We start from the raw sequence: 131,463 nt of genomic DNA, 5'->3' as shown, positions 1-131,463 counted from the left end.
AGGCCCTTACCAGGTGGCAGCGGGTTATCAGAGCACAGATGAGAAAGCACTGAATATTTATCTGACTGAATTAAGGCTCTGGGAAACATTTTCATCCCTATCTCCCTGGGCATAAGTCTAGCAATATATTTTTAATTGTATCTATTTAACTATACTCAGTACTTGTTACAACCCTATATTCTCTCTTTTCTTTCCTGGAGGTCCCCACCTAGCAGTTTTTGCTTGATATATCTTGATATATACAATTGTCTTCAACATCCATGTATGACTATTTTTAGTTGCAAATACTCCTTGAAAAAAATTATATTATTTTTGATATTTTGATGCTAATTTAACAAGCCTTATGGGACCAAGATTATCATTTGCTGTACATCACTATACTTATATTAATACCAACTCATCTTGAATTACTTATAATAACCACATCTAAACACATGGACTTATTGTTGTATAACATCACACTGTATTTAATTCAATATATTTTTGTGATCTTAAACTGAAATAAACTATTGGTAATTCTTTTATAACATTTATAAATTAAGAACTTACCTGTGTCTAATACACCCCTGAGGAAGCGGCTATGTGAAACGCATCGGGTCACAAGATGTTTAATGATCAACTCATTTGTTAATGCCACACTGTCTTAATACCTTCATAGTTTACTGTCTAGTTTGGCTATTTCAACTCCATGTCATGAATGAATGTTGAGATATTGAAATTATCTGAAACAAGATGATGTAACTATGCTTTTGTGTACATTCAAGTATATTCTATTTGAATGAAATACATTTCAAGCTATTTATCCACGAATCCCCTCTCTTTCTCTTCTTTACTTATAACAGAGATTACAGTTTTGAGGGAAACAAACAAATGTTTTGTGGGTGGGGGGACACAATAGTGTTGAGAGGGGGTCAGAGGAATCACAGTTTTTACTAATAGGGTAGACAACCCTTTTATGGAAAGTAAAAATTTCCCCTTTTTTCAGTTTAAAATCCAAAAAAAAACTTACTGTCCTCACTGCCGCAGCAGTAAAGACAAAATTGGAGCGCAGAGCTTCCTAGGATACCCATGTCACGCATCCAAGGAGGCTTCTGGCTGCTCCTTGCACATGCCTGAAATTTTTCCTCCATGGGAGGGAGGAGCAGATCTGCATGCTTTTTTAACCATTTAAAGTAGGCTGACATAGCCAGAAGTAGAAAGAAGATGGATGAAGATAATGGCACCCGGCGCCAAGACGACGTGGGACCCAATCCAGGAAAGTTCCGGAGGGATCTGCGTAAGTTAAGGTAAGTTTTTTTTTATTTTTTATTTTTTTTAGTTTTTTAAGTTTAGTTCCACTTTAATGCCAAACTGTCAGTGCTTCCTTTTTTCCTCCTTGCTCCTTTTATTCTTGATTTGACAGGTACACTTTACCTTTGACCATCCAACACATTTACACGTGTAATGGTGTAATGTGTGAGTTTGTTTTTCAGATAATTCCCTGTGGAAGAATTCAGGGTTGAGTGAATTATGTTTGTCTTTTGTATGTCCGGATAAAGCAGAAGCCTTGAATGTTTTGTGCTGCTGTTGAATGGGATCCTGTAGGAGCTCGCAAACCATTAATAGGCCACATCAGTACTACGAGTTCCACTATTAATCTGCACAATGAGGCCGTGTTCATAACGTAGTCACCCAGTATGTAAGTACCCAGAATGGTCGGTTTAATTTGTCTTGGCGTTGTGACTTTACATTTTGTAAAATGTAAAATGTACAATTTGTTTTATGTTAATTCTAAACTCTAGAGAGATGTGCTCCTTAATTCATCATTAAATGCATTTTATTTGAATACAGGCAGTATGAGTCCTTGAATTTGAAACAGTTTTAGGCTCTTGCAGTCTATGTACAGCAGAGTTAGCAGCACAAAGATCAAAGCGAAAGAGAGCTGGGTTCATCAGTGTGCTGCTTCTCTTTTTACTGTCCATTCATAGGCTGGGTAATGATATGATCTATAAGTGTTACTGAATTGCAGTCTTGGTAGTTCAGAGTTGAAGCTCCAGAGGACCAAAATGTTATTTTTTTCCCTTTTTTTCTGGTTGCATGATGATGGATTCATTAAACCCAAAAGCCTGAGGAAATCTAGTGGCCAAAATATGTACTGCATAGTACAGCTCTGAGCTGACAGTGAGTATTGCAGACAAAGTTGCTTGCTAAGGGCACTGTTTTGCACACTATTGCTCAAGGCAGCACTAGTACTGCTCACTGCACCCCTATTCTTTACCTATGGGGCTCCCACATGGAAGAGCTACCTGTATGCTACATGCGACAGCAGTTCCTGGCATGAGGAAGCAGTAAACACACCACAATCTTCCTGTCAGTGTGAATTCAAACTAGGTGTTTATCTTAATTAGCTATTATTTACGTCTTTTACACCTGTTGCTGCCTTGACATATTTTATCATTTCTGCAAGAAAGGTGCAACCTTCTTCCCCTTCACTTGAATACTAATAGGTACCACTGTTAAGTTATCTGTAGCATTTAGATTCTTACATTGTGCTAGAGCAGGAAATACATGAGCCACAAATGTATGTGAGCACACTGCAGAGCACTGTAAGGAGTCAGGAATATCATCAATTTAAACATCTTGGTACCATAAATATACCAAATAAGATACAGTACTCTAGTGCAGGTACTGAGCTGTTCCTTCACCTATCTTTAGATGCTTTGCCCAATGTCATGAATGCCTCCAGTGCTGGCACTTGCTGCTCAATCTTTTTGCTCTAGACCTATTCTTAGCCTGGTGGACTTACCAACTTATTGAAAAGTGAAGAAGGAAAACAAATGAGTTTCAGTTGCAAACTTGTCCATATTTGCATTTGACAAATCCTTGGGAAACAAGACACTGGTATTTTAGCCATACCCAGGCACCTCTAGATGGTATGTGCAAATGCTAAATGATTTACCTTCAGTTTGTAAAGTCACTGTGCATAATAAAAAAAATATTGCCTTCACTTTTTTCATTGTTTATCTTGTATATCTGTCTTGTTGAGCTCCTGCCACCCCTTTGCCAGTTCCACATGCCCTCTGGCTTTTGCCAAGGTGAGCTTACAGATGGTGACAACAGTTGACCATCTTGGTGTGTTTTGTGTAAGCACAGGTGTTTGTAGTATCTACTGAATGTGTATATGACAGGGTGACAACCCAGGAGCACAACTGTGAGATACTTGTAACTCCATAACAGAAAATAAAATAATATATAACATTGCATGGTCACAAGGTATTATTGTAATGAAAGCTGCAGATGAATTGTTAAAGTTTGTATGAAATTTTAGAAACTGGGTTTCCATGTACTTTACAAATGTTTCCCCAATTGGCCTCTAATTGTATATAAAAATATTTATTTATTTCTAAAAATAAATTATACATATACAACTTGCAGTAGTCTCAGTGCACGTTTCATGGAATTATATCTGCTTCCTCAGGAACTGTTCTGGGACATATTTAGTTCATCTTGCAAACAGGGACAATTTGACGCTGTTCTCTAGCCAGTGTACAAAGCACAGTTTCAGATGAACATCAATGAATTTTCCAGATTGTATATTACAGCATAAAGCACCTTTTAAACATCTACAGTCTTTCTGCATGCATGCCATAAGGGATAAATCTTTCCCATCATTTTCTAACTTTAGTATTTTCTTCCTAGTTCATCCATTGCAGATCTTTGCTACCACCTAAAAAAAACAGCCTTCTAGCATACACATGCACAAATAGCTTGCTGATATGCTCGCCAATGAAGCAAGATAGAGTAAATATGTCTCAGAACAGTTCCTGAGGAAGCAGATATAATTCCAATAAACACAAAGAACTTATGAGACACTGAGACTATTGCATGTTGCATATTTATGCATGATTGCTATTCTATAGAGATATTGTATATGTTGCACTTTTAGGCTACATTGGAAGATGGTGAGATTCTCTCCGTAGCAAAACATTTCTGGATTAAATGCTGCAAAATCAGACTCTATAGTCAAGGAGCAGCATTTCAATGGTTCAGCCACGGGGCCTGATTTTTTAAAGCTCTCCGAGACTGGAGAAGAAACACTATCATGCGTAATAACAAACCTGGAATTTATTTCTTAAAAATTGTTTGCTATCAGTTGGCAAATGTTTTCAATCTGGGACCCATTCCATCTAAGGATTACCCAGGTTCTATCATAAAAGTCTATTTTCTCCAGTCTTGGGGAGCTTTCATATATAAAGTACCTTGAGTGAGTGTCTCCATAGGTAATCATAAGTAGTCTCCTAATTTAGTCTCCAATGTGTGCCATTGACAAGACTTCATTTTAAAATGTTGTCCAGTGCAAAGTATCATTTTTTACAAAAAAAGTCATTACATGTCTTGGGAATTTTGGGATGCCAAAGTGGCAAATTGAGGTTCAAGGAGAACAGAAAAATGGGTAATGCCAAGCATCTCCCCTGATACATAGCCCCTGATACATAGCACCCTAAAAAATAAAACTTACAGGTTCCCTTTAAACTCTTCTCAATTCTTGCAATCATCATTAAAGTTGTTTTGCATTAAATATTAAGTGCATTACACTCCACACCTTGCAAACAAATTAGATTTCACAATTTTGGTAACATGGTATTGTGAAGTTGTTGGATTGCTCCAATGTTTTTTTCGAAATTCTTGTGCATAATCATGAACAACCTGTAAATGTAATAACACAGATTAGAGCTCACATATAAACCCAAGTGTTCACAGACAACAGTGACAAATGCCAGGAATGCAGTTAACACACTCTGTTCCCGCAATGCAAGCACTGCCATTGTGATGCTAACATACGCTGATTGCTGGAGGATTCTCACACTCAGGCTGCAAATACCTGCCTTCAGAATCTTGGAGTGGATGGTATGTATGGCACTTCATGTAGGGTTGTCATATGATCTTCCTAAATGAACTGCTTCTCATTTTCAGCCACCTGACCAACTGAATGACTAAAATAAACCAGTACCTGGCTATTTTGGTTAGCTCAGCACACTCACATTTTCCCATTATATTTGTTGGGTTATTCAAGGTACACTATATTAATAGGAGTTTGTAGACATCTGACCATCACACAACATATGAAAAATACCAAGAGCTACTAACACCTAGCCACATCTCAATAAATCAAGGATAAAAAACAGGAAATTGGTATAGATCATATCTCATGTAAAGTGGGACTTTAAATTGGCTTACTATTGATCAATTACATACACATATATATATATATATATATATATATATATATATATATATTTATATCAATGATAAAAGTGTATGAACATAAAACAGAAGATAATAATTAGTTTATGTGTTTCATGGTATATGTAACACTGATTTATCACTGGAAATGGAAAGACAGAAGACCACATGTTTGTATATGAGATCTGGGAGTTCAAAAAGAGGCTACACACAACTGACTAAGACTAAGCTTGGCAATTGGACACAAAAAGCAGCCTTGCACGTTACAAAAATTAAACAATGAGGATACATTTTCAGGTTTGTCCAAAACAAAGGACGAAGACTGGTGACAAAAATGCCAGGACATGGGAGAGCCAGCAATTAGCAAAGCATAACTGGTCCAATTAACCTACTAATCTAAAGCAATATATAAATATATATATATATATATATATATATATATATATATATATGCAACATGAGTCGCCCCAGAAAGGTATTATTGAACCAAAATAGGTTGCTAAGGGAGTCCCCAGGTGGTCATACATGGTCATATCAAAAACTGAATGAAGAGGCTCATCTGGCCATCATACCTTTACAGGCTTGTTGGACATCCCATTTCATACCCATTGGTATTATTATGGAGTTGCTCTTCTTCTTGGCTATACCATCATCCACTCTTCTGGAAAGGCTTTTCACAAGATTTTGAAGTGGGTGTGTGGGAACCTATGCTCACTCGGTCAAAAGATTACTGAAGTTTGATAACAGGATCTAACCCAGAACTTTGTGCAAGACACTTCATTTCCTTAGCAATAAACTCATGATACCATGACTACATGAAGCTGCATTTGTGCTGTGAAACTGGAACAGAAAACGAACTTCACCAAACTGTTGCATCAAGGTTGGTAGTGGACCTTTATCTACAAAGTCTTTGCATACTGTTGTAATAATGGCCAAAGTTTTGGCCAGGTCATTTGATTTCCTGAGCATTAAACTTATCAAACCATGACTTCATGGACTATTGTTCAAAGTGTCTTTGTATGCTATAGCAATAATGGGCAGAACTTTGAGCAGGTCATTTAGATTCCTTATACATTAAACTCATCATATCATGAATGAATGAAGCTAGTTTTGTGCTATGAAACTGAAACAGAAAAGGACCTTCACCAGACTGTTGCGCCAAGGTTGGTAGTTGAACATTGTCTTCAATGTCTCCATATGCTGTCAAGTTTGGAAATTCACTATTGTGTACAATATCTTTTTATGCTAAAACACAGAACTTTGCGCAGGCTTTTTGAGTTCCTTAACATTAAACTCATCAAACAATGATTTTGTGGAGCTGGTTTTGTGCAGTGAAGTTGGAACGGAAAAGGGCCTTCATCAAACTATTGTGTCAAGGTTGGTAGTGGACCATTGTCTACAATGTCTTTGTATACTGTAGCATTAAGTTGTTCACATATTGCTCACCATATAGTGTAAGTGTTCAGAAGTCAGGAGGGTACTTGGCAGGAATCTAATATACAGCGACAGGTGGGCCTGAAAAATAACGAAATACATGTTCAAGCTTTTGAATCTAAAATTCATACAGTACATTTCTTTCAACTAAACCTTGGGTAAAATAACTGTCCTGTTTCTATTATTTCAACAAACCGCGAGGAGGAAGAAAGAAGTAAAGATGAAATAACCTGAAGGATTGTCTCTTATGGGTCTATGTTTTCAGATCTCTGCAGGAGATTTGGTCCGTTGCAATCCTTTAACATCTCCTTGGTGTCTACGACACATACATTTTCCATTTGTTTGAGTCATGAACCAAAAAAAAAGTTAACACATTTTCTTACGGTTTAGGTATGGTAGAAGTATGGGGTAAAAAAAAAAGACAAAGACATTAAAGACATTCTTCAGAGACAGCAGGTACCCAGCTCTGTGTAACAAGGTTGCCATGACGACCTGTTTTATTTCTGTCTTACTTTAGACTTTGCCTAGGCAGGAGGGCGTCCCAAGGGTCCAACTGACCAACGGAAGAAAAAAAATTCGGCATCTGAGATTCTATCGAAGGAGTCATTTGAACTGGGAGAATGGTGAACAAGCTTAGGAAAGTTTTTACAAAAAAGAAAAATAATATAAAACAGCCTTCTATTTATTCATTGCCCTTAAAATCAACCTGTATTCTTTTTTATCGTTTGAAAAGTTCCGCTTATGGACAGCCAACACCAAATGCATCAACAGCACAAAGAAGTAATATTACATTATCAATAATAAAAAGACTCTAATAAATGTAATGGGCTAAAATCTTTGCAAGGATACACAGCACATCCCGTCTGATTGAATTGAGAAGAAAAAAGAAAATAGTGGAACAGGGAAAGGAGAGTTTTGAATGAGCTTAGTTCCTATTTAAAGAATGACACATAATTCTTAACAAGCATTAACCTTCTAATGCAATGTTTCTCAACCAGGGTTCTGTTGTAGCCTAGGGTACCTCCAGGGGTTTCTGTGGGTTCCTTGAGCTAAGAGCCATTTGTGCCTCTCAGGTCACTGATACAATAAATCTTTATGGTTATCTGTAAGGGTGGCATTTTTACCAATAGGCAAACAATTTAAGAATCAAACCTGGAATGGATCTGGTCCAAGATTCAAAACATTTGCTAGCAAATGACTTTGAAGAAATCCATTCCAGGTTTGCTAGATTACCCAGCTTCACTGATGAAAGTGTATCATCTCCAGCAGTGGAGAGCTTTAATAAATCAGGCCCAAAGACTCAAAACCTGGCAAAAAATTAAAAGCCAGTTTGTAAGTGGCTTCCATTGTTCTTGGAGATGTTGATGGCTGTTGGTGGACGTATCCAAAATATCAGGAAAACTCAGGGTTTGATAACAAAGTGAAACAAAATCAGGGAAGACATTTTGAGCTTGAATTTTCTACTCCTGTATATACTGTAAATACTGTATATATACAGTTTGTATATATATTGTCTGAATAAAAATATATGTTTACCATATGTTTAAAATAAAACATGTTCATCTAAATGCCATCTAAACCCTTACTTTTCTGTTTCTCTGAAACCCTCCCTCTGGAGGATTTATATGCCTTACGAATACTCCTAGGTAGAAGTTTATTTTTTAAGGGTTTGTTTAGACTGGCATATATTATTCTATATCCTAAAATGATTAACAAGAAGTGCAAAGATAGAATAGAAACACAAAAAGAATAACACTTCAAGGCTACAGTGATCCCCAAATTTGTATTTTATGTTCCTTCACATCAGGTGAAGAAAAATGACAGTGACCATGAGGAGTATACCCCAAACACAGGTACTGTACAGCATAGACTATCATGGGAGAAGCTTAGTAAACTGGCATACCTGGAATAAATCTGGTCCAGTATTGAAAACATTTGCCAGCTAATAGCAAACCAGATTTAGGAAATCTGTTCCAGGTTTGTTGAATTATCCAGGTTCTCCCATGATAGTATATGTTCTTTAGTCTTGGAGAGCTTTAATAAAGCAAGGAAAGCTAATGAGACTGTAGCCCCCATGTGGTGTCAGGTTAAAAACACAAAGTGAACCTGTTCAAAAATGAACCTGTTAGAGACAGTGTCAAGTAATGATGTTGGGCACGTGGCCAGTAATGATTTCATTTACACAAAATTGCTTTTGTATAAATTGATAAGATGATTGTAGCCCTAATAACCTTCAGCCCCAGATCTTTACATCTTTCATGAATATTTCCAGCAACAATAGAGTGATTGGGTACTGTACACACATCTTTGTTCAGTTCTAGAGGGCAGAACAGAGGACAAGTAGGAGGCCCCCTGCTGCATTTTCACCTGTAGGAAATTACAGTGGTTGTCCCCAGCCACTTGTTTAGTCATCCAACACAGAATCTAGAGTAATTATTCAGAGTTTTTTTGCTTATTTATTTTTTTACAGTTCATTACCCCATCTACAGCTCCATCAATTGGTAAAGTTTGATGAAGCAGTTAGTTTAATATGTCTGGAAAAGGCGAACATTAATCAATGTATAAGGCTTCCATTTTACCTATCACAGCAAAGCGCTTCTTCTTACCTACTAGTTAGGTGCATGGCAGTGAATACAGAAAAATTTAAAACTTTGAATGCTTTGAATCCTTTTTCTGCGCATTTGTCTGATTAAAAAGCCCCGCTGTGAATGAAGCTCATGTAGTTTAGATACCAGACATCTGTACTGGTTCCTGGTGTGTCATTAATGCTACAGGACTCCCTTTGGTACCATCACATATGTGTGATCTGTATTTATGCTCCATCTAAGACACTCCAATGCTTTGATGTTATGACAGAGAGGTTCCCAGACTGCCTGGGGCTCATCAAATTCAACGTGAAGACCGAATTCTGACGTTGAAGACAATTTGAAAGTCAATGAATGTAAAATATTGGAAATATTCTGAAACAGTTCTGAAAAAATATGTTTACCGTGTGTTTCAAAGTATTGAAAGGCAAATACTAAAAAAAAAAAGCCCCATAATATATATATATATATATATAAATATTCATATTTATTTATATTTAAATTTACACACACATACCGTGTTTCCCCGATTATAAGGCATCCCCATCAAATAAGCCACCCCTGATTTTTGCTAAAATAATTAAAATAAGGCACTCACCCGTGAATAAGACATCCTCCGATACCTGATCCTGTGTGTGTCTCCTCGATGCTGGCTGCAGTGCAGAGCGAAACTGAAAGTAACAAGCTGGTACACGCGCCCCCGCGATTCTGCAGTGATCAGAAGGGGACAATCAATGGCACATGAGTGATTTTCAACAATAAATGTGTACTGTAGTCTTCTTCATGGAAAAATAGGACATCCCCCTGAAAATAAGACCTAGGGCATATTTTGGCATTTCAAAAAATATAGGACAGTGCCTTATAATCGGGGAAACAGGGTATGTATACACATTATAAAACATTCTTTCTGCAGAACTTTTGGTTTACCGCTAAGCTGTCTCTTGGACAGAAGTAACAACCATTTTCATGGCACAGTTGTAAAAGTTGATTTTCTTCTTGTCCACTGCTCAGTGGACTTATCTAGGAGGATTTTATCACAACACTTGCAAAGCTGATTTTTGTAAACTGCATGACAACAACATGTTCACGCAAAGATTTTTATTTGTTTCACAAGGCAGGCTAGAAACCATTGCCATTGAGGGGAGAATATAACTTAATATTGTTCCCACTAAAACCACTTGTAGAAGCAATAGTGACAAATTAGTAGGGTTACAACACAATACAGTGATTGTCACCCTTTGTTAGATAGTGTGGTATCTACAAGATGAGCAGGTGAAAATGAAAAAAAAGAAACAGTAACATTATCTAATAACTGGTATGATATAATATATAAAATTTCTGTTCATGGGTTTAAATTCATGGTTTAACTGATCTTTATTATCACATTTTCTTTCTCCTTTAGTTCATTTTCCTGTGGCTATGTATATTTGCAATACTTTTCAAAATAAATGACCATCCTTTTAGGAATGTATTTTTTTTGCTACTAATAATGTCTTCAAAATCCCCATGGGAGGATCCAAACGGCACCCACATCATTGAACATGGATGAAAAAAAAGTGTTTCTGGAAGTGCCCCATCTATTGACAATATATGCATGGGGAGGGCACTGGACATTGCTGGATAGGGAGGAGGGGGCTTCATGACACTGTAGTCCATCAGCCTGGAACTGAGGCCAGGTAAAAGCAGTTACTGAAGCTTCTACTTCTACTTACATATTACCAAAGGGTATGGCTGGAGTTTAGCTTGAAGAACACTGTCACCAATTTTTTACAATACAACCAGAGCCAGTTGTAGAGTAGCAATGGCAGAGGCTTCTGTCTTCTCCAGGCTCCTATTTACATAATAGCAAATGTGCAGGGAGTGTGTATCTTGTGCATTTGGATCTCTAACTCCATATTTACCCAGGTCCCCATTTTTTCCAAAGTCGTCCCTCAATTAGGTCATTTATCACAGCTGGGTTAAGGGATCATAAAGGTCATTTCAGACCCGCAACTGTGTGCAAATATGTTACCTGAAGTGTGATTTGCCACTTCTGGGTGCAGAGCAACAATTTGCTATGTTCCTGGGAACAACCAACAGTGCAGTTTTTCATCACAGGTAAAAAAAGAAGCCTAAAAGTACACCTATAACATCACAGATATTTTGACGGGTATTTCAGTTTCTACCTGTATTTCATATGTATATTAAGCCAGTCAGGTTTATAATCCTATAGGTCATTTACTACCTTTGACTATTTGGATTCACACGGAAAACTTAGCCGCAAGATTCAGAGGTTTGTGAGATGTCTGGACAAAATGAGCAGTGACTGCAGAGTCGAGCTTCACCATCCAGCTGTTGTCCTGGGAATATAAATCCGTCCGCCTGTCGTCTTCGTTAAAACACAATATTAGTACACGGCGCGGTATGTCTTGGGGATTATGTGCAGGCTTAAGCCCTAACCTAGTTGTTGCTGTATAGATTTAGGCCACAATGCTGATGGTTTCACATAAATATTACATTGCTTACTCCATTCTTCAGCTAAATATCTTTTTCTTTTTTGTAGAACTTATTCTATTTTTTTTACTTTTTTTGCAATAAAGTCTGTCTATTTTATATCTGTCATGTTTCATTTGCTCTGAGTTTGAAGACTTAATTATATTTTTTTCTGATATGTAAACTATATTTTTGGCTCATATTGGTATACAAGAATAATACTGTAAAGCTGCACTGCAAGAAAATATCTTAATACACAAATAAATACAATACTGTTATACTCATCAAAAGGATTTGTATCCCTGCCCATTCAGTCTTGAGATTTACACAGTGCTTCGCACCACATGGCCCTGTCTAGCAGTGGTAAGGATCTGATGTTCCTTTATTCTGCAGCTCACTTTCATTTACAGGTCTCCTCTTCACGTCCATCCTGCAACTGGCCATTGAAAGGAAAAGTACCACTGCATCACAACTACTTGGCTGCTTTTGCTGCTCCTTAACCTCCTGCTCCACATACTCTGTGGTTCCATAGTCTGCAAGAGGCTAATACTAGAAGTCCACTGCTGGCATTTACCTAAAAATACATAAATATATATTATAATAAACAAATTGCATTGATTTAAATTTTAAAATTGATAAAATTTGAAAGAGTCTCTGAACCCAACAGCCCCCAATCTGATTACAAAGTAGATTAAAAATAAGTTCAGTTTGACCCCTGTAGCTGAAAGCACTGTGGTGCAATTCATCCCCAAACTCTACTTGGGAAGCTGTTAACTCCTCCTAATTACATTAGGAGATTGGTAGACTGAAGAGTTGCCAGGTCATTGCTGTTAGAGAGAATCAGGGGGGACTAAAATGCATAGAAGTGTTGTCCTTGAATTTGCCTCAGTTCAGTTTGAGGTTTTTTTTCAGCTGAACTGGGGCAAATTTTGGCTTCGGAATATTCAAATGAAAGTTTCTGTTTTTTGTTTACTTGGTTGGCAACTATGAACCCCTAATTATAGCAGTTGCTCGCTGTGTACATTAACAAGAGTCTTACACCCACTTTTCTACAGAGTCCTGACAACAGGTGGCATTTTTTTGACTAGAATTTGAACAACAAGTCTACAACTGCTTACTGGGGGAAGGAATTCTGAATTTCTGCTTTAAACTTGAGGATTAATTACTCCACAGTGCTTGCAGCTACAGGGATCAGTGAGCACTTCACTTAGAGTATATTAGGGTTTGTTAACAGCTTTTTATTACACTAACGTTTCAATGGCCATTGCCTGGCCACACGTTAGGGTTAGGGTGTGCATTGATATTAGATGACAGTCTGACCAATCAAGTCTTTTTTTAGAGATTCCATCATCCAAGTCTCATTTGATAAATAGTGACTGAATAGGATTATCCTATTTTCCCTCTAATATGCCAGCACCAGATTTGTTTGTGGGCTGACTGAACCACAAAGATGTTTGAAGGCGGTAGAATTGTGCTTAAACATCTATCCAGTAAGTAGGGTCAACTTTATGCCCAAACTATAATGAACAGGTATATAAAACTTTGTTGTGTCATCCACAAGGCATACCTAGGCAGAAACCTAGGACCCAGGGGATGCCTCGGGAGCCCAACTACAACCTTCATACTATTGCAGTAATTAGAGAAATAGCCCAATAACTTAAAAACAACTTCCAGTGGTTTTACCATGAATTAGGCAGGTTAGAATCCCATTCTACAATGAAGCAGAAGAGGGCAGGTGATGTCTATGCAGATATGGTCCTATGTGACCCATACTTAGGCAATGCAATCAGGGAGGCTTCCTCTGTGTCTGATGAAATTCTTCTCAATGCCCAGGGCCCCATTCCGCCAAATCCATCTCTGCCTCTAAATAGCACTTAGCAAAACGTCTTGTATATCTGCTGTTCCCTGTCAGACAGTAAAAATCTGAACATGTTGGGAAAATCCATTAACCAGTCATGCTAAGTGGAGGTAATATTAGTGTTGGCAGGGCATGCTGGCACCAGTAAATATCATGATGGTGTTCTCATGGGTCACGTCCTTCTGTGTTTATTTGCTCATTTATTGTATTACACCAAATCGTGCCATGGCAAATTCAGAGAGATCTCCCTTGTCTGACTTCTTTCTGTTCATCTTTTTTGTTATCTGTGGCATTAAGCAATTTGCCTGGAGCTCAATAAGAAAAAAATACTCAGGCAACCGGCGCTTCATTTACATTAGGAACACATTGATTTCTATATGAGGTATTAATATTACATGGCAGCAAATATCTAAAGCCATAAAAGGTGGAATTACCCCCACCCCCAGCCAATTTTGTTTTTGTTTTTTTTAGTAAAAAGTAAACAAATGTTATATTTAAAGTGGAAATAAAGTTCCATTTTAAAAACTTGGCATCAGACAGGCAATACCCCTTCTGCACAAAGCATTCTTACCTGCCTGAACGTCACCTGTCCGTCGGCTGCCAGGATACCTGGAACATCCCAGGTTCTCCTACAGGAGTTACATCATCCTGACCCAACTAATCAAGATGGACAAAGATTGGAAGGCAGAGGAAAAGAAGAATGAATTTCCAGGACTTGGCATTTACCTGACATTCTGTCCCCCTTGTTGTGATGACTGAGAGGCCACTGGACAGCAACTATCGAGTGTTCTCATTTCCCAGACAACAACATGCCCTCCAAATTCCTCAATGAGAGTCTCAGGGCCTGAATATTTGTTTTATTTTTAATACTGTTTTGTTAAAACTTGTTGAAATATTTTTTTTAAATACTGCAGTTTTACTTTAAGTATAGAGACATAGACAAATGCATAGCTCTCTCTAGTGACAAGTTTTCAAATCTCTACATTTACTACTATTAGAAAAATATGGAAGAGAAATCAAGCCTCCATACATTTTCTTTGCCATGTGCTTTTCCCTTTCTTCATTGGAGTTTGATATCTAATACAGACAGGCTGTGAAGAAAAAAACAATGCACACATCTCATTATTTGCCTCTAGAACCAATAATTGTTCTGCAGAACTGCAGCATGTGCAACAGTCTCCCTTGGCACATTTTAGACATTTTGAATTGGGCACAGAGCTTGCCTACTTTTAGTTAGATAATAAAACTGGCACAGCTGTAGCTTGCTAATTATTCCTCTAACTTGGTGTGATAGTTTATTTAAATTCTGAGGAATAAATAAACACTTCAGTAAATCTGCTCAGCACTAATTCCAGACAGACTTTATTTAACGTTTCTATTTGCAGGCTATATACAGCAAATTCCTTTTACAGAGATCCTGTCACAAGCTAATCTGAGAATGAGACGAAACATTCAATAAAGAGAGGTTCCTGCCAAATCTATACAATCCAGTGTATTAAAGGGCAAAAATAAACTTTATTCAGTACATTCCTGCAAATTACCCAAATTTTATCCCATTATCCATTTGTTTCTCAAAACAGGTTTCATGGAACTCCAGGGTCCTCCAGAGATCCTACAGAGAGATTTGTACCTCTCAGGTCAAATTAAGTGACACCAATAGTCTTTTTGTCTATCTGTAAGGGTGACATTCTTCCCAATGGCCATCAATGTAAGAGGCATTCTTCCTACTGACCACCACACTAATATACTGTGAGCTGTGGATATAATAATTATAGGAGCGATTCCCGAGGACTTGAATTTTTTTTAATAAGTTCCCTTATGTTATAAATGTCGAAAAACATTATTTTATTTTTTTTTATTAGTAAAAATGTATTCTGCCAGTAATCCAATGTGATCCTAATCTATTGGAGATGACAACTTTTATGTTTGCACTGAAATCCCGACCAGTGTTGTCACCCTGCCTGCTAGACTACAGAGACTACATATGCATACATGGTTTGTTTTCCATGCAATTAATTCTGCTTCCAAAGGTCTGCACTCCAACTGTGTATAGGTAAAGAGTTCTTGGGAGACGTAGTTCTGGGGAGTGATCTCTCAGCAGCTTTCTTAAAAGAAGGCCTGGTGATGCCACAAGAAGTAATTAGCTAGCTAATTTTGGGGCACATCTTTATTTTGAAATTTAAGAAAGAGAGACATTGATTGGACCTTGATTGGATTTCTCCAAACTTATTTGCTTTTATTTGGAAAATATTTTCAACCCTGGACTAGTTCTCTTTTCATTGGATGGATCACCCAGGTTCTTCCATTATAGCTTCTCAAGCCTTGGAGAGCTTTAATAAATTAGGCCCAGAGTGTGCCATGCTGAAATGGTAGTGACCTTATTGCACGATTTAAGAAGCATGGTTAGCCTGGGCCATCATATTGGGGTTGATTAACTAAATTAGTGTAGGCTTCCCACATAGCAGAGTGACATATAACCATAGATAGGATAATTCAGTTTAGTAAATGAGGTGTGAAGATCTGCTGACTTGCACCATTCAATTGTGCAAGCAAATTTCTTGGCTAAATCAGCCCCCATTTACTAAAAAAAAAAAAAAAAAATACTATTCACTAAAAAAATGTCCCAAGATCAATTATAGGGAAAAAATGTTGCAGGAAGTGTTAGTGAACTGAGAAGTTCAACCATTTCACTGCTTTTTGTCATATGATATTTGAACCACTGCTTATCAAATCTTATTTTTATGTAAAAGTTACACTACAAACACAATAAAAACCCAATTTGTTTTTTAAACACTTAACAAAGGTGGTGTAATAAATAGATAGTAACCATGCCAAACCTTAGATTTGTAGATGAACATGAAATAATCACTAATTATGATCCCCAATACTGCACATAGGTGGTGCTTTAAAATTTTTTTTACAACGTATCATTTGAAAGTTTTATTTATAGTGGAACTTTCATGAAAAACTTACCTCTTTTCAATGGCTTCATCTACAAACTGAGCCTAGCAAGTCCTGTGCTGGCTAAGATTTTCTCTTATCTCTGGCACTCACAGTAGCGTATAGCACCGCCATCTACTTTCTTTATTATTCTGGGGTTCCTCACGTCATCTAATTTTGAACCGAGCAGGCGCAAGATCAGGTGACTTGTCTTCTGCACATGTGTGGTATCAACACTTTTTTTTTTACGTTCTGAGAAAGCCTCTTATGAAGCATGCCTTATCTCAGCCATAGCCATCCATCATAAGAGGCTTTCTTATCTGTGGGTTTCCTTTTTCAGTCTTTACTGCTGCTATCCTACCCAAAAAATATAAAATGAAAAAAAAAACAACACATTTTTATATTATATAATAGGGTCATCTTTTTAAAAAATGTTAAAATGTGTCGATAGGTCTGATGGTCTTTAACTAATGTTCCTAGAATCATGCCTACTACTAGGGCATAAGCAGCAATACCCAACTTGTAATATGCAATTGTTGACATTCGTAGGTTCACATATTTTGGAGTGCATACAGGGTGGGGGTGGGAGTTCGTACTCTCTGTCTCTCTATATATATATATTATTGGTTTGTGTTTTTAATTTTATGTATTATTACTTTTAAATATTAAATTTATTTACATTTATTATCATATACATTTATATTATTTTTAAACATTACTTTTATTTTTATTTAGTTTAATAATAACACAAGGAAGGGGAGGGATCACAGGGATGTCCTCTACCTCCTAATGCTCATAAAAGGGATTGCACCTCAGATCAACCCCATGGTAAAGCCAGGCTGTAAAGAGGTAAACAACTGTCAGCAGTTTGTTTTACATAAGGGTGCTGCAAATTATAATGGTGATGGTGGCACTGAAATGGTAAAGGAAAGGCTAAATAAAGGACAAAAATATTTAAGTGTATGAGGTTTATACCTGCAATATTGGTATTTAGTGTTAAGTGTTTAGGTGTTAACTTTTTTTTAATTTACCATGCATTTTTATTCTTTTTATTTAGATTTTCATGATCAAGGCCAAGACCAAACTATCCAGCATAAGTGACATTTTCAGGGTTTGGAACAAACTTATACAGTATGGCAAGTGGCCTTTGCTTTGATTTCCTTTTATTATTATAGCTCCTACATATTACACAGAGCTTTACAAAGCCATAATCATGTCACTATATGTGACCTTTCCAGAAGGGGAAAGTTTTGGGGATATAACCAACAATGTTAAGGAAGCGCAGAAGGTAAAACAGGAGTGCAGAAGGTAAAACACACAAATGGTTACTGGACATTAAAGGATACATAGGTGTAGATGAATGGGTGCTGAGAGGTTAATGCCTATATGATAAGTTCTATTTCCAATGCTTGTGACAGAATGCATCATATATATAGTTTTTTAAGTTGTGCCTATAGTTTACCTTTAAATGTAGGTTAGTGTATGGAATGATGGTGGGGTTACCAGGAGTGTTCCTTACATATTAACAGATACAAATAAAGTTAGGGTTGCAGAAATGATTAGTGTTTTGGGTACAGTGAGGGTTGATATTAAGATACAGGGGTGTTAGTTTTAGAAATACAGGGAAGGTTATTATTAGCGTTACAATAATTGTTGGTGATGGGGTACAGGGAAAATAGTATTATGGGCACAGGAGGGTTAATGTTAGGGTTACAGGAAGGGTTTTGTTTTAGGAGTACAGGGGTACTTAATATAAGGGATACAGAGAGGATTAGTATTAGGGAAAGAGTGGGGGTCAGTTTTAGGAGACCAGGGAAGGTTAATGTTGGGGAGGGGGGTTATTGTTGAGGAAACAATGAGGGTTAACAATAGGGGTACAGGCTGGGTTAATGTTAAGGTTACAGGAAGGGTTGTTAGGGGCGCTGTTATTGTCAGGGGTATAGGGATGGGATTATTAGGGTTAAAGAGAGAATTAGTGTTAAGGGAACAGTGAGGGTCAGTGTAAATGGCCCAGGAAGGGTTAATGTAGTACAGGAAGAGTCCATGTTAGGAATAGAGGAGGGGGGGGGAGGTTAATGTTAGAGGTGCAGGTAGGGTTACAGGGAGGGTTATTGCTAAAGGTACAGGGTGGTTAGAATTAAGAGTTTTAGGGAAGTTAATATTAAAGTTGCAGAAAAGGTTGTGTAAGGAGAATCATAGAAAGGGTTATCTGCACTGGAACCTTTTTGCTGAAACCCACCAGTGCTAATATATATAATCACTATAAAATGAGTGCAATCCATATTTTTTATTTTCTTATAGAAAGCTCTCCAGGTAAAGTAACTTGCAATTAGTGGTAATTCTAAAATCCATACAGCATAGATTTTTTTTTCTATACCAACAAATTGAATACAGTGACAACTTCCCTAATAGAGAGGAGGAGGGGGATCTCAGTAATTATGGCACACACCAGCTGCCTCTTGTTACTCAGGGCATTCCCCTTGGAGTCATTCACTAACATAGTTCTCATCTGCTTCCCTATAATGATCGCACATCCAGCTTTTTTTTCATAGCAGAAGAACATTGACAGATTAGATGGCCAATGGAGATCCCCTTTAAGGAATCCTTTTTGGGTATGTGTGTCCTGCACTGAGGGGGTTGGTTAACCCCATTGTGTTTGCAGCTGTGCCCCTGTGTATGGGACCCCCCCTAGTGGATGGAGATTGAGCTGAGTGATGCTGCTGGTGCAGTGTGTGCTCATATGAGGGGCTCATATGAGGCAGGAAGAGTCATTCAGCAGAGTCAGTGTTAGTGTCCTGCTCTCTCTGGCTGCAGCTCTCTCTTCTCTCTCTCTGGCTGTCATGAGATTGCATTGACAGTTCTGGGCTCTTCCTAGTCCTCCTCCAGCAGCTGCACACAGTGTACAGAGCCAGCCTGACTTCTCAGCTAGGTGCCACATTCCACAGCCATCACTACCATGGAGCCCCTGGACACTAATCTCTGCAGCCCCCTGGACCCCAGCATCATACAGCCCTCTTGTAACGGACAGACAGTGCCAGGGCAGCCCCCCACCAGGAGCCTGGAGACCCCCATTCAGATGGACCAGCAGATGAAGATGAGTGAGAGTGGCCAGTTCAGCGATCTGGTGGAGAACAGAGGTGGGTGAGTCCTCTTATTCAGCATATAGTCATTTATGGGACCCCTCTGAGAAGTTTGGGGGGATCAGCTGTGCATTTAGTGAAAGTGGCTGTGAACTCAAAAGTCAGTGAGTTGTCATCATCAGTGAGTGACTGCTTTGTTATCAGAAACCAGGTGACAGTTACAATATATCAGATCCATATTGGGACCTTGTATAAGGACTTTAACTGACATCTACTGTTCTGTAATATGGACCTGCAATGGTTACATTTGATCATCTGCTATCTACTCTTTTATTCTATAATGTGACCTGGTACAGAAACATTTCACATTATATGACATGTGATCTTGGTTACAGTGTAGCAGTTCTATATTATGGTATTGTCATTGTTACAATTTATCAGCTGTTATCTGACATGAGTTACAAGTATGTATCAGATCTATACTGTGACCTGGTATAGAGACATTGACACAATGTGTGACATGTGATCTTGATTACAGTGTAGCAGTCCTATATTAAAATCTAGCAATTGTTAATTTGTATTAGCTTTATCTGACATCAGTTACAATGTATCAGAGTCATAATGTGACCTGGTACAGACACACTGACATATTAAAAGACTTGTGATCCTGATTACTGTGTAGCAGTCCTACAATAAGATATTACAATTGTTACTTTGTTTCAGCTTGTATCTGACATCAGTTACAATATATCAGATCTATACTGTGACCTGGTCCAGAAAGGTTTCACAATATATGACCTTCAATCATGAATACAGTGAATCAGTCCTATGATAAGGACCTGGAAATATTATATTGTATCAACTTTTATCTGATTTGAGTTACCATTTATCAGCTCTGTTATCCGACCTTCCAGAACAATTATACAGTAATACAATGTATGAGTTTTATAATAGGACCTGTGATCATTACATGAAGACACGGATACATATATTAAATGAGCTGCATTTATAACTATAGTGTGCTTGTGCTGTGACATTGACTTGTATCGTTACACATTTTAAGATATTGTTGGATATTATTACATAAAATTTGCACAATTTCCAAATTGAACACATCAAGATAAGAAAATGTTTTCAAAAAGTGACAATTATTTTTAACTGTGTCCCATAAGAATTGAAAATTACAGTCACTTGGCTAAAATAAAGATCCCTATTATAGCATTGGAGCTTTGTGATCTGAGTCTATTGTATCAGATCTTTAATGTGACATATTTTTGTCACATTCCCTCTGTTATCTCACCTGAACTGACATTTACAATATTCACAATCACCACGATGAGGATTTCTTTTTAAAAAGTGTGACTTATTTTTTAATCAGGTATTAAAAGAGTTAAAAAAAAATTGTCACACGACTAAAATGAAAATCTGTATTCTTGTGAATTGAATGTGAATGATTAGTTCTGTAAAGTGATCTGTAATAATGTGTGGGCTGCCATCAAAATTGTATATACAGTATGTATATATATAAATATATTATATTGCCATATATAGTATATATATCCTACAACTGTTACATTGTACCAGCTTTATCTTTATGATTTGACCTACCAGCTAACTTGACGTTTCATATTTAGATGTAAGGATACATACACACATGGCCTGAACATTGTGTAATTTAAGTCAATTAGTTTATTCATCAGAAAAGGAACACAAATTAAAAAAAAGAAAAAACAATGTTTGATAAACATCAAAAAAAGAAACCATGAAACTGTAATTTAACTCCTGTTAAAGGGATGAAATCCTTGTCTAAATTGACATTTTACAATAATCAAGCCAATGCACACCATATGCATGCACATTTACTGTACCTGGAGTCAGTGGTTTGACAATACATGGCTCTGTTTTGTTTATTGTCTGGGGGAACAGATGATTTTCTCAGTAAAGAATACTTTTTGTATTTGTGCATTGGTTGTGAAAATCATCCGCAAATCTGTTGACAGCTATCTATTTTTAGGCTAAGGGCAACAAAAATTCTCTTCTGAGATGCTATGCAGATTTTACGTTCATTAACACATTGCAGTCCCATTCAGTTTGACAATGCATAGACAAATGCACCTCTGACGAAAATGTATTGCAGTGAGCAACAACGCATGGTAGTCACTACTTTGGATTGTGGTGTGCTGCATAGGAAAAAAAAACTGCATATCCATTTTCTTTGACGTTTTGGTGCATTGCATTCATTAGAATTGGCTGCAATAATGTAACGCATGCACTTTAATGCAACACACTAAGAGGCCAATATCTGTATAAGCCCTAAGTGTTATGGAAGCTTAGTGATGGGATTTTGGAGACTTTTCTTGGTGTGACATAGCAATTACTTTCAACAGTTGGATGGAAGTTACAATTTTTAAGAGCACATTGGTGGATGTATGAGCTTCCTGGTTGTATATTACTTTTGCCTTCTGCATTTTGCGGGCACCAGCATGGAACAACTGTATCTGTCGGCCAAGAGTAGGATATCTGCCACTATGAAGAAATAGGCCTTGGCATGTATTGCAGGTCTATGCAAACTTTAATATTTTAGTTCAATGCCTTCAAAGATCATACGAGCACTAGTAATACCATTCTAGGTCTAAAGAATGAAAGCAGTTTATCAAAAAAAATTTCCATCAAGTTAAATAATCCTTTGCTGCATATAGCTTTTTTTGAAGAACGTTATGCATACCAGTGGCCTACGCATTTCTAAACTTTAAGATATATGCTGTTGTTCCAGGCATGGCAATCAGTTGCAATGATAAACTGAAAGCATAAAGTTACCTTTTATGAACTCATTAGAATTTATTAAACAAAGAAAGATTATTCACTGAGCTTAGAAAATAAGAATCAATCAAGAATCAACCAACCAAAGGTTCGATCAACCAATAACATTTGAATTGATTGTAAAACCTAGGTCACATGATCAAAATAAGATCCTTATCCTGTCCATTCATATAAATTGTGTTGTGGCAATAGTACCACAATGATCCTTCAGAATGCATGTGGGCAGCCTAATACCTCAGCACAATGCATGTGCAATACCACAGTGCAGCACAATGCATATGCAATTGCAGACAGCTCCTAATATAATTTTGAAAGATCATTTTGAACAAGCTGCCTAATACAGCACATGTCATCACACAAATAATTAATATATCCTTTTTTTTTTAATTAATCAAGCAATGTAAGAACCTGAATTTGTCTTGGTATCAGCCTCTGTAGCTAATTAGTTGGTCTACAGTGTAAGATATTTTTTGCTTAATTGTTACCCATTAAATCACAGAGTGAGGGTTTTGAATAGAATGGGTAGACATTAGAGGCTTTGTGTATTTTTTAGTGCCTTCTAGGGTTTTGTTACACATAAATCCCCTTACTTTCTGTTCTGATGACAACATTTTACAAGACAGGAAATGAGAGGCAAGCTCCAATAGCAGCACAGACAGAAATAATAATATTTGTTCTTATAAGAGTAGGAAAATACAAGAACCCCTTTCCTTTAATAGATTGGGGAGAGGCTACAATTTGATTTATGTATGTGTGCTTGTTGCAGATTTACCCCACACTTCCTGCTGTTGGTAGAAGGACGGGAAATGAGAATAAATCTCTGTGATAATTTGATTTTTTTCTGTGCACTTGCTGCAGATTTTCCCAGACTTCCTGCTGTTTTCAGACGCACAGGAAATGAGGATAATTCTCTGTAACAGAGACCCAAAAAACAGTAAAAAAAATCTAGCAGGAGTTCTAATCCTTCCCCACTTATCCAAAACTACTTAAAAATTAAAAACTGTGATAATGCATTTTTTGTTGCATGTTCTTAATTAAGGTTATTACTTCCTGCATTTTGTACACATTTTGCATGCATTTGTTAGGTGGATTTATTAAAGGAGGAGGATTTTGTGGCTTTTTACAGATACATTAATCAGTGGCCTGCAGCTATGAGTCAGCACAGCTCATACTCCATGCTGATTGGGGAGTTCTGGTTCAGAATGTGTCATACCTGTGCCAAGAGACCCTTTTATCTACATGGACAAGGGTTCTTTTCTCCAGTACGCTGGCAGGGGACAAAAACACCATTTGTTTATAGCTGAATAAAACTGAGGGTTCATTTGAACATTGAAGTGTAGCAAGCACCAAGAATGAGCTTCTGCGATTAGCAATACTAGTAAAGTTTACAAGGTTTCAGTACAAGGATAAGGAACTTTATTTCAGTCATGTGACTGTAATTTAAAAAAAAGGTTCCTTATCCTGATGTGCTAGCTTGTGCCCTGTGACTATAGTGTATTAAAAAGTATAGGTTTCTTAACACAACAACTATAGTACTTGGCTGCTGGCTTCAAAAATTAAGGTAAAATTTTTTTTTATGATCACGTTTGTATTATTTTAGCAGTATGTGAATTGTAATCACTGTAACACAAGTTCCCCCTCTTTTATAGTTTTTTTAGGTGTCAGGGCCTAAGATGACAGCACACACACCTCATTATCATTGCCATCATTGTTATGTACTATTTATAGAGCAATCTAGGAGTGGGAATATCTGCATCCTGCGGTTGTGTATTTTGTGGCTGATGAAAGTAAATCTGCACCAGTGAATCCGATTTCATATCTAGACACGGTTTACGTTATTTCTTCTATACTATTACCTTGGTGAATTATAGGTGTCATCACCAAATATCTTTACAGGGAGCCATGAAAATGCCGAGACTTTGAAGTGAGTGACTGATTCCTTGTTGGCAGAACTTAATATTTAAAGTGAAACTTTATGACAGTTTTCCAGGCAGTGTGTTAGGGACAACTTACACCAAGCAGTTGACTGAACAAATATATTGAACTTTGCATGAATCATTCACTAACTCACAGCTACCTGTGAAATGTGTGTGAGCATACTGTATGTATGTGCATGTGTATACTTTATGTAAATGTTTGTGTGTACATAGGTGTGTATATATGAGTGTGTTTGTGTATAGGTTTCATTTTTTATTTCTGTGTGTTTCTATGCTGTATGTGATTGTGTGTGTGCATGTGTTGGTATGTGTATTTGTCTATACGTATACCGCTGTTTATACTGTATGTGTGTCTTTGTGTTGGCGGTAATAGGTGCCTTCAGCTGTTCACATGCTTCAAGAGCAGAATGAATTATTTAGGACACAGAGTAAGATGTGGAAAGCATGAAATCAAAGCTAAGGCATTATAAAACTCACATGACGAGTTAACCAGAGAGGTAACGAATCCGATTAGGGGCAGCATGATTCATATATTCATGGCTGCTGGAGTGGATAAAACAATAATGAATAGATAAATAGATAGATAGATGGATAGATAGATAGATAGATAGATATGTAGTAATAGATAATATTTAGCTAGAAAAAATGTAGATAGATAAATATATAGGATTGAAAGGGAATACATAAATAGATAGACAGTAAAATAAAGTAGCTAGATAGTATCCAGATAAATAGATACCAGAGAAAATATTAGATAGATACAAATATTTTAAATTACCTAAGAAGGACAATAGAGATAGATAGATAGATAGATAGATAGATAGATAGATAGATAGAATTAGCAAGAAAGAAAGGCAGATATGTAAGTAGTTAGATAGTTTGTAGATAGTAGATAGTTGAAAAATAAAGAAAACAAAAACGAAAAAAGTCAGATACGTAAATAGATATATAAATAGTAGTAGATAATACCTAGATGGAAAGGAAGTAGATAGAAAAGTGCTAGATAAATCAAAATCGATACCTAGATTGATAGAAGGATTGAAAGGCAAACAGATAAGTTGATATATAGTAGAGGATAAAAGCTAGATAGATAAAAATGCATACAATAATAATAATGCATATAAATATTCTGAGAAAGATGGAAAGAAAGAAAGAAAGAAAGAAATTATTAGATCATTTATAAATAGACAGATCAGATTAATGAAATAGACAGATATAAGGTAAAATAAATTCCTAATAAAAGAAATTGTGATATCAATCCATATTTCATGGTATATATACAATAGTTCATCTATGTAATGTACGGTAAGAGAGAAGAGTCCTGGGACTGATATAATATGTAGAGGCGTGGTTGGTAAATAACCCTTTCACTGCTGCCTCAGGGATGCACACACTTCAGCTTTCTCCTTTTTTTTTAAACTCTTGGTAGGGGAGAAAGGGGTTAACACCATCACAAGCCCTTTCTCTAAATATAGGTATTGATTGTCAGTGGATGAGTCAGACCCCCAAGCAGAGCAAGGATTTATCAAATGCTTTACAAGGGATTAAAAAGGGAGAACAAAGACATGGTAGGACCATATGGCAGGGACCCCAGCTTATGGAACAGCTGGAAAACGAAATAAATGGATCCCTCACCTGTACAATCCCTTTGGGGACCCCGTTTATATGAGGTTGGGGGGTATTTTATTATTTATATGTGGAAAAGAAATAGTACATGATGGCGGCGAGGTAATAGAAAGCGACAGACATAGATACAGATGGGATGTGGGGGAGGCGGAAGTCTATTTTCAGAAAAATTAAAAAAAAAAAATCTGCCTTATAAACGTGCCTGGTGGTAGAATCTGTCGCTTCATTTTCTCTGCAAGGAATATGCCTGTGCCAAGAAATATGTCTGTGTTCTCTATATTTACATTTGTAACTAATTTAGGATCACTGAGATTGAGCCGGTGGGTGTTCAGCACATTGACAACCATGTAGCTCTTGTTACTTACTAATTTAGGAATCAGTGGTCCAGAACAACAGATGCCAGCATGCAATCCTGCTGCACATAAAAATTAGGGCTGCATCTCATAATACAGAGCCTAAAGTTTTACATTTTAAGGGCCTAAATTAAAACAAATTCCTAACATACTGGGACAGGTCACCAAACCCGAGGAGCCATACTAAGGTTGGCTATACATGGGTCAATTTTCCAAATTTATTGAGCAGACCATTCCAATTTATCAAAACAATCATTTTTCTATCTTTAAATTCAATCAAGCGAAAGCAATTAACATTAAATCTAGGGATCCAAAGTACCTTGGTCTGATTGGAAAATTTCCATTGGTAAGGCACACAGTTTGATTTCCCAATTTGATCAAGCAGTCCAGTAAATCATTTCAAAGTGGTCTATTTATTCACCCAACTTTTACCTAAAATCAAGTATGGTCAACCATAAATTAATTATTTATGAATTTGATTGACCAAAAGTGATTGATCTGTGTAGAGTCAAAGGGTCAGGTCAGAAAATTCACGTTGACCCTTCAAGAATCTGATGGGTTTTTGAAACATTTATAAAATCAATTGTGGTTGATTGTGGTGTGTAGCAGCGATATTTCCAATCAACAGTTCATATTCATGTTGAACAAGTCAATCAAACTAGAAATCAGTAAAATAAAATTGATTTGTGTGTAGCTATCCCAGCTGATGATTTTTTGAGACCTCACAAATGATTTCTGTTTGATTGAATTTTGCAGCATGCACACTTGTGTTTTTCCTAATAATTGAAAGATTGATTGACCACAAATATGGTGATTTATTTGCAGTTTGATACATAATACTAAAGAATCAACTGTACATCACTTAAGATTTGTGGTAGTGATAGATATTCAATCTACTGTTGACATTTATATTGCACAAGTTGATTGAATTAAAAATCAATAGATTGAATTAAAGTTGATTCTTGCATGGCTTAAAGTAAAAAAAATACAATGGCTTTATAATTATAAAAACAAACAAGCAAACACTTATTAATAAAGCTCTGTACTGATAATACATGATGGGTGAAGGGGAAGCAGTGCACGAAAGCCATTGCAAAATAAAGTTCCCTTACAATGGTGGGGGGACTGGGTAGCTACCCACAGCTGCTGTCTTACAAACTGATTCTATTTCAAATTTTTCCCCTATTACATTCAATACACAGTTTTTTGAAGTTTTGTTCAATGCCATTGAAGATTTTTTTTATATGTTCATGCTGTGGGTGTCCAAAATGCCTTTTTTCTTTGTTAAATTAAAATGTGTTATTTACAAATGTATAGTTATGTTTGCCCCTGGGTGCATCTAAAACTAAACTGGACCCCTCCCTAGCATATCACAGACGCACCACTGCCTAGCGCCCCCCCCAAACCATGATAACAGCTTTAAACAATAGTGATGCCATTTTCGAAAGAAAGCTAGGAGGGGTTTTCTGTGGGCAGGGGTGGGATTCTGCTAGCTAGTTTTTCTGCAACAGGATTGACCCATGGTGTAGGAGGATTAGGAAGGAACAACAATGGCAGGGGACACAGGCATCCCAAAAGACTGACCGCAACTGCAGCTCTGGGACAATGGAGGGATATAAGGGCCACCATTGAGGTGAGCATTGGGCTGCGAGTTGAATTATTTTCTTTTGGTCTATAGAACTGATAGTGACTCATAATATCCCTCCCATCAGAAATATTTTTGCTGGTCTTTGGCTTTAATTTGTAATTAGTTTTCATTAGTTACAAAATATAATTTGCTGGTAGACTGACCCCTTAAAATGAAGCAATCAGAATGGAAGTATGCAGGATGTTAACCCCGATTTCCATAAGAAAATACTTATTACTGATCTGAAAATCTGATCCTCCAGCCTCACATGCAATGCACAAGCTGGGAGTTTTAATAATCTTATCCCACCGATAAGCTAAAGGATCAGCATGATAGCCCGACAAGTGGAATTTTAGAGGTTTAGAAATAATAGAAAAGGAATTTCTGTTCTTAATTTTTGTCTATACAACTCTTCAATGATGTAACAATACCATAGCATTGTATATTTTAATAAGTGTATTCCTTTATGCTCTTCAGGTTTATTAGAAAGCAGCACAAGACTAAAGCCACATGAGGCCCAGAGTTACAGAAAGAAGGCGTTATGGGTATCTTGGATGTCCATCATTGTCACACTGGTCCTGGCTGTGGCAGCTTTCAGTGAGTATAGCAATGTCTCATACCTGAGCTGTATGGACCTGAAATGTTAGAAATGTATTTTTATATTTTAATGTAAAATATATATGGTATTACACCACTTGATAGTTAGACAGCTTTTGATGCTTTTTATAAACAAGTCTATACACTTATATACACTATAGCCCCTTTTCCAGTTTCCCACACATAGGTTAAATGTTGGGGCTGAGCTATAAGCAGCTTTCTTTATTCTCCAATTTACAGGCTTCCTTTACCCCATATCACCAATCTCCCAAAGCTGAGGCAGCAGGAACTCTAACATCATCATGTACAAGGCAGGACCAGCAGTCCTGCACTGTATGTGAAAAAAGAAAGGGCCTGCTGCAAGTGGAGGATAGTGCCAGCCTTCAGTGGCCCATGGCTTGTATCAGTCTCACATTTGCATTCAACACTTCTAGAATTGTCAGACGGCTGTGTTCCCCACCAAACACTGGCACCTTCCTCTGCTCCCTACATCACATCTGCAGGAGTTGACTCTCTGGAGACCTGATCATGGACAAATCAGAGGTACACTTTAGAAGGATACAGGTGGCCCTAAAATGCTTCAGTATTGGAAGCTTGGATTTCGGACTTTACATGCATGGTTATTCAAGGTATTCAGGAAATATTAAAGATTAAAGACAGCCATGCAACTAGGATCTTTTTGGTGATCATTTGTTTTAAACAAGATTAAGCCAAAAACACAACTATCACCTTTAGCCCAGAAAATCTACACTTACCTCCTTGGCTCTAATATGGTATTATACCAACAATGAAACTTTGTAACTAAAAAAATACTATGTTAACAAAGATAAAAACATATTAAGGGACTTTCAAGGCATGCAATCCAAGAAGAGTATACTAATAGAAGCCATAATGGGCCAAAAGCCATATGAATTTTTATCAAGTGATAAAACATACACCATTAACTAAAATCACATGGTATCTCAATCATGATTCTTATTTTCTGTTGAATGTTTCAACACATTTCGCAGACCAATGTCCACTTCCTCAGAAATTAATTGGGTTTTAATCACTCAAAACTGGCAATGTTTGTTATGGGCAACCAGCAGAGGGCAGTGGCAAAAAGAATGAACCTCTCCAGAAAGCTGTTCTTTATCAACAATTAAATTTCCACATATAGCTAAGAAAGGACGGAGCCTAAAGAAATATTCTGTATTTAACATGCATTCAATGTTATATATAGACATCCTAAAGTTGACAACCAGGGGCTTTATGACTGAACTCCAGATAATTTTGCATTGATTAATACATTGCTACATTTTTTAAATGCAATCAATGTAAATACCTACAGGAGGGATCAGCAGCACAAAAACTGTAGGAGGGATAAGCATCACAAGAAGACTAATCAGCTTGTGCCATATTGCTCATGTGCTAAAAAGATGCATGCTAATAGGAGGAGTGAGCTAAATGACATGGAGAAGAGCTCATGGGTCTTCTGCTTCTCCTTTCACTGTCCACTCTCAGTCTGGGGGAAAGACAAGAGCTATAAATGTTACGTAAATGAGCAGAAGAAAAATCAGGTCTCCTGGCTTGGCAGACGGGACTGGTGGGCAGAAATAGAAATCATTTTACCAGTAAAACACCTCCCATATATGTAGTTCATCTGTGCCTTTAGCCCTTTGCCCGGAGCGCAGCTTTAAATTCTCATCTTCAGCTGATTAATGGTCTTAGACAGTAGTAGCAACAATCTCTCATTATATCATGTAAATATAATTACCAGGGCTGCCAAAGAGAGCAGTAATAACAATAATTGTTTAATAAAAATGGCAGATATCTTCAGCTTCATTTAAAACGCAAGAGAAGAGATGTGTGCACAATCTAGAGCCCGTGACCTGGGGGGAATTGTGTCAGCTCCCAAGAGGAATTATTGGAATTTGCCCGAGTGCTCTCTGCAAAATTTAGCATACATTACAAGAAGCAATTTATAGCAAGAGAATGGCCTCGCCACTGTGCTCTGCAGAAATGTATTACCTTGCTGAATTGAATGAGGAGAAGGGCTGCTAACCTGGCTTGCTTGGCTTAGTTTCCATACTGTAACGCGAAAAGCAGATTGCTGCTTTGGCTTTTGGAGCCAGCAAGGCTGTTATCTTATGACTGTAGAATGCAGTGCCTTAAAAATTGGGGACCCATGGAGTGAAGAATGAATATCACTGCAAGTTGTTGGCTTTACCGCTAATTCTTTCTTTTTCTGTCACTTAGAGGCTTGTGTAAAGTTAATGGTAAATGTATAGGAATCAGTATTTACTATTATTCCATATAGAGGTAAATTGCATTGACGAGAATATCAGCTTGAGTTGTAATATTAGAACTACTTTGGACCTGCTGTTCTTTATATTGCAAATTGTAAACATGCATAAAATTGTGCTGCAATGCACATGGGATTATGTTAGAGATTTATTTGGAATGGCTGTTAATGCACATCAGTACCCAAAAACACCTATATCAGTGCAATATGTGTTGTAGTACACAGTAGAGGTGCATTGAAATGCAGCTGACTATGAATGGCGATGGTCTGCAACACACACATAATGAATTATGTTGAATGTTTTAATTTACGTGTTGTGCCTAATGAGGTCATAAAGATGAACTGATTAATCAATGCGTACTTGAAACTTGCCAGACTAGGCAAATGACTAGTTATCAGTATTACCTGTGGTCTTTTCCCCACTGTCTCTGTAAGGTGGTGGCCATCCTGCTGATGGCAGGGTTTTGCTTCCTTATTTTTATAGCCTCCAGCATGGAGAACATTGAGCAGTGCAGTACTGACCTCACTAAATTCCACTCAATATGTCTTGGGGGCAACAGCAATGCCACACAGCTCACACCCCAGATAATAATCTATGAGGCTAAGGCACACCAGAAAGTAATGTAGTATTTTAGGATGAATTCAAGACAAGAACAACAGGATACTGCTTAGCCCCTTTAGATGTCCCCTATATCATAGCAAATCTTAACTTTTCAAGTTAGGTCCAATTTATTGGTGCTTGTGGTATCAAGACTTTACACTGCAACACTACATCTTGCCAACAGGTGGAGCTACAGCAAAGACCAATAATTGCAGCTTCTGGTGCTGTTATATGAAGATGAAGAAGGGATTTATTTTAGTAAATCTACAAAAAAAAAACAAAAAACAGAAATTTGCTGGAAGGTTAAACTACCTTTCACATAGGGTCAAAATGTTTCAATATCATTATTTGATTCTGCAACAGGGAATGTTTTTGGTGAATGTTAGATTCACTGCTTTATAAATAGACTTCTTTGTATTTACCTACTACCTCTAGCACTGTTAGCACTAAATTTCCAAATACTTTGGATTCCTGGTCCCCCCCATTGTGTGGTGTTGTTCATCCTGCCAGCTGTAATTACAACTCAATCACGTAATAATATTGCAGAAGGAAGAACGACAGCATACAGTACGGACCAAACACCTGACACCTGGAAGATTTTGAAACTGTCCTGTAAGGACAAAATATTAAACTCTTCCCTTGCAGGGGCCATGTTTTTAGAAAAAAATTTCCAGGTTGCCAAAAAAAAGTTTTTATAGTTTTTTTTAAATTTTTTTGCTGTTTAAAATCAAAAATCTTTTGCTCAAACACCTGCACGGTTTCTCCATTGTACAAAGCCATACTATTTTTTTATTATCTATTTATCTACTTAAAAGAGTACAGAGCTGTTTCAAGCTGCAGCTTTTTGCTGATTGAGCTTTGTACAGCAGTCTGGGACTTTTTCTGCCTCTTAAGAAGCGGCTAAGATTGATTTTGCTGCGCATCCCCTCTTTTATGCAGCTTGTTTAATGTAATAAGAGAACACAGTTTAGCTAGCAATGCCAGTCAATGCAGCTTCACATGTGGAGAATAAAAAAGAGGGAAATAAAAAATCTGCTGTGAGATCATTGGAAGATCTCACAACAGCACAGATATAGATCAGAGCCAAAAGCAGCGGAAATAAAGTTCAAGCTAGACATGTTAAAGTGCACCTTTTGCCTACGTAGCAGTTTGTTCATAATTGCAACCTCTGAATTCAGCAGGATCTAATGATTTCTACAGAAACGTAAAGCTGCATTAACTGGTTCCCCACCAGGGAATGTTTTAGTGATTACCAGATTCATTGGTTTATAAACAGACCCCCTAAGATGCAATATATTACAGTTGCATTTTTCAGGTAATTCATTCTTTATTCATATCTATCATTTACCAGTTATCCGTTACAAAATAGGCTGAGATTAAACAAGCAGTATTGATTTCCGGGAACACCTCCCCCTCTTAGAAATCAATATTTTTTTTATTGCTGATTGGTTACCATCTTGTACTTGTCTAGTTGTGTCAGCGTGTTGTGACCGGTTCAGCAATCACAAAGATTGGAGACATTTAAGCCTCTTTATCATCATTTAAGTTGTCTCCTTTTTGCTCTGCTGGCACTGAATGGACGCCGCGGTCCAGGTGATTACACTGTAAAGGTCGTATATCATGGCATTACTTATCTACACATGTTCAGTGGCTGGTAATGGTTGCAGGGTGGAGGGCAGACAGCGAGACTAATGGTCCATGGATTATTCCCTGAGTTCCCTGCTGGAAGATCAAATAGAACAGACAATTTAGTTCCGCCAAGCAATATAAACGCAGTTATGTACATTAAATTGTCACTGATGGAAACATTCAGCAGTACATTGTATTCATCCATCTGTAAGATTGAAGAGCTGAATTATGAAAATATTTGTACTTGTAAAACAGAAAAACTTTTGTCTTATTTATTTAAGCAAGATAGTAAAAATGTAAACATTTTCTAATGTAAAACAGTGTTTTCATTTTTGGTAAAGATTAAGTGAATCTTGGGTGTAAATATTTATAAAGAGACCCCTAAGATCCACCTACAAAGACAATATTTGGCTATACCTGACAAACTTTCGTCCATGTTGGCTCGTAAATTGGGACACTTTAGTTGAACATGGGACTGTCTAGGAGCCTGGGTCCAGTTTCTTGGTGGGCTTCATATTACTTTCATCTCTAGGCTTCATTCACCCATTTTTCAGGTTCCGCTCCTTGCACTGCAGCCTTGCAATAGTAATAAATTGGCATGCAAATTAATTTATTGGGATCTTGTTCAATAAAGTTATTCCCTTGTCTGTCTCAGACGTGACTCTGCCATGAAACCTATTTACATAATTGTGGATAAATTGCAGAGTTCCCTCCATTTGCAGGTACTGTTTAGGGGAATAGATTCTTTGTTACGGTGAATCTGTCACAAGCCACACTGGGGATATATATCTTATTCCTGCCCCAGGGCTCGATAAGAGAAGAAATGAAATTGTAATCAAACACCACCCACAGAAAGATTATTTATTACCCGATCCATTTCAATAGTAGAGAGTTCTTATTAGGCTATGTGATCTATTTATAAGTGTTTTCAATTTACATATTTTTCACATTGAATTCAATCAGAAAAAGTTGTGAATCATCATTAAAAGTATCACTGTAATCACAGGTGAGATGGCGGTCCCTCCTCTGTAGCACTAATGACCAGTACAAGTACAAAAGGCAAAATTTAAAGATTTACATAGTTTCAAAATATCATTGGCAATTTGGAGAATAAAGTATTATGGTTACTTGGATAGGGAATCTTCCTGCAGGCTCATTCCCCCTTGTCATGGACATACCAGCAGAATGACTGGAATCCTGGTGTATAGGATGGCATGCTGTGCTTTTACAAATTTTTAATATATTATAATATATTTTTAATATATTATTATTATATATTATTTAATATTATATTATTATATAAAAAAAATATTTACCCCTCTATGCTCGGAAAAAAAAACACAGTTTCAGCACCATGGAGAGCTCCAGCTAGCAAACATTATACCAGAACAAAAGCTGCCTTGACAGCATCTTCCCTGAAACTATTATGTGTCAATATTCATAGTAATCAGATCATAAATACAAGCAAGAAATGCCAGACCCATACGATGAGTTGGTATTAATGATTTACTGGTGAATCTAACGACATGAAGCTGGTCATCAAGGTAATGTGTTTTTTTTTAAAAACTGTCACGTTTAAACAACTGTCAGGTCAAAAAGCAACAAACAACAGGGTTAATTTATTCAGCTAGTCCATGCAAATGTGGGAACAATCTAATTACTGGGCATTTCTGAACAGAAAGTTAATATCTGACAACTCCCATGCAAACCCCCTGACCTAAGAACGCCTCTTCCTAAAGGGGCATGAAGTCGTGCACAAATCTTACGGAGCTTTACCAAGTGACCTTTCTGCAAGTTAAAGTATTAGGAGTGGCTTGTTTACTTGGAACTGGCACAACTTGTGCGGATGACTTTGGTAGGAAGATTGGATTGCGAGCCATGTGAGCAAAAGCATCAATGCAGGGCAACATAAATTCATGCTGCAAATGTATGCAAATCTAAAATATAAAATTTAATTTTTTTTTTTAACTGCTTACTTTGTAGGATTGTTCAATTTTAGCGGGAAGGCTCATGCAGAAAACTTCCATTCCAGGCTCCCAGAGGCGTAGACTGGCATATCAGTAAATGTTCATTTATAAAGACAAGGCTTAAGTTTTCCTCCTATAACTATTATTAGGATTAATACCAATCATTTATTTTAGGTTTTTTAAAGGTTTCCAATTGTGGAGAACCTCGGGGTCAGTTTTAATGAAGGATCCAATTCTGGGCCATGAAACAGTCACTTTTTTCAATGGCTCCAACAGCGGAGATAAAAGAGAAGTGCGGTGTAATGATGACAATTATCATATTAAGCTTGTTAGGTTTTTCAGAATGAAAGCTGCTATTGCACCTCCATTCACACTACAATGTGTTACCCTAGCACATATAGTCAGGCGCTTTTTTCTTGTGATGCAAACCCAATTTTCACCTTAGCTAAATTAGCAAAGCAGACTGTACAGAGTTAGAAATTGCAGAACATTAAAGAGAAACTGTCACTGTGCTCTTTCAATGAATATTGATAGCCCAGCCCTCACCAAATCCAAATATAATTACTATTCCCTAAATCTTTATCAACTCATTGGTCAATAGACACACATTTTATGTGCTCTGTCAGTCCAAATTAAAAAAAACACCTAAAACTTAATCTGTAAAAACATATGCTTACTGCTTACCCTTAGGGGGGAATGCATTGAATAGTACAAGGTATACCCATTTTCTTGACATTGATTCCAGACATACTGATACATACAGACAGACATACTCCACCTCCCCAAAGTGCTTTCATTCACAAACTTCCAGTTAATAACATAGGCATACCCCAACATACACACACATATGATCCTGAGTGACCTATTTCCAGGCTTAGGTGTTATCACGTAATAGACAAGGGATGACTAATATACAATACTACAACTTCCAGAAAAATGAAACATGAATACATATTTTTGGGGTGATTTGTAGGGCCACAAATAAAATAAAAGATATCTTCTCTACTTTTGACTTGTACAGCCACATGGCTAAAATGGAGATCCACAAGAGCTGATTCTTCACACCCCTCAACTGTGTCCTTAGGTTATACTCTACATGTAGTGTCCGTGGGGAATTAATGGAAAAGGCAGTGGGCAATTTAGTACCATGCACTGCTGTATTTTCTAAAATGTTCATTTGGCGGTGCATTAAGAATCAACACAGCATTGGGATGGCTGGCTGGGAGCTACAAGGAATCGCTATTCCTACTGAAATTCTATACAAGGCCTTATCCTTCTTTAAAGGTTTGTGAATCAAGCCCTTTATCTCTATGAGACTATGATATGAGATCAGTGTTCCCTAGTATAGGGTATGAATATCTGCAGAATGAGAAATGTCCAACAGACAGAATGACACAAACACAAGAACAGAAATGTAACATATTGCAGGTGACCAGTCCTTAGATGTGGTTCATTGGTAATCGTCTTTTGGGTTTTTTTATTTATCACAAGTCTTTATCACAGTATGCAAAAATTTATATATTTTTTTTTTTAAATGTCCCCCTGTCTATGCGGAACAGTATTTCTTTGTAATTTGGACATGATTCCCCATCCATCTTGTATCACAACATAGATGTTTTCATTTCACCATTCCTTGTTGTAGGTTTATTGCGCCTCTTGATGCTTGTAATATATCATTGGCTCCCTGTAGATTTCTGCTTATTTTAGTTAGCACCCCAAACGTGATCTGAGTGATGATTTTCTGTTTATTTACTGAACTTATGCTGAGAAAGCTTCATCGTTGATACAGAAATCCCATTGATCGCCATTCTGTCTGTTGGACATTTCTCATTCTGCAGATATTCATACCCTAAACTAGCCAGGGGGTGAAAAATGTAGAAATAATTAAAGGGGTTATAGTATTTTTTAAATAAAAGACTTGTGGCATCTGTCAAATTGGGGTTGCTATATTATGGTGAGCCTTCAAAAAATGTATGACGGAAGACCTGTTTCTGTGGCTTATTTCACCTGATTGGATTTTCCCTTTTATTCTGCCACTGTAGTATACAACACAATATAAATCACATGGTCATTCGGCATTGGCTTAGCATAGAATACAGCACAGTATTATTAATCCTGTTCAACGCTTATAATAAATTTGATGACTAAGACATGCCTATATTCATATAGCTCCATCACTGCCCAATAATTATAAAAGTCTACAGAGGAGTTGTATGACTTTTAGATGTATAAAAAGCTCAAAATATTTCATGAACATTCTATAGAATTAGGCAAATGGTTAAACCCCGTCTATTTTTGTTCTTGTTTTTTGTTTTTTTACTTAACAGGAAATGAGAGAAGGTGGGGGTGCAGAGATGACTTAGTGGAAAACCAAATACTTGCTTTTGGGGAAAAAATGACTGACTTGAGTTAGGAATTTGGACATGGGTTTTAGATTTTTTGTGTCTCATAGCAATGACATTATGTCAACATAAAAATTAAATTTCCATTTCAGATTGATTGTATAATTTGCGGCCCTCTAGCTACCACACAAGAGTGCAAAAGGGAGACTTCACAAAAAGTGAGCAAACTACAGCATAGCAGGATTACATTAATGTCATAGTGCAATCTTGCAGGTTTTCAGGCACTGAGGACTTTAAGGGGAATATTTAGGCGGTCTTCCTTTCCAGCAAGCCATACAGTAGTGACATCACAAAATCTCAGTGCAGATCTTGTAAGATTAGCAGTCAAGGGCATCTTGACTTTTTTATAAGGTAAGCAATTGATAGGCTTCCATTTCAAACTGTAGAACATATAAGGAGCTTTGATTTGTGCTTAAGAACAATTTGCCAAGAAACATGGAATTCCTCTGTGGAGCTGGAGCCAGGATCTCATGAAGGTCCTATCATGTCACCTGGAGATACAGGGAAGTCATAGAGGAATTCCAGAACAATTTTCAGAACACCAGCATTAGCCTTTCTTTACCTTTTTACTGTAAAGGATTATCAGGTCTTGGAGAACCCCTGCAAAACTAGTTCATTGATGGAAACAATACATTGGAGACCAGTGGGAAGAATGCTCCCCAGATGGTGAGAATCACAATGACACCCTTACAAAGAGCTAACATTGTGTTCATGCAGCTGATTGTGCCATAGGATGTTGGTCCCAGAACTATGCAGGCACAGTCAGATATGAGGTCAATCAGCCACAACTTAAGGAACTTCTGCCAACCTCTATAGCAAGTCTAGGGTATGACAGCATTCTGGTTGACAAAGGCTGGCCTAGAAAAATAAAGGTGATCTAAACCCAAAGTAGGTGATATTCAATTTGTTCTGTGCATTGTGTATTAAAAACAGTTGTCATTTTAGGATTATTTTTTGTATGTTTTATTTACAAAGTTTCACTCTTTTTCCAGTTTAGTGCTACCAATGTCTTTAGGCTTTTTTAGTCGCTCTCTGTTTATATGCATTCACTCCAGTGTAAATATCATGTCATTGGTTTGGCCTCCTGTAAGTAACATGTGAAAGAAGACAGTTTTACAAACATTTTTGTAAGAAACATTGCAAGTTTTGAAAATATTTCAAGCTATTTTTGATTTGACAGTAACATGTAGCGATTGGGCTTAGACCTTTCTCTTATTTTACTGAAATCTTGGTGGACTGACCCTTTACTTGTACTCTCTCTTGGCAGCTGATTATGATTATAAGCAATTTGCAGAACCTAATGTCAGCATATTTAGTGTTCATATCCTTCCAGATGAGATATGAGGGGACAGGGATAATTTTATTGCTTAATAAGACATGGCTCCCGGAGTTTAATTGCATTTAATTTTTTTAACTAAGTAAAATGAATTAGAAATCAGCATCTGAGCTGAATCATTTAGTTGAACAGTCCCAAGAAGACGTAAGCATTTGGTGCAGAGCTAACCCCAGAATTTTTTCCTTGTTAAATGTTTGTAGCTATTTCATGTATTTATTAACTTCAATAGATCACAGGAGGATATGGATAGGAGGCACTGGATATGTTCGTTTTACCAGTGATGGAGTCTATACTGTTGGGCACAATCACTGTGGTTAGGGCCTTGGAAGGCACCTTGTCTAAAATCCAAGAGTTTGGAAGAGACACAGGTGCCACACCAAAGGTGTGCATCTAAAACTATTTAAATGAAAGTATACAAGGTAGAAAAATATGGTTTTGGCGTCATTTAGTTTTTATAGTACCCCCTCCGTCATGCATGGCTTTTTGGGAAAAAAATGACTGACTTGAGTTTGGAATTTGGACATTGGTTTTTGATTTTTTGGTCTCATAGCAATGACATTATGTCAACTTAAAACTGAAATTTCTATTTCAGGTTGATTGTAGAATTTATGGTCTTCTAGCTACCGCACAAGAGTGCAAAAGGGAGACTGCACAAAAAGTGAGCAAACTACAGCATAGTAGGATGACGTTAATGTCATAGTGCAATTTTGCAGGTTTTCAGGCACTGAGGACTATTTAGGGAGCCTATAGAGGGACAGATCACATGAAGAACAATCCTACGAGCATAGACCTGTCACTAAAAGCTGCAAAGCTGCTGTAGTTATTACCAGTGCCACTGCTCCCAACAGCTATACATGTGCCAGGGTCATCAGGCTAGGTAAACGAAATTGCAAATATTTGGGCAGGTAAAGAGGTGTACATGTGTGTATTTCAACTTTAGCTGTTTGGATAGGACTCTGTGTTAAATTAATTGGAGATTTTGAAAAATATAGCACTTCATAAATTCTGCACTGCACTGGGAAGCTTTTCATTTGGAGACGTGCCAACAATACTCTCAGCGGTGATGCAAAAATCATATTGCTTATTTTTGCATGCTGCCAGACAGACCTTTCCCACTGTGAGCTTTATGTAGATGAAATGATATGTGTGCAATCACAATAAGAGGGCATGAAATTCAAGGACAAGGGTTTGGACACATATCTAAACCTAGAAGCACTTTGAATCATTGAAAGCACGGAACTCAGATCTAGCTTTATCCAATGATGGGGTTTCAGAAAATGATAGGAAACAAACCTAACCCAGGGCTGTATTCTAATAGCTCAGAGTGCCAAGTAAACAGCCCATCAGAGTCAACATGGGACCCTCTAGTACCCAAGGCCAAAATGCACCCCTCCTGGAACCGTGATTGCAGCAAAGGTTGCAGGTCCTTTTTGCAAACCAAACCAACTAAACCGTTTGGCAGCTCATCAATGTTAGAATAAGATCCTTTGGTGCCCAAGACAAAAAGGCCAAACTGCCCCATGATGTATGAACTACCAGAGCAGCATAGGTTGCAGATTTTCTTGAACCCAAGGTGGCCACCACTTCTGCCTTCTCCTTAGCTTAGCCCTGAGGTCCATCATCTCAGTTATCTCAGGATGGTTTATACAAGTTATTCCTAAACACAGGTTACATGGAACCCCAGGGATCCTAGGGATTCTTTAACTATTAATTGATCTCCTATTTGATGATACCTGCCTATTTTTGGAGCTAGCAGTACATGGTAGAGCCAGATGCATGGCACTAATGATCTTTTTTGGTAATCAATAAGGATGATTTTTCTAGCCAGCACCATAATGGTAAACTGTCTTCTCACTGCCTACCAATGTTGGAGGCTTCTACACCAATTTCCATTAAACAATTGGTTTTAATAGGGGTTCCCCCAAAGTTTCCCAGGGCTCAAATGGTTGAGAAAGGCTGGTATATACAGGTGATCCCTGCTACATTTTAAGCACAAAAAATATGCTTTGTCGTGCGTCACAGATGACAATCTTCATATAGTGAAAAATAATGAGAAGTATTCTGAATCATGGATAAACTGCATCTCACATTTAAATATAAAACCTCCTCTTCCTGTGAGAGAGAAGAAAACGATGATGGAATCACAGGCTTGTCACAATGTAACAAGTTAACAGTCACCTAGATAGCTGTTGTGACAGGTTTGCTCTATGCTCGCAGTGTTTTGCCTCCATAATATGTACCACATATGTACTTAGATGGCAATTTCCTAGTGCGCAAGCTGTGTGGGAGTATATTGCATTTTTACAAAGTAATTATATTCTAATATGCACTGTCAAATCCTCATTCTATGATACTAAGGCCAGCAAGAAAAAGAGATGATTGTGTTGCTTGTCAACACAACTTGGATATCCGTGAACACCATCTGAAAACAGCTGACAGGAATATAGAGAATGTATAAAAATACAATTAAATACAACTGTTAGGGTGAAAAAAAAGCTAATTGCTTCTAGAAAACTTCTAATATTAATGGAATGAGGCGGAGACAAACAAATCGCAAGAGCAGGCTCTTTACCATACTGTTTAAAGGGTTGGTCTACCCAAGGGTGGTATTTCTGTTTAAGGATCGGATTTACCACTTGGATGCCAATAGGAAGGGGGAGATGGCAATGTTGTGTAGGTCCAAACAATAATTAAACGTTTTTCAATATTCATGAACATCATAATGATGATAAATAATGTGACTTCTTACTACCGACACAGAGTGTTTTTAGTAGGGCCTGATTGGCCCTAGTGCTACCTCTCTTTCCTGCTTTGGCATGGTGGCATTTTAGTTGGACTGGATTTACCATTAGGAAGTTGGTAAGGCATTTTGTGTAAATCCAAATATTAGTAGACTAGTGAAGTGTGATTTGCCCGACTGCTGCCCCCTTTTTTTTACTACTAAACTACATTTAGTTTTTCTAAAGGTCTATGCCATTTTTTTGGAAATAAACCCTTACCCTTGCACCTTTCCTAAAGCCTTTTACCCCATTTTTGCAGTCATTGGTTCTTTTCTTCCCATGGTGATGGGCAGTAATAAATGGTGCAAAGATCAGTGACCTAAATTACATCAAAACGATTCCCTTGCAGGTCTTGGGCAGCTTGACGACGCACCCCAGGGGGTAAGGTGTGTCTTTGACTCCCTGGGTTCAAAGGAAGTAATAAAAATTATTCAGGGCTAGGTTGAAAAGCACTAGATAAGTGGGTCTGGTTAGGTATTGCAGACGGGTACTTTTTTATTGTTAATTTAATGTGCGGCACAATTTTTTTTTTTTTTTTTTTGAATAAAGGCATTAAGCTGCAATCAAGCTTTAAAAATGTTAGGCAAGGCTTTGTTATATAATTACATTTTTAAAAACATATCTGCATTGAAATAAGTTTTATTATGCAGTCTTCTATACAGTGATTTATAGAGACCCCCAGGAAAAAATAAATATCTGAAACATGGCCTGATGATTGTGTGTTAGCTCCAGAGCTGTCCATCAGATGTGGCTGTGCCTGTCACACATGTTACCTCCAGAGAGGCAACCCTATTTGCAATCTTTGACATCCCCCAGTACTTGTCATAGCTCTGCCACTGACATTTATACAGAGATATTGCATTGTGAGGGCGGTGTTATGCTGACAGGTGAAGAATAGCATATACTCTCTGGAGCTCAAACATTTATCATCTCACCGCTAAAGGTCATTCTCAGTATTCAGATGTTGGCTGCAACATTTTCATTTACAAATATATATATATATATATATATACTGCTGTATTTTAAAACAGCAATATTAATATATAGTATTACATTGTTTAAAATCCCATTGTAGTGAAAGTGATTGTATTCTTGTAACTCTGTGGTGATATTATTAACATTTCTTTTTTAAATTTTACATAACTACATTTTGTTTATTATTATATTGACAAAAGTGCCAGCAACAAGGGTTGAGAACAGCAGTATAACAATGCCAGGAGTGCTTACAATGGTCACCTATTCTTCATACAATTTGAACATTTTTGCCAAGTAAAAAAAAAAAAAACTTTTTGCAACTTCTTAAAAACAATGTAAAGTTGGTTGTTAATGTGTTTGTCTCTTAAAGTTTATTGAAAGCTACATGTCCATCTAGGACAGTGTTTCTCAACCAGGGTTCCTCCAGATCTTGCTAGGGGTTCCTAGAGCAATGAGCAGTTTGTAGCTCTCAGACGTTTTTAAGTGACACCAATAATCTTTTTGGCTATATGTAAGGGTGACACAGTATAGGAGGTATTCTTCCCACTGATCACCAAGCTAATGTAAGTGATCTGTGGATATTGTCATTAAGGCAGGGGTTCCCTGAAGATCTGAAGTTATCTGAAGGGTTCTCCATGTAAAGAGGTTGAGAAATACTAATCTAGGATGACCCTGTCCTGGAGGGTGACAGCTGAGGGTGAGGGTGACCTCTGTTGTCCACCTGGCCAACAGACTGAGGACACCTTGTAGCTGAAAAAGGGTACTACACAAGAAATCTCTTGATTGCAGATGCAAGTGGCAGCAGAAGCTGGTTTTGTTGGTTTATCTTTTATTAGCTATTCCTTTGTATCTTGTTATTTTCTGCTGTAATTTTGCTTTAAAACTGCACAATTTTAAACCACTCCTGGGACCAAAATGTTTGCTATACAACTGTCAAACAAGACTCACCCTGTCTTCCTCTGCAGCTACACAGCAGCAGTTTGTTATTGCTGAAAATATATCACTGTATGGGGAGCTGTCATTATCACAAAATTGTTTTAATCAAATGCCAGAAATGACAGATCCGTTCTTTAACATTTTACGCTTTCTCTGATTTGCTGGTTTAAAAATAAATTATCTGCAAACATTATTCACCATGTTGATGTTTTTTAGAGGAAAGAAATGCTTAAACATTTCAGTTTATCTGCAGTGCCAATATTTAAAGCTGAGCTCCAGGCACAAATAGATGCAGATCTGTAATCCCTATTATATAGTGTAATGTATGTTTTAATGTGAGCAGTATAAGTACCTGAATTTGACCTACTAAGGGTATTTGTCTGCCCCTGTACTGAAGAGCTAGAGTGTGATAAGGAGAAGGGAGAAGTGTGACAAGGAGCCAGCTGATGTGCTGACAGATAGAACCAAAGTGACCAAGAGATTAGCTTGTCACTATGCTGATTCTCCTTTCACTATCCACCTATAGACTAGGGTGCAGGATGCCCCAAATTTTGTATGTGGTCACCACTGCAAAATAGCTAGTGCTTCCATGGTGCTGCCAAAAGTTTTATCGTAAAAAGGTAAGGTAAGGTCAAGATTGTAGATTTTAGAGAATCTGTTACCAATTTCCATTTTTTTCATATGGAGAGCATGTATCCGAATGTAGCCGACCCCATGTCAAACTGTGCAGAATGCATAATCAATATACTGATAAAATAAACCAATATACCAAATAATAAAAAAAATTGCAACCCAGATTACTAGAATCTTATCAATTTTAGCATTTAAATTTCACTTTCATATTTGGTACTTTAAAACCTGGAGCTTTCAATTAGCAGTAACTGGTGTTCCATTCAGGAAGTTCCTGAATCAGCCACTTCCTTATAAGGTTCCAGTAATCTATCCCAGTTTCCCAAATGTGCTCCTGCGTTGTCACCCTGCCCAATGCACTTCTTATGGTGAATGCTAATGTCCATCTCAGTTAAAGCATAACTAAATCCTAACATTAAACAATTGTGACAAAGCCAGTCCTTTATTAAAAGTAAAGCTACAAAATAATCCGCCCTGCTGATCGCAATTTTCTGAATATACTTACCTGTCTCCGTTCCACAATGGGCACTGCCATCTTCTTCTGCTCATCTTTTGAGTTCCCTATATTCAGCCTTTCAGTCCTGGCAGCTCTGGGCAATGCCAGGGTGGCAGTTATTTTTTAAAAGAAGACAGTGAACAGGCAGGTAAGAATGTTGCCCTGGTAAGAAATGGCCCAAGCCAATTCGACTGGAGGGCTCCAAGTCAGTTCTGCCCAGGGTGCCACTGGTGACTTTGTCTGCCACTGTGCAGTAGTGACATCACCTATCCCTCCTGCAATTATTATATTTGTATATATTTATATAATTGAACATTTTCAAAGCAGAACTTTGATTCCACTTTAAGCAGGCATGGTCCAAAGTTGTCACCATCAGGAAAACTGACCCTGAGAAATGCTAAGCAGCATTGCTGGAGAGCATGTACACAGGTAGTGGCTACAAAAACCTATAATAATATGCAACAAAAAGGTGAATAAAATGTTTTATTTTAAAAGAGAAATTATTTATGACTCGGTGCTTTATCAAACTAAACATCACCCAGTTGTGGTTTACATCTACTTTAATAGGTACATACATCATTCATGTTATTGGATTATCGTATTACCCTGTGCATAGGAAAATCTCTCCCCCCAATCATTTCAATTATCTTCCATCCAAGACTCAGGAACATTTACATATTTATCTATGACTGTCTTGAAAACCCTAATATAAAGACCAACATGTCATTCACTTCTAGTGGCCATTTATCATCGCAGTTGCTGCCTGGCTTCGGTGCTATGGATTGAATCGCTGAATAGCAGCTTTGTATGAAATAATGATATCTGCTGCTCTTTCTTTTTTTGCCCTAACCGCAGGAAAAGGTTACTTATATTCCAGCGTCTTCTCTCTCAGTCCACAGGTAGACACTGCTTATGCCATCGCAGCAAGGTGTCCTATCTCCTCTGCCCATAATTGTCACCTGCCGCAAGGCTCAGGAACATCAAAGAAATCCTGCAATTAGGAACTTTACAGCCCACTCTGTCTTGAAGGAAGAGAAAGATTTAAATGATCATATTTCGCTTCAGGGACGCTTGGCATGGGCGCATTTTCTGAAATTTATAGCACACCATTTTTTCCCTGTACTCCTAGGGACAATGGGGCTCATTTACTTAAGAAATTTAGGTTGTTCACATGATCAACTTGCAGGGGATAAGTCACTGTGAATACTGAGCAAATTCACATTTCCAAGGATACTCAATCAGATGCAAGGACAGCCCAGAAAGCGGAATTCTTCCATTCACACTGAAGTCAGAAAAGTTTTTATCTCATTTACTAAGCTAAGTGTCTCTTGCAAGGGATAATTCTTTTTGATTTTTTATCAGCTATATTTTTTTAGGCTATCAGACCCAATGGGTCTGATTTGGTAAAGTTCTCCAAGACTGGAGAAGATACACTTTCATCAGTGAAGCTGGGTGATCCAGCAAATCTGCAAAGTAATCCGCTATTTGCTACCAATTATTTTGAATCCAGAACCAGATCCATTCCAAGTTTGCTGGATCACCCAGCTTCACTGATGAAAGTCTATCCTCCCCAGCCTTGGAGAGCTTTAATAAATCAGGCTAAATTAATCTAATTTTAAACATGTGGTGAAAAACCAGCAATATATATATACAATGTATCCCAGCCTAAACAATTCCTAAGAATCCAGAAAAGATTCCATCTCATTGGGCTCTATTTATAAAGCAGGGAATCTGGGGTTTTCAGGTGGGAATTAACAGTCTATGTGTTTCAATGCCAGTATTTATTCCCACCAGGGAACGTTTGAAGGAATTTCAGATCCCCTGATTTTTAAATTCCCCGTGTCAGCAGCTAAATATCATTGGCATTAAGCAGGAGAAGCCAATCTGCCTCATTTTCCTATTTTAACACCTGCTTTAACATCTGAAACTGATTGATGATTCAGCAGCAAAATGCATAAGGTGCAGACGCAATCATGGTTTTGCACACCCATTTTTGGAGAACAAAAACAAATTGCTTGGGACTTGAGTGGAGTGTTAAGTGTTTTTAATTTTAATTGAACCAAAATTAAACTGCATGCAAAAACAGGCTAAAAAAAGACAAGCAAACCCATTTCACCCTTTAGTGTTTCCTTTATTGCTCATGTACAGCAAGATCTAGAATAAAAAGGAGGGAGCAGTGTGAACTAGAATATGCTGCATTTACAGTATGGACCTGATTTATTAAAGCTCTCCAAAACTAATGATAGACTACAATAGGTGAACCTGGCTGATCCAGCAAACCTGGAATGGATTTCTTAAAAACCTTGCTATAATTTGAGTAATGTTTTCACTCCAGGACCAGATCCATTTCAGGTTTGCTGGATCAGTCAGGTTCCCCCCTGGTAGTCCAACTTCTCCAGTCTTTAATAGCTTTGATAAATCATGCCCTATGTATTCAAACTATGTATTTAGTTATGTTTATGGTATTATTTTCCTAAAATTATGTTAATAATGTTAAAAAAAAACTGTGCTTTGCCCTTGCATAGTTTGAAAAAAACACAAGTGGTATTTCCATCATCCCTATCAACTCATGTCACAGCAACTGAGCGTAGTGAATGGCCCAGCACTGTCATTGGGGGCAATATATGGAGGGAGGTCCATAGACTTCTTATTAGAGGTACCAGGAGTTTACAAAGGAATTCCTTTCTAAACTGCCAAGGGCTGAATAAAGCAGTAGTGGAGACAGGGACTGGGAATATGCACTGTTAGGGGAATTTCGGACTGGACTTTTTGATAAGAAAGCCCTGCATTGACTGCCTAGTTTTTAATTTTCCAATGTTTAATTGTAAATCCATGTAGACCATATGAAAAAGCACTGGAAAGTGGTGCTTGTTTAGCTGTATGTCTGATGTGATTACATCTAAACTTTTTTTTGTGATCTCAGCTAAGCCAGATCATTCTACATCAGCCTATTCTATTCTATTCTAGCTTATTTAGTTCTGTAAAATTGTTTTTGTTGCAATATTACCAATTATGGTTTCTGCAAAAATGTTACCAAAATGGAAACCCTTAACATTGCTGTATGATGTCTAGAAATGATTAAATTAACCACCAACCAATAGGAACATGCTCAATGTGTACCTTAGTAACTGTCCAAAAGTAAATGTGTACACCGATAACCATTCATAATAGGCACCTCTTGCTGACCCAAATGGTATACACAGCAAATTCCCTTCACTTATGGCTTTGTCCCACAATCTTATAACAAATTACAGGACAGAATTATTTACACAAAATTAACACTTTGTATTTCAATACATAGGTCCATGTCTACCTAATACATTTCAAGTATTAAAGCTAATCAAGTAATTTGTTCCGTCTCTAGTTACCTATCAATCACATTCACCTATCCCAAATCACAACAAATTAATATAATTTAATGTGATATAATTTACTATACAAATTTACCTTTATACATTCCCTTTAAGAGTTAGTTCTCTGTATGGAGAAACACTGTTTATTATTGCACCTTCATCTATTTGCACAATATATTATTACTGAATGTTAAAAATTAATTTTTACACACCTTAAAACCAATTGTATGCTCTTCTCTTTCCAGCTGTCTCTGTGATGAGATACAGTGCTTCATCCTTTGGATTTGCAGTAAGTGGACTTTAATTTATGTGACATAATAACCTGCAATGCTATTATTATAATTACCCTCAGGTCCATCCATGCCTTCTGATAATTGGATTTAGGGTTCTGTTATAAATAGGAAGGGGTGTGATAATTGTTGTAATACTTTAGCAGCGCTGCATTAAAAATAGATTTGTCTTGTGTGTTCTTTGCTAGGCACATAAATTACTGTAGGACATGTTTATACTTGATCATCCAAGCACTTTGATACCGCTTGTAGGAGGTATTTTTTTAATGTATTTTCATGAAACTCTTAAGGATTGGGATGAATTTTGTTAGTGCCTTAGACTTATGGTTGTGTGTGTTCGAAAGATATAATGACCAAAAAGGTATAAACATTCCAAACACATGGAAGGCATATGCAAGGCTGTTCAAAACCAGGGGCAAAAAGGGCATTTGCTCAAGCTGTACCAAGAGACCAGGGTAACCCCTAGACCACAGCAAAAATAATTTGGAAAATTTGAATTGTAAAATTGGTGATGTTAGAGCCTGCTTGTTTTATTAAATGGTCCATGATGAACTAGCTGGTGGGAGCTTTAGAGAATTGTATGAAACAAACAAGATGCAATAATTACTGATGGTACAAAAATGATCCTGATGCGGAATGAACCACTTTCTGTGGACGCCACTGCCATCTTTCCCGCTGTGCTTGGATGCCTGCTGTTGGATTCTGACTTGGATGTTTACTGGCTTTTTTGGAAAGTTTTTTATATATAAAAAGTGTCCAAAAAAGATTTGTGATCTTGTACACCTACTACAATTTTTCCTGAAGAAGCAGAGGTCCTATGAAACGTGTCGAAAAAGAAAGAAACACAAACACATACTATAGTGTTTATAGAGTACTATATTGCTGAATGGACATTGTTTTAGTATGTTGAATAAATTATGATTTTATTATAATGTGATGTGTTGAACAGTTGTTGTGACAAGTTGTTCAAGTTGTTTATGATAGGATTAAACACCATGATAGTGCTAACTTCTGTTTGTTGGGGTGCGCTGGAGGTCATGTTTATTTGTTTACACTCCATATGTACATTTGGGTGCTGTTCAGAAAGAATGACATGTAAAGTGTGATATTATGTGTTTTGGGATTTAATAGTGTTAGTGCTTAGTGCATAGAGGAGTAAACCTAGATATAAAAAGTCATCAGGAACTTGTCCCCGAACTGCTGCATACACAGCTTTATTTTTGAATGGCACTTACCCTTTAAGCACACTAAAGTTGCAGCAGACAAGGCTGCTTTTAAATGGCTGCATCAAAGTGCACTTATAGAAAAAAAATATACAAGGGAAGCATTAAAGATGTACTGCCATTAGCTCCAGTTTTATCATGCATTGAATAAGTGCTGTAAAGTACATAAAAGCACCCCAGTATGAATGGGCCAGCACAGCTATTAAAACATATACAGAACTTAAATGTATTAGAAAGAAAATATTTTTCTTTTATATACTGCTTATATAAATGAACCTATGTTACATATTGGTATTATCTTATTATTTAGAGCCAACATATTACTGTGTCTAGCCAGTGGCAGATGCAGCCAACAGTGGGCCCCTGTGCAGAACTGACTTAACCTCCCCACCACTATTATAATTTAGCTGCTGTGCGGGCTCCTGGTTGGAGGATGAGGGTCCAGGGCCCTCATACAATGGCACAGTTTGCACCTCCCTATGTCCACCCCTGCTTATAACCATGTCAATAACTGTACCTCAAAATAGCGCATAATCCCTTATGTCCCTACTATATTCATAATCGATTGTCCCTAACAAAGTCATAGGGCAATTTTTGGTGGGGATGCAAATAAACCTGCGTGTATGGTTTTGGGCTGTGGAATGAAACTGGGGTACCTGGAGGAAACCTTAAAAACACTGGGGGAAAATATTAACACAGATGGTCTCAGGCTGGTTGAGAACCTCTGCATATTGTCGAGTGAATGTGGGCATCTTAATAACGTCAGTATGAACAAGGAAATACAATTCCCAATCTCAGTGGGATGTGTCCCATCAGAGGTGGGCAAGGTGGCATGGTGGGAAAGCCTACTTTGGGTCACCCGGCACATCCTGTATCACCATATCATTCTGCAGTTCTGATCAGCTGGTTGATTGATGCCAACTGACAATTCCGCTTAGATCCGATTCTGTGCTTGGCATGGCCAGAATGCTACAAGAAATGAAAGGTAACTGGCAAGATCACCAGGTATTTGCTAGTAAGTAGGAGACCAATGGATAGGTGCATTTACCACATACTTTTTGTAAAATAAGAAATCCATTACATAGTTACACAAATCAAAGTCTACAGATAAATTTGGACTGAATTTTACCAATTCAGATGTTCAAATCTAAATTCAGATTTCAGTGTTATTTTGGGGGGTTAGGATTTAGGAGTTAGGGGAAAATTATCCAAAGGCTGCTTCAAAGGCTGTTTTTGCCTATTTTCCGTTAAATTTTGCTGTTCCCAGAGCACATTTAGCTTGGCTGCCCTTGCCACCAGTTCCAACCTGTCTCCTAGCTTGCTATCTCCACCAGAACATCAAACATTTCAGAAGTTCATTCATAATTAATACTGACTTCCATATTTTGTTGTTACACTGCTAAAAGAATAAAGTGATGATGTCTCCTTAAGAATGTCCCAGTATTTTGAGCAGCAATATGGTGTGATTTACATTGGGGTTTGGATACCTGCACATTGAAGTAGTCCTCAGTAATTCACAAAATTGTGATTTTTTTATACCACAATAAGACTCTTCCAAAGATATTCAAGGATTTCTATCATTCAAAATTAGCCATTGTTGTTCTCTGAAGATGGATTATGTCATAAATACTCATTTGTGCACAGTTGGAAAAATGCATTATCAAAATATACTTATATTTAAACATTGGACTACTCCTAAATTTATAGGGATTTTTCTGTTTTTTTTGTAGAGCGATCCCCATCTCTCTTTGCGTTTCATAGCATATTTACTAATTTCTGCAGGATGCAAGTTTTCTAACTTTCCCCATACATATGTTAATTTTTCTCCCTATTGTTCTTCATTAAAAAGCAATGTGTTCACAGATAATCATTGTTTAGAAGGTTTCTTCCTGAGTCATGGAACTGTTTCCCATGTAATAAACAAGATGCCAAAACATGACTTTCAGCACTGCAAACCTCATATGTGTTCAATAACAATAGCCAATGTGTTCATGATGTGCAGGGTTGCCCGCAGTCTAGCGGGAGGTCAGATTGTGCCTGGATATCTGACCGCTCTCTAAAGTCTATTAAGAAAAAATCATCAGAGTGCCTCAGAGGTCTTCTAAACCAAAAGGCTTATTTTCTTAATGGATGGGCAGAGAGGGCAGCATACAAGGGAGTTGGAAGACGGACCCTTGCAATGTCAGGTTTTTAGGGAAAAAGTAGTGAATGGACATTAACTGGTAACATGTGTCAATATATTCTGTATATCCTATCTAATCTTAAAATAGATGTCATATATATACTTAGGGTTTAATTTAGTTATTGACATAGTATTGGCTGAAATTTTTTTATTTGTGCATTACTTAAAAAAAACAAGTTCAATTTTAGATATGTTGCAAAAGCGGACCCTTTCAGCTACTTCCCCAAGCTTCCTAAGAGCACCAAATTCTAAGTTAAGGATTCTCATGTCTGTGACCAAGCTATACCTATTCAAATACTTGTATATTCTTTAGCAGCAATACATACTGAATATGAATAATACAGCAGTACTGAATATGAATATAAAAATGATGTATATACAGTGGACCTGATTTCTCCAAGACTGGATGTGTTGGACTATCATGGGAGAACCTGGGTGTTCCAGCAAATCTGGAAATTATTTCTTAAAAATCATGTTCCTCTATTTGGCAAATGTTTCCAATCCCGGACCAGATCCATTCCAAATATGCTGCATCACCCAGGTTGTCCCATGAGAGTCTTTCTTCTCCTGTATTGAAAATCTTTATTTATTCAAGTCCAGTATATGTGTTTAAAATGTAAGAACTTTAAAACCCAAACATTTACCCAAATGGATCTATAAATTTAGTATATTTAGCTCATAATCTTTTTTTCTTCCAGTTTGATGCTGTCCTGGATGTTTTATCATCAGCCATAGTGTTATGGCGTTACAGCAATGCCGCAGCTGTACATTCGGCACACAGAGAATATATGTAAGTAGAGGAATTACTGTAAAAAATATAACTAAGGGTAATCTCCAAATAAAAAAAAAATCCAGAATTGATCCAAGTGTTTTTTTTTAAATTAGGCTGTTTAAAAAAAATAAAAAACATCAAATAAAAATCTCTGTAGTAAATGCTAATTTAGTTACAATCTTATGCATTCCAATAGTGCAATTTATGTAAACATATTTGTGTATAGGAATCAGGGATGCCCAGTTCCTTCCACGTCTATCATGCAAACATGCATGCTCAGATCAATGGCTATTTCACTCTTGCCAGCCAGGTCATGCCCGTATATACAACTATAAAATCCTGAACCTGCTTCACTAGTAAACCATATATCACTTTTAAAAAATAGAAAATAAAATGTCACCTCAATGGCACTAGGTCAGGCCAGCACATATTTCATATAGGGTTATTTCATTTTTATAAACCATAAGCCAGTGGTGTGCCAAAGCCAACCTCATCTGTTGCATTGAAGTAGTCATATCTTCTGCTTCATGATGTCAAAACTATATCATGTGAAGGCCTGTTTAAATATCTCAGGGACAGATTTAGTCCTTTTTCCCATCTAGGCCAGCTTGCTTGTGCTTGAAGAGAGAATATGGGACGGTGACCATGTTGATAGCGGAAGGTCGTTGGTGGGTATCATTATGGCTGTGGGCAGAACAGCCCTATGCTAAGCACTTTTATGGATTATATTCATAACAATACAGGCACAGTAGCAGTACAAATGCCACCTCTATTGGCCATGGCACCCTAGGCCACAGCTACGGTGTCCATTGTGACAAGCTCTTGCATCATATTGTTGGGTAAGCTAAAGAATATTGTGCAAGCAGCATGTAAAAAGAAATATTCCCCCCACTAGGGTACCACTGCTAGATGTCCTCGGTATTCTGGGTTGAATGATGAAAGTAAGGCCATGTGGACCGGCATTTTGAGGGGACATCCCCCACAGAGCCCTGCACAGTGTAATGATGTGGAGATCAACTCTGCTTTAGGAATATAGGAAGAAGAGGATTCTGTTCTGTAAATGACCAGCCTGTAGACATTCGAAAAAATATAAAAAAAAAAAAAAAAAGGGTGTGGGGGTCATTGCTGTGGTGTACAGGGTGAGCCTGGGCTCAGCCAACTGGATATGAATGTATCACGTTGCCAAGCCATAAGTTAAGCCTTAGTCAAAACTTACATAAGAGAATGTGATAAACCTTTTCTTGCAGTGATCAATGTTTGCAAATGTTTTTTATTAAAAAAGTTTAACACAGCAAGTTTAATACAACAGTTGACATGAGCCAGTATAGAGGCCAAAAGAGAACAAAAATCAAACTTTTCTTTTCACACTGAGATAGACTCATTGGTGTGTGTGTGAATTGTCCAACCTTCAATATGATACTTTAACAAAGTAGAAAAGAACGGATTTAAAAGAATAATAAATAAAATTCCATGTTGCAATTGTCAATGTATAATTGCGATGGAATTAGATCTATATCCCGTGTCCTAATATCTCTTTTTTTCCTTTCTACCTATACATTTTTAATTTCGATCTCCTGGCTCTGAATGGTGTTTATCTTATTTATCATAATTGAATTGATATTAGTTATAGATTCGTGACACCGTGTCTCATCTGCCTATTAAGAAATAAGATTTGTTTAAGCCATTACTATTTTAATGAAATTTTTAATTGCTGATTCTGTGTTTGCTGGTTAGACAGAGAGTAATGATATTCATAGCAAGATCGGTCCTTTATTCCTCATTATTTCGCTTCCACTGTGAGCACGTCAGTGTCTTGAGATAATGAGGAGAATGTGGACTCTAACGAATGTTTAATGAGTTAGCCCCAGTTGCTAAGGAGAGCATTGTACTTGCTAACGAGGTAGAGCAGTTAAGAAGCAGGTTTTCCCAGAATCCTTGCTAATTTGGGGGTAAGATCGAGATTCTTGACTCTCCTATTATTAGGTACTGGATGCAGTCAAACCACTTGCTTACCGTGGTCTTTTTATGGGACAATCGGACTGATCTTCTAGAAAATTGACAATTATTTGCTGACCCACTAAGTTCTCTAGATTGTACTTTTGTAAATATTACAAGCAAGGCATTGTACAGTGGATTGTTCTTTGAATATGGATTACTTCTTCATAAATAAGGAAACACATTATAAGTGTAGGGTACATTGTATGTTCTATTGGACGATATATTGAATGCACATTTGTAGGGTCGCCAGCCTCCAGGACTGGTTTTAGTGTAGAGCAAACTGGGTATAAACCTGGGGCCCCAGCCTTTTGCTGAACCCTAACTGACAATGCCAAGGGCAAAAGGAACTGGAATGCAGTGCAGTTTGGCCCCTACTTTTCATTTACCTAGGACCAAATGTTGCCATTCATGCAAGCCTCATGGAAAGTAGGGCATTCTAAATCCCAAAGAAACGTATTTATACAATGATAGTAATAGCACTAGTTCTGAACACTTGACTAACCATGGAGGTGAACAATCTGAAACTTGCAGTCTTCAGTATTAGGAGCCAGGAAATCACTGAATTCCTGGCAGAACCAACAAGTGTATATGACTGTTTGAAATCAGCATGTATTGGAGAGATGAAAAAAGAAAAAAAAATTATTTTTTTCTAAAGGGTGTGTCAATAAATAACAATATCAACAATTTATAGATCAAGGTTACAACATCAAATTAAAACAAAATAAACAAATATTCAAATGAACATATATTAAAAAAAAAAACAAGCATACAGGCTTTTAAATAGATATATGTGAAATATGGAAGAGGAAAAAGTAATTAAAACCATACTACAATTGCAACAGTTTTCATATTAAATATCGTCTACAACCACCGGAGGATCATTATCCAGCATTTTCAAGGCATACCAAGAGGAATGTTCAAAGGTATTTATAATTTGACACTTAATTGAGTATGGCTGAGTCTTTATATATGATTCCCATGTTTCAAATACCCTTGCAACCTTATTCTGTGTCGGTTGGTTTCAATCTAACCATTTATGTAATATTGTTTTTTGGCCACAAGGGAAAGAATAGCTAATAAATTCCGGATTCCCCCAGTAATCCGGGCCCCTGACTAAATTTTATGTACCCAAATTGCCCACACCGGGGTCAAAAAATATATATTTACCAATTTTTTACTGAGGTCATCTTGATGATATTTAAATACTTTAGAAATGAACGTGGACTTTTTTGATACAGATATTGTAAACTCAGATTACTTTTAGAGCACCCCCAAGACTGGGGTGCACTCTTAGGGCAATATTGGAAAGAGCTTATATCCTGGCCCTCTGATACTTGTAGTTTCCTTTGAAATCTCATGTGAAACGGTCACAATATAGATAGAACTTCCTCTAAAATGTTAAAATGTTTATTGGATTTTGCTGATGGAATTTTGATCTACTTTAATTGCAGCTTTTCAGAGTGCCTGGGGGCTGCATATAAGACCCCAGAATATAACGGATGATGACTGACCTGTTACCCTCTTTTAAAGACAAAATTTTACAAACAAAAATATGTTCCATGAAAATAGAAAGTGTCATTAAAAATATATTTTGCCCTGGAATTGGGAGCAGCACATTCTGCTAGGTGCCAGGCAGTTGACTGATGGCATAAAATTGGACAGACAGTCTATTCTTAAAGCTCAGCTTGTTTGCACCTCAGAGGGACAGACTGCACAATGTGCACAATCTGTTCCCCCAATCTGTGCTTTTCTGTGTACTGGAGCACAAAACCTCTACATACCTCTGTATCAAGAATAGCCGGATACTAGAAAAAATAACAGAATTGCATTTAGCTTTTATTGCTTTATTTATATGTATAGAACACGTCCAATATATTGTCATGATGTTGGCTCTTTAAAGCTGAATTCTGGACAGATATAGAATAGAGTGCCAAGTAATGAAGATTTGTATCTCTTTAGAAATAAGTCAATATATTTTACATAGAAAAAATAAAAATACCCAAATGTGTAATAAATGAGGAAAGGGCAGTACAGGGAACCAATAAGACTCTGCTGCCTGCACATGTGCTGACAGGGAACATATGGACAGTAGGAGAGAACAGATGGAGGAGAGTTGAAGTTTCATGCTTCTTCTGCTTTGCACAGTGAGCAGATTGTGAACAAGGAAGGATGCCCTTGCATTCCTTACAGAAAAAGTGGTGGGACTTTCTTGGTGAATCCGTCTGAGGAAAGCATGCACAAAAATGGCATACATGCAAACAGACATGCAAATCCTTTGACTGATTTAAGAATTCACATATGTGTACTTAAATGTATGTAGGCAGGTGCTAGGTGTAGAACTGGTTTTAGGAGAACAAACAATACCAATGTCAAGGCCCATCACCTTGTCCAGGGCTCAAATTTACAGAATGGCAGGAATGCAGGGAGCAGGAATGCTGTACATTTGGGGCTCCCACATCAAAATTAGATGTCACACCCAACACCCTTCCCCTGGTCAGGTAGGCTTGTTGTCAAAGCTTCCTTTTGCATCCTCCTATAATATGTAACCACTGTTTTTTTATGAGATTATTAGAAAAAAATTGCATTAGAGGCCTGTGTCTCTCTATTGGCAGTCATGGGTGGTCATTTGGGATGCAGTTGTGCCATAGTTTGCTTCATTAATTGGGTCCTTGTGCGAAAGTGATAAATACTCACATATCTCTTTAGGATACTGTACAATAGACTTAGCTCTAGACTTGGTCTAGAGTTGGTTGGCATTATTTTAGCTGCAGCCATTGAAAGCCTGAGGTTTATCCCCACTGTTTGCTACCCCTCTGCATAAGATACCAGTGAAACAATGGCCTCCAGTCCATATAGCATCCTGTTGGTTCTATATAGGATCAGCAATTCAGCATCCAGTTGGCATGAGTGGTCCACTGGCAGCAGACAATCTGTCTGAATTATTGAATTTAAGTGTTTTGACTTGTTTGGCATGCCGCATTTAGCAGTAGTAAAATAAAGTTAAAATAAGCTAAAATACACATAGTAAACCTATGAACTAATGGAGCACATTTTTCTCAATCCAAAGATATATTCTTCATTTCAACATAAATAAAAACTATATTAAACGTGGTTGAGATATACCCAGGAACAAGCTGACTTCAAAACAACTGGATTTGTAACGTGCGGGCATCATTATATACCTGGCACTCTACACCTTCAGCTTTACATCTGCACTCACCAACTGTCACAGATTCTATTTTAGGGCTTCATTAGAATATTGAATAAACATCAAGCCTTTCCTTACCATGGCTAGATTGCATGTTTTCAGATTTATGTCTAATTAGCTTTGCAACATGTTCTGCATTAGCAGAGCAAGAAGAATGTTTCAGTCTGGTGAATGACAGAGAACGTTGCTCTTAACTCGTGTTGTGACAGTACTTTCCTATTTTCAGAATGTAGAAAGCGACAGATCCCTTTGTCACATGACTCAATTATTGAATCGTAAATATGATTAATGCCACATGTGCTATCTGATATGATGGCATCGGTTGTATGCAGGACACTGTGAATGTAAACTGCAAACATTCATGGTGCACATATTAAGAGAAGGGAAGAGAAAGAAAGCTCTGAGATCCCAGCTGTAACTTTCAAAATTCCTATCAATACATACGTAATATACTTAATATCAACACCTGATATTTATACATCCTATTTTATACTTAGCATGCTTTATGTTTATCAAACTCTTAATAGGAATTGATAGTGGGCACTGCATATGAGTTAGATATAGCAAAAGGTTTGTGGACATATGAGCTTGCTGGAGATCCCATTCCAAACCATTGGATAATAATAGGGAGTTTAAATATGGAGTTGCCTCTGTGAATATACCATCTTTTAGTCCTTTATGGAGTTGGCTTTTTACTCATGGGCACAGCCATACTGGAAAAGAAAAGGACCAAACAGTTGCCACAAGGATGAGTATACCAAAGTCTAAACTGTTTCTGTATGCTGTCACTGGAAACATCTTAACCTAGTAATTTGAAGAGTGTCTACCTCCTTTTGATCATAAAGGTAGGTGTGATGGTCAGGTCCGCAATATTTTGTCCATATAGTGCAAATCACATAGATTTCCCCTTTTTTTTTACCAGAACTACAGTGTGCATTGTTTTATTGATTTGGAGATTGGTCCAACCATTTGTAGTCAGTTTGGCCCTCTTGTGTTTCAGTTCATTTTGGTCTGACAAGTCTTGTCTTTTTTGAGTCCAGTCTGACCCACAGACTTGTCCTAAGAAGGATGAGCAGTAACCTACGGTAATCTCACACAGAGAGATTATTTAAACTGCTGTTGTTGAACTGGGTTTAAAAAATACAGTTGTTGTTCTGTTCCTCTCCCTTTAATACTGAATCTGGAACCCAGAATGAGTATGCAGCTCAGGTGTTCAGCTAATCGGCTCACAATTTGCACCATAGTTCTGCTTGCTTGTTTCAGTTGTGTGCTATAATTTACTAAAACTAAAAGAACAGATTTACTTCCAGGCAATTAACATTCTTCAGAATGAGTTGAGCAATGGCAGCTTTCATCATTTCCCAGTGGTGTCAGCAGAGTGTGCAAATGTGATAAAAAGACCTGGGTACATTTTAATTGTTCATTGAAAAGAATAGTGAGTAATTGATATATATATATATTAAAAAGTATACTTTTTCTTTAAGTGCTGCACTTTGTATTTTGTATAATCCCTGTTGTGCTGCAGTATCAGAAATGAGTAATTTCTTCCACTGGACAGAACACAATTAGTGCAAAGTCTATGCAGAATGTGCCATCAATCGCTGCTCTGGAAGTTGCAGGATTAATAAAATCCAGAGAGATTCATGAATTATTCATTGCAGATCCCAGCTCCCCTCTGAAGGCTGTGAGTTCTGTACTCTGTGCCAATCACTGACTCGCAGAATTGTCAGCTTTTGGTGAAGGACGTGCAGCTTTCAGTTAAAATATTGAAACATTCTAACAATGTGTGGAAACAATCCTGTACCTAAAAAGAACATAGATTATTTCATATTGTATAAACATTTGAGTGTATCACTGCTTTGTGTTCTCAGTCATTTCAGACAGGGGGATGTTGGAAAGTTGATACTATAGGGCGCTGTCCCTAATTATTGGAGCCGGGCCCAGGTTTGTCCCTGAAAATATCTGCCTCTGAAAATGTACACCTGCCCACACCTTCCCCATATAATAAAGGTACTGGGGTTAAAAACTGCATGGTACCTTCAGCAAATATTGATTTATTAGTAACATTGCTGGAAAGGTTTTAAAATATGAGCAGACACGATTTGATTACGGCCATTTCTATAAGGTGTTTTGTGTCCTTTTGTCCCCCACCTGTTCCCTATGTATTTTAAAGTCCCTGGTTCTCTTCCTTCCTCCATAGACAGAGTAGTGCAGAGTTTCAGCACCAACAGATATAAAGTCCATACATGATACTTGTAAACAATAATGTTACATTACAAGTGCCAGAATTGGACCTCGATGGTGACTCTTCAGGCCATGCAATAGGTAAGCCATTGCTATCATATCATGCCAACTGGTGCCTATAGAAAAGTGGGGATGCAGCTTTATTATACAAAGGGTAAGGCATAGTCATTCAAAAAAGCACCCACCACTAGGTGGCACCCTAAGTAAATTATGTCACTTATGCTTGTTGGTGCATATCGGCGCATATTACTTTGATGTGCAATGATATAAATTAAGTGTGGTTGATTTATTAAATCAGTAGAGTATCTTCACCCATGTTACATAGTGAATTTAAATATATATAATATAAGTTGAAAATGTACAATGCTAAGAACACTAATTTTTATGCAATAAAATGAGAGAAAAGATTTTCCATCACAGTACATTTTCACCCAATTTTCACTAAAGAAAAGTTACATTTTTTTAAAGAAAAAATGCACTTAGGCATGGTGAAAATGGGATGAAGTTGTGCTCATTTCAATCATCCAATCGTAAGGAAGAATCTTGCGTTTTTAGATGTTTTGTATTCTTTGCAAAGTGAATTTGTTTTTTTTTCTGCCTTGTTGGTCATCTTGGTCGATAGGTAAATATGCCAAAATTATAAAAATGAAATCATATACAGTGATTAGTGTAAAATTGCTTGCTGAAAATCTGAGCTGATCGTAGAACATTGGGAGAAAAGGGAGCTCTGACCATGGACAGCGGGAGAGGGGGAGCTAACCCATGGATGGGGATGAGGAGTGGTGGCTCATCATGGACTGGGGGATAACAGAGGAGGCAGCGACTGATTGTTATCCAAGGGGCTTAGCAAGGATGGGCAAAAGTCATGTATGAATAGAACTGGAGGTGACATAACTACAACCCACCAAAAGGCAAAGAAACAATGGAGGCAACATTAGGAGAAACACTTGGCAAGCAAAGCAAAAGCTGACCATGGGCACAGGTATAAAATAGAGAAGGAGAACCATGACCTGACCTAGAAGCGCAAGAATAGGAGGAGAGAATGGTATCTCATTAGTGACATGAGCATGGTTGGAACAGACTGATGGGAACATGGTAGGGATTGATGGGGAGAGGAGGGTAGAAGCTGAGCCAAAAACGGAAGAGGGGAGGATCACCTAGAGAAAAAGTATAAATTACATTTAAAAACAAGCCAAAAAAAGCCAAAAAAGATGTAGAGAATGGGCTAAAAAATTCAAGGAGGTGTAGAGTCAGAGGTGAGAATAGTCATTGCAGCAAAAATGGGCAGAGGAGGCCTTAACTAGCCTTGGGGAAGAGTTGAGGACTGTGGGAGTGGTGATAGTTGTTATTTTGGGATTTTGGCATTTTGTAGGTCGAATTTATTGCAGTAACCTAATTTGCACAAGGGGGTGCACAAATAAGCGGTTCGCATGGGAAGTGTTCCTTTTGGTTTTGTTGGCACACCATAGATTTATTTTAAATAACACCAGCTGCATTGAGGTTGTAAAATGGATCTTTGTGTAGCCGTGAGACTGATTATTATTGCACATGAAAACATTGCTGACGGTTCAGGTATTCACAGCACTGCTCTCCGGAGTCGGAAGCAGCAGGCACGGACAAGGGGGGGGAGCGTGCATTTGGCTGGAGGAAGGTAAAAGTAAATTTCTTTTGGACATTCCAGATCTGCAATGCAGTTTAGAGTGTGACGCACATCCTCCTTCCTTTGTGCGTTGCTGTGTGCCCCGGGTGTCATATTTCTCAATGTGAAATCCATTTTGTGAGTACTGATTGTGATGAAGACAGCAGCTTCAGAATACAAACAATAAAGCCAAACCCTTAAGCCATTCTGTGGGCTTGGTGTCTGGTGAAATGTGTACATGTCATCAGCAGGTGATCCTTGAGCTGAAAGCAGATGGCACAGCAAAAAAACTAAAGGCAAAAACTTTTGGGCATGGTGGTGAAGGCTTAAAACTCTTGTTAGGCTTCTATTGTTGTCTGTGTCTCCCTTAAAGATATTCACTCTCTAGCTGACCTAATCGCCAAAGTCTCAGGATATGTGAGAGTAAATCCAAAGTTTTGATCTGGCAGTGGAACAGTAATAGAGGGGAAATCTTTAAATCAGGACACTTGTTTCTGTGACATCTAAGAGGGGATTTCCCTCACATTGGAAATGTATCCTCACTTTTGTTGTGTTTACAGGACAGGTTTTGGTTTTAGATATAGTTTTTGGTTTAGCAGTTTTGCTACTTCTATATTTGAGAGGTTTTCTTATTTTCCTATATTTCTTATATAACTCCTGAACTCCAGGCAAACAAGTCAATTCTCAACTTATAAGCATACACAGGGGGTATTTTATCTGCCCAAAAATGTGTAATTCCATTCAGCCAGGTTCCCTAGCTAGATAAAGTTGCCAAGCAGCATACCCAGGTGGGGACTTTGACTTTGGGATACTCATTGCAGTTAAGCCCTTAGTCCTTAGCCCTTCTGAATGGACATTAAGCACATACTGATCAACATCCACCAAGTTGACAACCACATAGACAAAGGCAAGGTGGAAAAGGTTAGCTGCAAGGAGACCATAGGAATAACTTGTGACTCATCTAGAGTAGTTAAAGCCAAACTTTCAGTAAAAAAAAAAACACATACCTTTATTGGTGTAAAGCCTTTGATCCATTTGCAAACTGAGTCCATTAGGTCCCATGCCATCTTGTCTTCCTTTCTCTTTCCAGCATGGACTGGACACCAGGTGCCGTCATCTTTTTCCTTCTTCTTCTGCATTCTAGGTTTACCCTTTACCCTGACCCTTAAAAAAATGAAGAGATAAGTGTTTATATACCCCAGTTTGTTATTAGTATACCTGTGCAAAACATTACTAGTAGATCCAGCTAAAAATCTATACGGTTTTCTGTACTTAGCAGACAGTACAGTGTCTCTGCTGCAGAGAAAACTTAAGGAGTTTTATGAGCCCTATTACCTCTGAACCACAGAACACTTATCCTCTATGTTAGGTATTGAAGGGGAGTTTTTCTGTTGTCTGAATCAGGTGTGAGCAGCTTAAGGTGCCAAGTAGAGGTGATCAGATAGTTCCAATTGAAGTTGATTATGACTTATGACTTGGGTTAGATTGAATTTGAACAATCCAAGCTCAAATTTAGATATCCCACGCATACACGCATGTCATTGATAGCACAGCTCAACAAAAAACATTTTTTTTTCACGTGCCAAGGATTTTTTAATATATTTAGTGTATTTCAGGTCTGCTGAATTCAGAAATGACATCAGTTTAATTAAATTTGCTCTAGTTCTTGTGATACAGGAATCGGAATAGACAGTTTTGCCAACAACAAATGTAACACAGCATTATATTATCAATCTTTATTTACACAGATGTTTTGCATTTTATATATTTTTTATATATTAAGTGTAGCTTTATTTTCATGAAACTTTCATTTGCCTTCTTTTTATTCATACATTTTTTTTTACATAAATATTTCTTCTTCAAGAAGTTGTTTAAATTACCCTAATGTGTTTTACTACATTTGTGGTGAATATTCTCAGCAAAAACAGAGAAGAAACATTACAGAATGTGTGAAACAAGCATATCTTGCATATTTTGGTATTTAACTGGGGGACCAAGATAAGTATTGGGCTCCCCATATGGTATGCAAAACTTGTGTACAGTTTCTTTGTCAGTGGAAAAATGAAAAACCGAAAAGTTTGAAATTTGGTGTACTATGGTATTGCGAGAGCCCAAAAATCATCATAATGATTGTTATTTTTGTGCTGTGAATGTAAAAGGTTTCAATCGTTACAAGAAAAACAGGTCTCGGAGTACCCTGATTTGGAACCAGCTAGACGACCTGTGCCGATGTGCCTTCTGATGTTCCCATACCAGTGTTCAGTACACTCCCTGATTTTCCTGTATCCGACATGGAGGATATACAGGGTTTGGAGTGTAATCCAGGAGTTAGCAGTGGAAGTGAATATGAAGGAAGTCTTTTATCAAATCAGCAGTTCTCTCAAGAAGAGCTCAATGATTTAATACGTGACCTAAGTCTGTCAAAACAAGCATCTGAACTTTTAGCATCCAGGCTAAATGAAAAGAACTGTCTGAGACGGGAAGTTAGAATAACAGTTTATAGGACAAGAGAGGTGACACTCCTACCATATTTCAGTGAAGATGGAGACTTCCTGTAAAGTTGTAACATCCCTGGACTATTAACCCATATGGGAGTACCAGAATACGGAGCAGAAGACTGGCGGCTTTTCATAGACAGTTCCACTCGAAGTTTGAAATCTGTTTTACGGCATAATGCAACTGCTATGCTTCAATTCCAGTTGGTCACTCAACAAAACCTAAAGAAGAATATGAAAATATGAAAATGGTCTTACAAAAGCTTTGCTATCCTGAACAACAATGGTCTTGTTGTGTTGATTTGAAAATAGTGAACTTCCTACACAAAGTACCCATGTTTTATCTGCTTGTGGGATAGTAAAGCAAACCAAGATCACTAGAAAAAAAGTGACATGGCCTCCAAAGGAAAACATGAAAAAAGGTGCAGCCAACATCATTATCGAGCCAATGGTTGACAAAGAAAAAATCATTCTCCCTCCATTACACATAAAGTTGGGATTAATGAAGCAATTTGTTAGAGCTCTGAACAAGGACGGTGATTGCTTCAAATACATTTGTGGATTCTTCCCTGGATTGAGTACTGAAAAATTAAAAGCAGGAATCTTTGATTGGCCCCAGATTTGGAAACTGATAAATGGTTCAAATTTCAAGTTACATGACTGATACTGAAGCTTCTGCCTGGCACAGCTATGTCATGGTTGTCAAGAACTTCTTGGGTAACCATAAAGCACAAAATTTTGAAGAACTGGTACAAAACTTGCTATTAAACTTTAAAAATGTGGGTGCTACTATGAGTATAAAGGTACACTATTTCCATAACCATTTGCAAAAACTTCCAGAAAACCTTGGCGATTTCAGTGAGGAACAAGGGGAGAGGTTCCATCAAGATATAAAGGTGATAGAAGAAAGGTTATCAGGGCAGATGGGATAGACACATAATGGCAGAATACTGCTGGAGCCTTTAACGTGATTGTCCTGATCATCAGCATAAAAGGAAATCATACAAACTGAGTTTTTCAATTACTTCTTTGTGATTAGTTCTGTAAATATACTGAATATACAATATATTGACATTAAGTATTTCAAAAATGTAATTTTGTATACTTAGGCATATTTTCTTTAATTTTGCTTAATTTTCATTTTTCATTAGTTTTCTAACAGGTTATTATTGAGGTCATTATTTAAAAAACTAGAGCCAATCTAGCAAAACCAATACCATATTTGGAACTTGTGCATCAGACATATTCTAAAATGACTTTATTCTGTTTGGCAAGAAAATGTTTGTTGACCAGTGTAGGTATAGTGTAGGGTATACAGCTGTGAACACCTGCTTGCTGGATTTGCTGAACATATGCAAATGCAAAACAACACAGGACTCCAGATTTCTTGTCCATTCCAACTCCTAATTGTTTCACCAAAGCACCTCTAGTGCCAAAGCTACCTCTAGGGTGCCAAATAGAGGTGATCAGATAGTTCCGATTGGAGCTGATTGGGACTCAGATCTTATCTGTTATTCTGAGCTTGTATTGGATTGAGTTTGACCAATGCAAGTTCAACTTTTAATATCCCACCCATAAACCTGTCATTGATCTGTATAGCGTAGATTATGCAGCTGTCAACGCCTGCTGGCTGGATTTGCTGAACAAATGCAAAACTATACAGGACTCTGGATTTATTGTCCATTCCAACTCCTAATTTTTTGGCACAAAGCACCTCTGGTCCCAAGGCTACTGCTCCATCCAATCAGTAAGTGTTGTCACCTTAATGCAGCCACCACATGTAAAGCCCTGTAAACTGCAATATATAACATTTTTGTTCTTAAGTTTAGATACACTTTTAAAATAAAGCATAGATCTGGATGAAATCCATCGCCTTTAAGATCTTGTCAATTTTAATATTTTTTTGATCAGATTCAGCCAAAAGCATATCAGCAGGCAGCGTTCTGCAGAATTGCTGCTACTTGTAACTCTCTGGGGGGAAGAGATATCCAAGGAAATGCTGTTTACGCACATGGCTTAGAAAATGCTTTTCACTTCCCTTCATCATTCATATTTTTATTACTTCTGACAAGGACATCTGCTTTTCAAGGACAACACCTCTATTGACAGAATAATCCTAGCGTATAGGGTGCGTGAATACCGTTAGACTTAGAACCACATAATAGGAAGCAAAAAACATCACCTGCTACTTCAGAATAGTTAAGGCCCCCACTGATGTCAGATCAATGTTGCTGGAAATTATTTCCTTTTTTGATTGTTTCCAGTGAGAAGTGAATGAACAAGTGCTGTTCTGGTGATGTTGGGAGGGGGGTGCATGAGTAGGAGGCACCCAACTGCGCTCTTCTCCAATCTGCTACAGCCCATTGATAAACGACATCAGGGGACCTCTGTACACATATCAGATTTTTGCCGAAGACAATCAGTCAATTTGTGTATGTAACTTAAGGTTAGTTCAGACCAGTGGTCAGAGGAGGCATTTACCGTTGGCTCCCAATGTTGTTCCTTTGCTAGCCACTCAGCCATAACCATTGGCAACAGATGGTACTGAACCACCCACTATTGCCCCATACATTCCCTATGGGTAGCCATGGTTGGGACGCTACATGTAGCTTGTAACTACTACATGTAACTACATGTTTTTTTTTCTATTGTGGCATAATAATTTGACTTTTTTTATGCAGAATTATAGGTAAGTATATTAAAACAATTGACCCAGAGTGGTTCTTTACTGTCCCAGATTACTAAATTTGGCTGAAGAAAACAATGCCAGTGAATTTCCACTCACAGTAGGAGTTTTAAACTGAATGAATTCTACTTGGAATTTTTGATTAATAGGATTAGGTAGGACTGTTTACTGTTGGGTGCCTACTACTGAGCACCTCACTCATGAGTAGTGTATACTGACTAGAGGTGACAATACCCCCTATCGCCCTGACATCTTTTTAAAATTCCTATCAGCTTAATAAAGATCCTGGCTTCCTCCCTCTCCTCCTTCCTAATATTGTGGTCATCAGTCCTCGATTGCAGAAAGTTTGGTCATTGAGAGGTCAATGATGCATTTAACAGATATCCATAAAGGCTTTTGGGGTAAAGAGAAATGTACAAATGGACCGCCTAAAACCATATTTAGCATAAATCAATGACTTGCCATAACCCATAAACAGTATAAACATGAAACAACCAAAAAATGGCCATTTAATATAATAACATATCACAAAAAAAGACTAAAAGATGCCATTGTAATTGTATACTGTGATCATCATGGACCTCACATCATACATCAATGTTTAACTGTTAAAAAACAATCTTTTATGACAACCAGAAAATCAAGTTTGCAGCAAGTTTGTGTTGCAATGTACCAACAATGAAGTCATCAACTCAAGAACAGTGTCATTAAAATAAGTTCAGGCAAGTTTTCAACCAGCAACATCCTAACATGAGTATGATTGAAGATAACATGAAATAAGTGATCTTGTTAGTATAGAGCAATCCAAATTGCAGCCTGTACAAATGATGCTTCAGCGTTCATCTACAGCTGACCGGCATTTTCTGGTTGTCGGGTGGACCACTGAAAATAGATTGAAAAGACTAAGGGGCTCTTTTATAAAAGCACCGGGATCGTCACAATGCACTGTACAAATGCCCTATGAATTTGCAGCTTCTGAAGCCTGGGTAGTTAAATGCTAGTAAATGATTGTAGAGTAAAAAATGAACACGGGGAGGGAAGCTGGGCACATGACTTGATAAAGTCACATGACTACCTCTCCTCCAATCATAGTAAACAGCGGGAACAATGTAGGGCTCCACCTGCTTCACAAAACAGCCAACATTTTTTGAATGGGCCAAAAATTTGGATAATTGCCAAATGGAGTTTAACAGACTGTGAAGAGTGTTATCATCTCTCCTAACATCTTTGTCCGGCATTTGCATGCAGGCCAATTGAGAAGTCAACAGAGCCCCATCGAAGTAATTTTCACCTAATGAGCTCCATGAGTAAATTTGCAGCTAAATCAAGCTAAAATCACTTTGCTTATCTTTAATTTCAAGCACATGGCAAACTTTCAGCATTTATTAGCATCATAAATAATTTTTTGAGATTGGTTAATGAATCTTACTCCATTATTCACCTGTACTGATAAAATATAAAAGCCTCTTAATGAACACATTGATATGGTATGTCGGTAAGAAAGGTATAAAATTCATGTGACACCTTTACAAGGTACTCCAAACGTTCTTCTGTCTCCAACACATCTCCATGGAAACACATGTAGTGATGGTAGCTCTAGTAACATGTTGTCTCCATGGAAACCATCCTTTTGCAGAAATTTATTAAACTCCAAAAAGAAATAAAAAGATATGAAATGTGTTGAGAAAGAAGTAGTGACCTGCATGGTGAATCAATATCTTGGAGAAAATATTGGATCATTTCTAAAGAGTGATATAATGACGAGGAGAGAAATGTATTGATGGTAAATCCCTCTGAAGAATATGCAGTATGAATGTTGTAAATGAAAATCCCAAATTCCTAAAAAGTTTTTTTTTTTTATAAATTTATTTTTTATTACATTTAATAGTGAAACTGTATCTGAAAGTTAAAGAATTCATAGATAGCCCATCATTAAAACCATAGGGTTACCCCAAGCCTAAAGAAGGAAGTAGATATTATAAAATACATTTACCTTATTTACCGTTTAAGAATTTTAGAATTGTGAAAAGGGGGCATTCTCAATCCAATATCATCAAAATGCAGTTACCCCAAGGAAAATACGACACAGAGGTTTTACACGTTTCGCAGCTCTACTTCTTCAGAATTGGTGAACAAAATGAATTGCATGCTAAATACATAAGTAAATAAAATTTGTTCACTAATGTTCAGAAATGGAAAGTCTCAGTTTCACTAATCTCTATTACTTAGCAGCTTTGGTTTAGGGAATATATTATCACTGGTGTGCCGTGTCTCTTGCTGATTCTGTGTTTTGTTCCACAGGGCCTGTGTGATCCTGGGTGTAATCTTTCTGCTGTCAGCTCTCTGTATTGTCATCAAAGCAATCCATGACCTTTCTATTCGGGTTCTCCCAGAAGTGGTAAGTACTTCTCCAGGTGTGGGAGAAAGTTTTCTTCTGTTACAATCAATACTGTCACCGCAGCTCGGTTTTGACCACAATGCCAAAAATCTCTGTGTAACATCACACAGGTCCCAAAAAGTTCTTAAGGTATAAAAATGGTGCTATTTAAATATAAAGAACAAATCTTCAGTTTGCCATATTTACAAATGTGTCTGTCTGCTTCATTCTTACCCAGTATTCTCCCCAGAATTCTAAGCTGGGTGGCAAGAAGCTGTAGATGGGTGCTGGGCCCTGTATTGCTACTCAACTTTTCAGTAACTACCCAAAAACAGACAGGGGGTTACTGAAAAGTGCTGGGTGGTGCACCCTTCTAAAAGAGTCTGGGGAGAACACTGTTACCGTATACATATTAAGAGGACATTTACACTAATGCACATGTAATGTTCGTTTTCCCATGCAATACCACATTACACATTGATCCACAAACCGTGGTGCATTGCAGTACAATTTATTTATTGCAGTGCCTGTGTTGGTTTGTGATTTTGAGATCTTGTAACAAAAGTAGGTATTATGTTATATTGTATTTATACTGCCTGGCCAAAAAAAAAGTCACACACTCTAACTTGTTTACGGCACACATTTATTGTAGCATTGTTTAGATAATCTTATGCAATGTCACAACACTTATTTCCATTCAAAGTTGCATTATTTTTCACCAAGATCTGGTATTATTGATGGGAGAATTGGACCACTGTGTAAAGTATTCTCCAGCTCATGTCTAAAATTCTCAATGGGGTTGAGGTCTGGACTCATGCTTCCTGAACCAGTCTTTCACAGTATGAGCCTGATGAATACTGACATTGCCAAGAATTCACCCTCTAGCCGGTCACATGGGATTATTTGAGTCGCAGAGTCTAAATGACACCCAATCTTCTCCAGAGCACCATACAAAGGACAATGGGCCAGTAACCCTAGAGGCTTTTGGACTACTTTGCTGCAGGATGGCAGAACATGTGGTCGTAGATGGGATGAGGTCAGGTCACAGGAAGGCAGGAAAATAATAGATTGATAAGGGTGTGAGATAGACACACTGAGGATTTAGGAGTTTCTGCTAGGATTGCAGGGACCTAAATAACCCTCTTATATTTTATTGGCCTTTTTTGGCCAGGTAGTATATATTTAGCTATTTCAGATGTTTCTCAGCATTAATCATGCATGCAGTTTGGTGTTCTTTAGGGTGAACTGGAGCTGAATCCCGCACTGGCTTTGTCAATAGCCTCAGAACAGATTTTCAGACAATTCCATGGCACAATATTGTCGCTCAGCTGACACTGCAAAATCTTGTCTGTGGTGATTGAATTAATTTCATCAATGGAGTTTGTGTCTTCATAATTGGCAGAGAAGAAGGGGGAGCTGATGCTTACATACAGTTATACAAATGATATGTGATGCTGTCGTCTGTAGAAAGAGATATTACCGTGATTCTCTCCTCCACTCTGCCACTGTCACCCCACTGTGACACTTTATTAAATTCTGTCTAATGGGAAAAATTAGGAAGATAAAAGTGTAAAGGAAATGGTGCCTCTTTGTGACATGGATTTATGTGCATAATGAAAGCGGGTTTATGGAGTTCTACAGACTCGGATTCTTATTAGTGTTCCAATATAAAAGGGAAATAAAAATGCATACGTAGGGTGCTTGTTATACAAAAGACCTTTTCTGATTAACACTATGATCCAAAATTCAGAAAATTTAAACTCTGTGGACAGGACACATTTGTTGTAAATCCTCATAAGGATTTTCCAAGTTCAGTGTATATAGGTCTGTGGACCCCTGGTTGGTAGTAGGGGACCTTCCATGACCAGGGAAGGGGGAAACATCATGGGCAGGTCCTAAACCACTTCTCATATTACTGGAAGCTTCCATGGCTGCACACTTAGTGCCTCAACCTATATGTCCTGCATACAAGAATCAGCATTCAAGAGTCAATTCCATTCTTCTCCAGTTGCAAACTCTCCATCACCTTTTGGCTCAGCCAGAGACATCCTTCTCAAGGAGTCTAGGTTCAGATGGGCCATTAGTTTATGGTATGGTTAGTCATGCCTTTCCTCTAGGTTGAGACACTAGATATAGCTGCCCAGGGGTCATGGGTGGTCTTGAGAAGCTTGAGAAGTACCACCTGCTATTAAATGTAAAAAAGGTTGGATCATTATGAACAAATGGCAAGGTGCCATCCAGGAATATCCATTCCCACCCCCTATCTGAACTTAACCTAACCTTCTATGACTCCATCCCAGAGCCTACAACCAGGAGGACCTTCCTTCTTCTAAATACCTGTCCTCATTGAAGCCATGGTTTTCATGCACTGATGATGACCCAACAAGCCTCAAACAGCAATTTTAAATTAATGACTCAATAATGCTAGGCTGTATCTGTGCTATAGAACAGTATTTCTTGATGTACAGTTAGCCAAATAGGCGAAAAATAAAGCATTGCATGGCTCTAGCCAGTATCCTAAAATCAGGAATAATCCTTGTATATTTGGCATATGTGGCATGTACATTTCTTCTGGTCTATATTTAGAATATATATATTCTGTTGTATATTAATAATAAAGTGGTGATGTTACCAGTGTAGCAATTGTTCCTTTTCAGTGTGTTAAAAGGTGTCAGACATTCCCTAGGACGTAGGAATTGTATTGTAACCAAGTATCAAAAGAGAAAATGTAAAAGAAGTAATGCAGGCGTGAGGCTTTGTTAAAATGGCAGTGGTCTTCGGTTTTCCTGTGCAGCTCCTGGCACCTAGGACTCTGCCATCTGCGCCAGTTTTTAGATAAACCAGCATTTGAACATTTAAAGCAGCCTTTTTTTATGCAACCTCTGCCAGTCTGAACATAGCTGTAAAGTGCACTTCCCAATGGAGACAAACCTGAGAGGGGGCCAAAACTAAACAGCAGACAAGTTGATAGCTTCAATTAATGATTGCAAAACAACTACTTTTAATATCTCCTTTTACTAAAATCATCACAATTATAAATTAGCCATCAGAAAAGTGGACTGATATCTCAACGCCCCCTGCTGGGGAGAGGATGGCAGTTCTGCCTCTGTTTGCTACAGGAAAGATGCAGTTAATATATTTGTTTTAATATAGTGTGCATTACCCAGGGGACAGAAAGCTCTTTAAAGCAGTGAGAGCAATGCAAGCAAACCGACCTGGGTGCACTCAGCCAATGTTTACATATAGATTCTCCCTCTCCATTAATACTTTTTCCCCGCAGAGACTGCGGTTGGATTTTATGGTGCCAGTGACACAAAAAAGGGGGCCGCCACAAGGTCATGCTCAGTGGCAACAAGGAACAGAAAAATTTAGGATATGTGTAACTGCTCTGTTAAATTTTATTTCATGCCAGGCATTGTTTTGCATGTAATTAATAAAAGAAATATTTTTTTCTGGTACTGTTATACTTGCTCACTGGCTGAAGATGCTGACTATGGTTCTCCCACTACTCAGACTGGCAGCTGTGTCTTTTGCCAGTAGATTTACCAACACAGGTCAAGTTGGCTGGCAAAGCCCATTTACTGGCACATATTAAACACTTCACTCATCTACCCCATTAAACCATTATTTATTTCATTTATAGCTGACTTCTATATAGATATAAGACGCTGTAATCAGTATTCTTTTTTTTTACTGTATGATGTTGTATGTATATGATTATTGTATTTATGTATTTTTTAAATGCATGCAGTAGAATCTGAATGTGACCTGCTATTAGTCACTTGCAGTCCCTGTATGACAGGGCTGGAATGTGAGTGGAAGAAGCAGTACAAGAAGCTGAAGCTTGTTCTTGTGCTGTGAAGAAGCAATGTGACAAAGAGATAAGTTTCTTACCGTGCTACTTCTTCATTCTCCATTCAGTCATTGGCTGAGAGTGAGTACAGGACTACTTGGAGGAAGTAGGTTGAATAATGCTGCCCATCAGATTGAGGATATCTAATAATTTAATAGTCTATTCATTATATATTGTTGTTTTGGCTGCAGTTCTTATTTATTGATAAGAGGGCAGCTTAAAAAATGATAGTTGGACAATGATTGCTGTGTTTTGTGACATGTCAGAAAATATTTCCTACAGCCTAAAAGTGCTGTGTCTTTATCATCGGAACAGGCATCTATTTTGCCCTGATAATGCAGCTCTTGTTGAACAGGGGAGGATTTGGAAGGTAGGGGGAGCTTTTGGGGCCCTTAGGTATGCGGGTATGTGGGGGCCGTGGACAATTGCCAAATTTGTCCAATCCAAACACCAGCCACAGATGGTCAGGAGACCGTTGGACTTATCTATTGCTCTATTCTCCTAAAAAGCATGAGCATTACAACACAACTGATTGGTTCTTTGAGCTGCTTCCTCAAGTCTGGGCATTTATATAGTAAGCAGCAAGAGGTTGATATCAAGTCAAATTCAGTTGTGTACTGCTTAAAAAAAATACATGTAATAATGTATGAATTGATATAGTGAGGCATTAATTTTTTTTTCTCCTATATCTGCCTGAAGTTCAGCTTTGCAAATCAACAGTATCACTATAATTGCATCAATCCATTGCAACAATGCAAATCATTAACCCTGTTCAGTGTCTCCTCTCTGTCCTCACTCTGTTATACATCATAAGTCATCTCTGCAATTCAAATATATTACCCATCTGCTACAAATAATATTAACTGAAAATAAAGCCAAACGGCACGGCATACGCAATTAGACACGCCGGCTGGATAATTTAATTGGAGCCATAAATCAGAGTATTTTATAGGGCTCCTATATCTCTTTATTAACAGAAGAAAACACATGTATTATGACAATGGGCTGGCAGTCCAGAGATCCATTCTTATTAGTCTGCAGTCAAAACACAAAAGAAAATTCAGCAGGAACTTAAAATCTAAAATCACGCCGGGCCGTTGGAATGGTTGGATGAATGCCAACATAGGCGGTGCTTATTGTGACTCAGATGTGCTGGAATAAAGTGGGCAGAGTGTGGTGAGGTGGCACAAGACCAGATTTCTCTTGTTAGACCTGAATAGTATGGCCATGCTGGTGTGTAAAGATTCATGGGCAGTGAAATTTAAAGATCTGTTGATATTTCTTGTTTGAATTTGATTATCAAATGCATTCCCTGAGGTATCATTTCAATAACCTTATGCAATCTCACAGCATTTATTTTCATCCTGAGCTGCATTCATTTTCCCCCCCAAGATCTTGTATTGATGATGGGATAGTTGGAGCGCTGTCTGGACAATGATGTCTCATTCTGCCTGCACCAATCTTTCACCATATGAGCCCAATGAATCCTGGCATTGGCATCTTGAAATATGTCCCAGCCATCAGGGAAGAAAAAATCCATTGATCCATGATATATTCAGGTGATCAGCTGACCTCATTTTTTGGCCACATAACATTTCTAAATCTAGACCTGGCCAACTGAAGCAACCCCAGATTATAATGGTACCCTAACAGAAACCCCAGTTTATAATACTGAACCCACAGGTACACCAGATCATCATCACCCCAGAATATAACACTGGCCCAACAGGCACCCCAGAATTTAACACTGGCCCCACAGGCACCCCAGAATATAACACTACCCCCACAGGCTTAGAGACTGTTTTTGGATATTGCTATTATAATGTTCCATCCTTAAGATCTCAAGCTATCTGTAGAACAGAGATTGCTGCAAAGCATGGAGCACTTGCTTCTAAAAATAAATATTAAAGCCTACGAGAATGGCATTACTGCAGAATTAAATTCAGCGGTGTAATTATTATTGCTGTCATGAAATGGTCCCTCTTAATCCACAAATGTATTATGAATGAAATCAGGAAGCTGTCCCTGGATCTCCTATTCCTGTATGAGTACCATTAGGCATCTGTTTACATATGCCATAAAGCTGTGGAAATATTTTTATTATGACCACACTTAATGCAGACCTATGCTCCATTGTGAAATAAATACAGTAGTCTTGATGGGATGAATAAGTACAGAGAAAGGCTTATAGCACTAGCCAGTACTGCTCACATGGCTGAATGTCCTAGCCAGACGTTGAGTTTTGTATCAGAGTAAAGATGGCAAGAAACAAAAAAGAATAAAAATAAAGAAGGCTCTGTACAGCTATGATGAGCATTTCCGTGCCACTTAAAATACTGGTTGACTTTCTTCCATTCTTTTCAATATTCCCTGACATTTGTGTTACCAGTTGACTCTGTTTGGTTCTATATTTAATACTTCCATGCCACTCCCATTAAAGTTTTGCTCTATTGAGCTGTGTTCACTGTACTCATGGCATAATGGTTACCATTTGACACTGTTTAGGTATGTTAGGTATTCCCATGACAATCACATTACCAGCTGGTACTGTCTGACTATATTCATTACTCCCATGGCACTTGTATTACCACTTTACTTTGTTTGGCTATATTCGCTACTTCCCTTGCACTTACTGGTTTACTCTGCTCAGCTATAATTAGTACATCCATGGCATTTGTGTTACCAGTTTTGCCATGTCTGGCTATATTTGGTACCCTTGTGACACTGGGGTAACCACTTTGCCCTGTTTGCCTATATTCAGCGGTCCCATGGCACTTGTGTTACCAGTTTTGCCCTGTTTGCCTATAATCAGCTGTCCCATGGCACTTGTGATACCAGTTTTGCCCTGTTTGGCTATACTCTGTACCCTCATAACACTTGTGTAACCACTTTGCCCTGTTTGTCTATATTCAGCAGTCTCATGGCACTTGTGCTACCGGTTAGTTCTGTTGAATTATACCCAGCAGTCCCTTTGCACTCCTGCTGCCAGCTGCCTTTGTTCAATTTGCCTGGGCACAGCCCTAGAATTGTATTACTTTGATTAGATTTGGGTAAGCTTCTAATTAAATTCCTGACTGCTGCCAACTGGCTATGAAACTCTGGATGAGAGGCAATGCGACATATGGGCACTGCTCCCGTCCCCACCTTTATATCGCAGATAGCAGGGGGTGGGGAAGCTTTCAAGGAGATTTCTTAGAACCAGCAGAGGTGGTGGCTGACAGCTTTGTCAGTTCACCTGTTATATGGGAGAATGTCAAAAAAAGTGTGCCTATGGACATAAAGCTGCAGTGCAAACTTTAATAGGAAGGAATGTACAACATTAAGGTAATTAAGGTACATTAAGGTAAGAAATGTACAACATCAAGGTAAAGTTCTCTAAATATTATCTCCTGGCTACTAGAATTTTATTTTTGCGTATACTCATATAGCACCCGTGTTACCATTTGGCTCTGGTTATATTCTGTGCTCTCAGATGGCACTGTTGGACTATATTCAGCACGTCAATGCCACATGTGTTATTGGTTTAGATGCTTGGGTATTTTCTGTATTCTCTTGGCACTTTGGCATATTACCAGGTGGCAATCGTGTTTCTGGTCAGCACTGTTTCACTATATCCAGTACTCCCATGGCACTCATGTTACCAGTTGGCTCTGTTTGTATGTTATTAGTTGGCTCTTTTTGACTTTATTCAGTAATTCAATGGCACTTATATTACTATTTGGCTCTGTTTGTTTTTTTTCTGTACTTCTGTGGCACTTGTGTTACAAGATGGTACTGTGCGACTATTTAGTACTCCTATGGCATGTGTGTTACTGATTAGCTTTGGTTGGTTATTTTCAATATTCTCTTGGTACTCATGTTACCAGATGGCAATATTGTTACTGGTTGGCACTGTTTGACTATATTCAGTACTTCCATCGTTCCCATGTTACCAGTTGGCTATGTTGAATTACATTTAATACCTCTATGGCACTTGTGTTACCTGGCTCTGTTTGGTTATAATCTGCACTCCAGTGGCACTCGTGGATGGCACTGCTTGACTTCTTTTCAACACTCTTATTATAGGTGTGTTACTGATATATACACTCATAATACCAGGTGGAAATCTTGTTACTGGTTGGCACTCTTTCACTGTATTCAGTACTCCCATGGCTCTCATGTTACCAGATGGCAATCTTGTTACTGGTTGGCACTCTTTCACTATATCCAGTACTCCCATGGCACTCATGTTACCGGCTGGCTCTGTTTGGGTATATTTTATGCCCCAGATGGCACTCTGGTTACCAGATGGCACTGTGTGACTGTTTAGCACTCCTATGGCACTTGTGTTACTAATTAGCTTTGATTGGTTAATGGCACTTATGTTGCCAGTTGGTTTGGTCTGGTTATGTTAAGTACTTCCATGGTTCTGTTTGCCTTTGTTTAGTACTCCCAAGGCACTAATGATACCAGTAGGCTCTGTTTGTCCATAATCAGTACTTTCATGGCACTTTTGTTACCATTTGTTCCTGTTTGACTGTATTCAGTACTCCTATGTCACACATGCTCTCAGATAACTCTTTTCAACTCTATTCAGCTCTACCATGCCATTCCTATTGCTGGTTGGCTCTGTTTATCTAGATTTAAACATACTGGGATATATGACTATCTACCCAGAAGTCAATTGCTTGTTATAGCTCCTGGGAACAGAAGCAACTACAAAAAGGAGTAATGTCTGCAGCTCATTGTGTTGTTTTATTGATTGCATGCAGAAACGACACCATGCAATGCTAATGTTGGAATGTAATTAAACCCAAAAGTCTGAGGACATCTTGTGGTGAGGAAAAGGCACGGCCGTGGACAGCTGCGGATTAAAGGTGACTATAAGGGCCATGGATGTTCCTCCTTTAAACTTCTGGGAATTGGGCTTTAAAGCTCATCATGAAGTTCAAATTTAGCGCTTTTTTAACATTCTGAAAATTTCAGTTTTTTATTTTTTTATTTTTTTTAAAGTTGACAACTATATATTATTATAAAATAAGTATAGTCATGAATGGTCCCTGAAGATGGACCAAAACCAGGTATTGCATTGGAAGGGTATAACATATTTATTTATAATATGAAAATAAATTCTTGGATGTGTTGTGTTTATGTATCAGCGCGGGGCTTGTTTGTGGAAAAGCCTGACGCGGCAACATATATATATAACTTCATTTATATGCTAATCAATGAGTTTGATATATTTGTTTGAATTAGAGTTCCATCCCCTGCGCATATTAACCAGTTTCCCCCATAACTGAATGTCAGTAACAATCAGGGCCCGGACTGGCTGGATGACAGTGCAAGGATATTGCACCCGGCACACCTGCGTTATGCGGATTGATAGCGTGAATAAATTGGGAGATAGATTTGTGCGGTGAATAGTAATTAGGGAGAAACCTTGCCAAGGATTACATTGTTAAATTTCCCCTGGGACGTGGTGAACATCTGATCAGAAATCTGCCAGGGGAGAGAAGGGAGCAGGCGGCTACACACCATCTTCAGGTATAGAGCAGGGAGGCTCATTAACAGAAATGTACAAAGAAGATTCCTTGTTGCTTGCAATTACCAATCACAGACTTCCTAGCCATTGGCAGTGAAATAAAAAAATCTAGCTTACAATTCAACAGGAAACAAAATTTTTTTCAGTTTATTAGAAAATTAGGAAATTAGAGTCCCATGGCTAAAGTAAAGCTCCATAGGGTGTATTGATAAAGGTGCAAACTGCACCAAAAATGTGACATTATTTGTTCTACTTGTTTTACTTTTCATTCAAAAAGGTGATGACCAGCTGAAAAGTTAGCTACCTTTTAAACCTGATTGCACCATTTGGCAATTATCAATATTGATTGCTACAAAAGGGATGATGGCCATACTATTAAAGTGGTAAGCCTCATCGCCCCAGTAGAAGGAGCCCATGCCATGTGGCACTTTCAAAGTAAGAAATGGCATGGGGAACAATGAAGGACAAGGATGATTTTGGTCACAGTTACCCATTAATTTCCACTTTAAAAAATAGCAATAAACGGACCCGATGGAAGTTAGCACACTGTGTACTTCTACTCTTTATGGTGACCATCACAGATAGAAGTAGTAGCGAACAGTTACTCTGTAAAAGTGAATTGAATTTCTTATCACCACTGTTTTTGATCACCTGGAAACAAAATTGGGCTCACTTTTATAAATATGGGGCCATAAATGTGGCAGTCTAGTTTCTTCAAGTGGGGGATATTTTTGCTTTCCCCACTTTTTAAAAAAAAATAGGCTAGAACAAATTCCTTTTAGTCCGGTTTCTTCCTCCTCCACCATAATGGGTTTGAATGTAGGAGCAATAGCTCCTCTGCATCCCATATTGGATGAAGCCAAGGTCCACATCCCTGTATTACGGGGTCAGCCTAGACCCAATACATTTGAACTGTGTTTCCCCAGAATCCAGGATATATTTGCAGTGAGAGATCTCAGTTCAAATTTCCAATACAGGGATAGAAATAAGGAGGTGCAAAGTGTGCGGCTGCATGAGGGCCCTGGACCCTCCTAAACCAACCCCTGTGCAAGGATTCCAAGTCAATTTTGCACAAGAAACCATTGTTGGCTATGTGTGCCACTGTTGCGAGACACTGGAGAAGGTTTTCAACAAGAGTGGTTTTATTTAATTTTTCTTTCTTTTGTGATGTGGTTACAAGTCCCCTCCACCCCCTACATTTCTCTTTTACTTCTGTCTTCTACCTCCCCCTTTATATATATATATATATATATTGAAAATTGGGTTTCTTGAAGTATGCTTTTTATACTTTTCACTCAGAATATTTATCAATATATGGGCCTGTTGTCAGTTGTTTGTACGATCCTGGTTCATTACTGGTAATACCTGTACTTTTGTTCCATTTCACTGTTTTGTCTTTTTTGTTTTAATATAATATTTCGCATCCTTTTGAATAAATCTTGACATTTAAAAAAATAGGCTCCTAATGTTACAGTGTAGCTAACGGCAAAATATTACCAATTACATATATGGTGTAATTTTTCATTAGTATGAACACAACAATTTTTGTCTGATCCCACATTGTTTTTTACCTGTTCATCATTCTAACAGATCTGTTAGTTTCCACTTCCTTTTTCACAACATCTCAAATCACATGGTAGCTTTGTCACCCTATGGACTTGTTAGTCTAAAGTAGACAATTTCCACTTTAAATAGACTTTATGTATAAGAGAAAACAAGAAATGGCTAACAGTTTATAATCAGGTAAAGCAAGAGAATTGAAAAAAAAGTTTGAACCAGATCAATAAAATCCGGCCATTGTAAGCTCCCTCCAGTGTTCTATAGATTCTCCTGGCCCTCCAGCCACCAATTTCACTGGACAGATTGGCCTGTCACATGATGATAAAAACCAATAAATTTACCAGAAGAATAAACAGGCAATAGAATTGCTTTGGGGGAACTCATAAAAACAAAATGTGCTTAGGTAATGTTACAGATGAACTACATTATATGTGTATTTTATTATTTTGCCAATATTGCTGCTTTAATGTTTTGTGAATTGAACTGTAAGTTGTGAAATTTCCAACGTCTGTTAAAGTTTATAAATTATAGGTTACTTTTACTAGGTAAACTGTTTAAGATCCACGTTAGTATTGTATTTATATAAATATATATACACTACTGTATATTCATGACTGGGGACTCCCAGAGCACCATGGGATAGCTAAAAAAAAACACACATGCCACTGGTGCTTTACTTTGCGTTGAGGTTGTAGTTTGTCTCACTGAAACCTTGGAATAAACCAACCAATAATTGAAGGATGAGAAAGTCAGATGACTAATCCCCTTCTGTGTATGTAAATTAAAACTTGAGTATTGAAGCTCTGTAGACATCATAAAAATGAACTGCAAGTTTGCAAAATGTGAAAAGATGATAAAAGCTCCACCCTCGACAAAGTGTAATTGTAAAATCTGAATGTGCAATATTATTGGACTAAAGTATTTAAAAGTATTTTTTTTCTTGGTCCGGAATTTAAGTAATACAAATAAAGAAGTGATGTACAAGACAGTCAGTTTAAACCTGCTGAATGTGCTGTAATGCAATGGATCATGCACTGTCCATGGTCCTGAAACACTGGCAAATGTGTTACATAAATGCAGCCACCTTTCCTACACATTGGCAGTGGTCATGGGATTTATTAACCTGGAACTCTCTCTCTCTCTCTCTCTCTCTCTCTCTCTCTCTCTCTCTCTCTCTGCCTTGCAGGATAGTTTTCTGTTCAGTGTCTCCATACTAAGCGGGATTCTCTGCTCCCTATTGGCTGCTGTAAAATTCATGCTGGGGAAAGTCCTGACGAGTCGAGCGCTGATCACTGATGGTGAGTAACAAATCCGGTTTTCTATCTTGAATGGGCCCTCACTTAGAAAAGAATTTCGGCTAATGGAAAAAGCTACCCAGCACCTTAAATTCTTTGAATTTTAATAATTTTTGCAATGCTTAATTTTAAGTGTCCAACCATTGCCTATATTTACCCCGAAATGCCCCACCCCTAAGAGGAAGTTGTTGCATTCTTTTTTATTCTTACCTTGTTCCTGCTGAGAGAATGTCCTCCTATTACTCTCTGTATTATCACTAGGCTTGTAAATTCGGGCAGGGGCTCTTTTTGACAAAATCACAACCCCCAGAACTACATCTTTCCTACACACAATGAGCCTGATTTATTTAGGTTCTTCAAGACTGGTGATGATAAATTATCATGGGACAACCTGGGTGATCCAGCAAACCTGGAAGGTATCTGGTGCAGGATTGAAAACATTGGCCAACTAATAGCAGGAAATCCATTCAAGGTTTGCTGGATCACCTAGTTTCTCCCATCATGGTCTATCTTCTCCAGTTCTGCAAAGCTTTAATAAACCAGGCCCTCTTGTGTGTAGCAAAAAGACTCTCGGGAGATGTAGTTCAGAGGCCCAGAGTGTGGCCAAGCACTTGTCAGGTAAGCTTTGTTTTTCTGGAACGGAAATCAGTTTTGCATGTGGTGTGGAGCATAAAGTGGGAGGGGATTTGTGGAGATTCGTAATTCAGCAGGAAGGGCTGACCACACTGCTTGGAATATAAGCGCAGCAAAAGCACTGTATTGTCCTCCCAAACAGGAGGTTAGGAGCTCACTAGATTTCTCCAAGGCCAACAGGTAAAATTGTGCTCCACCATATTATTTATAATTGCAATAAATGTAGAAATGTGTAAATTAGCCACTAGAGGGAGCTCTCATTAGCTTAGTGAAGGGGTGTCAAACTCCGGCCCCCAACGTCCTTTTTTTTGGCCCCCAAAGGAATCCTAAATATAAACTGCAGCTGGCCCGCTGCATTGAAAAAGTGCTGCTACTACAATTCCATAATTCGTGGCTATAGACCAGCGGGCTCTCTGCCTATGCGTGACCCCACATTGGACTGTTTTATAGATGCAGGTAATGCCAGGAATTTTAGTAGCAGCGCTATTTCAATGAAAAGGGAGTTCCAGCGGCGGGCCACTCATAAGATTTACCTCCGCATTCGCCGCGTCAGGCATTTCCAGCACTTCCCCCCCTCAGCTGTAATTTTCCTTGCTACTCCAAGGCATTGACTGGAATGGTTGGATTTTCATTGAAGAATATTGTTATTATTATTGTTAGCCTGTGCAAAAAGGTTACCATTGAATTTTAACTCAAAAGGCTACAAATAGAGAAAGAGGCTTAAGATTTTTTCTTAAATAAAATGTAAAAAAAATGTGTATGCCTCTTTCTCTAATATAAGCCTGTTTCAGATTGAATGTGAAGCAAAAGCTCTTTGTTTCCATATGAAAAGGTTTTTTATCTAATTTTCCTAAATGTTTTCAATAAATTTCAAGGTTGGCCTGTGACTTTGCCTAAGTTTTTAATTTTGGGCCTCTGTGTATTTGAGTTTGACACCCCTGACCTAGTGTAACCACCTTGCCTCATATTTACCACTGTCAAGATAAGATATCAATGGCACATTATTTTTACAAGTATTTACATTTATGAAGAGGGTTACGTAACCTTTAACTCTTTCAGCTTTTATTTCAAAGAACATTGATAGGTCATCAATGTTGTGATGGTAAAGAAGGGGTTAATGCTGCCGATGCAGCCTCTTCCAGACATTGGCTGCGCCACAGCCCCCCCCCTCTGGTCAGATTTAATTACAGAGTGGCTTGCAATAGGCTGCTCTCTCCGGCCCAGCAGATGCTCCAACATACTAATATAATTTGTGCTGAGCTGCAGTTATGAGTCTGCACTTAGATAATAGATGGGGAGCGGACACAAACCGCAGAGGATTGGCCTCAGACATTATACTGAGTGTACAGGAACTATTTTCAGCTCTAGAAAAAGCAACCCTAAGGACTAAGAATTGGGAGGCTGTATCCACAATGCAATATAATATATAGATGCACAAGGAGATCTAAAGGGATCTAAAGGGAAACTCCCACCTAATATACCTGGATTCAATGCACGGAGTGTAACAATGTCTGACATGTGCACAGCATAGGGAATATGGAGTGTACAGAGAACACAGAGTGTACACAGCATACACAACATGGATCCTACACAGTGCACAAAGTGTACACAACATACAATTTACACATTTTATAGAATGTTAAGAGCCCAGAGAACACACAGTGCATAGAATGCACAGAATATTTACAGCCTACACAACACAGACTATACACAGTGGGCCTGATTTATCAAAGCTCTCCAATACTGGAGAAATATGACTTCTATGAAGGAACCAGCAAACCTGGAAAAGATTTGGTCCAGTACTGAAAACATTAGTCAACTAATAGCAAATGATTTTTAATAAATCTATTCCAGGTTTGCTGGATCACCCAGGTTCACCCATGATAATCTATCTTCTCCAGTCTTGGAGAGCTTTGATAAATCAGATCCAGTGTATAGATTGCACACAGCATACACATCACAGAGCAAATACAGGGCTTAAGGTGTACAAAGCACATGGAGAATACATAAAGCTTGCCATTAAAGAGAGCATATAGCATACACACAGCACAAAAGTGTAACTATCTTAAATCAATCTAACAAAGATTGCACATATTTCATAAGCAGTAAAAGAGCTTTAATACAGATCTTCACTGACCTCTTTAGCTGCATGCAATATGGAGAAATTCATCTTTCATTTTCATTACAGGAAGGGTTAAGTGAACAGGTAGAAAGGGGTTAAAGCCTAACACCAGACATTAATTTTACGCTTTGGACAAAGTAGGGAAGATATAAAACTTCTCAACAGCTTTGTATTTCATTCCCTGATCATATTGTGATAATGCCAAACTTCACCTATGCCATAGCAAAGGCGAACAAGGTCTCCTTCCTCACTATATATATATATATATATATATAATATATATATAAATAATATAACAGAAAAATTCGGCCACACTCTGCTGGAGATATCATGACGTACGATGTACAATATCTGTTAGCTAAACAAGACTCCGCACTGATGTGTTTCACCTATGTTCAGGGCTAAATTATAGAGATCCCACCATATAGTTGCTATGCAAAGGCGAAATGCCTCAGCAGAAGAGTCTTGCTCAGCTAAAAGATATTGTATATTGTAAGCCATGATATCTAAGCAATAAAGTAGATTGAAAAAATTACAAAAAGAAAAATTCCACTTTCCCCACTTTATATACAAAAGAAAAAATAAGCAAAAAAGTTTTTGCTTTACATAAACTTTAATTGGTTTTATTTAGGAAAAGTTTTTACCCAAGTTTACAACTTTCACGAAATTTTTTCAAAAAAGTTTTGAAAAAATGAATGAATCTTGTGTAAAAACATTTAGAAATAAACTCCTAGGTATGGGGGAGGGGAACTGATGGGATAAAGTTGGCCAGCTACCCCTCACACTGTTACTAGTGCAGCCCAAATATAACTAAAGCTGCGCTTCAGGCACCAAAGACAAATTTTTCCTTTTCTCCTGGCAGATTCTCCTCTCTCACTCATTTTATTGCAATAGTAAGTTATTAATGCTGAGGAATCACCTCTGGCTACAATCTTAGAAATGAAAATTACTGGAATTAAATATTGATTTGTAATAAAGAATGGGAACACATCACTGAATATTTATATGGGTGAATGTTCCGTATTTTATTGGTCACCGCACCGACATCCAGCAAAATGTCTAAAATCCCTAGTCGCAGACAGTCTGTATTGCTTGCTGTCCGTGACCGCCATGGCTGAGGATTGAAGCTTTGAATGTGAATAAAATAAAAATAAGGAAAATTTCAGATGCGGGGGATGGGTGTTTGGCCAAACCACCCAATGCCCAGGGGGAACCAGAATGAGAGAGTCTTGTGATGACTGTGGCAGAGTTACATAGTGGGAATATAGTAACTTTGCATTGTTACATTGTAACTTTTTTAGCAAGGAGAATTCCTAAAAATGTGTGATGCAAAGTTGGGGGTGGAGTGGGGTACATAATAGTGGACCTGTATGTCCTAAACAAGAAAAATATATCCTTGACCTGGAATGGATCTGGTCCATAATTAAAAACATTTGCTAACAAGCAGCAAATTACTTTTAATAAATCCATTCCAGGTTTACCGATGAAAATGTATATTCTGCAGCCTTGGAGGGCTTTAATAACTCAGGCCCATTGTATGAAATCATAACACTTTTGTATTTCTGGTATCTTTGTAGGATTCAACTCCCTGGTTGGTGGCATCATGGGATTTTCTATTTTGATCAGCGCCGAGGTTTACAAACACAACTCCACCGTCTGGTATCTGGATGGGACTGTAGGGATTATGATCGGACTCATCATCATGAGCTATGGAGCAAAGTGAGTGATACCCCAAAACTGAAGTCATTACAATTAACTTCATAAGTTGTTTGGAGCTGGGGGAGGGAAGGTGGGGCTTTGGTCCCAGGATGGGGCGGAGTGTATAATTTACCCATAAATGTCATTCTTGGGGCGTGGCTTAGACTAATACTAATTTAAAGTTAAAATGAACCTGTCAGTCTCTTTAGGAATTTGAATGTTGTGCCTATCTGATTCTGTTTCCCTTTATTAGTACATTTTTGACTTTTCTGACTTCAGGGCTAAGCCCTGCCTCCTAAGCTAAGCCTGTCCAATAAGAGCACTCTTACAGGCCACTGTGGGAGGAGTTAAACCTGAGTTTGTGAGAAGAGTTTATTGGCCGTTAAACCTGCTAATAGATCTATTATTTTTATAATGCTATTTATTCTGCTGTGAAATCACATATTGGCATTGTCACACTGTGGAGAGTTTAAATCAGCTGAAATACATTCAAGGGGTATCAAAACAACAGGGGTGAAATGTCTTACAGTGTGTTCTCTTATAAAATCAGCCACAGGGTAGGTAGAAAAGCCTATTCCATCCTAACATACATCCTAACTGAGTGGGGATCCTGTGGGGATCTCTAGGGAAGCAGAGAGACCACTACTCCCATGCACTGTGGCTTCTTTCTAAAGTATATGCGGTGTTTATATATTTATTTATGCTGTGTATTTCTGATTGGTAGGCGTTTAGCTTTAATTAGTTACAAAATGTCATCACTGCTCAGTGTCCTCTTCTTATTTTTGCAGACTGTTAATAGACATGGTTCCTCGAGTCAGACAGACGCGTCACTACGAGATGTTTGAATAAAGCCGCACATGGACTCTCTAATGCCAACAGTGGCCACAAGTAATATACAGTGTTTTAATTTTCTCCCTATTGCTGGCTACTACGGACTTACCTAACAGAACAACAAAATACAACTCGGTCTAAATGATCAATCTGCAGCCATTGGTGGATCTGTGATGGCCACGCCCCCTTGTCCAGTATATAAGAGCCCCGGCACAAACCCCTGCGTGAAAAGACTTGAGGACCCGGGGCTCTGCTTGATGTATTCAATAAGCCAACATTGCCATCATCTCCATCATCCACTGAAACGTCCAACACCACGCCATGCTCCGCTATAGAAACCTATAAACCGCCAATGAAGCAAAGAGTATTTTTATATATATATACGTATATGTGTGTGTGTGCACAATAGCCTGAGGGACTACGGCACTTGTGTGCTTTTCCTTTATGCCAACACAAAAGACTTTAGTAGCACAATTACAAAGAAATACCAATTTTACAGAAAGCACATTTATTAAAGGAGACCTCCGATCAGAAAGACGAGATAAGAATTCCAAGCAATGACCACTGCAATCTTTATGGTGTACACAGTGATTACACCTCTCATACGTCCCATTTTTGGTGTATGATTGCTCTTATGTCATTGACCCTTAACCTAGCTGTTGTTTTTAACCTTACCCCTTAAAAGAATCCTAAATCTTATCACATGACCCCAACACCATCCTACACCTGATTCTTAACCCAACTCTTGGCATTTATTTAGCTCCCTTTAACTCGCTTACCTTTATGGGGGCATCGTATTATAACAATCCTATATTAGGCTTTCAGGCTGATCCAGTAATTTCCTGTGTGCAGCCTATTCTGATCCCCTTTCTCATTCCAAAATACTGTTCAGCCCAAATTTACTGCCCAATCTACCTGTTCTTACACTTTTTTTATTAATAAACTGTATATAGCGCCAACATATTAAACAGTGCAGTACAATAAATAGAGGTTGTCAATGACAGACAGATACAAATAGATGGAGGGGAGCACCCTGCGGAAATAGTCTGCATGAATCCGATATGAAATATCAGCCTGTGAGCGGAATATGGCGGGAGTTAAACATAAGAAAAAATGAAACTTAGCACATTTTTTTTACAATTAAATTAGGTGTCATCACATTTGCCTGCGTTCCTTTTAAATGACAATACTGCAGATTTAGGCTGATGTGGAATATTTGGATTTTTAGGATTTAAGGAACCTGGTCTGCTTCTATAGCATGTGAGCTGTACCGAGACTGCCATCTTGTGGTCAACTAGTAAACTTTAGCATTTTTGTTTTATTTCAATTTCTAGATATAATAACAAAATAAATAATATAAAATCAGAGAAAGAAAATACACAAGTAGCAAAACCAGGTAAATATTCCTAATAATAAAAAAGGCAACCGTGTAAAGACAGGTGTCACATTGGGAGATCCCATCCAGGGGTAGAGGCTGCTTTAACAGATCTATACCATAACATATAGGCCCAGACCAATCTCCACTGCCAGAAATCAGCCTGAATAAGAGCTTTGAGTGGGATCTACAATTTGTGTTAACATAAAGCTTTAATTACCAAAATATTTATTTTATACATTTCCATACTGGTAGGACATTACCTGCTTTTCTATGCTACTGTATATTTGGTTTGAAAGAATTGCAGTTGTTTTGTAAGATTTAGGAATGTTATGCTAGCACAGTTTTTTTATTTTAACATGGGGGAACCCTTGAAAAAACTTTCGGGTCTCAGGGAACCCTGTCTAATATTTTCTATATGTCCAGGTTATGGTACGTTTGCCTGGTGGTCAATGGAAAGAAAGCATCTTACATTGCTGGCCACTGGGAAGAATGTCACCCTTACATATAGCCGAAAGGATCATTGGTGTCACTTAGTCTGACCTGAGAAGCACAAACTGATCTAGCACAATGAAAACTGGGCATTAGTCAATAGCATTACAGACCTAGAGAATGAGATCTGACGAGAGGTCTTCTTTAATATCACCACCAGACAAACATCAGTGATCAGTATAACCATCTATGGGCTTGGTGCCTTTTTACTCGAATATTACAAAGTTGTCTCCATATACTCAGAATTTCCTGGCAAGTTGCCCCTTTTGGAAATCGGTAACGTTGTCGTTGAGAGGTGATGCAGTGTGTATTATGACTGTATGTAGAGGGTTCTCATTGTACAGATGTGTTACGACTTTACATATATATATATATATTTTCTGTGATGTATTCTATACAGGGTCTTACAATGCAAAACGAGGGACTAAAGCAATACAGAGATCACCCAAATAATATAATAGTTACGTATTGCACAAGGAATGAGCATATAAAGCACAATGGTGTATTTTGTATTAAAATAACTAATTAAATAATTAAATATGTTAAGTCAAGCACTGCAGAAGATATTAAAGAGTATTCTGTCTCAGATGAATTCAGAAGGGAAAATAAATGGTTATTCCTTTATTAAGAAATATTCTGGAAGTATTTGATTGGTTGAGGCTCATGTTGAGTATCATGGAGGGGCCGCACTTTTTTTCATAGATTTATAGATCTCAGCATTGTGCCTCTCTACACTTGTTTTATGTAAATTGAGGGATAAAGACTGACTATAAAATGACAAGATCCCCAAGGATAAAGATTTAAAGGGTGTGCTGCAATACCAGATGTATCCAGCAGGTGGCAAATTCTGTAATTTGCAAAGTAGGGACCTATAGGAGGGTGGGATGTACCCTTCTATGGGGTTTTAGCGCCCAAAAAAGGGCCCTGGGCAAATATGAATTTAGTCCTAAATGCACAGGATTCCAGTTTCCTGCACCATTTCCATTTTATCATTTGGGACCCAGGACAATTGCCCAGGATGCCCTCCCTAAATCCAGCCCTCTATGATACTTCACAAATTTTTTTTCTTGTAATATAAATAAGGTTCTACCTTCAAAAACTTCCAGATGCTCAAAGGGAGAAAGTTTTCAAAAACAGATAAGTATTGATACTTATATACCTTGTATGGGCACTTTATTATATATTTTTAAATTATCTATTAAGAATCTCTGGAACGGTGTATTGAGTTTGCACAAACATTACAGAGCAGAACCAAAAATGTATCTCTTCCTCTACAGATACACATGGGGTGACCACAGCATCTAGGAAAGTCATGCAATGGATAAAGAATAGTTGACCCACTGAGGACCCTGACCCAAACCCTGCCCCATCTAATCTATAATAGAGAGTCTGTATGGGGTGGATAGAGGTGGATATGTGCTTAAATTTTAGTTAAATGGTCTTAATATAATTTTTTTGTTTTTTCGGGGGGTGGGCACTCTGTCCATTAATCAGCCACTGTACAAGTCTTGGCAGAATATCCATTGACTGACAGTAGCCACCAGAATTTGCCCATTTTTCTGACGTCCTCTGCAGGATCTTCATTTTAATTTGGCACAAATATTACTTTTGGTGTGAGAAAACTTTAGCAGTAATTTTCCTGAAATCTGATTTTTTTTTAGCTTTACCAATGAGTACCATATTCAGCCTATTCCCCAAAATGTAATGTATATTATCAATTTTAATGTCTTCCTGAGGAGAGTGCATTGGAGTCTTTGTTGTAGGTGGTTTTGTGACAAAAGCTGGTTGTCAATCTCCTACTGAACAAAGGGAATATTCTGCAGTCTTTAAACAATAAATATTTATTCAAAGATGTGACAATTTGTGTTTGTTTTCTCCTATGTTGGCTGTATTGTCACCCATTGCTATAGTTTGCATTTCTTGATCCAATTACCAATTCTCTCCTCCTAAACTTGTTCGCCCTAGAAGAACCCTTGAAATAATTTCCAGGTCCCTGGGAACCAGTTGGGGGTCAGTTGGAAGAATAACACTTTTTTGGTGGTGATTTAGAAAAATGCTTCCTATAAAGTGATGGTCAGAATGCTGGCAGCTCATTGGCCAAGTGGTATTGGACCCAGAACCAGGCAGGAGCCATCAGAACTCGGCAACAGCTGAAGGAACCTATTGCAACCTCTAGAGGAACCCTGGCTGAGACTGGCTATTCTAAAGTGGCAGCATTGGTGCTTAGTTATTGACCACTTGGGCACCTAGCATTGTTCATTGGGAGTGGTGAGAGAGTCCTTAGCCCTTTGTAAGCTTTGGTGGGTAAGTGGTGAGGGTTAAAAAGACAGAAGAAGATAGGTAGGCAAGTTTGAAAAGATGGGTTTTGAGTGCAGAAAGTAGAAGCAAGTTGAATAGGACAAGGAAGACCATTACAGAGAGTCGGGGCAGCTCTAGAAAAGTCTTGGAGCCGTGCATGTGATGAGGTTTTGAGTGAGGAAGTCATTAGTAGGTCATTGGAGGAGGGAGGGGAGTGGCTAAGGGAGTATTTTTCTATCAGGCCAGAAAGATAAGCGGCACAGGAACTGTGGAGGAATTTGAATGCAAAGCACAGGAGCTTGAATTAGATTCTAAGGTGAAATGGAAGCCAATGAAGGAGAGTCAAGACTAGTGGAATACCAGAGAGAGAAAGACATTTATCAATGCCTAACCATATTATGAACAGGGACCAATTAGAGTGGTTCCCTAATATGTGATGTGCACAATGTCTGATATAGCATAGTGATCACAGACAGGCTTTGATAAAATAACCCTTAAGCCTCCAGTTGAACCCTGCCACCTTAAGGCTGAGAGTGGGATCTGTAGTGCCATATACATAATAATGTAACAGCCAGTTTCAAATACATTATTAAAAATATTGAATACATAAAAATGTTGAATACTAAAAAATAGATCTATATTATTAAAAAAAAGCAGATTGAATGAGCACAATGAAATAAATGAAAGCCTTTAACTCCCTTACAAAATATATAAGGATTATTTAGTGAGCAATATAGTCATAGGGGTCTATTTAGAAAGCAGTAAATCTGGAATTCCATAGTGGAGAATCTTCCAGGTCAATATGTTTCAATGGCAGTAACTGATTCCCACGAGGGAATGTCAGATTCCCATTTTTTTTTTTAATAGAGCCCTTAGTGTTCCAGCTCAGTAACTCACCTAGCAGTCTAAGAAAGTTGGTGAAGGCAGTTTAAAAATTAATGAACAATGGAAGTTTTTTTAAAATTTATCCTTTCTTGTTCACAGTACTACCTGTGGTGCTTCGGCGCCCTCTTGTGGACCTAAATCGTATTTTACTAGCAGAGAGGAGAGCTTCTTCCAGTAAGGTCAAGGTGGGGTTTAAAGCGGAAGAAAACTAAAAACAAAAAAATGACACTCACATTTATTCTGGCTGATCCCTCGATGGTACTGGTCCTTCTTGCAATCTGGTCCCGCGTCTTCCTGGGATTCCACTTTGTCCCTGCGCAGGGGAAGGGCTGGGCATCGCCATTTTCTGCCTTCTCTTCCGGTCTTCTTGCTCTGTTCTGATCTTGCACTGCACAGGTGATCAGGGAATGCCTGAGATCAGGGCACGCACAGAAGGACCAGCCAGAGCCTCTCGGGATGCATGATGTAGGTGAGCCAGAAGGCTCCACGCTCCCATTAAGTCTTGATCCCTGCGGCGCCCAAGACAATAAAATGTTGGGTTTAGGTATGCTTTGAATACCCAGAGTGCCATGTTAACCAATCCAAAATGATTATTGTGTCCTTAAAACAATCAATTTCTTCCCAGCAGCTGTCAGAACATTCCTAGTGAAAAGAAGGGGCAGTTGGGTGGCACTTTGCCGCTGCCAGCATAGTTTAGGGTCTGTGGCAGTGGGCTTTTGGCTGCAAATGCAAAAAAGTTTTGACGTGAGTTTTGGATGCTTGTGAAGTCATTCCGAATTCATTGCCGATGCATTTTGCTGCTGCACAGGGACAGACATAGACTAGTACTTTATTGCAGTTTTATTGAAGTACAGGTAACAGGCAGCTTGCTGACAGGTAATAAACCAGGGTTACACCTTTGCTAGTTCCACACCTGTATTTACTATATTTCATGGCAGAACAAAGTTCTCCAGGAGAAGTCCACTTCAATCAATCATTAAAGAAATAGTGTCCCACATTTCTTGGTATATGATTGCTAGTGAGGTGGCAGGTGTCCTGGGACTGGTATTGTGCAGTTTTTGAAGCACTCATTACTAGAATAAGCTGCACATTATACATAGGTCCAGCACAGCGCCATTGACATTTTGTGAACCATACCGGCTGTATATAGGTAACACCTCCAGGTCTTGAAACTCAGGAAAATCAATCGTAAGAGTTCCCGGTAATAAGATTCCATCTCTCTCGAAGAGCAGAAATATCCTGGAATCAGCCAGCTCGCACTTAATTGACCAACCTTGGTGACATTTTCCAGTTCTATAATGTGTGCCCCTATCGATTGTATGTCACAGTGTAATCTCAGCCTGTTTACTGGACAGTTATTAGATGGTATTGACTGACATAGGGGTCACTCAGCTCAGGGGATAAGAAAGCAGAGATAAATGGTTTATTGTAAACCCTTCAGAAACTGCAATATATGCACAGGAAGGGAGTTTTCAGTTGCCAAAACCAGCTGTAGATCAGCAACTATTTTTTTGGGAAAAATAATTATTTTTAATCAACAGTATTTTTATAGCACCAACATATAACCCAACAATAAATAGGGGGTTGCAAATAACAGACAGATACAACCAATGACACAGGCGGAGAGAACCTTGCCCAGAAGAGCTTACAATCCAAGAGGTGGGGGATATGGAATGGTGGGTGAGTAGTGAGGGTTTAGGACACTAAGAAGACGGGTAGGTGAGTATGAAAAGATGGGTTCTGAGTGATGTTTTAAATGAGAAGAAAGTAGGACCAAGCCAAATAGGATGAAGAAGACCATTCCACAGAGTCAGGACAGCTCTAGAAAAGTCTTGGAGCTGTTCATGTGATGAGGTTATAAGTGAGGAAGTCAGTAATTGGACATTAGAGGTGCGAAGAGAGCGGCTAGAGATTTTTTTTTTTTCTATCAGGTCAGAAAGGTAAGTGGGACAGGAGTTATTGAGCGATTTGAAGGCAAAGCACAGGAGCTTGAATTTGATTCTAAGATGAAATAAAAGCCAATGAAGAGAACTACAAAGATGCAGCGGAAGAGGAGCGGTGGGAAGGAAGGATGGCAGCATTCATAATAGATAGTAGAGTCGGGTTAGTGAAATACCAGAGAAGATGATGTTACAGTATTTCAGATAAGAGCGTGTACAAGAGGTTTGGTGGTTTCTGTAGACAGGTAGGCGCGGAGTTTGGAGATGTTGCTCAGTCTTTACACACCAATTACATCCAGTCATGTATTTATATTGGAGTTATATTCTCTATACATCCCTTCCTGTCTATACTAAACACACACGATGCAAGAATAGTGACATTATTTCAGATTCTTACCTGCTTCTATTCCAAAAATATTGACTAAAGCAATAGTACAGCATCTACTAAAGGTGTGTACATTGGGTAGGTTTGCCTGTTAGGGATGGGGAATGGTTAAATCTTGTGGTAGGTCTGGTACAGTTCGTGTCCCCCATTTAGGAAGGGTTCACTTTGCTTCCTAGCCCACCAACATAGAGCACATTACACGTTTTGTGATCGAAAAGGTACTGTGCAGTTTTTTCACAAATGTGGGCCACTCATGTAGTCCACATAGCACAACACTAGATGAATTCTCTGTGGTCAAACAACGGTTCAAAAAATCCAAAGCCAGACAGGTTCTATGAATGTCACAGGGATAACAAGGCACACCAATGCCAAGGACTATATTAAGCATATTAATAAATGTATATATTTGAAAAGCAACAAGGTATCAGTCCCATGCAATTCCCGGTATAGCAAAGCTTAGGCTAGGAAAAAAACCACACAGAAGCAGTGCCAAGTGAGCTTGTCATTGCCCAAATGCTTACAAAGTGTCATGATAGGAGTAGAACAGTGACAGATGTGATGATTAGTTTGCTTCTTCTCCAGTCACTGCAAAATCAGGGGGAGAGGCACAATGTATGTCCAATACTAAACTGCAGCAGCAGAATAATGTCTGACTGTATTTCTCACAGCCAAAAACACTTTAAAAAATGTACTAAAAAAATATGTTTTCTAAAGTATTCGTGTGTATGTCTATGTTGTTCTATGGCTGGAGTTCAGTTTTGTCACATAACATTCACCAGTCTTTAACCTACACCCCCATGGATATAAAGTGCTATTACTAAGCCAAAAGAAAGTTGTGGTTTGGTGCAATGGTAGGATCCCTGGTGTGAATCTCAACTAGAACACTGTATGGAGTTGTGCAGGTTTCCTTCTCCATCCCAAAACACACCAGAGACACAATTGCATTGACCATGATTAAGGACATTATAGGATGATAGGGTGGTTGGATTGTGAGATTCTCTGGGAATTTATCATGTCTTTAAAAAAAGTGGCGTGTAATAAGTTAACACTATGTGGAAAAAAAATGCTGATTAGTCTACCAAGAATCTATGTTTGTCAGGAGGGTAAAACCCATCAACCTCAACAACTACCTTGTGGCCAGCATGGCCCCTTTTATCCAACTCCTGTTCAGCGCAGACAGTATTTCCACCCCAGTACCATCCTACTGTTCCAGGCAGCAACAAATCAAGAAAAAAAAAATCTCACACCAGAAAAAGGATTTATTGAAAAATAAAGTTCCCTAGAATTTTTTTTTCTACAACAATGAAAAGTGAAAGCATTATGATCCATGTTAGAGATACAGAATAAGACATTTACAAGCGCTTGGATGTGTACACTTTTGTGTTTGTACAACTCAATGTTTTAGCAACACTATACCACTTGTTACAATCTCTACTTTGTGAAATGCGGGCAGCTGGGACACATGACATGGGAAGGTGACAAATAGAAATGCAAAGAAATAGAATGGCTTGGATGAAGGTTTGTCTAACAAGGATCCTAAAATGGATCAGTGCCAACCTGGAACTTTTCTTTACGTTTTTTTCCTGGACTATATCTTCTTACCTGCAATACATCATGGAATCTGCCATCTAGGGAGCTCGTGCAGCAATTTTCAGAGACTGCTGGAAATAAAATAAGGTTAATTGCAACGTAGGGTTTAGTCCTGTTATCTGTCAAAAGGAATATAATAGGACAGAATAATAGGAATGAAGTTTCTTATGATATTGTTTCAGACAACTTCTCTCCTCACTGCTCCAATGGTTTGTAATGCTCAAGTTTGCTGGGAATGGGTGCTTTCTAAATGGTTATCAGCTCTACCGTACAGAGCAACACCCCATAAATGCGGGCTCTAACCTTAGAAAATAAGGGGACAGGAAAGCTGCAATGTCAGTGCCTCTGTTGTGAACTTTGAGGACAGATTGCTCCAGGGAACCTTGTTACTCATTCCGGAGGAAGCAGCCTAGTTATGCAAAACGCATAGAATACTTTTTTTTGGTGACAGTTTCTCCTCCTAAGACTCCTCTTTTCACAATAATTACAAGGAGTCTAAAATCACCCGTGCAAATGTATTGTTTTTAAATAATTGTTCTTAGAATACTGTTTTAAGATGTTTAAATAAATTATATTTGTTTTTAACAAATCTTGATGATATTATCCTTTAAGTCGCGCTGTATTTAAACTTTTCTTGTGTCAAAATTTTCTATATGTCAATTAGAGACAGTGATCTTTTAATTTTAACTTTGGGTTTCAACCAATTACATCCACGGAACATAAAGCTACAGAGGTCAGGAATGGCTTCAAGTGTTAATGGTGTTAAAGTTTTAATCTCCATAGGCTGGACCCAAAAGTCCAAATGCACTTTAAAGGTAGAGCATGGAGTCTAATTAAGGATAATGATTTGAGATTTACAGGTGGAGTTTATGCAAGAAATTGGGGTAAGGAGTTTTAGGACATGAGATTATGACTGGGGTATGAATTAGGAAAATACTTTATTGTTGGAGTTAGACAAGGTGTCAAATGTTAAAATCTGCAGAGTTAAAATTGTTGGGGTGAGAATTCAGCCAGATGTTCACAGGTGAGGCAAGCTAGGTTGAGTTTAGGGTTCATATAGGGGTTGGGTTTGGTAGTTATAAGAATGAAGGGTTCAGGTTTAGTAATTAATGTAAAAGATTAAATTGGTAACCTTCGTACAATCAAATCCATGCAAAATTCTCAACAGAGGCAAATCCCAAGTATACACTATAGCTGCAAATCCCCTCTGTAATGTGACTGAAGTATCTCATATACGGAATGGTGTAGGCATTTAATGCACTGCTCATATTGAAACCTTTTATATCCTGTTATCTTTCACTACATACTTCTGTTTCCATGTTTCTCTTTTCACTCGTGTTTTTCTTGTGGTTTTTAAAGATTTTCTAGAACAGTGTACTCAAAGGAAACTACTGATATCAGAAATGTCATTGGTTCATGTGGACCAATATATTCTACTATGGAACATAAAGTCTGTAAGTGAGACTAGAATAACATTATTGACTTTCACTAGTATTAGAAAAGAAACCTGAAAACAAAACCTGGCAAAAGAAACCATAAACCTTCTGGAGATATAGTAACTGACATTAAACTGATAACATTCAAATATCATTTATGGTTTTAAAAGCTTTGCCCCTGGGTACGGATTCTGATTTAAGTCAATAAGGAGGATATATATATATATATATATATATATATATATATATATAATCATGTTTTGGCAGTAGTTGTGCTTTAAATCTGAGGGATACAAGAAGCTCACATGTGATATTTAAACATCAATAGATGCCCGTACTAAAATTTTACATATATATCTCCAGCCATCACGTTCCATAACAGGTGTCCCAGCCATGCCCACATCACAAAACAACCTCAAAAGTTAAAAGGCACATACTGTATTAAAATTAAATTAAGACATATACATCCCGACAATTTCAAGACAACACACACATAAAAAGTAAGAAATTTACACTACTCCCGCCCCAAAAACAAACACAAAATGCATCTCTATTTATACATGTGCAAATTAACTTGCATATATGAGAGAATGAGGTCCTCATCGTCTTTAACAGTGTGTATTGTATAGACTTTCCACCATTAGCGGCAAAAAATAAGTTACTTAAGTGGAAAACCAAAATAAAAAAAAAGAACATCAAAAACATGTGAAAGCATGTTAAAAAGACAAAGCATTGATAAATTAATTTCTATACAATTATATCCTAATTTGTAAATTAAATCAGTGCAACACATGATGTACAAAATGCCCAATTATCTAATTTTTCAATTTTTTTTTTTTTTAAAGATATTAGACCGCTGGAAGGTGACAAGTTTAGCAAGTGGAGGATGGCAGTGTACGTGTTCGGCTGGGTTTTTTTTTTAGAGAAAATTTGGAATGTTTTAAGGTGCCGATTCATACCACCAGCAGCAGAGACGAATGTCAGAGGGCCAATATCTAATGGAAAGGCAAGTAAGGAGGAAAAGGGACAAAAAAAAAAATCACTTGTCTCTTCTACGGTAAGATTTCCCAGACTAACACACCAATTTTACCTGCACTGCTGTACTCTACCAGTCTGAATATCCCCTAAGAATGGCTTTGGCCTTTTCTGCAAAATGTACCCAGAAGGACCCAACCATTATTCAGAAAACCTTCAGACTGACTTTGCAGGCTTTATGGGTAACTTTTTAAAATGCATACAAGTAATACTATTGGAGCAACAAGCAGACCGACTCCCTGGCATAGCTGATACATATTATGCCGATACCTGTAATTGAACTGTAGCTTTATAATATCCAAGTCATTGCCATCTGTACTGGCTTTTGTGTATGCCAAAGCAATAATAAAAAGCACCTGTTACATTCCAAACAAACAAATTTAAACACATTTTAAAACAAATCCAAATGAGAAGATTTGTGTATGAGTTTTAACAGCACTTTATATAGAGTTTATCAGGATTGAAGGTATGAATGGTGCACAGTTGGGAGTAATTCCCAACGCCAGAGGGAAAACATAAGCCGCCACCCCGTCTACATTTCCAATGTATTAGGAATATTTTTTTTTTGTTAAGTTTGATGATCCTTTAAAGTATAGTACAAACCCAAACTGTAAAGGTATGTTTACAGCATAAATAGATGCAGAAGAGCTAAAATACTTCTTTCCTGAAAAACAGATTTCCTTCCAGTTTGATTATGTCATCCAAACCAAGGGAACTCTTTTACATGGTCTCTAATCAGCAGCTGTGTCCGCCAATCTAACCTTCCTCTTTAGAAGGGATCAACTCATGGTTAGACTTTAAATTATCTGAAGTAGCCTGAGCACCATTTTCTCAAGAAAAAAAGTATTTCAGTATTTATCAATTCCAGCAAGAATATTACACTCACTATATGGCCAAGTGTATGTGAACACAACCATCACACACATATGTGGACAAAAAAATGGGGGCACCTCTCCAAAATGGAGTTCAAATGTCTCCAGTGAGGAGTACCGATAATACTACAGTATACAAAGACATTTTTCAGCACTGGACGCTGACCGTTTGGGGGAAGACCCTTTACTGTCCCAGCAGGATTATGACGCGGTGTACAAATTCAGGTCCATAAACACACGAGTTTGGTGTGGAGCAATTTAAAGCTTAACAAAACCCTGTGGCACTTACCTATCGGCTCTCCTTCGCAGGGAGTTGCCATCTTTCTTTTTCTGCCCATCTTGATTGGCCATGCAGGGGTGATCTGACCACCGTGGAGATGCGCAGGAGTTCATCCATTCCTGAAGAGGGAAGAGTTTTCCCCAGCAACCAAATGATGACACTGAATTTGCATTTGCAGTTGAGCCCTTTCACATATTCCTGATGCGATCAGACAGGTAAGACATGTTATTGCAGAAAGGACATCGCCTGTTCCTTTCTGTAATAACCACTTGCCTGAATTGTTGAAGTTCAAAGTGGGACTTTGGTGACACTTTGAAAGGCCTTTCAATGAGCCCAGAGCCCAAATCCCAACCCTACTGGACATCTTTGGGATGAATCATAATGCAGATTGCAAGCTAGGTCTTCTCTAACATCAGTACCCAACCTCACAATTGGTACTGTAGCTGAACAGGCACAAAATTCCACACAGACACCCTCAAAAAACTTTAGAAAAGCCTTCCCAGACGTGTGCAGGCTGATAGAGCTGCTGAGAAGGGAGCAACGCCATAATATTCTAAAGGGGATGTCCTGATATATATAACAAGCTGATATAGGTATGATCTCCACAAACCATTCGCTATACAGTGAAGCTTTACGTTAGGATCTGAGTGCAGGTTCACTTAATGATTAAATGTTGCTTAAGCCTTAAAAATAGTTAACAAAATATGACTGCCCCCACTGAACGCAAATGACAGATATAATCAAAATTCAAATATATTTTTCTGCGCACAAAAAAAAAAAAAAAAAATGTACACCCTCTTGGTATCATAAATATCTAAATAAAAATATTCCACGTTAAATATTTACATAATTATTTCACAGACATGGTCGATTAAAAAAAAAGAAAAAAAACCCCAAAAAACAGAAAACGACGTACGAGCTTTATACATATATCTGTAGCTGTCTACTACTACCGCTTGGGTAAGCACTTGCTTTGTCTAGACTACCTCACTCACTACCTAGGACAGCAATATTATTACACAATTTGTTATTCCCTAATGGTTCTGGGAAAAACCAAGCTAGCGGTGGTCTATTGCTTGGCAGTGTGACGATTGGAGTTACTCTGTAGAGTGTATGAAGAGTGATTTGTGGTTTGTAAACACGTTAATTTTTTCCCAAACTGATTTTCACACACACATGCCAAGATATCGATTCTTTAACGAGACACCAGCAACTGCTCTACGTCGTCATCAATCAATAGTCTACAGTAGTCATGCGTTTTGTTACAGCTAGTGGCCGGTGGGCCTTTGCAGCATGCGGTGAACATCTACTAGTACAGCGTCCAGAATTGGGGCAGATGATCCATCTTTTTCATCTCATACTAGTATGGTGTCCTAGCGTTCCTAAATCACCGCGCTAGACAAGATTGCTCCGCCACATCTATAACCAAAAAACCAAAATAACCTTGCGTAAACAATCTATAGATCTCTTTTAAATATAACGTCAGCTGCACTTTTTTTATATTATTTTAAAGTAGCGCAGAGGTGGAAGGCTTTAGGATGAAAGGTGGTCCGTTCCAGGGATTCGGCTTACAAAATTGCTTCTGTAGAGCACTTCTTGGGATGGACCCCTCGGAAACAGCGTTTGGTGCCTGTCTATGGAAAGTAAAACCCTTTATGCTTTCCATAAATTCCAACAGGCTAAAAGTGCAGGAGAGTGTTATGTGCCTTTGCACCTAGCCACCAAAACACCCCATCTGATGGGGAGATGCATAGAGGATGCTATAGGCAGTCTTCACAGAGTGCAACTTGTCCTTTCATGTAGTCTCTGCATGGGCAGACCCGCTTGTGGCTGGGGTGGGATCCAGCGCAGCTGAATAATAATAGATCCCCTTGAAAGACACAGTGCTTCTTGTTTTCATCAATGGATGGGACCACGATATCATTTGCAATGTCTGAAGTCTGGCACTGAATGTTGAACCTGGGAATAAAATGGTCATAAATGGGTGACTGTTTTATAATACAAACATTCTAAAAGTTTATTGGCTATAAACAGCACACATTTCTGTTGGCGACACTTTAAAGTAAATAAAAGGAAATATTGTGGTTGCCACAGCAGACCAGGCCTTTATGCCGGCCCTCAGGCTGTTCGCAGAGAGAAGAGCCAGAGTAAAGTCCTGTGTCATAGACTCAATGTTCTAAAGCAAGGTGGTCAAAATCACACCCTGAATTTATATCCCTTCACCTCTCATAGGAAGCCGATCAGGTAGGATAGGTGCCCAATTGCAGAAGGGGCAACGGGCCAAGGTGCCCAATGCCAGAGGGTCTTGGTACAAGATCGCAGAAGGCTATGGAGGCAAAGGAAAGCTGTAGAGTGCAGGAACACATACACATGGCAATACCTTGAAGTGTTGACTGCAACAAAGGGCAGAAGGTGGAGGGGTGTGGATCAGTTGGGTTAAAGTGAAATGGGTGGAGAACATTAGAATTGAACAACATCCAGTGTTGGGGTCTGCATCCTAAAATTGCAAATTCAAAACTGCTAGAATCTTCCGCAGCAGTAATGATAGACATGCTCCACACACATACATTCTGTTTGCACTCACTTGGCCAGGTCTTTGTCTTTGTTAAGATGCTGGAAATATGACGGCTCACAGATGAGCTGATTCTCCTGGCAGACTTGCTTACATGACTTTCCGGTCTCTGCAAGTTTCACTTGAAGGGCGCTTAACGGCGGCCACATGACTTGTCCATGACAAAAATCCTGAAGGAAAACAGCTTAATGAGACGCAAAATACTAATGACTCAAAAAGCAAAATTAGGACTGCACCTTTAGACGATCACCTATAGGTGGCACTGAAGTTCTAAGAATTTTTAAACTGAATACACCAACCCATCTCGTACATGGTAAGGGCGTTCAGTGGGTATCTGCAGATTAATCAAGCTTTATGGCTTACTAAAGGATCCAGAATACTTATGGACATAACAAACAGTGTAACAGAAACAAAATAGGTGAAAAATAGAAGTGACCCTAAACTTGACCCCTAAAATATTGCTCCCCTTTAGTCCAACCATAACTCCCCTACGCACACCATTCATCCCTTAACCTAATTCCCCAAAGAACACAAAAAAAAAAAAAAACAACGATAAAACAATAAACAATAATAATTTCGAGCCAAACAAACCCATACAGTTTGGCACCATAACATCCAAAATAAAAGGTTTTCTAAATCCTCTTGCTTTAGCATGAGAATTCCCCCTTACCTGTTTCTCAATGAACACATTCACCCTCTGCAGCATGCCCTCACATGTGAATTCATAGGGCAGGTAAGGTTCATTCTGGGGAAAAAAGCAAAAACTGTGTAACTTTATTTGTCACTTCAAGGAACAATCAGCAGCTCAAGTGAAACTGGATAATATTTTAGTACAAGTGTCAACTTATTTGTGCTTACAGAGCGGAACCTGCTGACTCTTGAGACTTCAGCTTTATTAAATTACTTATCCCTACAGAGAAGTCAGTATTTACCAAGTATCCCTCTAGGAGGGCCATTTTCTTGGCACATGCACTTTGCTTGCATATTTGCAAATGCTTTTGGAACAATCCCTGCTGGGTTATAAAAATATAAATGAGTGGCTATTCTAAAATGTCAAATGATAAATCATACCTCCCCATCGTCCACCTAGTATAGCAATTTTCAGACAATACCTATTATACTGAAAAAATGGTAACAAAAGAAGGTGTATTCCCAACATTACTAGTAAAATAAAATTGATGTCTATACAACTAGACTATATTTTTCACATCTGATTGAAGTGCTTCAGTAGTGGAATTAAACTCAAATTGTTTGAATTCAATATTGAAAGAATGAATAGAAGTCTCTGGCTGCTCTACCATTCCTCTTGGGTGGCCTGCCACAAAAAGGAGTCCGGAGTGTGGTGGATGCTCTGCTCACCTCCTCCTAAAGTCTGGAGTTCTAGTGGGGGATTATTCCCTTCCTCAGGGTATGCTTCCCACTAACCAAAGGGCCCGGTTATTTAGCACAGCCAAAAGTGTTCCCATTGTCTGATGGCTGTTACAGACATGAAAGCAGTGTAACCCCTCTAGGAAGATGCACAAAAAGGAATGAGAAGATCTGCCAGCAGTGAAGATGGTAGTACGGGAGAGAAGAGGTGGTAATTCATCCTAAGAACAATACAAGATGGACTGCATGAAGGGTAAATGTGTATTTTATGTATGTATTAAGTAAACATTGCTCTGAGTTTGTATTTTATAGGCGTTCAATTCCACTCAATCAGTGTTTATTTAGGGCAAAACAATTCTCTTCAGAGCACACTCCTTCCTCACACAGACACTTAACCAATTCTCTGCGTATAAAATATATACATTATATACATAATCTGTGTCAGTCAGATTTGCACAGAGGTAACAAAGGTCACATAACTTCCTTTCCTTACTTATGGCACAGCATTGGGGCCTAGACCTTGGAGGGTGTTAAGTATTGCCACTAATCATTATTAGGTTGATGCAGTGACTATAGGACTACGGCCAAGAAAGAAGGAAGTCAATCTCATTTTATGCCATTGGGCTGACCTGATAAATCTTGTTCCTAGTAGCATTGCTAAATGGTCCTAATCATAACCTGAGAAAATACTGGCTATGTTTTCTGGATGCCATTAGCTGTTTGCTGGACAGGGAGTGACCTTTAGGACTTATGTCTTACATTGGAACACTTCTGATAATAAAAATACAGAAAAGGAGGTGGGAGGGTGTTGAGATGTACAAGTTACAATTTATTAGTAGAAGACATTTCAATGAACCCTAGGAATCCATATTAGTACATGCAGACAGGGATGATATGCAAGTTTCAGCATGAAGAAAGAATCAGGAACCTTTTGGTTTAGTATGGCTTTCACCGCCTTCTCGACCTCTTCTGGATTGTTGATGTTCACCGTCCAGACGTGAGGCTTCCCGATGTACACTTCGGCATACGGATGCTGGGATGTGAGCTGTAAGAAAAGGTTTTACATTTGATAATAACTGTTAGGATCAAAAAGGAGCAATTTAGTTTTTAGTTTTAGAAAGTGGAAAATTGTTTAAACCTTTGCAAAATTTTCTTTCTAAATTGTTATCTTTGTGCTATTTGTGAGAGTCCTTTTCACTTACTATTTAATGTGAGGTTGTAAAGTACTACAAGTAAGGGAACATCTCTCCATTCTGCAAAAATGTCATAGGTTTTAAAACAGAAAGGGATAGGAAATTTAATTTGTATCCATTGGATGCCTGCACTTCTCCAAAATGTATACTGATCAGCCAAAATTAAACCACTTGCCTTTACACAGACCCCAAGCTGCCTAAACAGTTTTGACCCATTGATGTTTGGACTGCATAGGACCTCTGTAGGTGTTGTGAGGAATTCAGAAGTTACCAGCAGACCTATATTACGCATTGCCTTTGCCAGCCTACCTCGCCAGGGAAATGACATACACAAAAATCTGGCTATTAACAAAAAGACGCTGCTGTGCTGACGCTGTGTTGTCAAATTTAACAGTAAATTGGAATTTTGCTAGATTACAGGCAAGTAAACCTGAAATGTTTTTGTGAAGGCAGTGTTTTTAAAGTGCCAATATTGGGGAAAATTTACATTTTTTGCACATGTTTTTTCGCCCTGAAATTTGCATTTAGTGTACGTGTAAATTGATAGTCTGCCTTTATTATTTTGAGTGACCATAGCCGTTGTACCGCATGCTGCTGTAATGTCACTAGCTTCAAGTAAATGGATGGGCAGTGTGAGAAAACATAATGAATAACTCACCTCTCGTAGGGTTGGTTTGCCTTTAAAGAAATCTGTATTTCGGCTGCTTTTTGGTGGATCAAATTTGGGGTTCAGGAAAGCACATCCATTAGCAATGGCTTCCAACGGAGCTGGTCCTTCATAGGGGAATCCAAGGCCAACAAAGAGCTAAAACAATAGAAGTTGGATTACTTATGGAGATCTGGAAAATAGATTTTCAAGCTACTGAACAAACTGGTAGAAAAGTGACCAAGTGGGTTCATTCCTACTATATTCAAAAAGTATGCACAATGGGAGGGGGCGATTAAAGTTCAGTATGGAAGTAGTTCACTTATTGAATTCCATCAGAAACAAAGCAATCTACCCTAGACAATTTGGACCAACAGAATACAGTACGTTGCAAAGTAGGCAATAAATTGAAAGTTTTAGTAGAGCTCAATAAAACATGGAATATAATGGCGACACCCCTGAGGAATTTTGTCAAAAGCATTCAGATTTGTGGCCAACCTAAACTGCCATGTTATAATTCTATTGAATTTTCTCATCTCACAAAGATGGAAGAAATAAAATTCTGCCTAATGCCAACACACTGGAAATTTCAGAATCAAACAGGGTAACAAGCAGACACGGTCAGGAAGTTTAAGACTGTAAGTGCCACTTCATGTTCAGAGCTTTCGGTCTGGATATTCTCCAAGCACATGACATTTCATAAAAAGAGACTTTTTAAAATGTGCTTCAGAGAAGACCTGCAAGTGCATTTAGTTCTGCCTGCTTGGAAACACGGCACAGCTTAAACAAACAGAAAAGAAAAGGAGGTTCCTAAAGAGGGAATTTTAGAAGTTGATATAAGTCTAACAAAATGTAGTCTTGACATATTTATTGATGGCTTATAATATATATATCTCTATATCTATATCTATATATAAAAATTAGATGTTTGTTCGACCATCACTCGAAAACGCATGGAGACATTTGAACCAAACGTGCTAGACATATGACTCAGACTCATGTGAGTGCACCGCTGATCTTTGTACAGTGCTGTGGTATATGCCAGAGGTATATAAATGTATAATACAGTGTGTGACTGTGGGGGGACATTAGTGTGTGTGGTTAGGTCCATAAATATTTGGACAGAGACAACTTTTTTCTAATTTGGTTCTGTACATTACCACAATTAAATTTTAAATGAAACAACTCAGATGCAGTTGAACTGCAGACTTTCAGCTTTAATTCAGTGGGTTGAACAAAAAGATTGTGTAAAAAAAAAAAAAAAAAAAAAGGCTTTAGTTCCTCACATTTTTACACAATCACTTTATTTCAGGGGCTCAAAAGTAATTGGACAATTTACTCAAAGGCTATTTCATGAGCTGGTGTGGGCAATTCCTTTGTTATGTCATTATCAATTAAGCAGATAAAAAGGCCTGGAGTAAATTTGAGGGGGGGCGCTTGTATGTGGAAGACAACATGCGGTCAAAGGCGCTCTCCATGCAGGTGAAACAAGCCACCCTTAAGCTGCAAAAATGTGAAAAAACCATATATATTTATTTATATACACACACACATACATATACACAGTGTATATATATTCTTTCAATATGTGCTACAACAGGGGTGTCAAACTCGGGCCCCCAACATCCTTTTCTTTGGCCCCCAAAGGAATCCTAAATATAGGCCTGCCGCTGCATTGAAATAGCCCCGCTACTACAACTCCTGCCATCACTTGCGTCTATAGGCCAGCGTGGCCCCACATCAGACTGTTTTATAGACGCAATTAATGCCGGGAATTGTAGTAGTGGCGCTATTTCAATGAAGAGGGAGTTTCAGCGGCGGGTCACTCATAAGATTTAGCTCCGCATTGGCCGTGTCTGGCATTTCCAGCACTCCCCCTCAGCTGTACTTTTCCTTGCTACTCCAAGGCATGGACTTGAATGGTTGGATTTTCATAGAAGAATATTGTTAATATTGTAAGTCTGTGCAAAAAGGTTACCATTGAAATTTAACTCAGAAGGCTACAAATAGAGAAAGAGGCATAACATTTTTTCCCAAATAAAATTAAAGAGGAGAAGGAAAACCTCCTCAATTTTTTCAATAAATTTCAGGGTTGGCCTGCGACTTTCTCTTGGTTTTTAATTTTGGCCGGTGACACCCCTGTGCTACAACCAAAAAGGTGCTACAAGAGCAGCATCAAATATATGGTGCAGCAGCCACTAGATGGCAGTACAGAAGAAGGCAGAAGGGATGAGAATGGATTTACATTGGATGTCTGACCTAAGGAAATACTGTACTAGACATGTATAGGACATGTGTGCACATATCATTATTCATTTTTGTTAAGAGAACACAGACCAAATCTAGTGCATTTATCTCTGTTCTTCACCTTCTGATGCATTTTTTTTTAAAAAAGAGACAAACGTTGCAATGAGATTCTTCATTCAAAAAGTCAGTGGCAAAAACTCTTCTTTAGACCTGGCTGTCCTGCTTTTGCTACAATTAGGCTGGGTCTGAGCTCACTATAAGACAGCATGCCACAGACTTCTCTCTTCTACGTGCAAGAGTACTTGCACCTCTACCACTTGGCTGCTGGAGGATCAGGGTGCCCTATTTCAAAGATCTGCTTGACGGGGTGTTTTCTCATTATTCCTTAGTTTCAAAAGACCCCTTCAAATACAAAAATATATAAATGCTGATTTTTTGATCCTTTAAAATAAAAAGCTTTACTTTTTTTTTTTTTTTTTTTAAATAAACCACTTGCATCATCCTTGCATTTCCATGTTGCAAGCATATGCAATACTGTTCACATACAGCAGTGTGTTGTTAACCATAATAACACCTTCGTATTGCTTTAAATAGATATGTTTAATGTTCTGCCCAGCTCTTAGGGGAATAAATGGTATTATTTGCACACAATGTGTGTTATTTACCCATTCAGTGTTACATGGAAAGTATTATTTTGATTGGAGACGAGCGGCAGTGTTGTGATGTGCTTGCATAGCACTATAAGGTATTAGAGGAGTAAATAGACAGGATTAGTGCAGCTTTATGCTGAGAATACACGAGTGCTATTATCGGTTACAGCACAGCCAGCTCTCCTGTCAACAGTAGAATGCATCTCAGGCCTTTAGATCCCATTGTGACCCACATCAATGCAGCATTTCACAAAAACCTGACTGCAGTCTAATCTGAAACCCAGTCTCTTGCTGTCTTTACAATATCATACATATCTGAATGGCAGTCTATTTATAGATGGGTTGTCATAAATCTTCCAACATCTGTCACACCCTTCCCCTTATGAATTTTTTTTTCTATGGTAAATATTTCTGCTGCACCTTATTGGAAGCACCGATCTGTACTTGTTCTCTGAGGTTTACAATTTAACATACCACTCATAGTACTAAATGGGAAGGAAAAGTCAGTTCCCTAGGCACAACCAGAATAGGCAGAAGTAAAAATCCTTCATCTAGTAAAACCGCTCTTATATATGTGTATTTCATGGGAGTGCAGCTAAGATTAGCTTAGCTATTCGGGTTCTGCCTGGGGAACTGACTTTTCTTTAAACATGACTCCATTACTTCCTATCCCTAGCCCGAGACTGGACAGTAAAGAAGCAGCATCAGGCTCATGCGGTTGTCGCTCTGCTCTTCTATCTGTACATTTGTCAGCACAAAGTCTCTGATGGATCCGCAAACGCTATCCCTCAGTCTCAGTGCCTTGGTAGCGACACAATTATTGTTAAATCATAAATGCATTCAACAAGTTTTCTCATCACTTATATGTGCCTGGAAGCAGTTCTTTCTGGCTTATTTGTATGGAGAAAAATTTTTAGAACAGAGTTAACGGAACATGAGCAGTTACAAAACCCCAACTTGTGTGAATACAGACTATTGTAAAATCCAATGTGATAAAAGAAGTTTTTATGTTTATGTTGCTGCTATGGTGAACAATGAACATATAGTTAAGTTTAAGGTTTTGTTGTATTACTTATTTACTTTTTACACTGCTGACTCACTTTGTTATATCCTGGCTCGCTTTGTGGTTTTTATTATATTTGTGTCTGGCCTCCAACTACAAAGCCAAAACTAAACTAGAGAACTGAAGATTAGTATGGCTGGATGTATCTATGTCCTGTGTAACTTGTCCATGGATTTTATTTATTGTAAGTATATATTTAAAAATAACATAATTATATTAGGCTACATACATATGTCAGATGATTGTCACCCAATACAAACGGTACGGTCGGGAAAGAATCCGCCATAGGTACAGAGGTGGCCCAACATCATTCATGAAATTTTCTTGACAGATCCATGAGTGACCAACGATGAATGACTGCAACATAGGTGAAGGGAGAAGGACATAGCAGGGTGGTGCTTGCTCATTGTCCCCTGCTTCATAAAAGACAACAGCATTGTGTACAGCACTCATTCGTTTATCTGTCACTAGTATGTGGCTGGAAACAATCATAAAAGATACTTTCCAATGACAATAATTGAACGTGTGTACGCAGCCTTACAAAACAAATAGGCTTCAAAAAAAACAAACAAAAAAAAACATTACTAATAAAGCTTGAGGAGCGAATGTTCTGCTTAACCAATAAGTCCATAACGGATCCATATGATCTTGTAAGGCCTTTTCATTTGTCTAAAACACATGATGCTCCAGTCCTAGTCTTCTCTCTTTCCCTGTTCACACGTCATGCAAGAAATAACATGGACACTCTTATTGGATGTCCAGCAGCAAATCCAGAAGAGAAGCCTGCCAAGGAAATGTTCTAACTCGAATGGTGGTCCCCACATCTGGAAACAGCACCAGCAAGAGGTCCAGATAACAAACTTTGAGACTATCTTGGTTCACAGGGTTGAGGGAGAGAATTAAAGATGAAAAAGGCGAGTTCCCAGAGATCAATTTTAAACAGGGGCAAGTCTATTTTTGTGACAAGTGTAATGTTAAAGGGCAATAGAAGTCAATACGTTTTTTACATTTTTGGCAATTTTAGAATGGACCGTGCCATATTCTAGTTCATGCAAATAGGACATGTTCTGCTTACCTGAATCCAAGTAAGCGCAACTACAGTGCATATACCATTCCTATGTGATCACATTACATCTCACAACTAAACCATCCACTCACTTTAGTTTCCCGCAACAGGAACTGCAGATCCCGTCCACTCAAGATCCCGTGATTCTTCACATAATTGGGCATGTGGACTGTCCCTTTCTCATGTACAGTGCCGTGTACCTCCATATAAGTGTGGATGATGTCCAAATACGTGTTCTTATCCTGTGAAAAAAAACATGGCACTAGATAAATACCGGTAAAGGAGGTGATCACACATTTTCATATCAGATGTCAGCTAAGGAGCACCAGAATTGACTGACCGCATTGTGACTACATCAATAAATGTAAAAAGGAATTATGGGGGAGTACAGATAAAAAAATACAGAGGAGGCAGTTCATTGTGTATCAAAAAATTGGATGAGTCAGAAGGACACAGAAGAGAAATAGGTTAAAAGAAATGTAACAGTTGTAACAGACTAGAGAAGACAAATATACTGAAATTAAAGCATAACTAAACGTGCTTTTGTAAAAAGTGCTGACAGACAGAGCCCATGTAAGTCGTGTCTATCCTTGCCTGTCAATACTTTTTTTTCTGTAGACGTACAATGTAAGTGAATTTGCACACGTACAAAAGATGCGTCATCAGGGTCAGCTAATCTAAAGGCTGAGACTTTGAACACAGAAGGATGGAAGAATATTGTAAGTGATGGCAATAGAAAAGAGAGATGGCATTGAAGTTGAAATTTGGCCAACGTTTTCAAAATATAATCTCTCATTTTTAGTTCTACATTGAGACTGCTGCATAAAATATTTTGATTGTTTTTTTTAATTCTTTTGCTTGTGTATAATATTTACCAATAAACTACGACCATTAAACTTTTACAGACAGGAAAATGTGACAGATGTTAAAAAAAAAAAAACACAAGAAAAAAACATTATGGCTATATTCATGTTTTTTTACCACCACATGGGTGTTAAAAATAGTTAGGTCAAATAACATGCTCATCAAAAACTTGGCAGAGGCACGCTGCAAATCGTAAAAGTGGTTTTCCAGTGGCTTAATCCTTTACGACTTCTATCCAAAAAACATTCTCCATGTCATAAATCTTCAATAATATTGGTTGCAGCTACTGGATCGTCACTGAGAAAGCAGGTAAAGCTGCAGTTTAGCTGTGCAAAGCAATACTATTGTATGTGGTGCCAGGATTTAAAGGGTTAGAACAGGACTGGCAAATTTTTTGGATTACTAGGCCATTTCAAGAGGTCAAGAAGGAACACTAGGCCAGAAGAAACAAGGTGTCCAAGGACATTTTTTTTCCAACTGTGACTGCAAGCGAGCAGCCTCAGTCTTCCACTCATCCACGGTGTAGTCCCTGTACTTGTGCGCGTGCTTTGCATCAAAATGCCCCTTGAAAGTGCTGTTGGTGTCATTGCACACTAAACACAGGTCTTTGTTGCCTAGTTGGACGAAGAATAATTCGTCAGTCCATTTGGGCTTGAAGACACGACGTTCGAGGTCAACCTTCTGGAGACTGGTAGCTGCGAGTTGCTTCTGCTCTTTATGCATAGTAATTGGGGTTACTTTGCGGGAACTCGATGATATCGCGGGAACTCGCGATAGTGCGACAATTCAATAACGCCGGATCCAACAATAAATAACTAAGGGGGGGGGGGGGCAATAGGCCAGACTGGAATACTGGCTAGGCCGTATTCCGCCTAAAGGCCGGAGTTTTCCTACCTCTGGGTTAGAACATTAGCCAGGTTTCAAATGCTATCCAGGGCTTCTTTAGGGCTTTGTCAGATAAGCAAATCTATTTACAAGAATCCTCTTAATTTAAGGAGATTTCTGGCAAAGAAAATCTCAGTTATTTTCTATGGAATTGTTAGCTGGCTTGTTTACCAGATGTGCAGTGTTTTAGGTCAGCAACTATAGTTGATCATTTACTTCTATGCCTTAGATACAAATGATCGGGGGCCATTTGTAGCAAAAAACATGAAAATCAATGCTGTAGTACTTGTAGCAGGGAAAAACCGCCTGTGACTAGTAATTAATCACCGATATAAAATTGTCTGTTTGGCACGACCCTTTGGAGAGATTTATTCACAGTTTCATAACTCTTGTAGATTTTCCTTCATTTCCTGTGTGTTGAAATCATTAGGAGCAGGAAGAAAACGAGAGTAAAGATTTCTAACCTTTCCTAAAGTCTAATCTACAATTAGGAAAAAAAAATTATGGCTCGACTTTTAAAAAAGTAAAAGCTTCATCTGGTTCATTTTCATGCCTCAGTGGCAAGAGAGCTCTGACAAGAACAAAAGATCTCCCCATTTAAAAAGGCACAAGTGCACAATTTGGCTTCATTTATCAGTACGTGAAATATAAATTGTCAGAATATTCTATTTATTTCTGAAGGCACCACAGGCAGTTCTTGCAAATAAGGAAAGTAAACAAAAGGCTGGCCCCATTACCCACCTTGTGTGTACCTTTTTGGTACTTGCAACCAATAATACCTTGCTAGGTGCTTAGGTCTAGTACACAAAATACAACTTCCTTCCTGTTTTGACGAAAAATGTAAGACTTGAAGTGGATTTATTAGCTGACTTGTCATAAGGGACCGATTTTTTGGGACATGTACAGATCAGAGCTGTTGGTAGATATCAAAGTACACACATGCCGCAGGTGAACGATTCAAATTAGTTCAATCACTTGGCGTTTCTATCGGTCCTCTATCACCTCACCAACTACCTATGCTGGGCAACACAAAATGACTTATGACCATAATAAACTGGAAATGTTTCTAATCAACTAGAAGGGCACTAAAGAAGGCATCTGATTGATTTGAGGCAACATTATGGATTGGTAAATGTGCCCAGTGTGCACCATGTGCTTGCACTTCTGTTTAATTACTGATGGGTCGCCATATCCAGGTCATTTATTAGCTTTCCTTTTGTAGGTTTCATATGGTTTCACTCTTTTGCCCTGCTATTTGTCTTCTGGGGTATTATTTTATCTAAACTTTCTTTCAATGTGTTTTGCAGTTACAGTGTCATATGCAATTATTAAAAGTTGGCTGTTTAGTGTCACACTTGTATTACAGGCAGTCAGAATATTTGTTGATGCATTTGAGTGGTGATATTTCATTATGTACTTATATATTTTCAAATGTATTTAGAGGAAATAAAACTTCTTTCCTAATTCTATTTTCTGAAAATAATTAGTGGAACTAAACTAAGATTCCTCTATCAGGTTGGTCATTAATGCAGAAAGAGACAGACGATGCCCCTTCTGCAATATTCTCTCCCACCTGCCTTATCGTTTCAGGTTTTTGGCAAATAGTTGAGCTGTGCATGTGTAGCCAAATAAGATGGCCGAAGAGGTCAATCCATAATGTAAATCTCCTGTTCTATCCCAAAGGTGCTCTACTGGATCGAGATTAAGGGACTGCTAAGGCCGCCGGGTACAGGTAACTCATTTTTTGTTCATGAAACCATTGTGAAATGATTTGATCTGTGTGATATGATCAGCAATAATACTAAGGTAGGCTGTGACAAGGGTATGCCAAGAATATATCCCCACACCATAACACAACTACGAACAGTTCAGACGGCTGATACAAGACAGGTTGGATCCATGTTTTATGTTGTTGCCCAGTTCTGACCCTGCCATCTGAATGCAGGGCCGGACCAGGCAACCTTTTTCCAATCTTCTCTTGCCTAATTTTGACAAGCCCATGTGAACTGAAGCCTCAGGTGCCTGTCCGTAGCTGACTGGAATGATACGCTGTGTGGTCTCCAGCTGCTGCATCCCATTTGTTTCAAGGTTCAATATGTTGTACATGTAAAGATGTTCTCCTGCATATCTCAGCTGTAACAAGGTAATTTGAGTTACAGTTGCCTATCAGGTGGAACCAATCTGGCCATTCTCCTGGCAGCAACAAGGCATTTTTTTGCCAGGAGAAGTGCTGCTCACTGGATCTTTTCCCTTTTTCAGACCTATAAACCCTCAAGAGAGACATGTACATAAAAATCCGAGAAGGTAGAAGTTCCTAACATACTCAGGTGAACCCACAAAGTTACTTATCACCTTTCCTCTCCCTTATGATGCTGTTTGAATTACCGGAGGTCACTCCTTGACAATGTTTACCATTGATACTGTGTGGTTGGCCGATTGGAGGTGTGTGAAGAATCTTACATAAAATAGATAAGTTCAAGGCTACGTACACACGTCAAATGATTCTCATCTGATAATCGCCTTGGGGCTAGTATCTGACAAGAATCAAGTAGCATGGTGGCTCAGTGTTAGCACTCTGGCCTTTGCAGCGCTGAGTCTCATGTTCAAATCTGAGCCAGGACACTATCTGCATGGAGTTTGCAGGTTCTCCCTGTGTTTGCATGGGTTTCCTCTGAGAACTATGGTTTCCTCCCACATTCCAAAAACATGTGGTTAGGTTAATTGGCTTCTCCCCACAAATGTACCTTGGACTGTAATAAAGACAAATGACTATGGAAGGGATACTGGATTGTGAGCCCTTTTGAGGCACAGTTAGTGACATGACTATGGACTTTGTAAATTGCTGCATAATATGTCGGCGCTATATAAATATTGTATAGTAATAATCTGGCATGTGTACAGTGCTCGTCTGACGTCGTTTATGGATTGGTCCTGGCGAATCCATGAATAACAAACAACCGTAATACAAACTGACTGGGAGAGAGCGCAGCAGGGTGCCACTCAGTCGTTCTCCCCCTCCCCTCTCCATACAGCAGAACGCAACTGTATGTACAGCACTTGTTCAATTATTGAACATGTGTATGTAGCTTTAGACTTTATACAGAGAAGGTTCTCTGTTAGTTCTGGGTGCTGAAATTAAGATTCTGAGTGCTAATAATTAGTGCAATCACAGAAGTCCCTAACTATCAGTAAATCCCAGGAAATCCTCCATTCCCCAACCCTAATCCTTAAAATCTGTATCTGTAAGTGTCCTACTTTATACAACTTGTAATAAATCATAACATGCTCACTAGAAATACAATATGGTTTCCCAAACTTATATCGTAATAAAACTTGACCCCAATACTTCACCCAATTCTAAAAGGTCCTGCCTATACGATAGACTCCCCAAACAAACTATAAAAAACCCTTAAAACTTAATCACGCACCCATAAAAACCACTTAAAATTGAATCACGACCCCCTAATACTTGGGTTTAGGTTTCAACCTAAAGGACAGCAAATTTACCCATTCTGTATTCTGACATTGGCCTGTGCTGAATCCATACTGTTTGCGAACACTTTAATGCAAAAATATATTGGCAGTGAGCTTTTAATGACGAAATCTGCTGGTCTGATAGATGGTGATCTAGGCAAGGCTGAAGCTTTATCTTGTAACACAGATACGGCATTTTTTTTTAAAGATGGAGATAAGAGGATAAACTAGTGGACTGAAGCTGGTCACAGTTTACCATGTAAGCATTCTCTGCCTATCTCCATGGAAATCGACTCAAGAAATGCATCAGTTTGAATTTGGTACATTATGTAACAGTGCAGATACTCCTGTACCCTTTTATCTTCTGCTCTGTAAATGGAAATGTGCAGCTACAATTGAATAATTTTCCCCTAGGTTAGACAATGACACTGCAAGGTATTTTTTGCTACCCAGGATTGATTATGGGAACTGTGAAAAAAATTAGGAGCAATTTACTCCACTAATAATATTCTGAAAAAAGCAGCCAATGTAAGGGACAACCTATACTATGAATGCACTGGAACAATAATACTTTACATAAAAATAGAACTCCAGAAATATCTATTAGGTGATTTAAAAGTAAAAAAAAGTCATAAAAATGTATTATGAATGCTTTACAGCAGCTTCAAGACAGAAAAAAAAATATAGTTGCAGGAACCATGCCAACAGGGCGAGAGAGCAGAGGGATGATTTCTTTACTGTGCTGCTGCTCCTTCTGTGTCTAATCCGCAGGGGGAGCACATGAAGCTGCATTTCTAGCTGTAAATAGAAATGTAGATCAACATTCTCTTTAGGACTAGATGGGAAGAAATAAAAAACTTTTGACAGGTAAAACAGTTCTTTATGTATTTTATCTGTGTACGTAGCCATTTGCCTGGAGCTCAGGTAAAAAAAAAAAAAATGAATTGAGCCAAATTTTAACATGACAAATGATTTTAACAATGATTTGCCAAGCATGAGCTCCTGGGCAGACTGTTTGATTTATACAGCTGAGCTTTAGCAAAATACACAAAGCAGGAGTACACAAAAGAATGAATTTGCTCATCCGACACAAAAGCCAATATGAACTTAACAGGAACAAACCAATTTATAGGGGTCAAGCAAATAGCATTTAATACAAAACAATTACTGCGATAATGGGGACACAGCAATTGTATGCTGCAGATTTATTTTTTTTGAGCAACAGATCAGGAAAGATAGCACTTGCTGTACACTTGTTTTTTTAAGTCAGACATCAAGAAGGACCTAAATTCTAAAAATCAGAATAATGTTAGCGTGATAAGGGGCAACAAATATGTCACTTGATATGTATGATGCGTATAGTTTTTGGAATATTTTCTCTACAGGTTGTGTCACTAAACCAATGTTCATTAGTCATGCTGATCTCAAAGTTATAGACAGTTGTCCAGGCGGCTCCTCTCTTGAAAAGAAATCGCTGGTTTTTGCTGCATGTTAGAAGCATTTCACAACGTGCAATAAAACTGCAGCATGTCAGATTGTTTAGAGAATGTCCAGAATCCTGTAGCCATTTGATTTATGGATTTCAGATTTTCAACTTAGCATTACATGTGGTAATTACCTAGGATGAAATGTATGCAAATGCAGCTTTCTTAGAAACACCTACAGCTATAGACTAAACTCCTCCAACCTTAAAGAATTTTGATATTTGTATAACTATTCCTAAAAGCAAGCCCACTGCTTGCATTTGTGGGGATTGTCTCAGTACACCTCTCAAATGCCAAGTGCCCAAATGTTTTGTAGAAAGCTATGTACAGAACCCTGCTGGACCCTCCCACCAGCCATGCTCTGCCTGAATTGCATAGTAAAAAAACAAAGTCCATTTTATGATGCCACTAAAGTAACGTAGGTAGGTAAAGTAAATTATGGTAGGTAGGTCATAGAATCTATGAGAGGCAAAATAAAAGCAGATTCTGTTAATGCGTACTTTCTGATAGCACTTATGGTGCTATATTTTGCTGGGTAATATTGAGTGAAACTTTTCACTTTTCTGCATGATACTTTTGGGCTACTGATTCCACCTTGTTCCAGCCATAAAAGTTTTACCCATTTGCAATTTCTGTGTAGATGTTAGCTCAGCATTAGGAATAATCGGGCTGAATTATGGAAGTATCCTACGCTTGCAATCACGCTTATAATGAATATTTTTAATATTGATAATGAATATAATTTGCCATTCTCAGAGCAGGGACTGCTGTTGGAGCTGGGTGTGCGCTTTCAGTTTTAAAAAGCATACTTGGGGGAAATCAGTTGAAAAGGTCACCAGATTGAGAGATGGGGTGGCTGCTGTTGCATGCAAGATGGCATCTCCCAGACGTGGCTTAAAGCATTCTGGCTGACTGGAAATAAGGAAACCTTTTAGGGAGAGTAATGTGTAAGGTACGTGGGCATAACTTGCAATGAGAAATATGTTTTTGATAGAGTAATGTGACCATGTATCATCAATCCTTTAAAAAATTTAGCATGAAGTAAACAGAAGTGTTAGAGTTTTTGAAAGTTTTCTTTTTGCGTACAACTGGGCAGTTGGAGGTCTTTAAAGAAATTTTTACCATTGTGGATGTGATCATGGTTTGGTTGGGATGCAATTTGCTTTCACCATTACATTTGGCACCCTAAAATGAAAATTTGCCATCATCTTGACTCTGGGACTTGCCCTCATCTCAACAAACGTTCTGTTCAAATAACAAATATCAGATTTTTATAATATACAATTCTTATTTCTGGATATACTATGAGTGAAGTTTCAGGTTAAAAGACATGAATCGCACCTCCAGCACAACAAGACGCTAGCTTGTGCTCTTCACTCCTATGAACTCTGGAAAAACAAAGCTTAATGCGTCCATTGCATAGCACAATACCCTACAGTGATAAAAAGGAATGGAAAGGAAGAAACATACCTTCCAGAAATTATCGACTTTGCCGTAAACAAGAGACTGGTTCTGCCTTTTGATGTCGTTCATGTGTTGGATGTCGCTGGCATTGAGATGTTGCTCCACCACAAACCCCAAGAAGCTGTTATCTGGAGTGTGAGCTGTATGGGGGGGGGAGACAACGTGCTTTAAATACAGATTCAGCTTAAACAAATAAAAAGAAATCATCAAAAATTATTTGTGCGCTCAAAGAAATTCAAGAAAAGTCTAACATAACCTAAAAGTTTCAGGTCCTGCAAATTAGATATGACTTGTGTTATTCGTAGATATGAAAAAAACAGTTCAAAGAAACATTAACCACACACATTTATGAAAAGGTTTAAGTTCCCGTAAGTCCATCCAGTTACTAGGCTGATAAAGGGTAATGTCACCAGATAGGCAAGAATGCTATCAGATACATGGAAGTGTTACATTGCAGCAGCATAAAAAGCTCTGTAAGAGGGTAAATAATAGAACTGAACATTGTTTAATGCTAATAGAGTGGAGGAGTGAATAATAACATTCTGGTATGTCCCTCAGTTCCAGTCCTAGAGTCATTGTTTAAAAGGTACAGTAAGTGATGGGAAGTTGTTTTCATGGAGACAGAGATCCCATTAGTTATAGGTGTTCGTTGCTACCTGTGTATTTCGGTCCAAATAAATCATCCTGCAGACATTCTTGTCTTGGTATCACAAGAAATAGATTGGAAGTGAAAACCTTTCAATGGAATTATAGACAGCAATAGAAACCTCACAGGAGTTTTAGCCCTTTACTATCTTGAACTAAAGAAAACATACAGACTGGAGATAGCCTTTGAAGCATACCTGGAATCTGATGACTGCATTTCTACGTACTGCAGGTGAAAGTAAATTCTGTTTGAATCAGTATGAATATGAAAACAACTGATCCCATTTTTTTCCTGCTTTTGTCAATAGAGCAGAAAAATGATATACTGCGTGCACCAGCCCTAAAAGTGTTTGCTTTATTTTGGAGCTAAATGCTGGACATGGTAAAACCGTACAGCAACCTTCTTGTTTTCATCAGAAGAAAATGCTTCCAATTGTCAGCTGGTATTAATTTTAGGCTGTGAGAGCCCCAGGCAGATTTACTGCAACCTCGGGAAGGAGAGAGAGAGAGCGAGAGAGAATACAAATTTTATGGGGAAATTGTTTGGTAACAAGTTTGCAGAAATTGAATTGCTGGGCACAGCACTCAGTGTACAGGGAACAGCCAGGAATAGTAATAAGTGTCTCTATCTACCTAACATGCCAGTCAAAGTCAATGGCCTGGCTGGCAGCTAAACATGCAAAAAAAAGAACTGTATGGCAATAAGCATGGAGATGTGGAAGTACTGACCTATCATATGAATAGGCATCACTAAGGAGAAGGAAAGTAGTTAAAAATAAAAGCAATGGAAAATTAAAGTGGAACTAAAATCCAATTTTGAAAAGTTGGTGGCAGTTGCTTTTGCAGAAAGGGACAGGTGATTTCCCTTTTGCAATAACTATTCTTACCTGCCTGACTGCTGCCCAATTATCAAATTTTGCTGAGCATACACAGCATTTGTGCCAGGGATACTAGACAATCACGGCATCAGTTGACTGTGTGGGGAATCAACAAACTCCTGCACGGGGGTGACCTCATCCTGGCCAGGCCAATCAAGATTGGTGAGGATTAGCATGAGGAAGGATGGGCGGGAGAAGATGGCGGTACCTGCATTGAACAGGGACTGGTAAGTACCCATGGGTTTGGCTCCGCTTTATTTAATAAACTAATAAAATAAAGCAAAACTAAAATTAAAAGCACGCACCCCATTCACGCAGCTGCCTTAGACAGGGTAATGGTCGACATGATTTAAAGCCAAGGGTTCATTAAACCTAATCATTTGCTACTGCAGACAGTAGTTCAGAATTTTTTAATCCCTCAGATTGGTCAGCAAACCCTCCAGTATTAAAAACCAGATCAGGAAAGCCCCTGAGGCCCAAAGTTTAAAACAAGTCAGCTTTATCAGCAAACACAGTTTTTACCTTAGAGGTTCACTTTAAATTCAATTAAGCAAGCATAAATCCTGGAAGATGAACCCATATGAGGGAAAATCGTATCTGTGCAACTTGAGCTACACGAGTGACTTTCAGTACCAAGACATTAAAAATCTTTGTTGTGGGACATTCAATGTCATTAGAAGCGTCACACCAGCGACCTTCATCTATAATTGTGCAATACTGAAATTCAGTCACGTAGCAGAAACTATTCATGATTAATTTCCTCTCCTCTCAACAATCGCTCATCTAGGACATTCTCAGGTGATTTTACCTCTTCAAGTATATCCTAAGGAGGCAATCTCATGAAACTAAACTAACAATTGCCCAGCAATCTCCTGCAGTGGAACAAAGGAGCTTTTTTTGCACTGGGTGATGCATTTTTTTAAGCTTTCAAGATCAAAAATAGCCTGTGTAGATTTAGTCTAAAAAGACTTCCCCTTCAGGACTGAGTACATGGCCAAAAATCTTATCACCGCATGACATTATGTCTTCAGGAAGAGAACAACTAGCAAGCCTAATGTTCAATAATACCTACATTCCTAAGTCTCTAGTCATATACCATAGGAGGTAGATGAAAGCAGAGTCCTCTCCAACCATGGTAAGCTTTGAGCCTGTTACATGTTTTGTTATCTATCCAATTAATGGAATTCTGTTCAATTACTATTTGATATTTTCCCATATTTACAAGTTTCCAAACTTTAGGAATATCCTATTTGTATGGAGACTTTACTGATAAAAATGTAATGCATGGTGCATCTGTGATGTTCTATTTCTGAAGCATGTTGGTGATTTCAATAAAACTGAGCATTTTCTGCATGGCTTTGGGAGGAGCTAACAAAAAGTTTCCTCTAGTGGCATGAGGAGTGCCACTACTAAAGATCCTCACAGAGCTGGTAAATATGCAATATACAAAAGCTGTATTCTCCCCAGAATTTTTTTAAGCTGAATGGGAAGAAGTTGTAGGTGGGTGGTGGCCCCTGTTTTGTGACCTATCTTTGCAGTATCCACCCAAAAACAACCAGGTGGCCACTGAAAAGTGCTGGGAAGCGCGCCTGGCTAAAAGGGTCTGGAGAGAACACAAAACACAACACAAAATCTTGTAAAAAATGACTTACGGAACATTGTATAAAACTGCTGGGGGTTCAGATTCCATTTTCCCCAAGGCGTTTTATGGCCTTTGGATTGCGCGTAATGGGCGTGATTGAATTCTGGTTCTGTTCCAAACGAATCAAGAACTCTCAGCATACATCTGAAAAAAAGTATCACAACTCATTATAGATTGGGATAGCAATGAAAACATGACAATGTTAAACAGAACTTTACAAGAGTAAATCAAAAATAAAAAATGTAAGCATCAAAAGTGCAAAACACTTGTACATATATGGACCTCTTGATGTAGAAGACATATCCTAAAGGCTGGCCCATCTGGTTTTATCCCACAGAAGAGCCTGCTTGAAAAAATAAAAATGTCACAAAGCAGAGAGTCCATACTGACCCTTTTCCATGGGTGATACCACCTACAATGGGCATGAATTTGAAACAAAAAAAATTTTAATTTGCATTGGGCCATGAAGCAATAAAAAAAAGGTTGTCAGGTCTGATATTTCACATTTCCATTTAGATCATGTAGTAAGCTGGGTGCATGCCATCGTTTAACCTGACCATCCGGGCTTGCAGGGCAAAAGACAATTATTTCTCTACTGCTGTCAAACTGAGGTAATTATACTGCTTGTATGTAAAAAAAAAAAGGTAATGATTCATTAATGAATACAGAGCAGTATTATTCTGCTTGTTTTTTAATTGCCTGGAGTTGAGCTTTAAGCTTTACTCACAAGATCTTCTGGCAGGAGATCATAAATGTTTAAACTAGGTAGCTGCACTCCAATGAAAGGAGTCAGAGGTGTGCCAGTACACAAGGTGAGGTAAAGCTAATAATTCACTTAGGGTGAAATGAAGTTCCCGGAAAGGATCTTAAAATATAAACACCTTCAAGCATATCATTTTATCTTATAGAGTTCACATTTCTCAAGTTTAGGATGGAAACAAATGTTGACTGTAGAGACAGAAGTGTCAAGAGGCATACAGTGACTGAAAGAGATGGGCAGCCAAGTCTTGGCACTGCAGCATCTTACGCCTGCATGCAAGTCTTCAAAGGATTTCAAGTACAAATACAGTATGGAGATTTATAGCACATTTATTGGGCCCAAGCATCAAAGGATTTTAAAATCAATTGCTGGTTGAAAATCAAGTGGCCCGTCACAAAGTAAACAAATAATGGGAGGGGTTCTTAAAGCAGCATAGATTTTGACCTGCCATTATAATATGCATCAACGGATAACATAAAAGCACAACATTTGAACTTACAAAAAAACAAATGTTTCCACAGCATATACACAATTTATATTGCCAATTTAGAATCCAGCTGCAGCTACCAATATGTTCTTTGGACATGGATAAATGATGGCTTGCAATGCCAGGGTACTAAATTTGATTCTTGACCAAGACACCATTTGCCTGGTTCTCTCCTTTTCTAAAAGAGTTTCTGTCCTGCATTCCAGTTTTCTTTCACATACCAAAAATAGAGGGCGGTGTTTGGAAACGTGACTGTGGGGGACGCCTGGAGAGGAACTTTAGGACCAATCCATTTCTAATCCATTTGTTTATGCATTATAAGGGGTATTCGTGCCTTCCTCTGGATCAACTACAGGGTTTTACTGAGGATATGTTTCTTTCCCTAGTTTCCCCTGATAGAAATGGGGCTGCATGGTGGCTCAGGGGTTAGCACTCTGGCTTTGGGGTCCTAGGTTCAAATCTCGGCCAGGACAATATCTGCATGGAGTTTGCAGGTTCTCCCCTTGTTTGCCTGGGTTTCCTCCAGGTATTCCGGTTTCCTCCCACATTTCAAAAACATGCAGTTAGTTTATTTGGCTTCCCCTCAAAACTTACCTTAGACTGTGCTATTGACATAGGACTATGGTAGGGATATTAGATTGTGAGCCCCTTTGAGGGACAGCTATGAATATGGACTTTGTAAAGCGCTGCGTAATATGACGGCGCTATATAAATACTGTGTAATAATAATATTAATAATGGACTTGTCTTTTTTTCAACTTGACTAAATATGTAACAGATTCAGCTGGTGGGGACTGGAACCAAGAATTCTAGTAGGGTTATCTGGCCAGTAGGGTTGTGACAAAAAAAAAGCAACAGTATAAATCATGAGTGTGTGAATCATAAGTATGTGAATCACAAAAACAGTTAATTACAAATTCTTTGTCAGTCTACAGTGTTTTTAGCTGCTTAATGGCTGGAAAAGAGCAATAAATACATTAGCTATGGTCAGTTGTACAAATGAATGGATAGGTCTTATGGTTCAGGGTAAACACACCTGATAATTCCTATTGGCCAATTGTAATAACGGAGCCCCAATTCCATAAATCACTAAATTGCCTGTTGTCATATTTTATACATGCCACTTACTGATAGTGCACCCAGGATGGGCCGAGAGTCTTTTTGAACTGAGCCAGTCCCACAATATCGATATAGATGAGTTCCACCACTTTGTCACCTTGTGTAGGGCAGCCTGATCTGTTTCCCACAACCTTCTTCATAATCCTAGAAAACATTTTTTTTTTTTTTAGAAATAATCACAATAGTCAACTTTTTTACAGCTAGAAAGGCAACTACTTCTGTTGGCAATTTCTGTCCTTAGGTCACACCATTCTATCCAAACTGTGCTTTTATACGGTCACATGAGCTTATGATGGAGACTGCAAATTAACAAAGGCTAATGGCCTCTTTACTTGCATTGCATTATGGCACACAATAATGTAACATGTTTCATGCATGGTGTAATGTTGCACTATTCCTTCTGAATAGCACCCAGCTTCTCCGGCTCATGGTGCTGCACCACTGTGCAAAATACCATAGCGTGCTTCCGAAAATAGTGCAGGTCTGAAATTTTAGACTGCCGTGGAATGTTAAAATGAATGAGATGCCCTAACTCTGTGCACCAAATGACATGAAATCAACGTCAACGCATGTCTTCTGAAGTCGTGCCCATGTATAAATGAACCCTAAATGTCATTGTACATGTTCTTTAGATGAATGCAAACTATATTTGATGGACTTTTGGTTCTAAACAATCATATCCCAGCAGTTACACCTAGCAAATGATATATTTATTGATATTGTTAAACTTGAAGGACTAGATAGTCAGCAAAATGCACATGTTCAATTCCCTCTTCATTACTTGGAGTGTGGAAGTAGTCAGATTATTGTTTGCATCAGACAGGCCGGAGCCTCTTCAAATTTAAAGGCAACAGTTTATCATTGGAGATTAACATGTCCAAGAAGTGGATACAAAGAAAGACTCTATTTAATATGATTTAATGGCCAACTACTTAACCTCTTGTAGAGCTGGGCTACAGCAGGGCTGCATTCACCGATATGTGATCATTACAAGATGTACAGACAGGAGTGGCAGCTGTAAATGGCATAAAAATGAGCTTCCTCTAGCATGACTGAGCCAAAACCCAATATCAGATATGTAAGATTGTTCTAAATGAAAATGTTCACAGATCAGCAGTCTGCAATAAAAAATTCTATTAAGCACGGTATGCAACTAAACAATTCTCACAACAATGCCCTATTGTGATTTTAGAAGAAAAAAAAATGCTTTTATTTCTATTTGACAAATTGGGTAAGAGGAAAAACTTCTGTCACAGTTTGATTGCTGTCTGTGTCCTTATTTAAAGAGATTTATTTTCAGTTCCTATGCCAGTTAAAGAAGACTGAAGATGCCTTTAGGACAGAAAAAGACCTAACAGATGATCTAACTTTTCCTCATTCTGTCCTGTTATTGTGGCATCCTATAACTAGAACAGGAAGAGGGGGAAATCTCCCCATTGGGAACAGGTGGCAGTACAAAACAGATTCTATCCCCCATTATACCAAACAAAAACATTGGGTTTTATATTTTATTCCTGTCTGTTAAGCACTGTATCACAATTAGGTTGCAACAGCTTAGATAAATATAGTTTATGATGCTTTTAATGCTTCATTCACCGTAATCATTTAAGGAGCCAGGAGCTGATTCACTGTGCCAAAAGCCCTTTCCCTTTTCCAGAAGGAAAGATGGCAACAATGAGTCTGCGATTGCTGAGATTTTGAGTCAGCAACTTAACCAATCCCATGGTCTCAAAGTCAGAGCATTGTCCAATATGTTTTATGCATAAATTGAACAATAATGTTCACAATTATTCCTGCACCAGTCTGTACTTGAACCTGAACCCTGTGATTTGAATGTTTGAAGTGGTTTTAATCTTGTAATAATTTAATTTGTACCATTAGGCTATTCTTTGCAAAAGTGGTTCCAGGTCAATGGGTCAATCAAAAAATGATCTAGTGATCTAGTTTTTAATAGATAATGTTAGACTATGTTTTTCCACGGTTTCTTAACCAGGGTTCCTCAAAAGGTTGCTAGGGTTTCGCTAAGCAATTTGTACCTCCCAGATTTGTTTAACCGACACCAATGATCCATTTAGCTTTAAGAGTCTCAATCTTTCTACTGGCTGAACAATATAAAAGGCATTCTTTTCCACTACCATCAGGCTAAAGTACCATATACTGGGCATATCCAATATTGGCAGGGGTTCCCCGAGACCTAAAAGTTATTTCAAGTACTTCCCCATTGTAATTGTAAAAGGGTTGAGAAAGGCTTATATAATCAATTAAAATATTGAACTATCTGTGGTCAGAATAAAAACTGGTAAGAAGTACTATATTTAATAACAAAAAAAAAAAAAAAAAAAAAAAAAAAAAACTAACATTACGAACGACCGTACACACGAACGATGTTCAACGATCGTCGTCCAATCCGATCCGCCGGTCCGGTCGTTCGTTTTCAACAACTTTCCTCGTTCGTCGGCGTCGCTGGTTACTTTTTTACGAACAATTTTTTGCCCAATCGATCGTTCGTCGTTCGATTGGAACGATAAAAATTGGAAGTGTGTATGCACCTTTACTTTTCCATAAGCCAGTCTACTGATTGCATCAGGGTGAGGGTTCTTGAGACAAGTACTGATGCAACGCAAGGTGATATTTTCAGCAAGCTACATACAGCACCCAGTCCTTTATTGCATCCACAACCTTGTCTGCACTGCACAAAATCGCTGGGTCTCAAATAAGATGTAATGTATGTGAAGAGGATTTAAAAATGTCAATAACATCACAGTGTAGTGTAAGAGGGACAAAGAAGGCAAAATAAAAGCTAAAGATAAAACTTCAGCTCTATAGCAAAACTAAAATTTTGCAGAAAGGAACTGGTGATAATTACCTTTTACCTGATTGCTCCGGGAAATAGTCAAAGCTAAGCTGCGCATGTGTAGCTTAGCTTTGCTTGCCAGGATATCTGACAATCCTGGCTTCCCCTGTGCTTGCTGGGACTGAACGAACTACCGCACAGGCATTACATCATCCTAGCCTGACCAATCAAGACGGCCGAAGATCACAAGGAGGAAAAAAAAATTGAGGAAGATGGTCTCGCCCTGTGACAAAATGGGGACAGGCGAGTATAGTGGGTTTAGTTTTGCTTTCTCAAAGAGTCTCAAAGCTATCCACAAGTCTTCAGATGGTGGCCTTCATGCCACTTGTCATATTGTATTGCATATTGTAATATTTTGGTATAAAAAAAAAAAAAAAAAAAAAACTAACATTACAAAACACCATAAACTTCCCATGTGCTTTGGGAAAAAAGTGGCATTCCAGAACAGAGCCTGTGCCTACGTTCACTTCTATAGATTTGGTTTCCAGAAAAGAATCGACAGGAAAAATTAAATATCCAACAATACCAAAAACACAGTGCAGCAATAAAAAAGTAATCTTCTTAAATGCAATTAGTCACTGCAATACCCTGTCGTTTCTCCCCCAGACAAATAACACACACTGAGAACGTGTCTACAATCGCGGTGCGTTCAGAGTTGGTTTTAACGTTGAAAGTAATCTTCTTACTCTTTCAGCTCAGCTATTGAAGCTGAAATCCTGACATCATGGCCCAGTAAGTAAAGAGATGTAATTAAGTCACTCCACTGGACTAATTCGCCGAGCGGCCCTCCGCTGAACGCATTTTCAGCTATCTTGAAACCTGATTCCTTTGTCAGGAGGCCCAGATGAACGAGGATCTGCAAAGGAAAAAAAATTAAATAAGTAAACTGTAATATGATGTTAAAAAGTCACAGTCATTGTATTGCATTAACACTTTATTTTTTAAAGGACAAACACAAAAATGTTTTCTCTTAATGCATTAAACAAATGGTGGTATGTGATTACTTCCAAACTATTTCCAAGGAGTGTGGGACCTTTAGCACCAACCCAACATTCATTCTGATGCCTCACTGGTCAACAGTAAATGTTAAGGAGGGAGGAAACTTTGCATGCTTACAAGGATTAGCAAAGTGTTAAGACTCGCCCAGCATTAAGGCAACTTGACTCCTGAATCTATGTATTGGCAAGGTAAAACTAGAGTTGAACTTCAGTGAGGAACTAAAGTTCCACTTTTAAGAGTACATGATTAGGCAGGTCATTATTTCAGAAAGGGACAGGTGATGTCCAAGTATCTAGCAGAAAGCTGAGCTGCACATGAGCAACATCAGCTTTGATTACCAGGATATCCAGCAATCCCGGCTTCCCCTGCATGTGCCGGGAAAGAACGAATCCCTGCATGACCGGGTCATCCTGGCCAATCAAGATGGTCGAAGATCCTCTATAGAAGAAAAGAAAGAAGATGGTGATGGGAATGGGGACAGATGGGTAGCATGAGTTTAGTTCTGATTTAAGAAAACCACCTTGCATAGGTGTAGGTCTCATTTCCTTATGCACTATGTCTAGAATTATATAGCCCATTCCTCAGCAGACAGACTTGTCCTTGACCCACTTGTTCATTCACTATTCTTTCAACTATAGATAGCGTTATCTAGAAAAGCCAATCCCTTTAGACTGATAACCACCTAATAGTTGAATAAAGCTACGTACACACTTCCAATTATTATCGTTGGAAAACGAACGACGAACGATCCTGCACGATATCTACGAACGATCGTATAGCACCGATCCTGCACATAGAGATAACGACACGATCGTTCGTAGATATTGTACACACAATAGATACGATCGTTTGAGCGATAGAGGAACTATGTGCACGACAGGAAAGTAAACGAACGTTCGTTCATTACGCATGCTCATACCATGGACGATCAACGAACGACCGTACACACGAACGATGTTCAACGATCGTCGTCCAATCCGATCCGCCGGTCCGGTCGTTCGTTTTCAACAACTTTCCTCGTTCGTCGGCGTCGCTGGTTACTTTTTTACGAACTATTTTTTGCCCAATCGATCGTTCGTCGTTCGATTGGAACGATAAAAATTGGAAGTGTGTATGCACCTTTACTTTTCCATAAGCCAGTCTACTGATTGCATCAGGGTGAGGGTTCTTGAGACAAGTACTGATGCAACGCAAGGTGATATTTTCAGCAAGCTACATACAGCACCCAGTCCTTTATTGCATCCACAACCTTGTCTGCACTGCACAAAATCGCTGGGTCTCAAATAAGATGTAATGTATGTGAAGAGGATTTAAAAATGTCAATAACATCACAGTGTAGTGTAAGAGGGACAAAGAAGGCAAAATAAAAGCTAAAGATAAAACTTCAGCTCTATAGCAAAACTAAAATTTTGCAGAAAGGAACTGGTGATAATTACCTTTTACCTGATTGCTCCGGGAAATAGTCAAAGCTAAGCTGCGCATGTGTAGCTTAGCTTTGCTTGCCAGGATATCTGACAATCCTGGCTTCCCCTGTGCTTGCTGGGACTGAACGAACTACCGCACAGGCATTACATCATCCTAGCCTGACCAATCAAGACGGCCGAAGATCACAAGGAGGAAAAAAAAATTGAGGAAGATGGTCTCGCCCTGTGACAAAATGGGGACAGGCGAGTATAGTGGGTTTAGTTTTGCTTTCTCAAAGAGTCTCAAAGCTATCCACAAGTCTTCAGATGGTGGCCTTCATGCCACTTGTCATATTGTATTGCATATTGTAATATTTTGGTATAAAAAAAAAAAAAAAAATACTTTTATGGTCATGTCCAGTAAGCATTTATGTATGGAACTGTGTGGTATGTGTAGGAGAGTAAACGATGACAACCCTGGCTATTGGCCAAGAAAAATCCAGAGAATGCTGAAGGGTAACTAGGAATTAAGTCCAACATTATATAATTATTTGAATAGTATCCCTTTTAATAGCTGCATTTCCCACTACCACACTCCCACACCTGAAATGTCCCCCCGTTCTGCAATTTTAAGTGTATGGATGTTTAAAAGCAGATATATTAGAGGAAAAAAAAAGAACCCACACAGTCATACTAGAAAGTATATGTTTGCACAACAATCTGATCATAATTAATGCAAATGAATTCTGGAGGACTTGATTAAAGGAAACAGCGGAATAAGGATGACAAAACAAGTCTACGATAAACATGATTGCCCTTTTCTGGAGAAAAAAAAACTCTCACTAAATCTGGTTTAAAACAAGCCCTGGGGATAAGCTGCATTTCAGACCAAATGAAACTTTTTTATTGGTATGAGCTATATAGGTTTTTGCACGTAGCAATCTTCTATGTCCGTGTTTCCTAACCAGGGTTCCTCCAGAGGTTGCTAGGGGTTCCTTAAGCAATGAGAAATTTGCGCCTCTAAGGTCAGTTTAAAAGACAAAAATGATCTTTTTGACTATCTTGGTGACATTCTTTCGAAAAGCCAGCAATGTAAGAGACAATATTCCTACTTACAACCACACTAATGTACTATGAGCTGTGAATATAGTAATCATAGCAGTTCCCTAAACACCTGAAAATTTTTACAAGGGGTTCCCCCATGTTAAAAAGAAGTCGAGAAATACTGCTCTATGTTATATGCAGGAACAGTAAAAGTGATGGTATAGAACCATATAAATGCAGCATGGAAGCTCTTGTACAAACTCATCTATTATCCTAACCATTTAAAGGTATTCTGTATTGAGATAGCATGTGGCCTGCCACAGCTAAAAATTCTAGTTACTTCAATGCTACGCTCATTATTATTATTATTATTATTATTATTATTATTAAACAGGATTTATATAGCGCCAACATATTACGCAGCGCTGTACATTAAATAGGGATCAGCATAGGTATGTTTATTAGCAAAATGCAGATGAATAGTATACAGTATGTGTGAACAGGTCTTTTTGAAACAATGAATAATGTTTAGCCAATGCATTTTGTATATACTCGAAAATGCAGAACAGATTCAATATAAATATATAATAAAAGGGTTTATTCTGCTGCTAGCTGTGATTGTACACAAACTAATTATATGCAGAAAACGTACAAAGTAAGCCTTTTCTGGGTCAATAATGGCCCTTTACTAAAGGCAGGTTTAAGGAATTTGAGTTATTCTAACCTGCTAGGATAGGAAGAGCCATACAGATGGCCGAGAAGTTATTGTCACTATTGGACATTTTCATGCCAACAGGCAACATTTATTTTCATAGATAACAGAAATGGGCTGCGTAATATGATAGGCTATATAAATATTGTTTAATAATAATAAAATGGATTAAAAAGGCCTGTATTCAGCTGCAGTTTTTTCTCTGGGCTATTTTTTTCCCCATTTGTTCCCACCCGGCTAATTTTCCTGACCACCTGGCTATTTTATTCTCTGCCAAAACCAGTCCTGACCCAGAAGCACTGTCAACACTGGGCATCCCGGCTGAAAAAAAGCACATGGAAAATGATCCTCGGGTGGCCAGGTGTGTCTGTTCCTGTTCAGGTGCTTTCCATAGCATTACATATCATATGGCAGGTAAGCACGTCTCTCAGTATTGGCTGCAGAACAGCTCCTCTGCCTTAACTTGCGCTGGCTCTTCATCCAGCCATGTCCGTCACAACAGTTACCTGATCTTAAAAAATGCAGCTCTGAGTTCCCTCTCAAAAAAATAGATAGAAAATAGATTGTGCAATAGCGGAGAAATTTTTCAGTGGGGAATTTCCCCATATTTTCTTACTTCCTTGTTGAGTTTACACTACAGAATATAAAAAGCTCTGTGACAAAAGGCCACATTAAAAAAAGTGACCTTGGTTTAAATTGGAAAAACTTCTTTCAGTCTCGTGCACCATGTGCAGCTCTAAATACATTCTCGGCATAGCTCAGCCCAGCCTGTCTGATGAAAAAAGCAA

At 38.2% G+C, this 131,463-nt stretch overlaps 2 protein-coding genes across 2 annotated transcripts in view; one reads left to right on the top strand and one right to left on the bottom strand.

Annotated features, from left to right (window-relative positions):
* Window positions 1–19,006: 19,006 nt before the first annotated feature.
* TMEM163 (transmembrane protein 163) lies at window positions 19,007–90,289 on the top strand. The gene is made up of 8 exons (XM_072418079.1): window positions 19,007–19,649; window positions 28,433–28,552; window positions 48,187–48,230; window positions 52,335–52,426; window positions 68,980–69,076; window positions 81,176–81,287; window positions 85,617–85,758; window positions 86,526–90,289. Exons 1-8 carry the CDS (start codon window positions 19,469–19,471, stop codon window positions 86,584–86,586), a joined length of 849 nt encoding a protein of 282 aa, XP_072274180.1. The 5' UTR covers window positions 19,007–19,468; the 3' UTR covers window positions 86,587–90,289.
* Window positions 90,290–95,184: 4,895 nt separating this feature from the next.
* Window positions 95,185–131,463, bottom strand: part of MGAT5 (alpha-1,6-mannosylglycoprotein 6-beta-N-acetylglucosaminyltransferase) — a 98,243-nt gene continuing 61,964 nt past the window's right edge. Inside the window, exons 8-17 of the mRNA XM_072418078.1 lie at window positions 127,204–127,373; window positions 123,673–123,807; window positions 121,308–121,441; window positions 118,139–118,272; window positions 110,054–110,203; window positions 104,948–105,094; window positions 104,025–104,141; window positions 102,399–102,473; window positions 101,741–101,898; window positions 95,185–101,115 (exon numbers count right to left, since the gene is read on the bottom strand). Coding sequence (XP_072274179.1) covers window positions 100,917–101,115; window positions 101,741–101,898; window positions 102,399–102,473; window positions 104,025–104,141; window positions 104,948–105,094; window positions 110,054–110,203; window positions 118,139–118,272; window positions 121,308–121,441; window positions 123,673–123,807; window positions 127,204–127,373 — 1,419 coding nt within the window. The 3' untranslated portion in view covers window positions 95,185–100,916. The remainder of the gene's footprint in view (window positions 101,116–101,740; window positions 101,899–102,398; window positions 102,474–104,024; window positions 104,142–104,947; window positions 105,095–110,053; window positions 110,204–118,138; window positions 118,273–121,307; window positions 121,442–123,672; window positions 123,808–127,203; window positions 127,374–131,463) is intronic.

The sequence above is a fragment of the Pyxicephalus adspersus genome, chromosome 7, assembly GCF_032062135.1.
Source record: "Pyxicephalus adspersus chromosome 7, UCB_Pads_2.0, whole genome shotgun sequence".
Taxonomy (NCBI): domain Eukaryota; kingdom Metazoa; phylum Chordata; class Amphibia; order Anura; family Pyxicephalidae; genus Pyxicephalus; species Pyxicephalus adspersus.
The sequence above is the reverse complement of the archived record's forward strand: the minus strand, read 5'-3'. Positions and strand labels throughout refer to the sequence as shown.

Coding starts and splice junctions, on each gene's coding strand:
- TMEM163 (XM_072418079.1), top strand. CDS start 19,469: ATGGAGCCCCTGGACACTAATCTCTGCAGCCCCCTGGACCCCAGCATC. Junction 28,553..48,186: donor CCTGGCTGTGGCAGCTTTCA/GTGAGTATAGCA, acceptor TTCTCTTTCCAG/CTGTCTCTGTGATGAGATAC. Junction 52,427..68,979: donor TCGGCACACAGAGAATATAT/GTAAGTAGAGGA, acceptor TTTGTTCCACAG/GGCCTGTGTGATCCTGGGTG.